Source organism: Rhinichthys klamathensis, unplaced genomic scaffold, assembly GCF_029890125.1.
Source record: "Rhinichthys klamathensis goyatoka isolate OS25496 unplaced genomic scaffold, OSU_Roscu_1.1 h1tg000206l_1, whole genome shotgun sequence".
Classification (NCBI taxonomy): Eukaryota; Metazoa; Chordata; class Actinopteri; order Cypriniformes; family Leuciscidae; genus Rhinichthys; species Rhinichthys klamathensis.
In genome coordinates this window covers 538,395-677,730 of record NW_026606731.1, presented here as the reverse complement: position 1 = coordinate 677,730, position 139,336 = coordinate 538,395, and the positions used below count along the sequence as shown (strand labels likewise).

The following is a 139,336-nucleotide window of genomic DNA, read 5'->3' as shown; positions in this document are numbered from 1 at the left end:
TTACGCCCACTTCAAGTTGCTCACGGTTTTTGTTTTTTTCGACTTAAAGCACCGCTACACAGACCCGTCGGTGTATGACATGATCAAAGTAGCCTACCGCCAGAGCGATGAGAGAACAGACAGTTCCGCATGCTTTTGAATCGCTCTCGCACGTGTTTAACATAAACTGAACATACTATAGAGTTGATTAAACTGACTCTTAGCTGTTCAAGAACCGAAATGCTTGTTTTGGTAAAGCAAGCTGCAATCTGCATAAGTGCCAGGGACAGGGTACTGATAATGCACTAGCGGAGCCAGGATTTTGATTGTGGGTGGGCCTCCAGAAAACTGGACGAGCCAGTTAAAATAAGCCAAAAAAACCTGGTTCCCCTTCAGCTCCGTTTCAGTGCTTTTCTGCGGCACTGAGGACAGCGACTCAGTAGCTACCTGTGTGGCTCTTGTGTCGCTGTCCTCAGCTCAGTGCTGAAGCGGACAAAGACATACACCTTGGCAGTAAGCCTAACTTCAATTATCTCTCGAGCTTGCTTGAAAAGCTTGCGCGCCAATGTCATTCATTTCATTGGATCATTTGCTGGTGACGATGCAGCCTGTGGGCAGGCTTAACAGTCCACACGTGGGGTAGAAGCTGCTGAAGCTTTCACTCAAAGCTTTCCTCGGGCTGCTTATTGGATGAACTGCTAGAATGAAAATCACTCACTACTCATTATAGGCCTGGGTCAAAATGGGCGGGCCCGAACCTAAAATAATGGTAGCGCCGTGGGTGTGATATTGCAAGAAACCATATTGCAATGTATTGTTTTATCAATTATTCGTCCCACCTCAACTACAGTGTGGAGCAAGCACTAATATATCCTTTTGGAATTGGGCTTTATTTCTACACTGAACAAAGTTATAAACACAACACTTTTGTTTTTGCCCCTATTTTTCATGAGCTGAACTCAAAGATCTAAGACTTTTTCTATGTACACAAAAGGCCTATTCCTCTCAAATATTGTTCACAAATCTGTCTAAATCTGAGCACTTCTCTTTTGCCAAGATAATCCATCCACCTCACAGGTGTGACATATCAAGAAGATGTGTTCGTTGTACATAACATACACCTCCCCATACCATAACCCCACCGCCACCATGGGCCACTCGATCCACAACGTTGACATCAGCAAACCGCTCACCCACACGACACCATACACACTGTCTGCCATCTGCCCTGTACAGTGAAAACCGGGATTCATCCGTGAAGAGAACAGCTCTCCAAAGTGCCAGACGCCATCGAATGTGAGCATTTGCCCACTCACGTCGATTACGACGACGAACTGCAGGCAGGTCGAGACCCCCTGACAGTTTGTGCAGAAAATCTCTGGTTATGCAAACCGATTGTTGAAGCAGCTGTCCGGGTGCCTGGTCTCAGACGATCTTGGAGGTGAAGATGCTGGATGTGGAGGTCCTGGGCTGGTGTGGTTACTCGTGGTCTGCGGTTGTGAGGCCGGTTGGATGTACTGCCAAATTCTCTGAAACGTCTTTGGAGACGACTTATGGTAGAGAAATGAACATTCAATTCATGGGCAACAGCTCTGATGGACATTCCTACTGTCAGCATGAATGCATGTGTTTGGGATGCTCTGGATCGGCGTATACAACAGCGTGTTCCAGGTCCTGCCCATATCTAGCAACTTCGCACAGCCATTGAAGAGGAGCTGCTTTGATACAATCTGAATTGTAAAAAGCGCTATATAAATAAAGGTGAATTGACTTGACTTGACTTGGATAGAAAAAAATGCTGGTTGGGTTCGACAAGCCGGATCCCTTGTCGAGAGACATGACCATTAACAATGTTCTGAGAAGTAGGCTAACCCCCGAGCTATGCCAACGCCAACTGTTTTATCCACAATACATATACTTATAATTTACTGCTTTAAAAATGTCATACATGTATAGTTTTATTATTTTACGTTAAATCTTACAATATGACAATCCGTAAAAATATTGATAAATAAATATTCCTAAAAATATGAATTATTACATGTTTAAAACTGATAAAATAAACAGAGTTACAATCAGCCGATTTCAGTATTTATTGTGTGGAACATATATTTAAACAAAATTATTTTCATTACAGCATACAATTCTGCCCCTAATAGAGTTAAATTTAAACGTTAGTGTAGCCTACTTGGTTGTCAAAGAGACAAACGTGTCAATGATTGATGTGAAACATGAAGAGAACAAAGACAAATCAAGGTAAATATCACTTGTGAGCAGAATTTTTTTTTTTATTGTGTGCCATTTTCATTCAAGCTGTAATGAATTTTTTTCCTTCTGCTGAACACAAAAGAAGATATTTTGACAATGACTTCAATAGTATGGGGGAAAATACTATGGAAGTCAATCAGGCCCCATTAAAGCTGCAGTCGGCAAGTCTGGCAGATTGAGTGGACTTAGGCAAAATTTTGAATGTTTACAACTCTCATGCCCCTCCCCCACTATCAACGGATACCCTCCCAGCGAGTTCATGCTCGTCAGTGCGTGTGCACTAGCCTGGTTAAAACCAGACCATTCTCAGTTGTAACTGAGTTATGGTCTGGCAAAGCGTCATAGACAAATCATTTCCAGAGGGGCGTCACCAACGGACGTCGCGGATAGACCTAAAACCAATCAGAGCGATAAGGGAGATGAAGAGCGGTGGAGAAACATCTCCGAGTGTTGTTCTTTGCTCAGTTTTTAACAAAAAGGAAACGTTCAAATCGCTTAAAACAGACGTGATAGCTGATTCGAACGAGTGATGTTCGACGCCGGCATCCATCTTTGTAATGTAGGCTACAAAATCTGCTTCAAAATCCCAGCGCTGTCGTCATCATGTAAAGCCCGCCCCAACGTTTCTGATTGGTGCCGCGATTTCGGCGATTGGAAATGGGCTTAAATGAGCTCTTTGCCAGACTAACTTTCAGAGCAAATCTAAATTTGCCGGAAGTTGTCTGGGTTTTCCCAGGCTACGTGTGCACCAGATTTTCAGTGAACGCACCCGTCTCATCAGCATCCATCAACACCATGGATTATTTGGAGGTATGATGTCCTGGCTAATCTACCGATAGATTGCAATTGCTAACGTAATTTATACTCTAAATGAGCATACTTGATTTGTTAGTGTTTTGAAAGCAAGATACATCCGCCATCACTCTTCGTTACTGCGCGAACTTCAGGCGTGTGCATGTGATTGTAACGTGCGCGAGGGGTGGCGTGTGCACGACCTGTGATTGACAGTCAGATCTCACACCCCCCTGCGCTGATTGGACCCGATGATCCGGGAGCTGTGGATTTTTGCAAAACAAATAACACGCTCCAGGTGGAGTAAGAAGCTCGGGTTTTTTTCTAAAACCACTTTATTTATGTTGTTCTGTCGGATTATAGTGTCGATTTCACTGAATATGATCAAAAAAATGTTGCCGACGGCAGCTTTAACTGTTTGTTTACCCATCAAAATATCTTATTTTGTGTTCAGCAGAAGAAAGAAATTCATACAGGTTTGGAACAACGTGAGGGTGAGTAAATGATGACAGAATTTTCATTTGTGTGGTTAAGCGTTTTCAACCCAAGCCGTCAAAAGGAAAAGGAACGCCATTCCAGACTGGAAGTAACTTTTCAAATTTTTATTAAATATTAACAAGACACAATTTTTTTTTCTGTGTATTAACTTGCAAGGATGAATTGGTTACCCTAAGACCAGTAATGTGTGCTAACAAAGTAAACAGGTCAATTTTGATTTCATGAGGACTTTAACAGAATAATGGGGAAAAGTCACGTGCGTCTTATTGGTAATTGATAATCCGAAAATAAGTTGACTATTAAAGAACATGTGACAATATTAAGTGTAGGTATAAAAGGTAAAACCTGTGAGGACTCGTTATTAAACAAAATAATACATAACTTGAGATGTGGTGACATTGTAATATAATGTTCACTGTGTTTAGAAAAAAAAACACACAAAATTGTTTCATGATGCATGCATACACTGTTGGGCATTGTTAAAATAGAAAAAATAAAAGTAGAAAGAGCATGAAAAGTGTGGTTTTAGACCCAGGGCCAAACACATAAAAACACGTAATTTGGACAATGCAGTAAGTATATTATAACTGAACAGATAAACCCCTTCAGTGGTTGCCTGTTCCTAATAAGCTTAAGTATAATCTCCTATTTAATGTTTTATTTTAGTTTGTCATTTATATTCCATTCCACAATGTTTCCTATGCACACTTCACTCTTAAGTATAGGTTTTGAGTGGGGAAAAACGTTTGATTTTAGAAGTATGTTTCTTGGAAGAAAATATATGCCATTGACCACATCTTGAGACATGTAGGAATGGTCCAGCTGAGGTACATACCTTGGGTCGCTCTGAAAGTAAAAAGAAGGCTTAATCTGTTAAAGGGTGGAGGATAATGCACTGATTAAAAGAACCAACAACTATAGCACATTTCATTACCTAAATTTGCATAAATCATCTTTATCGAGTGTTTTGAAGTGTTCAACCCTGCTTTTTAACTGTATTTTGGCAGGTTAACAATTTAGCAAGAATATAGCATTCTGTTTGTTCTGTTTGTTTTTCCTGTAACCTCATTCATTTTTAGTGAAATTAATGATAAGGTCATCTGTATCTTTCACATATTTACCATTATTTTCCTGTCAATTTCATTGTGATCAAATCCTTTACACTGATACTAACCTTTTGCTTTGTCATTGTATTGTATTGTTTCTTTTGTCACAGTCAGATTCTTCTCTTCTTTACTTGTTCTCCGTAACAGACTGCATGTGTAAATCTTGGTCTTGTTATGGTGAATGGTGGCATGCTCTTTGATAATGAGTCGACATGTTCCAGATGTAGCATTTAAGTATGAAACATTGCTGTTTACCATTGCCCAGTCTGAGCTGCCAATTAGCGTTCTTGTGTTTTCTTCAACATCATACAAGTCGCAGTTAAAGGGTGGGTTGTCCTTACAAGTTGGGTAACTACATTCAATCGTTAGGCTTTGGTTTTGGTTGACACATGCTGAGAGTGTTCCATAATCTGCTTTCTTTTCACAATAGACAGCTGAGAAAGAAAATACAGAAAACAACTTCTTATGTACGTATAATAAGGTATTACTGTTATGATGTGGTGAGGAACGAACCCAGGTGCAGACAGCGAGTAACTCAAACAAGGTTTAATGACGATAAAACAGAAAACAAAAACCCACGATGGGGCAAAAACAAGACAGGATAAACTGATACTACTACAAACACGACTTTCAACAGGAACTCACAACTCGAACGATAAACATGGAACTCGAGACAGGTATCACAAGGCTTTGACGAGGTTAGACAGTCAACATTGATTAAACAATGAACCGACAAAAGACAGCGAGAACACGGGGATTACATAGGGAACACTAATGACCAACACAGGTGATACTAATAATACAATGATGACAAGACAGGGATAACAAGGGGGGCAGAGACTGGAAACGAGACAACACAAGCACATGACCAAGACACAAGGCCATGTGCTTGCACATAGAACATGGGTCTGTCATGATCCTGCCGCTATACTAGAAAATGACGGACATGATGGCAGAATCATGACAGAACCCCCTCCTTAAGGAACGGCTACCAGACGCTCCCCAAGGAGACATCAAACACGGGACAAGACTGACTGAGACATAGACAAGACCCAACAAAACATGACAAATAACAGCAATGGCATGCTAGAATACACAATCATGGGGTCCGGGTGAAACATCAGAAACAATAAACTCGGAAGGGGAGGCGGAGGAAACACAAAGTCCTTAGGGGGTAGTCCAGGGGGAACATGTGCACGGGGGTTCTTAGGTCCGCGGGACGAGGACGGGGAACGAGGAATCCGAGCAGACTTGGAAGGGGGCGCACAAGGAGGTGACTTAGGGGATACAGTTCGTGGCTGAACAGGGACAGGAGGTACAGTGGGCGACGGAGCGAGGATAGTGACAGGGAAAACTGAGGGTGACGAAACAAGTCTCTTGATCGGGGAAACAGCAGGTAAGGGAACAGAACACATAACCGGGGGTGTAGCGGGTGACTGAGGAGTGGAAGCCAAACTCACTGAATCAGACTCGGTGATCAAGAAGTCAGACTCTGGATCTGCACTCTCCGAAGCGGACTCGGAAACCAAACTCCTTGAGTCAGACACGGAAACAAAGTTCTTTGCGGTAGCATGAAGCGCAGCGCTCACCGGGACAGGATCGGGTGCAGCGCTCACTGGGAAAGGATCGGGTGCAGCGCTCACCGGGAAAGGATCGGGTGCAGCGCTCACCGGGAAAGGATAGACAGGGGGTTCAAGGATCTTGAGAAGACGAGACAGGTATTCAGACAGGGTCTTGGCCGCAATGTTTATGGGCATCTCCTGATGCGCAGAAACTGCCTGCACAATCCTCTCTGCGGCAAGATCGGCCGCAACTCTCGGAGAAGAGGGCTCTGAGGCAGCGCTAGCTGAGGCGGGTTCTGGAACAGCGCTCTCAGTCACTGAATCGGACTTTGTGCATCCTGCAGCAGCTCCAGGAACAGCTCTCACAGAAGCCGTAACAGGTTGAGAACTCACTGCGGGCACATGGGAAGGTTGAGGCGGAGAGCGAGAAGATTCCCTCCTTCCTCCTGGGACGAGAAGCAGAGGCCATGAGTGAGTCAGTGCTCGGTTGAGGAACCATTGCCGGGTCCGTGACAGGCGGCAGAGGAACGGTCCTCTCAGGCTGGATTGACTCCGTAGCGGACGCCTCTGACGGGGATTCCCATGAGATCCACCTCCCTCGTTTTCCACGGAGATCAAAAGGGGCGGACAGAGCTTTAGGAGTCGTGGAAGAGTCAACCGGGCTTCCAAACATCGCGACCCCTATCCGGAGACCTTCAGGGATAACCGACAGTCGAGCAGAAGGTGAAGTTCCTGTAACACTCTGTAGCTCCCGCTGTGACAGAGCGTCCACCATGCTGTGGAACGGGCGGCTGACCAGTTTCTCTCGCTCAGCGAGAGGGGGAGGAGCGTTGAGACCCGCGATGAGGTAGCATTTCACCAGGCTGTCCGGCAGGAAGAACCCTCTTTCCTCCACAAGCCGGACATACTCTCTCAGGGTTAAGCTACCCTGAGGAGGGAAAGGAAGCTTGCCCTCCCGGCTGTCGGTGACGACCGACTGCCACCACCGCTCAGGGTCTGAAGACTGCGGGGTTGTGTAGATCGACGCGCTGTCCGCTGGGTTCCCTTCTGGTCGGTTCATTCTGTTATGATGTGGTGAGGAACGAACCCAGGTGCAGACAGCGAGTAACTCAAACAAGGTTTAATGACGATAAAACAGAAAGCAAAAACCCACGATGGGGCAAAAACAAGACAGGATAAACTGATACTACTACAAACACGACTTTCAACAGGAACTCACAACTCGAACGATAAACATGGAACTAGAGACAGGTATCACAAGGCTTTGACGAGGTTAGACAGTCAACATTGATTAGACAATGAACCGACAAAAGACAGCGAGAACACGGGGATTACATAGGGAACACTAATGACCAACACAGGTGATACTAATAATACAATGATGACAAGACAGGGATAACAAGGGGGGGGGAAAGACTGGAAACGAGACAACACAAGCACATGACCAAAACACAAGGCCATGTGCTTGCACACAGAACATGGGTCTGTCATGATCCTGTCGCTATACTAGAAAATGACGGACATGATGGCAGAATCATGACAATTACATAAGTAGATTTGAATGTGCAATGAAGTAAATTGTGATCTCTGGATAGCAAAATAATAGTGTTATAATTCCTTTAAAGAAAAATGATCCATAAATGGATAAAAAAAAGAAAGACAAACAATATGTAAGTGTATAGAGACAATGGGTGATTTAAAAAACTTTAATCTTGAAGACTTTTATCAAATCACATTAAAGGTGCCATATGTAAAAATTGAGGTAAAAATATCCAACAAATGAGCTACACGTATCAAAAGAATGAGAAGAAATAAATGCAATGATGTCATTAAAAAAATGACAAGTTATAGTGCTGCCGAGATATAAACCTGAATTAGCATGCTAAATTACTAGCCCCGGCCCGGCCGGTGTCATAATACCAGTTTCGGCCATGGGAGGCGGTATGCGGGCAACATACATAACCACCAGCCAAACTCCAATACACGAATAACTCGCACGGCTTGTGGGCGTACTTGAACCTGATGTCAATCGCGTCTATATGAGACCGGCCTTTATAATTTAGTGTTGAGATGTTGTTCATTGAGTCTCTAATCTCTAAAAATCTCCAAATGAACTGCGGTCTTACGATCGTGTCAATTGATTTGATTAATATGCGCGAGGGAGAGAGAGAGCAGGAGGACAGCGCTCGTGTTGTTTGAAGACGTGAGAGTGCGCGCGTGCGGCCGGGGCGCTCTTTCTCTCTCTGCTCGTTACGCGCCCTGTCAAGCGCAGCAGTCATTCTATTCTACATCACTCACCGATCAAAATAGGCTTTGGTGGGACAAAGCGGACGATTTGACGGTTTTAGCAGATTAACAACCCGAAACTAAAAAACAGACTAGAGTAGGCCAACTTTCTGGAGGTATACTGCCCCCATCTGGTATGGAATATGTGGATTTTGAATTGATTTTTTTACACAAGGCACCTTTAAGGACACAGTAACCTTTATGGCCATGCTACAAAAGGTTTACATTAAAATAATACAGATAATATGGATTTTACACAACTAATTAAAGGTCCTACTGGATTAACCGCATCCTCACAGACGCAAATTGATTTAATTTTCACTAACAGGCCAGAAAGAGTTGAGAAAACATATAACCTCATTACTGGATTAACTGACCATAACCTAATTTTATTCTCAAGTAAGCTTACAAATAATAGATTTAGGACAAATAAATATCATTCTCAACATTCTAGAATTCCTAAAAGTGAACTTGAGAATTCCCAAATGTATCACAACATGGCTTGACAGATCATAATGTTAAATGTTTGTAAAACGGTTAGCATGTTCTTTTCAAAGCGACCATGTAGCGTTCCAGACCCTGACATAATGATATCAGGTCAAAATTTGCAAGTTGTGACTGAATACATGTATCTGGTTGTTTGGACTGATTCAAATCTCTGTTTTAGAACTCATGTAAAATGTATGTGCAAACGAGTTCGATTTAATTTAAGTATTTAAATTTGTTAGGGAATCATTCAGCTTTGAAACTGCTATGATATAAATGAATGCCATGATTATCCCGCATTTTACATACTGTTTGACAAGCTGGGCACAAGCTAACGAGTCTAAAATGAAGTCACTTGAAAGTCTTTATAAACATACTCTTAAAGCTTTAGTTCAGAAACCTAATAGTTTTCACACCTGTCAAATCTTAAATACCCATAGACTTCTGAGTTGGGAAAACTTGATCACTTACAGTAACCTTTGTCTAGTTTATAAGATATTGCATAGCACGGCTCCACCTCCACTGAAGAGATTTGTTATGCAGAGAGCAGGCACTCATGTCACCAGAGGTATCACAAGAGGGGACTGTATCATTCCCACTCGAAAAAGTGCCTTTAGTCAGTCAGCGTTCTCTGTAACAGCAACTAAACAGTGGAATCTATTGCCAAGGCTGATAAGAGAAACAAACACTTATCGTTCTTTTACTGGTCAGCTTAAGAACTGGCTAATTAATTGATAATCAGATATGTGCACATTAGACTACTGACTGACTGAGAATTGTTGCTTGCTAGCAGAATGTCTTGTGTCAAACTTTGTTATCTCTCATCATTTAGCCTATGTTGTGTGCTGATGTTGCTTGTTACTTATGGTTGTGTGTTGTATCTGTCTTATCACTACTTTTCTATGTTGTTATTATTTGTGGACTGTAAAAAGTCATTTTATGTTTTTTTATATCTTGATTTTAGGTTGCCTTCATAATAACTGGCCAGGGACAACAGATGAAAATTAGCCTGTTGAGCTAACTCTGGCTCATTTACAGTTACTTTATACTGTTAATTAATGAGCACTGTACCTGTAAAATAAACGAATAAATGAAAAATGAAATGAAAAAACTATTTCAAGCAAGCACATCACATATAACTTTAGAGAATATTTCTGAAAAACTTTTTGATTTGTTACGAAACTTCACCCTTGATTTTTTGAAACTGGTATAGTTGAGCTATTTGTTGTATTAAGGAGACCATAGGTTGTTAGAAATGCATGTTGGTCAAGCGTGCAGCACTTTTTGTCAATTAACTGCAAGCAGACAATGTACTGGCAAACCACAAAATATGTCAACCCTATGTCCATCAATTTTTAGTATTGATGTGAACATTTTTTAAATGTATCTGATACATTTGCACTATTTAAAGAGTGAGATGTGGTTCTTACCCGGGAAAAGGAGGACAGCGATAATCATTTCAATATGCAAATGGTTCTCTGTGCAAGACAATAAAAACAAACTTTTGTAATATTTATTATTTTGTCATCAAAATCATAAATGCCACAACAATAATTAAAGAAGACAACATCAAAGTCATCTGTTGACATACACAGAAAATCTAGTTCAGCTGTTTTCATAGACTGTTTCTGTTCAAAATTTTCACAGGTTGAAGACTAAAAGTTACACAACAGAACATAATTCTAAAGCTCTTACCTTTGAACATTGTTACTTGAATATATTTGCGTTTTGGATGAATAATCCTTGAATATCAGTTATTTGAGATTGAGAGAAACATCTAACATTGTGGGCAGGGTTCAAATGAGCGAAATCGATAGTAGTGTGATTTCATAGGGCTTTATAGTGTGTGTGTGTGTGTGTGTGTGTGTGTGTGTGTGTTGGGGCGTGGAATGCATTTCCGGATGCAGTCAATTGCATTACATATTACTATTACTCAGAAATGGTAGGAGAAGAAAAAAAGAATAAACAGTCAGTAACCATTATGAATACACCCCAATCTTTCTGATTGTTTTTACTATTAGTAGAAGTAGCATCCCTTTACTTTTTAACCACATCCAATCTTCTTAAAATAACCTCAGCTATCACAGTCCATCAGCCTTTTACATGTGTTCCAACATCATGCATTATAAATGTAATGCAACATTAGATGACTCAATATCACCAGAGTGCCTTTTGAGACTTTCACAATTTCCAGAATAAAAATCTTAGATTTTCCATTTAACTTCATATTTGTTGTATTAAGGAGACCATAGGTTGTTAGAAATGCATGTCGGTCAAGCGTGCAGCACTTTTTGTCAATTAACTGCAAGCAGACAATGTACTGGCAAACCACAAAATATGTCCAGCCTGTCATGGACAAAATCCAAGTAAATACATTTTCATTGCATAGTGATTATAAAATTAAGAAAACGTTTTTATTTTCAGAAAGATATTTAGTCTCTTTCTCAACCATGCATTTTAGTTAATGGGATTATTATGTTTTGAAATTACCGCAAAATATTTGTTTCCCTATAAAATATGTGATATTGCACGTTCTTTTTTAAATAACATCTTACAACAAATATATCTGGTCAAACGTTCAAACAATACTAACTGTACTCATTTCTTTATAAAGAAATTACAAAAAAAGGTTTTGCTAATTTGTTAAAATAATTTGCTTATTTTCATAAAAGATGAAGATGACAGGGTGGACAACAACATGACAGGGTGGACAACAATATAACAGGGTGGAAACGGCTTTAATGGGCTGAAGAGATCAGGAACATCAGAGTCAACAAGAACAACAAGAAATCCTAAAGATATATATAATACTCTAAATATTGTAATGATTACAACCTGACAGAAACTAAAACCACTCACTTGATTGATTCATTAAAAACCGAACGAATGAACGAATTCATTCAGTATATCGCTGTGTGTTGCTCAGAGATGCACAACAGTTCCTCTGTGGCTTTGTTTGGTATTTTTCATAAATATACTTATTTTAATATAAGTATTTTCTTGGCGAAATAGAGCAAAAACAGACAATATTGACACTATCGTGTTTAAAATGTATCACAATATTAACTTGTTTAACTTTAAATTTATATAATATTTGCAATCAAGATATTCAGTAAACTGCATTTTTTGCGCGTGTGATTTCTTAACTATATCATATGATATAAATACAAGACAAAAACCCATACAGGGGCTTTTTTTTTTTTTGCCCCCAAATCTTGAATTTTAGGCGTATTCTATAAGTCTCGTACCAGTCATGGAAGGCTTGGTGACAGGACAATGACAGGGTGGACATTTTTGACTTGCATTTAATGAACACATGTTGTACCTTCAGTTAGCAAGGTGATTCATTGTTGAAGCTGACTGTGTACTGTTTAAAATATATATATTTAGAATTTGAGTTTTTATATTAACCCTCATATTACCTTTGGGGTCTATTTGACCCCATTCAGTGTTTAACGTCTCTAAATATATGATTAACAAAAAAATGTTGCTTCGTATTTAATGAGTCGTCTGGTATCGGCCAGACGAGACCATCCAAATCCGATATTGTGCGTGTGTTATTGTTATACACACAAAAGGCACAAAAACATTATAAAGCACCAAGTTTTCTGAAACCATTCCATGTAGTTTAATGTGAGGTACAGATTTAAGTTGTTCAATTCAAGTTCATAGATGTGCTTCCCTTTGCTGCAGGTCTCCATTCAGCACTCAAACAGCGCGTAGCGCTTGGTTACGACAGTCAACACGATGAAACTCTCTCCAAGATGATTCAATGTTCCTATTATTATACTGTAGATCTGTAGATGAAAGTTGGTGGTTTTGCATAAAAGGACTTTATCTTGGTGGAGTTTGACATGTTACTTTCTCCCATGTGTCTGTTAGATCACAACACTGTGTAGAGTAGAGTGTGATATAATTGCGTACAGTAACTAAAATTTAAAACTGTTAAAAGGCTCAAACTATTGAATAAATAAATAAATATACACTGAACAAAATTATAAACTCAACACTTGTTTTTGCCCCCATTTTTCATGACCTGAACTCAAAGATCAAAGATTTTTTCTTTGTACACAAAAGGCCTATTTCTCTCAAATATTGTTCACAAATCTATCTAAATCTGATAGTGAGCTTTTCTCCTTTACCAAGATAATCCATCCACCTCACAGGTGTGACATATCAAGATGCTGATTAGACAGCATGATTATTGCACAGGTGTGCTTTAGGCTGGCCACAATAAAAGGCCACTAAGGGGCTGTTTAGACCTGGCCACTTAATGCGTTTTCTGTGATCGAATCGTGAAAAGACCAGGTGTAAATGCCCCCCGAAACGCATTCGAGACGGATTTGAATCCGATCGCTCAAACCATATCAGGAGGTGGTCTGGGCCGCATTCCAGACGAAACTGGACAAGTGTAAATGCATCTGGTTGTTGAAACCACATATGTAAATTTTACTCCTCCCAAAAATGCTAAAAAATAAACGTGTGAGAGCGTGTTATATAGGCTATATGTCATGTTATAGTCAGATATGACGACGCTACTGCAACACGCATTACCGCAGATGAGCATCTATTCATCAAGCCAACGTGCAAACTATCGCAAATCAAAGTGAAAGTTCAAAGTAGGCTAAGTCGCAGATGCTTAACACACAATCATTTTCATTAAAAGTAAAGAAACGAAATGATCTTACCAGGGCTGTTGCCGCTCTCTCTTATTGCTCTCTTTGATTTTGAAATTAGCTGATGATCAATAAAATGCAGCTCATCTGTTGCTTTCGGTGATGTGCACTCCATTAAATCTGCATATATAACGCGAGAATTGAAGATCGGATTTATATCCGTTTTGCAAAAACACATTTATGTGACCAGGTGTAAATGGAATCGTTTTGATAAATCTGATAGCTATCCGATCTGAGAAAACGCATGAAGTGGCCAGGTGTAAACTACGGAAGCGTATTGCATTCACTTGAAGAAGAAAAAATCTACTCTGTTTTTCTGAATTAACGAGTTAATTATCTCAGAATTATGAGATACATTTTTCTTAAAAAAAATTTTTTTAATCTGTTTTTATGAATTAATGAGTTACTCATAATTTTGAGATAATTAAGTCATTAATTAGTTCCCGTCTAATCGGTAAAAACGAATCGGTTACCTAACGTAACCTCGGTTCTCTCTAGAAGAGGGAACGAGTATTGCGTAAGCTAGCTTACGCTGCGGGAAAGATTCATCTTTGCTGAGATATTGAAGCCAAAAATTATTTCATAATTTGTATCCATACAGGACGCAGTTCCTCTGCGGCAGACCTAGAGCAGGCTAGCTAGCAGCTCATTGGTTCGCTCAGAGAGAACTGCTTAAGCCTATGGGAGAGCGGGGCTGAACCCGCTTCCAATGAGAGGCGCCCGCGCGCTCATTGCGTCATGGCCCGCCAGAATGGGCGTGGCTATGGTGTATATAACAGTCTCTCCCAGGCTTATATGTTGATTTATTTCAGCGTGAAGCGAAACGCTAGTAGCGCGAGCACGGCCGGGAACGCAATACTCGTTCCCTCTTCTAGAGAGAACCGAGGTTACGTTAGGTAACCGATTCGTTCTCTTACGAGAGGTTCTCTCGTATTGCGTAAGCTAGCTTACGCTGCGGGAACACCTGGTCAACGCCGTGCGCGCTATGAATCCACTCATGAATCCCAGGGTGATACCGGGGGATTTTAAACGTGGAGTGAATGTATTATGAGGGAACTTCCAAGTTGTAAAACCTGACAAAAGTGGACGGGGAGGCCCATCCCGCGGCCACACAGATGTCATGAATGGAAATTCCACAGGACCATGCCCACGATGAGGCCATGCCTCTAGTGGAGTGCGCCCTGATGCCCAGAGGGCAGGGCAGGCATTTAGATGCGTAAGCAGAGGCGATAGCGTCTACTATCCATCTAGACAGTGTCTGTTTAGAGGCGGCCAGACCTTTGGTGCGCCCCCCAAACGACACGAAAAGCTGCTCAGCGCGTCTGAACGCGGCAGCGCGCGTAGTGTACAATCTCAGAGCCCGCACCGGGCAGAGGAGATTGGCGTCTCGCTCACTATCGGATGAAGGCAGAGCCGATAGGGAAATAATCTGAGCCCTGAACGGGGTACCAATCGCCTTCGGGACATAGCCATGTCTAGGTTTGAGAATGACAACAGAATCATTCGGACCAAACTCGAGACACGCGGCGCTGGATGAGAGCGCGTGAAGATCCCCCACGCGTTTTACTGAGGACAGAGCCGTCAGAAAAACGGTTTTGAGCGAGAGGTATTTTAGGTCCACAGACTCGAGCGGTTCGAACGGGGGTGCTTTCATAGCTTCGAGAACTATAGAAAGATCCCAGATAGGAACCGAAGGGGGGCGCGGAGGGTTCATCCTCTTAGCTCCCCTGAGGAAGCGGATGACTAACTCGTCTTTGCCCAGGGACTGAGCGCGTCGGGGTTCAGAGAACGCCGCGACGGCTGCCACGTAAACCTTGAGAGTGGAGGGGGACCTGCCCTTGTCCAGCATCTCTTGAAGGAAAACAAGCAAAGACGGCACCTCGCATGACCGTGGGTCCAGATGTTTGTCGGTGCACCATTTTGAGAACACAGACCATTTAGACGCATAGAGCCTTCTCGTGGAAGGTGCTCTACCCTGTATGATAGTGTTTCTTACTCCTTCTGGCAAATCGACGAATAGTCGTTGATCACCCATGCATGTAGCGCCCAGCGCCGTGGATGGGGGTGCCAGATCGTGCCGCGAGCCTGAGAGAGGAGATCTGCTCTGACTGGGATGGGCCACGGGGCTGTCTGCGACAGCTGAGTGAGCTCCGGAACCCAATTCTGACTCTCCCAACGCGGGGCTATGAGGAGCACCGAGTGGCGTGTGTCCCTGATCCTCTGAATTACCTGTGGTAGCAGAACGATCGGAGGGAATACATAGAGCGGGCGGCGAGGCCATTCCTGGGCTAGCGCGTCCTCGCTCCTTGAGAAAAATATTGGGCAGTGAGCGTTCTCTTCTGACGCGAAGAGGTCCACTTCTGCTCTGCCGAATAGCCGCCACAGTATTTGGACCGTTTGTGTGTTCAGGGACCATTCTCCTGAGGAGATGAGGTTCCTGGACAGTATGTCTGGGCTGTGTTCAGATGGCCCGGCACATGCGTCGCTCTGAGCGAGAGCAGGCGGCTCTGAGACCAAACTAAAATGCGGTGTGTCAGTAGGAAGAGATTCCTGGACCTGACACCGCCCTGACGGTTGAGATAGGAGACCACAGCCATGTTGTCCGAACGGATCAGGACGTGGTGTCCCCGAATGAGCGGGAGGAAGCGCGAAAGCGCGTTCTCGACCGCAAGCATTTCCAGACAGTTTATGTGTAAGGGGCTTTCCTGTGTCGACCAATGGCCCAAGGCCGGTGAGCCCTCGCAGACTGCACCCCAACCCGTGTTGGATGCATCTGTCGAGATGACTTTTCGGCGAGAAAAGGTCCCCATCGTGACGCCTTGTCGAAACCATTCTGCTACTGTCCATGGCTGCAGCGCCGTGAGACATGTCTGCGTAACTCTGATCAGCTGGCGGCCCGTGTTCCACGCGCGGTGGGGTACACGGCTGTTTAACCAAAGCTGAAGCGGACGCATGTGCAGAAGGCCCAGCTGAAGCACAGCGGAGGCTGAGGCCATGTAACCCAGCATCCTCTGAAACGTTTTCAGAGGTGAGCGGGTGCCCATCTGAAACGAGGCGGCCAGTCGCTGTACACTGCGCGCGCGCTGTGTAGACAGGCGAGCCGTCATCGTGACCGAGTTCAAATCTATTCCTAGAAAGGAAATCGATTGACTGGGTTGAAGGGAGCTCTTTGTCCAGTTGACAGAGAGGCCCAGCGTTTTCAGATGGTCGAGGAGAACTGCGCGGTGCGACACAAGCTCCGTTTGTGATTGGGCCAAAATCAGCCAGTCGTCCAGATAATTCAATATGCGCAGCCCCTGGCTCCGCCGGGGGGCGAGCGCCGTATCTATGCACTTCGTAAATGTGCGGGGCGCCAGAGATAAGCCGAACGGGAGAACGGCGTATTGATAAACATGACCCTCGAAGGCCCGCGCACCTGCGCGAGGAGTTTCCTGGTAGTGAGCATCTTGAACGGTCTCTTCATGAGCACTTTGTTCAAAGACCTGAGATCTAAAATCGGTCTGAGGCCGCCGTCTTTCTTGGGAACCAGAAAATAACGGCCGTAAAACCCCGACTCGGTCATAGATGGTGGGACTCTCTCTATGGCGCCCTTTTGCAATAGCGTCGCAATTTCTGAGCGGAGCGTGCCGGCGGCCAGCGGGCTGACAGTAGATTCGAGCCGCGCGCGCACGAGGCGGGCGGTGGCGAAACTGTAGCAGATAGCCGTTCTTTATAATGCTTAGCACCCACGGGGAAATGCCTGGAATGGCTTCCCACGCTTTGGAGCATGCGGCTAGTGGCCGAATGGCTATATCGCCCTGATTGCTGCACATAGCGGGCTGGACACAGTGTGTGGGCGCGCTTTGAATTTGTGTGGCAACGGGATTTGCACTCAGAGAGGAGTCTATGGGCCGTGAAACAGAGCGAGCAGAGAGGGGACACGAGCTCGTGGGCGTGTTTATGTTCTCTGATATTAGAGCGGGCTGTGCCCGTTTCATGTGATGGGGCTCTGATAGAGACACGGGGTATGTTATGCTTGTGTGTATGGGTGAGCACATGATTGTGGGCACGTTTTCTACACAACTGGCAAATTTTCTCTTTTTGAGATTTCTCTGGGTAGCCGTAAAAACGGCTTTTTGTCGCTCGCAAGCGGGCTGGGACACCGGCTTGTTTGTGGCGGTCAACACTACAGCAGTCGGCGAAATAACGGGGACTGGCAGAGGGCGAAGCTTTGACGGCGGTCCGGCCGCAGCGGGAGAGCACCGTCGTTTTCTTGACTTTGCTAGGCAGACTTCTGATGATCAGGCTTCAGCGTGATCTTAGGTCGCGGGCCTCGTGGGGGCGGCGGTCTGCGGCGGCTGTCAGAGCGAGAGCGAGGGCGGCCGCCCTGTCTGCGCTGGGCTGATTGAGTCTGCGGAGGGGGGCGCTGTGGTGGAGCTCTGGCAGGAGGCTCGCGAGAGCGGCCCGCGGAAGAGCTAGCGCGGCGGGGCAGAAACAAATTCATCGCCTGAGTAGCTTTCTGGACCTCAGAAAAGCGATCGATGATTCCCGTGACAGCAGATCCAAAAAGGCCCGTCGGGGAGAGGGGCGCGTTAAGAAACGCGGCGCGCTCAGAATCTCCCATGTCGGCGAGCGTGAGCCATAAGTGTCTCTCGGCAACACAAAGGCTGGCCATGCATCTCCCCAGAGCTTGTGCGGCGGCTTTAGTGGCGCGAAGGGCGAGGTCCGTAGCACTTCTCAGATCCGTGACAGCGGGGGAGGGGTTTCTACCGCCTTCGGCCCACTCACGGAGAATATCGCTCTGTAAAACTTGGAGGACAGACATTGAATGTAGCGCTGCGGCGGCCTGACCGGCGGCGGCGTAGGCGCGAGCATGAAAGCTCGAGGTCGCTCTGCAAGCTTTCGAAGGAAGCGTGGGGGAAGAGCGCCATCTAGCAGAGGGCGGGCAGAGGTGTGCGGCGACCAAGTCCTCGACGGGCGGCATGGCTGAGTAGCCTTTCTCGGCGGCTCCGTCCACCGAGCGCAGCGAGGCAGATATATCAGAGCGGTTTCTAGCCGAGAGCGGGGCATTCCAGGACTTCGTCAGCTCTGCGTGAAGTTCAGGCAGGAATGGAGCGGCCCGGTTGCACGCGCGGGTCGAGCGCCGATGAAAGAAGCTGCCGTCCATCCGGTTCGGGGCCTGCTCGGGTGGAGGAGACCACTCGAGACTGAGGCGTTCGACGGCCTGTGCGAGGAGGCGCATTAGTTCCTCCTCTATTCCGGCGCGGATCCCCGCCGATTCTCTCGTGGATCCGAGAGATGACCATTCTTCACTGTCAGAAGCGAGCAGTGAACAGGAGTCCTTCTCCTCCGCGGCGTCATCGGAAGCGACAGAGCGGCCACTCGGCGGCAACTGTATGTCCGGCAGGGGCGGGGAGGGAGAGCGGGAAGCGGGAGGCGGCGGCGGCGGCGGCGGCCCGCATTGTTCCGCTGGGGGCTCCGGCGGCCTCTGGGAGCGGCGTTTTTTCTTACGCGGCGAAGAGGAAGGCGGCGCGGGAGCGGATTTTGCTGCCAGAAGTCGTGCCCGCAGGGACGACAACGGCAGGCTCTCACAGAAGTCGCATCCTCCATCCGCGAGGGCGAGTTCTGCGTGCTCGAGTCCCAGGCAGAGAGCGCAGATGACATGGCGGTCTCCGTCCTCGAGACGAGCGCGGCAAGAACCGCAGGAAAAACGAGACATCTTTAAAAAGACGCTCGGCTCTTTTAGATATAATAGAGAAGGATACAGTCGTCGGATGGCGCTAGCTTGCAGGGCGGCTGAAGGTGGCGAAGACGGCCGGCTTCTTCAGGGTCCGGGAGCTCGCTAGAGTGATGCCTTTTCGACGGCGGCGGCTTTTCTCAGGACAGCAGAAGCGTGCAGCTTGCTGAAGATGAAATGAATCAACATATAAGCCTGGGAGAGACTGTTATATACACCATAGCCACGCCCATTCTGGCGGGCCATGACGCAATGAGCGCGCGGGCGCCTCTCATTGGAAGCGGGTTCAGCCCCGTTCTCCCATAGGCTTAAGCAGTTCTCTCTGAGCGAACCAATGAGCTGCTAGCTAGCCTGCTCTAGGTCTGCCGCAGAGGAACTGCGTCGTGTATGGATACAAATTATGAAATAATTTTTGGCTTCAATATCTCAGCAAAGATGAATCTTTCCCGCAGCGTAAGCTAGCTTACGCAATACGAGAGAACCTCTCGTAAGAGAACGCAAATCTGCTCACGGTGGCTCTCATCGCGTACGCGTTTACGTCACATGCATGCGCCAGTACAGGAAAATAACAACCAACATGTCAGATTATTTCCATACGTCAAACCTTCAAGTTGCCCTAGCAGCTCTGAAGAACATACAAGAGTCTTTTCAGCAGTTGTACAAAATATTCTAAGATATTGGTGTTGTTGTGTGGCAGTGCTTCACATTGCCACTTGGAGTGCATACTACATCGAATTTCACACACTTTTGCGTCACCATATGCACGCGGATTTCCCAACCATAACGCTCGTCTAAACGCAGAATAAAAAGTGATAACGCAACGCCACTTTTGCGTTTTCTCTTCAGAACGTTTCCGTGTAAACATAGCCTCAAATAGACAGCAAACAGAGGACCTAATGAGGCTAATTAACACCTGAACTAACAGTTCACACCTGAACTGAAAATCAAATCAGTAACCACGGATACAAACAGGCAGGGAATGGAGAAAGACTGAACTAAACACACTGACAGCAAAAGACTACAGAAATCCTAACATGAATCAAAACACACAACACGTGAAAACTATCCCTTTAAGGTGTAAAATTGAAAATTGCTTAAAATACAAATTAAGGACTATATATGACCAAACTTTTCATGACATTTTCAGCACAATTTGTAAACAAACGGTTAAGAAACACTGTTCCAATTGATTTATAATACAGAATGACCGGTAGCCCCTCTCACACATAAAAATGGGTGTAAGTTAATACTGTGTAAACAGGGCCAACAGGTCAGTGACCATGGTTTTTCACTGATTACACAACCACAATGATGAAACAATATCATTAAATACGGATACATTCTAATCTTTATATGTTTATAGGCTATAAATTGTATATTGTTTATATTTCACAGTATAAACAAACATGTAGGTATCAGCTTTGCATCTGAATCAATAAAAAGTCATTGAGGATGACAACTGATATACTGCTTATTTTTTATCTAACAGAATTAAAGCAATACTGTGAATAATATCAGGAGGAGTTAAGCAATGTCTTAGGACCTTTGCACAATGTCTCGAAGCATAAACCATTGTAACTAATGTGTATCAAAATCTCAAGAAATTAATCATTAATTTTAATACAAATAATTTCTCAATAGCTGGTTTGGGGCGAGTGCCCTTTAAAATAAAGACACAGTCAAAGTTGTGTTCATAGTGTGTTCTGCATCAGCCTTCATCATGGCTTTCAATGAGTATTGTGATTGGAAATGGCTTCTTTTAGTTTCTTTCCTCTTCCTCTCTGTTCATGGACAAACCTCAGGGCCGTAAGTAACTTTGAATGGTAACTGTTTATCGATCATTGTGAATACAGTGAATGGATTGAGCCACAAATTTACTGTTTGTTGTTCTTGAATAAGACACAGTATTGTGCACTGAAATACAAAAGTTGCAGAGCTTTGATATTTCTCGACAGATCTTTCATGGTGATGTTTCCTGCAGAGATTGGGTCTGGATCTGAGGCCAAACTGTGTGCAAGTCTTCTCAAGCCCAATGAAAGCCTTGTCATGAACATACATCTGGTTCATGGTAACCAGAGCACTTTACTGCTGCAGGAGAAAGCTGAGGAAGAGTTTCACCGCTGCTTTAACTTTCAGGTTTGTCATCAAGAAATGTGTATTCACACATAATTGAACATTCATGGTTATGGTTTGATATAACTTGTCTCCCAACAGACACCTCAGGTAAAAGCAGAATCAGTGCAGACAATGAAGGTAGAACTTCAGGGGAAGAACTTCAAAATGACAGAAGAGAGAAAAGTCTTGTTCAAACGTTACTACCCTTTGACTTTTATCCAGACTGATAAACCTATCTATCTTCCAGGACAAACAGGTGAGTTGTGTATGTTTGAGATTTAAAGGTTTGTGAATAAATACTAAGGTTTTATTTGTTTCACATTGTTAGTGACAGTGGTTTTATGGGATGTCATTAATGAAAGAACATTAATGTCCAGGACACAACAGACAGACAGTTTGGTATTTCTCAGAGCCTCTAATGTTGCTCTGTAGCGCAAAAAATGACAAGTGAAAAGTTTGTAATCTCATGTTTTCACATATTTCCCATTTCACAGTGAATTTCAGAGTTGTCACCCTGGATAAAACTTTTGTACCCTTTGATCAGAAGGTTTGTATCCTTTAAGCAAAAGCAACAGTCTTTTGTGTGTGTGTGTGTGTGTGTGTGTGTGTGTGTGTGTGTGTAATTCTCTTATGTTTAGCTCCAAGCCCAATTAAACACACCTGAAACAGGTAATCAAGGTCTTACTAGGACTACTAGAAACTTCCAGGCAGGTGTGTTGAGGCAAGTTGGAGCTAAACTCTGCCGGACACTGTTTGGACACCCCGGCTTTAATAATAAATATATGATTTGCACAATAGATTGTTTAAAAAATTGTATTGCATTTTGTTACATTATTAATATTTATTCTCTCGTTTTTAGTACAGTGAAGTCGTGCTGGAGGTAAGCACAACCCATCTTTTGCACAGCCATATACATATAACATTTGCATTTCAAAGTACTGTTGTATTTGCAGTTATTTATTATTCATGTGATTACTGATTGCTTAAAGTCGGCTTGAAATGGAAGTTGCGATAGTTTTTTCTTTCTACCAAAAAAAAGTGTAGGGCGGGACTTGATTTTGTTCATGGGGAATTGATTGGATAGTTGTGGTTTGCTGTGATCTCATGTGAGTGACAGGTTGTCCTGCCCTCACTCCAGTAAATGCGTCATCAGAGAAGAGATGTTTTGGGCTTCTCTGGAAGGAGGAGCCCAAAAGCAGACAGATGCTCAATCAAATATTATTTAAACTCAAAGACCAAAACTTGGTCGAGCCACCTGGCTCCAGGCCAACTTGAAGATGGGCAGATTCGAAGAATGGTCAGACTGGCGTATGTCGAGAAAATCAGTCCATACAGCAACCACATCCAGACAGCAAGGGAGAGAAGAGAGTCAGACAAGCATGATGGTCATAACAGGGACAGACAGAATTAACCTTAGAGGTTAACAGCACAGATCTCGGTTACTAACGTAACCTCGGTTCTCTCTAAAAGAGGGAACGAGTGTTGAGTAAGCTAGCTTACGCTACGGGAAAAACCTCTTTTCTCAAGAATACCGAAGCCCAAAATTATCCTTATAATTTGTATTAATTTAAAACGCATTTGCTGCAGCGAGCAGACCTAGGCGAGGCACCTCGTGCGCCTATTGGCTGCTCTGCGGCAACTGCTGCAAACTATCGAGGGACTGCTCGTGACGTAAGCACCAATGAGGGTGCTGGCGCCCTCAGTCGTCACGTCCCACGTGAATGGGCGTGGCTTATGCCTATATAAGCCAGAGCTCGATAGGATGCGCCTTGCTTTTCATCAACTGAAGCGAAACCAGATGGTTGCACAAGCAAGGCAGGGTTACGCAACACTCGTTCCCTCTTCTAGAGAGAACCGAGGTTATGTTAGTAACCGAGACGTTCTCTTACGAGAGTACTCTCGTTTTGCGTAAGCTAGCTTACGCTACGGGAACCAAATTTAAAACGCCGTGCGTGCTAAATCTACCACAACACTGACCCAAGGGCGAGTGCCCTGAGCTCATATGATATGGGGATATAAAAAGCCGACAGGGAATGGGCTTAATAAGAACGATATAAGGCAAACGTGGTTACCTTAAGTGAACAAGGGTGCTTAACTCTGTATAACAGTCAGGAGAGGCATTAGCCTGCCTGAACTGAAAACTTTGCAGTCCACGGAAGCGAGCCCGGCAGAACTGAGCGGATTAACTAGACTGATAACAGTTTAGCTTGGAGAGCGGGAACTTACAGGTTATAGAACCTTATAAATGTAGACGGAGAGGCCCAGCCTGCCGCCATACAGATCCCACTGGACCAGGCCCACGAAGAGGCAACGCCTCTAGTGGAATGAGCTCTGATACCCAGAGGGCAACGAAGGCACTTAGATGTATAAGCCAGTGAGATAGCGTCCACTATCCACCTGGAAAGGCTATGTTTCGAGGCAGCTAAACCTTTTTAGATCGGCCACCAAAAGAAACAAAGAGCTGTTCTGACTGTCTGAAAGCAGCCGAACGTTCCACGTAAATTCTCAGGGCCCTAACCGGGCAAAGGAGATTCACGTCAGACTCGCTGTCAGATCCGGAGAGGGCTGACAGGGAAATGACTTGCGCTCTGAAAGGAGTGGCAAGTACTTTGGGGACATAACCATGTCTTGGTTTGAGGATGACCTTGTAGTCATTAGGCCCAAACTCAAGGCACGATGCGCTAACAGAAAGTGCGTGTAAGTCACCCATCCGCTTGACTGAGGCGATAGCCACCAGAAAGGCGGTTTTCAACAAGAGATACTTAAGGTCCACAGACTGTAGAGGTTCAAAAGGGGCACCCTTCATGGCCTCCAGGACCAAGGAAAGGTCCCATACGGGAACCAAGGGGGGTCGAGGAGGGTTCATCCTTCTAGCTCCCCGAAGGAAGCGGACTACAAGGTCGTTCCTACCCAGTGACTGGCCGTGCGAATGTTTGACAAACGCAGCAATAGCCGCCACATACACCTTGAGCGTGGATGGGGATCTACCCTTATCCAAGAGCTCCTGTAGGAAGGAGAGAACCTCTGATACCCCACAATCTTGTGGATCCAGGTTGCGAGCTGAGCACCAACCTGAGAACACTGACCACTTGGAAGCATAAAGCCGTCTAGTAGAGGGCGCTCTAGCTTGCGTAATCGTGTTTAAAGGTATCAACTCATTTTTTAATTACATAACTCCTGACACAAATTAAGACATAACTGTCACTATAAGTTTCTCAGAATACAATAGTGGTCAAATACTGAAATTTGAGTCTTATATCTTTTTAATGATGTATAGTTTGTCAAGGTTACATTAAATCTGATAGTAACTTTGAACTATTTAAACAAAAAAAAAAAACGGTTCAGTGCGTCCGCGCACTGGTGAAGCTTAACAGGTTAACACCCCGTCCGGGAGATTGACGGATAGCCGTTGATGGCCCACACATGCAAAGCCCAAAGCTCGGGGTGTGGGTGCCAAATCGTACCCCCGGCCTGTGAGAGGAGATCTCTCCTCAACGGGACAGGCCATGGAGCCAGGCTCTGAAGCTGCATCAGCTCCGGAAACCAAACTTGGTTCGGCCAGAACGGAGCTACTAGAAGCCCAGAGGAACCATTCTCCCTGATACGCTTGATTACCTGTGGTAACAGCGTGATTGGCGGGAAAGCATAGAGAGGGCGGCTGGGCCAGTGATGGGCCAGCGCGTCTTTGTTCTTCGTGAAGCATATTGGACACTGAGCGTTGTCTTGAGACGCAATGAGGTCGACCTCCGCTGTGCCAAAGGTGTCCCACAACAGCTGAACTGTCTGAGGGTGGAGAGACCATTCCCCTGGGGGAACGTTGTCCCTGGACAACCTGTCTGGACCCACGTTCAGATGGCCTGGCACATGCGCCGCTCTCAGCGATAGCAGGTTGCGCTGAACCCATACAAGGATGGGTTCTGCCAGTGCATGAAGGTTCCGTGATCTCAGACCGCCCTGGCGACTTATGTAGGAAACTACCGACATGTTGTCCGTGCGGACAAGGACATAGTGGCCCTTTAGAAGAGGAAGGAAGTCAAAAGTCGGTCTGCCCTCGTAGAGGGTGCCCCAGCCCGAATTGGAGGCGTCTGTCGAAACCACTTTCAGTTTCGAGATTAGCCCCAGGTTTACACCTGTCTGATACCAGCCGACCGCCTTCCAGGGCTCCAGAGCTGTGACACAGTTCTGAGTTACCTTGAGACGAAAACGACCGGATGCCCATGCTCGACGCGGGACCCGCGTCTTTAGCCAGTGCTGTAAAGGGCTCATGCGAAGCAGACCTAAACGAAGCACCGCTGAGGCTGAAGCCATGAGGCCTAGAATCCTCTGAAATCTTTTGAGAGGAGAGACATCGCCTACTTTGAATGACATTGCATCATTGCATGGGGACATTGATTCAGACCGCATCATAGCACAGAAACTGCGCTAGTTAAAATTACAAATGATTTACTTTTAGCTTCTGACCAAGGCTGTATCTCAATATTAGTTCTACTCGATCTTAGCGCTGCGTTCGACACTATAGATCACAAAATACTCTTGGATCGACTACAAAACTACACTGGTGTTCAGGGACAGGCATTAAGCTGGTTCAGATCGTACTTATCGGACCGTTACCATTTTGTTTGTTTAAATGGGGAAAAATCGAAGATAACGTCAGTAGACTATGGAGTGCCGCAAGGATCGGTGTTAGGCCCTCTGCTATTCTCAATATATATGCTGCCACTTGGTAATATTATAAGAAAACATGGAATTAATTTCCACTGCTATGCTGATGACACTCAATTATATATTTCATCACGACCAGATGAAAACACTAACTCATCAAAATTGACAGAATGTCTTAAAGATATAAAATGCTGGATGACGTGTAATTTCCTGCTATTAAATCCAGATAAAACGGAGGTATTACTTATTGGTCCAAAAAACTACCCACAAAATCTCGTACAATACAACTTTAATTTAGAAGGATGTCCTGTTACCTTATCGACTACAGTAAAAGACCTGGGTGTTATACTAGACCGCAACTTGTCTTTCGAAAATCATATTTCATATGTTACAAGAACTGCCTTTTTCCACCTTAGAAACATTGCTAAATTACGTAACATGCTATCTGTTTCCGATGCAGAAAAGTTAGTTTATGCATTCATGACCTCGAGACTAGATTACTGTAATGCCTTATTAGCTGGTTGTCCTGCATCCTCAATAAACAAGCTACAGTTAGTGCAAAATGCAGCCGCTAGAGTTCTTACTAGGTCAAGAAAATATGATCATATAACACCGATTTTATCATCTCTGCACTGGTTACCTATTAAGTTCCGTATCAATTACAAAGTACTACTACTGACCTATAAAGCCCTAAATGGTTTAGCTCCTGTGTATTTAATGGACCTTCTATCGCCCTACAATCCATCGCGTTCGTTAAGATCACTAAATTCGAGGCTTCTGGTCATTCCTAGGATATCTAAGTCCACTAAAGGAGGGAGGGCGTTCTCACATTTAGCTCCTAAACTCTGGAATAGCCTTCCTGATACTGTTCGTGGCTCAGACTCGCTCTCCCAGTTCAAAACTAGATTAAAGACGCATCTCTTTAGCCAAGCATTCACATAATGCTTACCTTCTATTGTTGAATCAGATCGAATGCATTAATATTATGAACAGCAGCTACGCTAATTATTTTCCATCTGCTTTTCTGCTGTTATCTCGGGACGCTAGTCCCGAGGTAAATAGCGTTCGTCAGCTCCAGTTTGTATCCAGACTCTCACGGAGACTTCAGATGCCCCAACACCTGCGATGAGACGACTCGACGCCTGTGAAGAGACGACTCAACGCCGGCGATATGTTATGCCCTAAATTAATACATGATGATTAACTAACTATATTCTTCTATGTACATTTCTGAAATGCACTTTCTGTAAAGCTGCTTTGAAACAATATGTATTGTGAAAAGCGCTATACAAATAAATTTGAATTGAATTGAATTGAATTGCCAAGCGCTGAATACACAGAGTACGCTCTGACGTCAGCCGCGCTGTCATTGACACAGAGTCCAGATCCATTCCCCGAAAAGAAGCTTTCTGACTGGGAGATAGCGAACCCTTGGTCCAATTGACTTTGAGGCCCAGAGCCTCTAAATGGCTTAGTAATGAAGCCCTGTGTGTCATAAGTTCCACCTCCGACTGGGCCATAATTAGCCAGTCGTCCAAATAGTTCAGTATTCGCATACCCTGTTGTTTCAGGGGGCGAGCGCTGCGTCCATGCACCTCGTAAATGTACGAGGTGCTAAGGACAGGCCGAACGGAAGGACGGTGTACTGGTAAGCCTGACCCTCGAAGGCGAATCTTAAGAAAGGCCTGTGACGGGGGGCTATTTGTATCTGAAAATAAGCGTCTTATAGATCCACTGATATAAACCAGTCCCTCGGGCGAATTTGCACGAGAACATGCCTGGTTGTAATCATTTTGAACGATCGCTTCATGAGAGCTCTGTTCAAAAGCCTGAGATCTAGAATGGGTCTGAGACCGCCATCCTTTTTGGGTACCAGGAAGTAACGGCTGTAGAATCCCGACTCGCTCTGGTCTAGAGGGACGGTTTCTATGGCGCCCTTCAAGTACAGTTTCATTATCTTGGCTTGAAGCAGATGAGCTACTTTCTGATCTACTGTAGTTTCGACCCGGGCTCAAAAGCGGAGGGGGTCGGCGAGCGAACTGCAGTGAATAGCCTCGTTTTATAATGTTCAGCACCCAATCTGAGACGCCCGTGATAGCTTCCCATGCTTTTGCACGTATAGCTAGGGGTAGAATGGTATCTGGGCTCTGGTCGCTGTAAGCTAGGGACCCGGAGACCTGATAGGGCTGATAAATTGACACTGTGCTTGCAGTGTTTATCTGAGGCAGCGTGCTGAGACCAGCAGCGGGTTGATTTACACACAACATTCTGGTCACGTGGGCCGGGGAATGATTTATGTGTGTGCGTGGCACAGAGGGTGCAGTGTTTAACAGTAAGCGTGCGTGCTGAGAAGCGGGCACCTTCTTTACACTTAAAACACAATCGGCATGAACCGCCTTTATTGAAACAGGCGCTGAATGAGTGTGTGTCACTGAGTGGGCTGTGCTTATGTGTAGGGGTGAACACTGGGACATGGGCACATTTCCAACATTTAAAACACCTTCAGCGAGAGCCGGATAAACAGACATAATGCTCTTTTTGAAATTTATCTGGGTCGCCGTGAAAACGGCGTTTGGGTACAGGCGAGCGGGTTGTGCAACTGGCTCGTTGGCTGTAGAATACACATCTCCAGTCACCGCAGCCGCAGGAACTCCCGCAGCGGGACTCAACCTTCGCCGTCTTCATAGAGTCAGGAAGGTTTTGGTGGCACAGGATCCAGCGTGATCTTGGGCCTGGGTCCCTGAGGAGGGGGCGGCCTGTGGCGGCCAGCTGAGCTCAAGCGTTGGCGTTCTCTTGGTCGCTGACGCTGAGAATCTGGCGGTGGAGGCGGCAGGGAGGCTGTTTTCCGGGCAGACAGCTGTTTCCTAGAGCGTCCTGACACGGAACTCGAGCGTCGAGGGATGAAGTGCTGCATAGCCTGCGACGTCTTCTGGACCTCTGAAAAACGCTCCACAAAGCCATCAACACTTTGTCCGAAAGTGGACACAGGAGGGAGACACAGGCGCGTCAAGGAAGGAGGCTCTGTCAGCGTCCTTCATATCTGACAGCGTCAGCCACAAATGTCTCTCGACAACGGTGAGGGACGCCATGTTCCTCCCGATGGCCTGGGCGGTGGACTTGGTGGCTCGCAGAGCTAGGTCTGTGGCGCTCCTCAAGTCCGTAAAGCTGTCAGGGTCCGTGCCCGCCTCGTCCAAGGAACGGAGAAGGTTGGCTTGGTAGATCTGCAGCACTGCCATAGTGTGGAGTGCTGAGGCGGCCTGGCCAGTGGCGGTGTAAGCGCGACTGACGAAGGCGGAAGTAGTTTGGCAGGCTTAAGAAGGCAAGGCGGGCGGGCAAAGGTGCGTTGCGATCGTTTCCTCGACCGGAGGAATGGAAACATAACCTTTGTCCTTCGCGGCATCCACAACGGAGAGGGTCGAATAGACAGATGATCGCAGCCTGGCCGAAAAAAGGAGCCGTCCAGGATTTAGACAGCTCCTCGTGTAGCTCGGGGAGAAATGGGGCGGGCCACGTGGGAGGCGCTGCGCGGCGACCAGGGAGAAAGCAGCCGTCGAGTCTGTTGGGCGCGGGCTCATCGGGCAGTGACCAATCCAGGCAGAGGTCCTCCACGGCCTTCGTGAGGAGGCGGAGAAGTTCGGCGTCGACGCTGGCTCTAATCCCACTGGACTCCTGAAGAGAAGGGGTGGGGACCGGAATGGAACCCGACCACTCTTCACTCGCCGAGGCAAGAAGAGAACAGCCGTCGTCTTCGTCATCCCCTTCCAACTCGTCACGAGAGATGGTAGCGGCCGGAGCGGGCTGAAACGGGGGATAGGGAGGCACGAGGGGATCCCGTCAGCGTGCACTCATCCACCGGAACCTCCTCAGGCGGCCTCTGAGAGCGGCGCTTACGACGCGGCACAGAAGAGGGAGGCAGAGGCACGGAATCCACGTTGAAGATGGCCAGTCGAGCCCGCAGGGTCGACAAGGCCATGGTGTCGCACTCGGGACATCCGCCCTAGGACAGCGCGTGGTCTTGGCCCAAGCAGGAAGCGCACAGGATATGGCGGTCCCCGTTGGCGAGAGGGGCTCTGCACGAGCCACAGGAAATACGAGGCATTTGTAGCAACGCCACGGCTCTTTTAGATAGAGAAAACGTGAGTGTCGCAGCGGCAAACACACGGACCGAGAAAGGATATAGGCGCCGGATAGCGCAGCAGGAACGGCAACTGAAGACGACCGGCTTCCTCAGAAAACTCGTCCCGCTGAAAAGATTGTTCGACGGCGCAGGCTTCTTCTCTAGAGATAAAAATCAAGGCTATCCTATCGAGCTCTGGCTTATATAGGGATAAGCCACGCCCATTCACGCGGGACGTGACGACTGAGGGCGCCAGCACCCTCATTGGTGCTTGCGTCACAAGCAGTCCCTCAATAGGTTGCAGTAGTTGCCGCAGAGCAGCCAATAGGCGCGCAAGCTGCCTCGTCTAGGTCTGCTCGCTGCAGCAAATGTGTTTTAAATTTATACAAATTATAAGGATAATTTTTGGCTTCAGAATTCTCGAGAAAAGAGGTTTTTCCCGTAGCGTAAGCTAGCTTACGCAACACGAGAGTACTCTCGTAAGAGAACCACTGTAACACGCGTGTGATACAGTTTTGTAAACTCCGTTACTTGTTTGTTTTCAGACATGATAACAGTTGTTTTATAGACTTGTGCTTATGCGATATCACGATTTTTGGATGATTTAATGTCTCCACGTTCTGCTTTTGAAGAAATATGGTAGTATCGTGCTACAGCGCACATTCTATCAGCTGCAGTTCTGGCGCCTCAAGCTTGGTTTATACTCGCTGCGTCCGCACGAGCGCGAAAATTTTATAACTGCACGCGCGGCCCGCTTTCGAAGATGCACGACTTCGAGCCGAATCTGGCCGAGCCTATATGTCTCATCACACAGGCACCCAGTTTGTGCGTCTAGTAGCTAGTTGCTTAAATTTACAAAATGAGCCTACAATAGCAGACATAAGCCCTTTTAATTATTGTCCATGTTTTATAAAAAAAAATTCTCAAAACTAAATGAAAATGTTTAGTGAAATTAGAAAATATGTAAGTTATCGTTAATTTAGTTGTACAGGCTATGTTCTCAAATTCATTTATTTTGTTCTAATGTAACAAGTAATAATCTCAAGGTTTACTGCTTTACACGATTCTTTTGTAGTGTGGTTTTGGTGTACTAAAATACACATTCACCTCTGTACCTTCTTCTCACCGCTGATTCCTGGTGGTTTGAGGGCAATTACTTGGAGTCGCCTCCTGTCTTTCACAGAATGTTACAACGGCGAGCGCGTCAAATATAAACGCCTGGTCCGTTTGGGGAGGTGCGCGCACAGGCCGCGGAGGCTCGCGCTGCGGAGCCAGGCGAAAGTATAAACAAGGCAGTTCCAATACTGTACAACTCGACGTACATTCACATCACATGTTAATGCAGGGGTAGAGTTACACTCACAGGACACTGCGCCTATTCGCAATCACAAAAGTATTTACTCGTACTTTAAAGCTTTGCCGGGTAAACATTTAATTGTCGTTCTGTTCTGACACAATGCACTTTTTCTGAGGGTGTACGCCCGAAGCACCAAACTGGACTTTATCTTAAGCCTGGTTCACACGGCAGGATAATTAGGCCGATTTTAGCCCCGATTTACCCCTTCCGACAATCTTAAAGCTGCCGTCGGCAACATTTTTTTTATCATATTCAGTGAAATCGACACTGTAATCTGACAGAACAACATAAATAAAGTGGTTTTAGAAAAAAACCTGAGCTTCTAACTCCACCTGGAGCGTGTTATTTGTTTTGCAAAAATCCACAGCTCCCGGTTCATCCTGTCCAATCAGCGCAGGGGGGTGTGAGATCTGACTTGTCAATCACAGATCGGGTACACGCCACCCTCGCGCACGTTACAATCACACATGCACACGCCTGAAGTTCGCGGAAGTTCGCGCAGTAACGAAGAGTGATGGCGGAAAATCAAGTAAGCTCATTTAGAGTATAAATGACGTTAGCAATTGCAATCTATTGGTAGATTAGCCAGGACAGCATACCTCCAAATACTCCATGGTGTTGATGGATGCTGATGAGACGGGCGCATTCACTGAAAAACTGGTGCACACGCACTGACAAGCATGAACTCGGTGGGAGGGTATCCGTTGATAGTGGGGGAGGGGCATGAGAGTTGTAAACATTCAAAATTTTCCTAAATCCACTCAATCTGCCAGACTTGCCGACTGCAGCTTTAAGGATGCTCCGATTATCGTAAAATAATCTGATCAGATATTCCTGCCATGTGTGGTGTGTTAAGACTGCTCTCGTCTGCTCGGAAGAACGTCGGGACCGCTCCGATCTCAAATCGGGGATATCCAACATGTTGGATTTTTTGGGCCCGATTTCTCCTCGTGTGTGGCGTCCCCCGGGGACACACGCAGCTTGTGGACTGTGGCGTGTAGCCAATCAGAAAGCGAGGTGACGAGGCACAGAGGAAGCACCGGGAAACAAAATCAAATCTTTTTTTTCCGGTTAAAAACAAACTACAAACTATCGCCACTGCATCCTCTTCGTCCACCATGATTGTTTACTCTGAAGTCACGTTTGATCTCGAGGGATTTTGCGAGATTTTCCGTCTGACCTGGGAAGGCTCGGGAGTCAAATCGGTTCGTGTGTGATGTGTTGATTTTGCCATGTGGCTGCGCACCACACACTGTATGACCAAAACTGTTAGACCCGTGATTTTTTTATCGCCGTGTGTGGGGTCTCTCAGGTTTGGAAAATCGGCCAACAATGTTAAAATCGTCCCGTGTGAACCAGGCATTACGCGTCTAATTTTTGTTGGGTCAGACCAATCTGCTAGCGATGGGGGGCCGATACTGTGAGAGCTACATGGAAAAATATGTAGCCAAACAAGCCAATTTGAAATGTTGCTGTTTTCATGAATACAAAAGTTGGGTGACCCTCCCCCTAGACTAAAAAAAGTTGGATGACCCTCCCCTCAACAACGAATAAAAAGACATGACCCTCCCCTATTTTCCTCCGGTGGTCCATTCCATAAATACCGAACGGTCCCTAACTGGGCAGAGGAGAGAAATATGAGCAAAACAAAAAACTAGACTAACGAACTAGACCGACAGACTTGATAGGACTGAGAAATGGGCACATGTGAAACATGGAAAGCAAAAAACACAGTGGCAAAACGCAATCAGCTGTAAGTCTGTAACTGTCACCAGAAATGTCAATTTCTATTTCATGGTGACTTTAAATAATGATCAGGAACTCGATATGTATGTAGATGACTAACTAAACTATCTGCACTGTGTGTTCTTTGTGATCAAACAGGACAGTCAATATAACAGGATTGGTCAGTGGACAAATATTTCCTCAACAAGGTGGATATTGCAGCTCTCACATGAGTTGAACCCAGAGGCTCGTGAAGGCATGTACAAACTGAAGGCTTATATTGGTAAACGGGTGATCACACATGATTTTGAGGTGAAGAAGTATGGTAAGTTACAATATCACAGAACGTTTTTGAGAGCGATTACAGCATTAATCCTCATTTGAAATCTTTTTGAATTGATTCCCTGTACTTGATTTCCAGTTTTACCTAAGTTTGAAGTTACCATGAAAGCTCCAAAAGAAATAAGTTTTGGTGATAGCGACATGAATCTAGTGCTTTGCGGGAAGTAAGTGAAGGTTTATCTTATTTTATTGTATATTATTGTTTTATTATAATATCCTATAATATAGCACTATTTCAAAAGTATAACCCAAAGCATGTACTTTATAGATACACATTTGGGCAAACAGTGGCTGGTAAAGCATGGGTGGAAGTATGCCGGGAACATTTGAAGTATATTTCTCGACCCAACTTGATTTCCCCATGTTTGGTTGAAACCACTGAGGTACGAGACTATGTTACAGCATGTTTATAAACACATTTTCATCAGATACTGTTTTTAATGGTTGTGTTTGTGTTTCTTCCAGCTGATAAATGAGATGGGCTGTGCCTCCTTTACCTTGAATACATCAGTCTTTTTTAGCTCTACAAATGAGAGATTTCTGAAAGAATATCTTACTGTAAAAGGGAAAGTAACAGAAGAAGGAACAGGTGACAGATCTAAGCAGAACATGGACACTTGGATCGAACAACCACTTGTTAATCCTTTGAAATATTAGTAACACTTCACAAAATATGAATTGCTATGAATTAAATGCCTCCTCCTGGATTAATTCCCTATCAACATCTAATATTAGACTCTTTATTAGTTGTTGATTCAGCAATCATTAATGAATGGCTTAGTTCTTCATGAGTCACACTTTAAATCAGGATTATCTATGTATTAGTTAAGCATGGATAAATGCATATTAGTGCACTCGTATTGTAAAGTGTTACCATATTATTAATTTGTTTGTTTTCCCAGAAAACACAATGGAGGGGTCTGAAACGATATCTTTGACATATGAAAGTGGTAAAGCTACGTTTACTGAGCTGCCCGAAATTTATAAACATGGGTCAATTATTGAAGGAAAGGTATGTCTAAATTCTGGTTGTTAATTGTTATTAAATTTTAAATTTTAGTCTGATTTTTCTTTTCTTTCTTCCTTGAACAGATCAAACTTGCACAATTAAAAGGAGCACCTCTTCAAAACAAACAAGTTTATCTTTTGGAGGGTAAAAGGTGGACTTCAAAACTGCTCCTAAATCTCACTACAGACAGTGATGGAGTAGCCAGTTTCTCTCTTAATACATCTAGTCTTTCTAAAAGTAAAATTAACTTGATGGTATGATAATCAGTGCTCATCCATTCAGTGTTTGGTCATTTAATGTCTTTGTTACATGAAAAATAACTGCACATTCTTTTTTAAACAGGCTAGTGCATATCCAGAGTTTCAGATCCAACACTTTAAAATGCCTTACTTCTCTACTGAAGAAAAAACAGTCCAGCTCTTCCAGCCTGCCACTCCATACACCCCAACACTAAGTGAATTGATTATAGAGAATTCTGAGCAACCTTTAAAGTGTGACTCTGAGTTTACAGCCACCATCAAGTATTATTTTATTGGAGAGACTGTTGAAGACTTCAAAACAGACATTGTCTATATGGTGAGAACGTGCAGTATTTATATTATTACAGAGATGTTTTTGTTTAACAGTATTATTTGGCTGCACTAGTCAGTTTGTTATTAGAGTGTCATCTGTCTGTTTCAGGTCTTGTCCAGAGGAGTGATCGTTCATCATGGATATGAGAAGGTTGAAGTGAAGTCTTCTAATGGAGCAAGAGGCACAATGTCGTTCAAATTGTCTGTTGGTTCAGATCTGGCTCCTGTACTGCAGATTCTGGCATACTGTGTTCTGCCCAGTGAAAATGTTGTTGCTAGAAGCAAAAATGTCGACATTGAAAAGTGTTTCAAAAACAAGGTATGTATAAAAACGTCTCCGGTTACTAAACATAACTTTGGTTCCCTGAGATGAGGGAAAGATATATTGTGTCAGAAGCTGACATAGAAATACTAAAGCCTGATTGAATAACCAATGGCGTTCACGCACGCAAAATAGGGTTAGGTTTTTTTTTCTGAATCCTACACCGGTTCTAGCCTCCTTGCACTGGCTTCCTGTCCAGTCTAGGATACAATTTAAAATGCTGTTGATGGTTTTTAAAGCTCTTCACGCCTTGGCCCCCAGCCAAGGTCTCCTCCATGTCCCGCGGTCCCGGCTCAAACAAAAAGGTGATAGAGCCTTTTCTATTGCTGGCCCTCAGCTGTGGAACCAACTGTCACCTGACATCAGAAATGCTTCGTCTATCACAATTTTCAAAACCAGACTCAAAACTCACTTATTTACATTGGCCTTCCCTGCGTTTTAATTGTCTTACTGTGCTATGTCTGTAATTATAATTGTATTTATTTTATTTTTATTATTTTCTGGCTATTGCGCTATGTACAGCACTTTGGTCAGTGCAAGCTGTGTTTAAATGTGCTATAAAAATAAATTTTACTTACTTACTTACTAGAGATCTGTGAGGGTCAGCCGCAACTACCTGTCCAACACGACCAGGCATCTCATCGCACTTCAGAGTTCTCTAAAGATCTCAGGGTCAGGGTCTCAGCCATAGAAGTCTTCTCATACAAGGCTGAGAAGCTGCTGCCGCAGTTTAGGCTTTGCCAGTGATTTTGTCAGTTGTGCAGAAGGGCTTGTTGAGCAACAACTTATCCAGCCGGCTTCATTCTGGCTCAGCAGGGTCAGAACTCAGCTCCTCCAATGCCCAAGTCATAATCCGGAGAAGCTCTTCATCGATAGCGCCAGGAAAATCCAACATTTAGGGCTATGAGACCAGTCCTCTGTGTCTGACGCCACCATTGACATAGTATCATCGTGCTCCTTGCTCGGCTCCTTAAAGAGCGGCTTCTGAGGAAGAAGATGCAACTGTCATGGCTGTCCAGGAGCATAAATGATCCTGAACAGGCGGCACAGGGCTTGGTAGCTTTTTCCATCGAAGATATCCTCGCTGGAATGCTAAGGGGATCAGTGTAGAATTGTCGTCCACTGCAGGTGATAAATTATGGTGAGAGGCTTCTTGTAGATGTTCTTGTGAAGGAGAAAGATTCTGAGGCAATTTTGCTCAGTGCCGCTTTATGAAGAACAATGTGTTATTTAATCAGGCTTCAGCAGTTCTCTCTGAAAGGTGTTTCCCTCAATAGTGTCAGCTTCTGATGCAATGTGGAGTGAACCGAAATCGAAATGGAACACACATGCCCATTTACATGACCACAGTCCATTCTGGTTCAGTACTAAAATGACACATCCCTCTGTTGTTGTCACAGGTGTCTCTACAGTTTTCTCCTGCTAAAGCGGTTCCTGGTGAGAAAAACACTCTCCAGCTCTCAGCTCAGCCTGGTTCACTGTGTGGCCTCAGTGCTGTAGATCAGAGCGTCCTGATCCTGAAGTCAGGAAAACGTCTGGATGCTGGCAAGGTGTAGATGTATAGAACAATTTTTGTCTAGAGAAAACCATAAAATGTTAACAATAAGTCTGTAGATTGTTTTTAATCTGAATATAAATGTTACCTTCATAGGTCTTTAACCTGCTGCCTGTACAGTCAGTATCAGGTTATCCTTATAATGCTGTGGATACACCACAGTGCCTAGAAGTTAGACCTCGCCGAGCTGTGTTACTAGACCATGTTTATGACAGCTTGAAGGTAACAAACTGCTTATAAAATGGTTAGTAAAGTTAGGCTATTTATAAAGAGGATGAAGTAGTACACAATGAAAATAATTGAAACAAAGATCCAGATTCTTGTAGTATATACTATATACCCAAGAAATATGGATTTAAATGTTTTATTTGAAACATTCAAGCCTCATATTACATTTCATGTAGTTTATAATTGCTGTCTGACAGAATGTGGGATTGAAGATGGCAACGAATTTGCTTGTGAGACAACCCCTTTGTCTGAAATACCGTGGAATTTCTTATCACAAAGACTATCCATTCCGTATGTTCTTTTAAAATTTCTAATGTGATGCTTTTTTTTGTTTCATACAATTACAGAAAGTGTTTAAAGGCTGGAATACACTACACAACTTTTCAATTCTGAACAGATTTTCAAACACTAAGCATCATGCACTTAGCATGCACTTGCCGACTATCTAAATGGTTACAGAGAAATACTGGGAATCATACACTAAGAGACTCACTGAGTCACTAAAAACGGATCACACAAAACCAGACTTTCACGTTGTTCCAAACACAACAAACTCATACAAACATGCATCTCGTTTCTAGGAGACGCATGATAATTGACAGTGTGTTTTAAAATCAGCTCAAAATATCAAAATGTTTGATATCCTACAACTGGATGGACTTATAGTCTGAAGCTATTATTATATACTCCCCGATTTTATGTGAAATCTGTCAACTCTAATCTGCAGACTGCCACTGCCAAATTTTGGCAACCTGTGTAGTGTATTCCAGCCTTAAAAGGAACATAAAATCATGTGACTAGAAATCTACCTGTTGTTGTTAAATAGCTGTGTTTGAGTGTTAACAGTTAGCATCTAAAATTGATTCAGATGCATAAACAAACAAAAGCGTTTTGGACAAGTAATGCATAAATATACTAATGGGTGAATTCACTTAAAATCATAACACCTGCTGAAAGCACTGTTTATTTAAACAGATTCAGATACACGGGATTACATTACGCATTCAAGAAGAAAGCTTTCATCTCCTGTAGAAACAGTTCGTACCTTTTTCCCAGAAACATGGATCTGGCAACTCAGTGAAGTTGGGTGCGTAAATGGATACCCAGCAAAGAGTTTGTAAGATGGAACTGAACATTACTAAAACACTTTCCACCACATTTTACTGTATTGCGTTGCACGACAGGGACTCCGGATCAGCTCAGGTTCCTGTCACGGTTCCTGACACCATCACCTCTTGGGAGACGGAGGTCTTCTGTCTGTCCTCTGAAGGTCTGGGTCTCGCTCCTCCTGCTCAGCTGACAGTTTTCCAGCCCTTCTTCCTGGAGCTCTCTCTGCCTTACTCCATCATCCGTGGGGAGATCTTTGAGCTGAAGGCCACTGTCTTCAACTATCTGTCCAAGTGCATCATGGTGAGATTTCAGACTCAGTCTAATCAAATCATATCAAATATGCCACTAATCATGTGTGGTTGATTGACAGGTTAAAGTGACTCCAGCTCCGTCCTCAGACTACACTCTCAAAGCCTCCTCTGATGATCAGTATTCATCCTGTCTATGTGCTAATGGGAGAAAAACCTTTAAATGGACCCTCACTCCTTCTGTTCTTGGTGAGTTTTCCAGTCTGAATCATTGTTTCTCAGTGTTTGTGTCTGTTGTATCTTCACGTACATGTCTTGTGTTGTAGGAGTCTTGAATATTACTGTCAGTGCAGAGGCAGAGGCGTCCCAGACTGTGTGTGACAATGAGATTGTGAGCGTCCCAGAGAGAGGACGCATTGACACGGTCACACGAAGTCTGCTTGTACAGGTCAGCGCACGTCAAATGTCTCTTAGATATCATTTACCCTTTATCATAATGCTTATGTCAGTATGATGTGTTGATGTGATTGTTTTATGCTGCAGGCGGAAGGAACTGAAAAGACAGAGACTCAAAGCTGGTTATTGTGTCCAAAGGGTTTGTCCACAGATTTTTTTTTGATATAGATTTAAAATGTATATTTTATTTGTTATGTTATTTAATATTAAACCATAGTGTTACTCTGCTGATCACTGATATGTGTTTCTGTCTGTCTGGTTTGTAGGTGACAGTCTCTCAGAGGAAGTGGCTCTGACTCTCCCTAAAGATGTGATAGAGGGATCAGCCAGATCCTCTGTTTCAGTCATTGGTAAAATTTACAAATACAAGCAGAAATGAGGAGTTTGTGTTTGGATTTATAAAATGTACAAAAACTTGTGTATGGTTTATAGGAGATATATTGGGTCGTGCACTGAGGAATCTTCACGGATTATTACGGATGCCGTACGCAGTGTTGGGGTAGTTACTCAAAAAAGGTAATTAGTTACTAGTTACTTCTGTAAATTGTAATGAGATTACTTTACTAGTTACTGCGTTTGAAAAGTAACTTCACTACTTATTACTTTACTTTCCTGTTTCTTAATTTATGGACAAATATCATAGCCCTATCATCACTTAGCCTGTCTACATAGTGTTTATTGTATAAATATATACAAAATGGCATGTAAAACCATATGAAAGAACAATATCCCTGTCTGCACAAGGAAATATATCTCACTGTAAAATCCACAAACAACAGGATAAAGGAGGCTATGGTGCGGTCATTTTAAAATGGGGTCAACACACAAGTTTTAAAACACAGGCTTTGGGAAAAATGAGAATAAACTCTTCTCCTGAGAACAAAACAAGCTTTTTATTCGACTCATGGCAATAAAAATAAAAAATGAAGTGGTCAATGAAAAATAATAAAATAAAGGTCACTTTTACATTTTTAATCTTAATTTAAAATGCATTTTTCTTGGCGATTCAATAGTCGGCAGGGGAAGCATTCCTCTACAATGAACCCTGCAACAAGCCTGTTCATTTTATTTTGTTTTGTGTTACCTGCTGTGCTCCAAGACTTGAGAAGAGTTTTTGTAACAGCGCGCGCGGCGCCGAATCCGAGGATGAACGACTTCAAGAAGCCGAATCTGCCCGAGCATGTAGCCTACGTCTCACTGTGACCGCACCGGCACACAGTTTGCGTGTCTAAATCAGTTGCTTATGTTTACAAAATGAGCCTACAATAGCATAATAAGCATTTTTAATAGAAAGATCCATGTTTTATAAAATGTCCACGAAACTTAATGAAATGTTTAGTGAAATTAGAAACTATTTAAGAGATCGTTGATTTAGTTCTATAGTCTACATACATGTTTTTATATCCACATTTTGTTCTAATGTCACAAGTAATAATCTCAGGGTTTACTGGATTTTACGTACACGATTCTTTTTGTAGTGTTATTGGTGGTGATGTAGCCTACTAAAATAAACATCGTCACGTGTGGACCTTTCTTCTTCTCACCGTTGATTCCTGATGGTTAAGAGGACAATTACTCGAGTCGCCCCGTCGTTTCACAGAATAGTACAATGGCGAGCGCGTCGAGTATAAACGCCTCGTCCGTTTGGGGAGGTGCGCGTGCAGTCAGCGGAGACTCGCGCTGCAGAGACCCCCTGTCTCCGTCTCCGTCTCCATTTCCCTCTCTCCTTCGCACCGGCAGCTATGTCACTCAAATCGATCTCTATGGCAACGGTGCGCACGCACCACTAGACAGAACTTTACACACAAGCAAACACGGCTTGGGTAACGCAGGAAAGCGCGTTCCTATAGTATAGTAAAGTAGTGTAGTTACCGATATTTTTAGTGTAATGCGTTACTTTACTTCGTTACCCAAAAAAGTAATATCGTTACTGTAATCCGTTACTTTGTAACTCGTTACCCCCAACACTGGCCGTACGGCTGTGGAGAGCAAAACATGGCTGTTCTTTCTCCCAATATTTACATTCTGCAGTATCTGGAGAACACAGAGCAGCTCACCTCAGCCATCCGAGAGAGAGCCACAGGCTTCCTGAAGAGCGGTGAGAGACATAAATCATGTCAAGGAAATACTGAGGCTGTTTGGTTGTTAGAATTCAGACACATTTGATCAACCCAAATTAACTGTTTAACCATTGTCAAACTCAACAGGATACCAGAGACAACTGAACTACAGACATGACAATGGAGCATACAGCACATTTGGTCATGGAAAAGGGAATACTTGGTAAAACCTTTTTTATCAAAGAAAATATTAAAAGTTACCAATAAACTCCCAGACTGTAGGCTACAAAATATTAGATCTTATATCTATAAGATAATATTTGGTTAGTACGAAAGCCCTGAACCGCAACGTTAAAAAAAAAAAATCTGTAAAAAAACAAACAAACAAAAAAACTAGCATTTCGAGATTAAAGTCGAAACCACAATGTAAAAAAAAAAAAAATCTGTAAAAAAAAAAGCAACAACAACTAGCATTTCGAGATTAAAGTCGAAGCATTTCGAGATTAAAGTCGAAACATTTCAAGAGTACTAGAAAACAGTCTTCCGTAGAAGTTGCGCGTGTGTGCTTGCCATTGTTTCACATTGCTGTACACACAGGCATTCATAATGGTGCATAGCAAGTGTTTCACACTGTGTGTGTGTGTTTTTTTGTTTCAACAAAAGGAAATTCAACAGGTGCCAATCTACCAGCATTAGGCTACCATTATAGGACGTTATAAAATATACTGCGCCGGTGTTGTGCCGAATTTCGACCCCCGCCAAATTATTACCCCCCTAGCATTGGTAGGTTTAGGATTAGTTGTGGGGGAGGGGTTAGGATTAGGGGCGGGGTTGGGATTAGGCAATCAGGTACTGACTTCAACGAGGGGGGTAATAATTTGGCAGGGGGTTGAAATTCGGCACAACACCGGAATAGACTTTAGCCTATAGGAAAACCAACCCGGAAAACACTTTTCAGACTGGATGGAGATATCCAGCTTTATGAATGAATGAATGAATGAATGAATGAGGCATTTATATAGCGCTTTCATATGTCTACTAGGTTTACACTCAAAGCGCTTTACAATCATATCAGAGAATCTCTCCTCAACCACCATTAGTGGTTATTAAATCTGAGGAAATCACGGGATCCGGCCAAATGATTGGATACAGAATGATGCACTTAAAATGTATCCAGAACGTATTTACGGTGAAGAGGGGGACAGAATGGTTACTGTTGTGTTCTCGACCCAGATAGTGTTGCCTAGACGAGCACGAAAACACTTGAAGTCAAGTCAAGTCTGTGCGCTCGTCTATAGGCAACGCCATGGTAATTCTTGTTGGTAGATTAGCACCTGTGTAGAATTTTGTTAAAAGCCCAGATAACACACACACGCGCTCTGAGCCAGTGGACGCGCACTGTTATGAATGCACACACTTCTATGGAAGACTGTATTATCGTAATGTTTCGACTTTATTCTCGAAATGTTTCGATTTTAATCTCGAAATGCTTCTTTTTTTTTCTTTTTTTTTACAGATTATTATTTTATTTTTTTACGTTGCGGTTTCGACTTTGATCTCGAAATGTTTCGACTTTAATCTCGAAATGTTTCGACTTTAATCTCGAAATGCTAGGTTTTTTTTGTTGTTTTTTACAGATTTTTTTTTTATTTTTACGTTGCGGTTCAGGGCTTCCATAGGTTAGTCTGTCTTCTGCATTCTTTTATTTTTTTAATTTAGTCAATTTTGGTTAACACTGGAGTTAAATTACTGCTACAACCAATGACATTGTGTAAATTACCACACCATCAGGTTGACGGCCTTTGTCCTGAGGTCTTTTGGCAAAGCACAAAAATACATATATATTGAACCTCAAAATATTCAGCGTGCAAAGAATTGGTCAATAAGCAGACGGAGGTCAGATGGCTGTTTTATCCAACAGGGAAGATTGTTCAACAACAGAATAAAGGTATTTTGTTTGTTTCTTAACATTTGCTGTGACAAGTAGACACCAGGTCTGACCAAAATCAAATTTTTGTCTTTATTTTTTTCTCTCTCATATATTCCAGGGTGGAGTGAATGATAATGTGACCATGACTGCCTACATTACTGCATTATTGCTTGAACTGGAAACTCCAGTCACAGTAAGTTCATCTTCAGGAAACACAGTATAAACTCATAGAAAAATGACACCCACAGTGTCTGTTTCTCTGTTTTTGTCACAGGATCCTGTCGTCAGTAAAGGTTTGTCATGCTTGAGGTCCGTCATTGAGGATGTCAAAAACATTTACACCACTGCTCTGCTCGCCTACACTTTCAGTCTGGCTAAAGACACGGACACTCGACAGCAGCTTTTCAAGAAACTGGAGGACGTTGCTATTTCAGACGGTAAGAGGTTTGTTTCTGATGACTTTCTGTTGTCTATTATGGCTGTCCTATTTTTGTTTTTTATCATGCTCATTGAGTTAGGCGTGTGTCTTTTGTCCTCAAGGGTCTCATCTCCACTGGTCTCAGTCTGCATCTGCTGATGACTCTGATTCTCTGGCAGTGGAGATCAGCTCATATGTGCTGCTAGCTGTTCTCTCTGCAGATTCAGTCACTACAGCTGATCTGGGCTATGCTAACAGGATTGTCAGTTGGCTTGTGAAGCAGCAGAATGCCTATGGAGGATTCTCCTCCACACAGGTTACTCAAACTACTCCAATCAAACACATTATTACCGGTGTGAATGAGTAAAAGTGACATTACTGAACACATTTATTTCCCAGGACACAGTGGTGGCTCTTCAGGCTCTGTCTTTGTACGCCACCAAAGTGTTCAGCTCTGCCGGCTCCAGCACAGTGACTGTACAGTCAGCAGGAGACACTCACCACTTTGATGTCAATCAGGACAACAAGTTACTGTACCAGGAGAAGCAGCTGCAGACCGTTCCAGCCAAATACAGCATTGAAGTGAAGGGCTCAACCTGTGTGTCTGTGCAGGTCTGTAGTGCGTTCAGCTTCATTTACTCACACTCCCTTTCTCTCTTGGCATTGTGGTTATTCTGCTGTGAGATGAATTATGAATATGTTTGTGGTGACTCTCTCAGATGGCTCAGTTCTACAACATTCCCACTCCTACTGAAGCTAAAACATTGAGCATTGACGCTAAGATTGAGGGAGATTGCAAGAAAACCTTTGGACAGTCCCTATTGTTAAATTTCACAGTGAAGTGAGAACTATAACTTTATACTATAAGACATGATTTTGGTTATGGCTTTAGTTGGATGGTCCAACTCTGATGGTTCGTATTTATTTTTTCAGATATGATGGTCCACAGGCAAGGACTAACATGGTCATTGTCGATATTAAACTCCTATCTGGATTCACAGCTGATACATCAATGGTACGTTTGACTATGTGAAGCGATTCATTATAGAGGGTATGCATTGACGTCACTTTCCCGCGGGAACACGACCCCTCAGCCGGACTGAGTGGCAGAAGAGCTGCATGCTGCGTGACTGGATTTAATAGGGGAAACTGCGGAAACGAGAGTAAAACAAACAATAGTTGGACTCGATATAAGTGTTCCTTTTTAACTTACCAAAGATCCAGTGATCCATGGATATTGACATGCAGTTTTGCCTCTTACTCCGATTTCGCGTGGTATGTAAACGCATTAACCTGCTTTCTGTCGGCTTATTGAAGTGCGCATGTGTGAAATGTGACAGGAACGCATCCTTAGTGCAGATTTAAACACATCCAGACAGAGCAAGGGTTTTGCAGGAAAGGAAGAATGAAATACATCACAAACGCAGACTCTTTCATGACCCAGAAAATTATAAAAATGTCCTGTCATCTCGTGCAGCAGAAGTAGAAGTGGTTCAGTCAAAACGCTGCATCTGTAACTGCATGAGATGATAATATATGAGCTGTAAGTTTCCTGCTGACATCTTGCAAGCTTTATTTAACATCACAACCAACATAACAAATGAAATACTCAAGATACGCAAATAATTGTTTTGTCATCACACCGGGTCATGGCCTGATTTATTAATAAAGTCATGTAAACACGGTTTACTTGCGTTGTCGGTTACTGGTTTAAATGTAAACGGGGGAAACTGGTTATTTCAATAAGCTAATATTTGTGAGTTATCAGCTTATAGGTGGGCATGTAAACGTGCTCAAGGACAACTGCAAATCCATCTTTCGCTGCCTGGAGTCAAGTTGTTTCTATGAATTGCAGCGATCCATTTGCTTCTTTGTTCTGTAGCTTTTGGCCGTCTGTAAAAATATACCTCAGATTTTTGTCAAATATAGTTGTACAGTCAATCGCAAAGCTCTTTCCCGTTTTAGATGTGTTTTACGGAGCATTCACGCTGAAAACCATTGCTGCCGCTCAGTCTTTTTGCCACTCATTGAGAACCGTCCGCAATCACTCCAGCTGACGGTGACGTCACGCGCATACCCTCTATTAGATTTACTGTAGCCTACGGTCTCTGTGAATCTACTGTACTGTCTCTAGGAATCTACTGTACGGTCTCTGTGAATCTACTGTAAGATGGTGCAGCTATGGCCAATATTGTCCTCCTCACTTCTTGTTGAACAGCATGATAGCTTACAGAAAATAGCTCTCCAATTCGCCTTTGGCTAAGCCCCGCCCCCCTTAGTTACTGTTGCTACGTCCGACAAACAAACTTCATCTGGGCTCTGGTATCAACATGGCTTATGCTGTGACAGCTCTTCCTGATGAAATTTTATCCAACTTTTATAAAGCAGCAAATAAAGTGTCCGATAGAAGTAGGCAAAAGGGGCTGCAATATGCGTTCGAAGGCTATATCCATGACATACAGGTGAAACGCAAGGAACAACAAGGCATCCAAATAGAGGCAAAAGCATACCGGTCACAGTCAAAAAATGAACCACCGCATATCCTACTAATCGAGACGGAGGCTGGGACTAACAATATCAAAGAGCAACACTGTTCATGCAAAGCTGGGTAGGTTTTTATTCACTTCTTTAATCGTTATTACAAAGCAAACGGACTAACGTTACGCGAGTATAACGTTGTATTTATTAGCAGCGTGTGCTAGCGTATCAACAATCGGTTATCAACAATAACAAAGTTAGCTAACATCCAGCTAAGCTTGCTAGCACCTTGATTCTTCTTCAGGGTAGAGAACCGAAATCATAACCTAAAACAGCATAAAACTGTCTAACTAGTATAACTTCACAGTAAGGTTAAAAGCAAAATTTACCTTAGAGCACACAAAAGTGTGCTTGTCGATCCTTGAGGGGTTTAGCTGACTGTGAGGACGTCCACACAGTTTGATCCAAAGACGACACTTGTCAGGATTTGACTTCGGTTTTGGGAAGGGAAAAAAACGGACACCCCCCTCCAACCTCTCTGGGAAACTCGTATCGGTGTTACAAATGCCCCAGGCACAACGTTTAACCATGTTTTTGATAAACCTACGACGATAATGACCTGCCGAGACCAAAAATATGAGACGCCTGCGTTAAAGTCAATGGAGCGCTGTGAAGAAGTGTCGGACCACTGTCGGAGCTCGTTCTTGGCTGCGCTGTGATTGGTCAATCTACATTCTAGGGCGTGGCTTAGCCAAAGGCGAATTGGGCATTGTAACAAATCATACCTTTTTTTTTTTTTTTTTTTTTTCACAGCTTAAAACTCAAAGCACTTCAAGCGCATCACTTGTGGAACGGGTCGATTCTAAAGATGATCATGTCATCGTGTATTTGAAAGAGGTGGGAGAACAGCAACATTCATATGATAAGTTACAGTGATTCCTTTTCATTTTATCTAAAATCTTCAATAATTTCCATGATTTATGTTTTTCCTCCTGCAGGTTCCAAAAAATATTCCTGTCAATCACCAGTTACAATTAAAACAGATTGTTCCAGTGAAGAATCTCAAGCCAGCTGTGATTAAAGTCTATGATTATTACCAAACAAGTAAGACTTTATGTGCCTTTTAAAAAATAAAAAATAAATAATATGTGATTCAAAAGTATCAGTTGGCATTAAGCTAATTTCTCATTATCAACATTTCCCTCAGGTGATCTGTCAGAGACTGAGTATTCATCCCACTGTGAGTGAAGTGTCATGCCTCAGTTCTGCAGCTCGGATAAATATATTTGAATGCTGACTAAATGTTTTTATTCAGTGTTTATTCCTTTTTCTGGGCAAATTAGTTTCCTGATTAGCCTTTGTTTTATTAAACCCAAACAACCTGAAAACACTTTGGTGAGATTATTGAATTTTTGTTATTGAGTTGCTACATACTATGGAAATATTTCAGTGTCAGATAAGATATTTTTCCTTGAGACAGTCTGTGCATCCCAATTCACATAATTATGCACTATTCTAAGCCATTTTATAGTTTAAATAGAATGAGTAGTTTGTTCACACTGAAAATTTCAACAAGAAATAGTGCACTTTAAATGGATGATGCACTTTAATAACCAAAAAATAAAAATGATTGAGTACATACAGTATTGTATAAGTGCATAGTACCGGTACTGTACGTCATTTGGGACACAGCTACTGGCACAAGAATACATTTTCAATACATTCTAATGCTAAAGAGATTATGCAATTACAGGAATGGGGTTAAGATCCATGACAGCGGAGACCTCTGGGAGTCAGTGAATGTACTGCAGAAATCTGTTTAAAGGGATATATAAAACAGAAATGTTCTTTTAAATGTTGTTGTTGTTGACATTTCTGATTACTTGAAAGAACATAAATGATGTGTTAAGCATTAGATAATTGGGTAATGTTAGTTCATTCTCATTTATGCTCCATTTATGAATTTGCACTCATGAAAATATTCCTAATTGTATTAGGTGTCATGAAATATAACGCTTGCATCTGTGACAGCACTAGGCTGTATAAACTGCAAGAAAAACTGCAATCAGATATTACCAAGTTAATTAGAAAATCAAGTTCTCTTACGAGAGGTTCTCTCGTATTGCGTAAGCTAGCTTACGCTACGGGAAAGATTAATCTTTTCTGAAATATTGAAGCCAAATAATTATCCTTAATTTTTTATCCATTGTCAACGCAGTTTAGCAGCTGCAGACCTTGAGCGGGCTAGCTAGCGAGCTCATTGGTTGCTCTGCGGCAACTGCTGCAGCCTATAGACGAACTGAATGAACTCACGTCCAATGAGAGGCGCTCGCGCCTTCATCGCGTCACAGCCCGCCAAACTGGGCGTGGCTAGAGTGAATATAAGCGAGGTTCGTAGGCTGCTTCCCTGATTTTCATCTCTTCAGCGAAGCTCTTCACATCTGATCCAGAGTGGCCCCGTCGCCGTCTGAGGGGCATTTTAGCGAGCTTGGACAGCGCTTGAAGAAGCCGGCCGTCTTCGCCACCTTCAGCCATCCGGAAAGCTACGCCATCCGGTTCTGCCATCTCGGATGACGAGGCGGAGGCAGGGCCGGAGTGGGGCCACTTTTCAGCCCGGGAGTTTCAGGCCCAAGACCGGCCCACTTTTTCCATGGTGGTGGAAATTAGATAAATGAAGCAACAGTTCAGCTCTTACTATTGTGTATTTTTTATTAATACCATGGTTCAACAATAATGTACATTAAATAATAATTCACTTAAGCTGAGAAGTTAACAAAAAATATCATGGTCATTATCATTTTTCTGCATGGGTATCAAATTGTGGTAATTTACTCCTTTACTACATCCACTTCTGAACAAAAAATACATTTTGGTTTATCCTGTACCGTCATATAGCCTACTGCTCTTTCTTAAAATTACAGAGGGATTTATGGATATCTACTTTTGCTATCCTGTAAATCAGAATATACTGGCAATAAAAAATGCCTTAAAAAATGATTTTCGCCATGTTTTTTTTGAATAAAATGTTATATAAATCAGGCTAGGAATAATATATTTACAAATACCCCTTAATAAATGTCTTCATAATATAACTAGGTACAAGACTGCAAAGTTTGGTGTATATAGGTGCTACTGAAGTGGAGATTTCAGACTTGGAGTATGAGAGAAAGGTCATTTTGAGAAGATTTAGCATCAGCCAATGAGATTGCGCGTTCAGAGTTAAATCCCCCCTTTTACTTTCACAATTGGTTGCTGATAAAAAGGAAATGACCACATTTGGATCCGACAGCATTATACAGGAGAGAGAGAGCTTTCTAACGGTGTGTGTGATGACAGGGTGCAGACAGCGATCGCGGAGCAGCGGATGATTTAGAACAACAACTTTTGATGAATTTATGAGAAATCTACACACGCAAACAGACAAAGTATAGTAAGATAAAGACCTAAATGTGTATTTCAGACTTTTTTTCACCACAAGTCTGTCTGAAAGAAGACAAATACCCCAAAATCTCAAAATTGACCAGTAAAAAAACGAATGTTTTGCCTGCCGTGTCTCGCCTTAAACATTTAATATTTTGCTTGTGAATAGGTTGACAACGCTACAATGGTATTTGTCGAATAATTACGTTGCAGCGTTGCTAATGCTAATCATTAGTCATTACTAGGCCTATCTCTCTTTACCTGTTGTCACTTGTGTTTGTCCTCTTGAAAATAAATCTGTAAGCTTGGCACATTTGGCTGCATCTTCCTCCAATGCCTTTCTTTTTTTCAACCTGGCTTTTTCAGCCCCTCCTAGCCTATTCCCCCGTCCAGGGCCGGAGTGGGACTCATTTTCAGCCCTGGAGTTTCATGCCTTAGACCGGCCCACTTTAGTTCCCGTCTGACGATATTAAAATAATGTAATTGAAACCTCAGTATATCTATAAGTCTGCAATAGTGCAGTGTTCTGTACAGCCTTGTTATTCATTGTATTTAAAAAAAATATATAAGTTTCTATTCAGTGCAATAGCCGTATGGGTTTTATAAATACAGAGGTCCAAAAAGTGATCTTGCTGGGGGTTCGGGGGCATATGCCCACCCAGACAAGTGAAGTAATACAAACAGTGAAAAGTCCCAGTGCTGATATGGGGAAATATAAACACATTCGAGGTATACAAATATCTAACAATGGCAATATATTAGCCTATATATAGGTAATTGTGTTGTTAAATTGAGCTTATTTTTACACTGATGATCATCATTGGCAAAGAACATGTCTGTGTTAAACAGGAATCTATTCTCATTCTGGGCACAGTAGCCTATGCAATAGGCTATTCCTCTGTCTACCTGCTCTCATTTCTCATCTCCATCTTCTCTCATTCTTCTTCTCTCAGTCTCTTTATCTTAGGTTACCTGTAAATCTCCCCTTCCCGAAGCTGAGTTTTTATTGATACAGTCTTCACAAACTGATTATTTCTTTCGGTCGTTTAAAACTTCTTTCGTAATTAAAACAGCTGTTTAGTTTAGCCACTTGCATCTTATCTCGTGAAGCGTCGCGTTGGGATTCGCGCGCGGCCGCGGCTCGCGCTTCTGTGAACATAAATCCCGCTTGCTTTGATCGGTCATCTCAAACATTTTGCCATTGCCGACGAGCGGTGTTTGAATACTGAAGCAGCTCAGATTATGAGGTCGGTTATCGTCGCGATATGCAAATCATTGCAGCACCAAATTAGAGTTAATATTAGGCAATTTTTTCACAACGTTCATTATACACTCAGAAAGCTGTGACTGGAGCCTATATAAAGCATTCAACCCAGTGCCATGACAACACCGGCCCTCCTGGCCAATAAAACAGACCGGCCCACCGGGAATTCTCCCGGTGCTCCCGATTAGCCAATCCGGGCCTGCCTCCGTCCTCCCTGACGCGTACAGTAACGGTAGAGCCGGCCCAGCTATCGCTAGCCTACTACATAGGGCCTACTACCTGAGAAAACGTTTTGAAAAAGACGGCTATGGACCCAACCAACTCTATTTGGAAGATGAGGGGAGAACTCCCTTACATGGTACAACCCATGCAGAGGCTGCGCGCTTCGGTGTTAGAATGCGTTCGTGTAGCCTTTAAGAGAAGATAGACAACGACTCACTAAGTCGTGGAGCGCGCCTCTCTCGGCCAGGATCCGCTCCCATGCCTCCACCTCTCTCTCTTCGGTGGATGGCGCCGCCGAGAAGGGCTATTCTTCCATCCCCCCGGTCGAGGATTCGGTTGCAGCGCACCTTTGCCCGCCCTCCGCGAGATGGCGGTCTAAGCCCGCGCTCCCGTCTAAGGCCTGCAGAACTACTTCCGCTTGTGTTGGCCGCGCCTATGCCGTGAGAGGATCCCTATGGGATGAGAAAAACAGGTACCCAGAGGCTGTGTCAGACCTAAGGAGCGCGACGGATCTCTCCCTTCGCGCCACAAAAGCTGCAGCTCAAGCCCTGGGAAAGTGCATGGCCTCGCTGACTGTGACCGAGAGACATCTGTGGCTAACGCTTGCTGACATGGGAGACACTGAACGCGCCACGTTCCTCAACGTGCCGCTCTCTCCTTCCGGTCTCTTCGGTTCCGCGGTGAGTAGCATTATTGATCGCTTCTCGGAAGTCCAGAAAGCCACCCAAGCCATGAACCTTTTCCTGTCTCGTCGCGCTAGCTTCTCTGCAGGCCGCCCACGTGACCAGCCTCCTGCACGAGCCCCTTCACAGTGCCCAGCTCAGCACAGCCAGACTTCTCAGCGCTCAGACAGCCGCCGCCCCCCCGCGGGCCTCGGCCTCGGATCGCGCTGAAACCTGAGAAACCGAAGTCCTCCTAGCTATGTTGAGAAAACGACGGCTCAGTCCCGCCGCGGCCGGACCACCGTCGAAGCTTCGCCCCCTGTCAGTCCCCTTCTCTCAGGCTACTGCAGTGGTGTATACAGCAGCCAACAAGCCGGTGATACTACCCGCTTGCCTGCACCCAAACGCCGTTTTTACGGTTTTTAAAATGGTGCACCGACAGAGATCTGGACCCACGGACATGTGGGGTTTCGTCGCTGCTCGTGATTTTACAAGAGCTGTTGGATAAGGGTAGGTCCCCATCCATGCTCAAAGTATACGTGGCGGCCGTCGCAGCGTTCTCTGAACCCCTGCACGGCAAGTCACTGGGAAAAAACGAGCTGGTCATCCGCTTCCTCAGGGGAGCTAGAAGGATGAACCCCCCCGCGCCCCCCATCGGTTCCTATCTGGGATCTTTCTATAGTTCTCGAAGCTATGAAAGCCCCTCCTTTCGAACCGCTTTAATCCGTGGATGTGAAATACCTTTCACTCAAAACCGTTTTTCTGACTGCCCTGTCATCAGTTAAAGGTGTGGGAGACCTTCATGAGCTGTCTGTCAGCGCCGCGTGTCTTGAGTTTGGACCAAATGACTCCAAGGTCATTTTAAAGCCTAGACACGGCTATGTCCCCAAGGTGATCGGTACTCCGTTCAGAGCACAGATCATTTCCCTATCGGCTCTGCCAACATCCGATAGCGAATGTGACGCCGATCTCCTCTGCCCTGTGAGAGGACTGAGATTGTATACTGCCCGCTCTGCCTCTTTCAGACGCTCTGAGCAGCTTTTCGTTTCGTTCGGAGGGCGCACCAAGGGTCTCGCCGCCTCGAAACGGACACTGTCTAGATGGATACTGGACGCTATTGCTGCTGCGTACGCGTCAAAAGACCTGCCATGCCCGTTAGGCATTAGGGCTCAATCCACTAGAGGCATGGCCTCCTCGTGGGCGTGGTCCAGCGGGATTTCCATTCACGACATATGTGTGGCAGTGGGCTGGGCTTCCCCCTCCACCTTTGTCAAATTTTACAATCTGGAAGTGCCCAGGGCAGGCAAAATTACTAGCGGTCTAATACGCTACAGCTCTCCTGGTGAGCTGCACTGATGGGAAACTTTCCACAGACCGGCACCGCCGCTCTGTCTCCCTTCCCACTACGTGCTTATGTATTACATACATACTGGCCCGCACTCTTGCTTGCCAAAATGCTTTTCCCCACTCATAGGGCTCCCCGGGGTTCTCCCCCTGGGCTCATGCTGTGGATGCTTGGCGCGCACGGCGTTGACAATGGGTTCCCGTAGCGTAAGCTAGCTTACGCAATACGAGAGAACCTCTCGTAAGAGAACGAATCGGTTACCTAACGTAACCTCGGTTCTCTCTAGATGAGGGAACGAGTATTGCGTAGCCGGCCGTGCTCGCGCCACGAGCGTTTTTCGCTTCATTCTATGAAAACCAGGGAAGCAGCCTACGAACCTCGCTTATATACACTCTAGCCACGCCCAGTTTGGCGGGCTGTGACGCGATGAAGGCGCGAGCGCCTCTCATTCGACGCGAGTTCATTCAGTTCGTCTATAGGCTGCAGCAGTTGCCGCAGAGCAACCAATGAGCTCGCTAGCTAGCCCGCTCAAGGTCTGCAGCGGCTGCACTGCGTTGACAATGGATACAAAATTAAGGATAATTTTTGGCTTCAATATTTCAGAAAAGATTAATCTTTCCCGTAGCATAAGCTAGCTTACGCAATACTTGTTCCCTCATCTAGAGAGAACCGAGGTTACGTTAGGTAACCGATTAGTTTTTTGATTTATATATTAGGGGTCCCAGGGTTGCTTGAGAGTGTGGTGAGGTCCATGTGTCTGAAAAGACTGAAAATCCCTGATGTACAGTATTCTTTAATGCCAAAATACATCCAAAACAGGTTAAAAACCAGAAGATAGATCCAAAATACTAATCTAGGATTCACAGTGGAGATAAACAGAACAAGGTTCAAAATAATCACTAAACCAATACAAGAACGATTGCTCAGAATTGCAGGGACACTGCTAGACCTCGCAAAGATGAGAGCAATGAGTATGGAAGCCAGACTATTTTTCCAGAGATAAAGTTAATTTTCAGGAGAATAAAGGTAATGACATGACAAAAAAACAGTGCTATAATAATTAAAATGTACTTTAGCAATATTTACATTTAATCATTTAGCAGACTATTTTATAAATAGCAACTGAGTAGAACAATAGAAGCAATCAGACCAACAATAGGGCAACAATATTCAAGTGTTAGTCCCAATTAGTCAGGCACACGTAGCATACAAATGAAACCTATGACACTGAACATCTTTTAAGAACATGAAATAATTATAGCAAATAATCTCAGGTAGCAGGAAGTGGCTTGCATATTTTATATTACACAACAGATTTTAGGTGACTTTCAGTAGCCATGTTTAGTCGTATTGTGAAGGCAGAGAATTTACAAAAGCAAACACCAGCTTACAGTATCTCTCCCTCTCAGTTTGAGTGGGTGGGTGCATGTATGTGCACTGGATGTTAATTATCAGTTGTCTTGGCCCACTGTTTGTCTACGTGGAGTTAAAGGTCAGTAGCTCTACATTTCTCTGTAGATGAGGAAAAGAGTAGGAATTTGTTTTCAGATCACATGTACACTTATATACTTTAAAGATCTGGAAAGTTGATTTCTTGCATGTTATTGACTACTAAGACCTGAACTTCCCAACTTCCCTTTTGACTGCAGATAAAATGACTATTTAGATTTACATGCTTGGGTATTCCAACATGCAACCTTAAAGTTGTTCAACCCTGAATTATGCAGTCAGGGACATTCATAATGAATTTAATGTGTATTTTAATCTGTGAAGGAGTAAAGCAAAAGCATGTCTTGAACTGCTTGTATTTATCATTTATCAAACTCATCACAAATTAATTTTTGGGCAAAACAACAAATTGCATTTTAGCACAGGTTTTTGAACTGCATTGCCTACATGGTTGAATCATTAATCAGATGATCAATAGGCCTACAGATGTTTTGAAGGACCTCCTTTAGCTAGAGTCCCTTTAAAAGAGACGGTCCAGTTCATCTCATGACCTGCTGATCGCTCGTCATCATGACTCTGAATATCAGCTGCTGTTGGAAAGGGCTCCTTCTGCTCTCTTTCCTCCTGAACTGTGTCAATGGACAAACATCCGGGCCGTAAGTTTTTAACAATTTCTGCTGAGGAAGACTGTGTTTTGCTTTCTAAGTGGGATCAATTATAATACCATTAGTTAATGTGTAAGATAAGTCTTGATGATTTCTCCTTAATGGATCTGTGTTGCTCACTAGAAGTTTGCTGTTTAAAAGACAACTTAAGGCATGTATAACATTACATAATTACAATGTATTTTTAAGAGCAACAGTGTTCTTTCGTTAATTAAAGTCATTAGACTTCATTACACAGTTTGCCCTTGTATTCTCACTTCTCATATAATTGATCAATAGCAAATTAACTTTATTGATTTTCACTCCCAGTTTGATTTGTTATGGTTCTTATTGTATCTAACCACTCAGGCAATATTCTATGATCATTATCTCTTGACAGGTCTTTCATGGTGACGTTTCCTGCAGTGATCGCTTCTGGATCTGAGGCCAAACTCTGTGCAAGTCTTCTCAAGCCCAATGAAAGCCTTGTCATGAACATTCATCTGGTTCATGGTAACCAGAGCACTTTACTGCTGCAGGAGAAAGCTGAGGAAGAGTTTCACCGCTGCTTTAACTTCAAGGTCTGCCATCAAAACTTACACATGATGATTATTATCAAATTTATTTCACCATAACGCATCTAGTTTTTGTGATGGCAGGTTGTAAATACAGTATATTATTTCTCATCAGGCTCCTCTGGTCGAAGCAGAATCAGTGCAGAAAATGAAGGTCGAACTACTGGGAAAAACTTTCAAGATGACTGAAGAGAGAAAAGTCATGTTCAAGCCTTACTATCCTCTGACCTTTATCCAGACTGATAAACCTATCTATATTCCAGGACAGACAGGTGAGCTTTGAATGTCTCAAAGGCTCAGTAAATAATGCTGGTGTCACTGATATCTAAACCCTGATCCCAGCTGATGTAACACATACATTAAGTAACGCACGTTATAATCATGCAATGAGCTGATGATCAAAAATTACAAATGTTGTACAAACCGACAGATGGTAAAAGAGCATTAAGTAAACAGTTCAATGGATTTACAAACCAGTAAACAGAAAAGATGAGCAGAAGAAAAGTTAAGGAAAGAAGATAAGGATCAGTAGCTTTGAAATCTAACAGCTTTGGAAACACAAGAATGGTCATCTAGTGTGTTGGAACAATCCCCTCAGAATCAAACATATATTCAGCCTAAATACTGTAATTACAGTATCTATATGATTTTATTTTATATGAAATCTAGAGATACTGTAGATCAGGGGTGTTCTTGGAGAGCCACTGCAGAGTTTAGCGTTAACCTTAATTAAATGTCAGTATCAGGTATCCAGCTAATAAAGTCCTTCAGGTTTATCTGAAATCTACAGGTCTGTGTGTTGAAGCAGGGTTGGGACTAACTCTGTGGCCCTCCAGGAGTTTGACACTCCTGCTATAGATCTTTACATGTGATAATAGCTGTCTGGTATAAGCCTACTTGATTCTAACTGGTCAGCTGCTGCAAACTGGTCAGACATTCTTGTAAAATTATGGCTAAAACAGGCTACTGTTACAGTTGAATTCGGCTCAAAAGACATGTTCACACATCAGCAGAATACAGTTGTCAGCCCTGCATTTGATCCCTAACATGGTTATGTACACAGCTCTGTCATTTACAGGAGTGAAATACTGACTGTAAGCGTTGTCCCTTACATAAGAGCTGAAGAAGCCAAAAGTGGAGTTTTTTTAATTCACATTTCTATTTTACAGTGAACTTCAGAGTTGTTACCATGGATACAAACTTTGCACCCCTTGATCAGCAGGTCTGATGTGTTTATCTTGCATCTTTATCGCCCTCGTTTTCTCTTGCATTTTTTTAATACATGTTTAATAAATAAACACATTTTTGGCTTTTAATCTTTAACTACTATTTGCTCTTTTACAGTATAGTACAGTGGTTATTGAGGTAAGAACACAAAACCTTCTGTGCAGTCAATCTTAACTGTAGAAATTTTGTTATATTTGAAATTATTGTACTTTCAGTAGACTAATTATACATTTCTTCATTGATAGTCAGGAAATGTGTAGCTGACTGTAACTAAATATCTGCACTGTCTCTGGTATTAAACAGGACAGTCAACGTAACCGTATTGGTCAATGGACAAATGTTTCTTCTACAAGGTGGATTTTGCAGCTCTCTTATGAATTAAACCCAGAAGCCCGTCAAGGCATGTACAAACTGAAGGCTTTTATTGGTGACAGGATGATCTCTCATGATTTTGAGGTGAAAAAATATGGTAAGTCATAAAAAGAAATGATTTGCAATGTTGCATGGGAAGAATTTCCATAACATGTAGTAGCTTTTAAAAGGGAACGTCTCGGGTTACTTGACTGTAACCCTGTTCCCTGAAAAAACGGTAATGAGATTCTGCGCTGAGCGCTATGGGAAAACATCTTTGTTTTGACCGGTTGTGAACACAGGGGGCAAACACGCCAAACACTTGGCTTAAATAACCTCTGCTGATGACGTCATTGGAATGCACAAATCAGAGGCTATAAATAGACGTGTGACAGGTGCGCTTTCAGGTCACTGTCTAAAGAATGTTCTGAACACGCCCCCCAGTACAGCAATGCAGCGCAGCATCTCGTTACTGCTTTTTCAGGGAACAGGGATACAGTCAAGTAACCCGAGACATTCCCTTTTAAAAGCTACTCTCAATGCTGCGCTGAATGCTATGGGAACGAGAACTGGAAGTGTCTGGAGGGGCAAGGTTGTTTAGTGTGTGCGCACAAACACGATAATGGCCTCAGACATGATTTTGGGATGTCGACTCAAGGACGTGTGAGCCTGGAGTAACATGAACATCCAAACTATAGAATATAATAAATGTGGTGTGCGGAGAGGACCAGCCTGCCATATCACATACTTGCTGCAACAGGGCACCTCTTGCTTAAGCCCTGGAGGATACATTACATTACATTGGAAAAATAACATTACGATGTCTATCAAAATCATTTTCAATACTAACGTTACATTGGGTTTAATTTGTCTTTTAATGAGATCTACTAATACATATTGTTACTGCCAAGAATTTTCAGAGGTATAAATCCATAGATCCGCATGTTTTGCTTGTGCACCATAATGGTGTGGTGGTAGAACTTTTGCCAAGCGTGTCAGAAGTTACGGGTTCTAATCCACACTCGTATACCGGTAGTTTTTTTTTTTTTTTATCAAAACCGAATATGTTCATCGTTTGGACACGTTTGTATGCATTTTGTTTTGTGATTTCACTGGAATGAATAGAGAGTCTCCGCAACGGCATAAAGCGATAGATTGAAGCGCGCATCCGAGTGAAGACTGTGCGCGAGCCTCAAGTGAATACTGTATCCGCGCCACTGATAGCAGCAGCAATGAGCACTCTGCTTGATTTTAAAACAACACATTTTAGCTCTAAATCGTCTCTTATTTTATAACGAACTAAATTAATGCTCTGCTAGTTAAATGGAGATTTTTTATTTAGTTGTGTTAGGTACATCCGTGCCTCAAAATGTTTCAAGTGGTGGGGACAATATCGACCCTGATAAAAAGTGGTGGGGACATGTCCCACACGTCCCACCCGCAAATTACGCCTATGCCCATACGGCCAGAGAGAGAATGCTTTTCTTGGCATTGAGTATGAAGAGTATGAAGATGAGCTAGGACGATATCTCGATGTCTTAGCACAAGCTCTTAAGACTGGGCTAGTATCAGCCAGTTGTCTATGTAATTTAAAATGTGGATGCCCTGTAGTCGCAAAGGAGCCAGTGCTGCATCCATGCATTTGGTGTATGCGCGGGTTGACAAGGCTAGGCCGAATGGAGGAATCCGAAATTGGTAAGCTTCGCCCCCGAAAGCGAAACTCAGGAACTCCCTGTGTTGTGGCAGAATTTTTTAATATGAAAATAATAGATGTTGGTCTAAAAAAACCAAAGTCGCAGGCACAAAGACACAGTAAGAATATATTTTTTTATTCCGTGACCTTGATAGTTTATCATGGAGACCTTGAAAGAAGGGGAAGGACTGTCTCTTTGATACCTCCCCCTGGCCACCCGACAGAAATCTGTCGTCTAACTTTGATCGTCTGGGTGTCTCTTGTTTCTGTGGCCAGTCTATCTGAAGACTGTCCACAGCATGATTAACTACCTCGAGTAGCTCAATATATGATCTGTCATCAGTAGAGGAACGTTCAGAGGCAGTGCACTCGATATACATTTCCCCAAGAGAACTAACGTCTTCAGCCTGGTCTGAAGAAGCGCTGGAGCGTGCTCCAAAAACAGGCTTAAGGACCTCACGATCTGGTGAAGAACAAGAGAAAGGGAAGGATGGAACCTGAAAGCTCACCTGTCTCAAGTCTATTTATAGCCTCTGACGTGCGCATTCCGATGACGTCATCATCACAGGTTATTTAAGCCAAATTCTTGGCGTGTTTGCCACACGTGTTTACAACCGGTCAAACATAGATATTTTCCCATAGCGCTCAGCGCAGGATTGAGAGCATCTTTTGAAAGGAAACTCTAATTTCTACCTTCTGACTTCTAGTTTTGCCTAAGTTTGAAGTCACTGTAAAAAGCCCAAAGGAAGTGAGTGTTGAAGAAGAGGAACTGATAATTGAGGTTTGCGGAAAGTGAGTGGTTTATTTAATTTCCTGCATTAAGAGAGCATTGTGTTCTTCCAATCTTGTAAAGTTCTTCCACAATTAAGTTACTTTGATTTAATTGTTAATTGTATTCTTTTTTTTCTTTTTAACTGTGGTCATTTATTTACTGTAACCCCATCCTTATGTATTAGTTGTTTAACTCAAACCTGGATTATAGATCAGTTGCTTGTACCTTTTTCACAGATACACTTATGGACAGCCTGTACCTGGTAAATCATGGGTGAAAGTCTGCCGTAATAATTTGTCCTACCAGACCCATCACACCAATCCAGTGTGTTTAGAGGAAACTATTGAGGTGAGTTGAAACGCAGTACAAGTAATTGCATCTTTACTTTCCTCCATTTATCCAATTAAACCACTCTACAGTCAACATGCTATCTTTGTGTTCATTCCTTATAATTAGATAAAAAAGACAGGCTGTGCCATCCATACCTTAGATACATCGGTTTTTCTGAACGCCACACTAAAGGATAGGCTGGAGAATTCTCTTCGTGTTGAGGCAATGGTTACAGAAGAAGGAACAGGTGAGCTGCTGGATTTGGTCAGATCCCATTACCTACATTTCTTGAATTTCTCACTTTTTATGTTTTACTTTAATTTTATTTTAAAGAATATTTATTTTTGGTGTTTTTACTGTTTACAGAGATCACCATGACAAAATCTGAATCTGTAACTCTCACTTATGAAATTGGTAAAGCCACATTTACTGAGCTGCCCAAAACATATGAACATGGATCAGTTATAGAAGGAAAAGTAAGTCTAAAATCAGTTTGTCTCAGTTTAACACCATTGATATGTACAGAATTATTCATTTATTTATTCCTTCAAAATCTTATTTTCAACAGATTAAACTCTCAAATTTCAAAGGTGAACCAATTCAAAACAAAGAGGTTTATCTTATGAAGGGTAACATCTGGCCCCCAAAACTGCTCCTAAATCTCACTACAGACAGCGATGGACTGGCCAGCTTCTCTTTTAATACGTCCAGTCATTTTGAAAGTGATATTAATCTGATTGTAAGGGTGTTTGTGTTCACTTAGTTTTGTGTTCCCTGAAGAGTTCAATTGCATGAGTTATTTCTGATTCTTTGTTATCCAGGCAAGTGTCTCTCAAGAGGGCCGTTATTATGGCCACAACAAGCCTTACTTCTCTACTGAAGAAAAAACAGTCCAGCTCTTCCAGCCTGCCACTCCATACACCCCAACACTAAGTGAATTGATTATAGAGAATTCTGAGCAACCATTAAAGTGTGACTCTGAGTTTACAGCCACCATCAAGTATTATTTTATTGGAGAGACTGCTGAAGACTTCAAAACAGACATTGTCTATATGGTGAGAACATGTGCAGTATTTATATTCAAATCAAAACAAATTACACTTTATTTATAAAGCACTTTAAAACGACCGAAGTAGACCAAAGTGCTGTACAGAAGAATATACAAAAACAGAACACACAATACATAACTCATACAAAACATAAAATACAATATAAAACAAATTAAGAAACAACACAAATAAAAAAAAAAATGAAAAAAAGCCCAGCCTTAAAAACAATAAAATAAACAAAATATCAACTTCTGGTGTTAAAGGCCAAAGAAAAAAGATGGGTTTTTAGAAGAGATATAAAACAAGACATTGAAGAGGCCTGTCTAATAGGCTGAGGCAGATCATTCCATAATTTAGGAGCTGCCACAGCAAAGGCACGGTCCCCTCTGAGCTTACGACTTGTTTTGGGCACATGCAGGAGCAGTTGATTAGCTGACCTAAGAGAACAAGTGGGTGTATAGAGATGTAGTAGCTCAGAAATGTAGGGTGGGACAAGACCATTTAGCGATTTAAAAACAAATAAAATAATTTTGAAGTTAATCCTGAACTACAGGCAGCCAGTAATGCAAGGCTAAAACGGGGGAAATGTGCTCATGTTTACGCGTTCCTGTTAAAAGATGCGCTGCCCCGTTTTGTACCATTTGGAGACGGGCTAAAGAAGACCCACTAACCCCCACATACAGTGCATTACAGTAATCCAGCCGGGTAGGCCTATATATTATTGCAACACATTCTCATCCTTTGGCGTCATATAGGTGATGCCATATGACATTCCGTCGAAATCTTACGCACATGGCATCCTTTAGCGTCAATATAACACGCACTGTTATGGGTAGGTTCAGGTCTGGGGTAGGGTTACGGTTATGACGCCTTGGGATCTGCTTCTCATATTGACGCTAAAGGATGCCATGTGCGTCGGATTTAGACGAAATGTCAAAAGCGTCACCTATGTGACGCCTTGGGTTCTGCGTCTCATATTGACACTAAAGGATGCCATGTGCGTAAGATTTCGACGAAATGTCATATGGCATCACATGTATGACGCCTTGGGATGAGAATGGGCTGATTATTATTTAGATGTTTTTGTTTAACAGTATTATTTGGCTGCACTAGTCAGTTTGTTATTAGAGTGTCATCTGTCTGTTTCAGGTCTTGTCGAGAGGAGTGATCGTTCATCATGGATATGAGAAGGTTGAAGTGAAGTCTTCTAATGGAGCAAGAGGCACAATGTCGTTCAAATTTTCTGTTGGTTCAGATCTGGCTCGTGTACTGCAAATTCTGGCATACTGTGTTCTGCCCAGTGAAAATGTTGTTGCTAGTAGCAAAAATGTCGACATTGAAAAGTGTTTCAAAAACAAGGTATGTATTGTAGCTTTAGAAATGATTCTCTCTTTACTTTACTTTACTGTATTATAAAATACATTTATTGTATATACAGGTGAAACTCGAAAAATTAGAATATCGTGCAAAAGTTCATTTATTTCAGTAATTCAAAACTTAAAAGGTGAAACTAATATATCATATAGACTCATTACATGCAAAGTGAGATATTTCAAGCCTTTATTTGTTATAATTTTGATGATTATGGCTTACAGCTTATGAAATCCCCAAATTCAAAATCTCAGAAAATTTGAGTATTGTGAAAAGGTTCAGTATTGTAGGCTCAAAGTGTCACACTCTAATCAGCTAATTAAACCAAAACGCCTGCAAAGGGTTCCTGAGCCATGGTCTCTCAGTCTGGTTCAGTTGAATTCACAATCATGGGGAAGACTGCTGACCTGACAGTTGTACAGAAAACCATCATTGACACCCTCCACAAGGAGGGAAAGCCTCAAAAGGTAATTGCAAAAGAAGTTGGATGTTCTCAAAGTGCTGTATCAAAGCACATTAATAGAAAATTAAGTGGAAGGGAAAAGTGTGGAAGAAAAAGGTGCACAAGTAACAGGGATGACCGCAGCCTGGAGAGGATTGTCAGGAGAAGACTAATGTGAGGGGGAGCTTCACAAGGAGTGGACTGAGGCTGGAGTTACTGTATCAAGAGCCACCACACACCGACGGATCCTGGACATGGTCTTCAAATGCCGTATTCCTCTTGTCAAGCCGCTTCTGAACAACAAACGTCAAAAGCATCTTACCTAGGCTAAAGAAAAAAAATAACTGCTCTGTTGCTCAGTGGTCCAAAGTCCTCTTTTCTGATGAGAGCAAATTTTGCATCTCAATTTGGAAACCAAGCTCCCAGAGTCTGGAGGAAGAATAGAGAGGCACACAATCCAAGATGCTTGAAGTCCAGTGCAAAGTTTCCACAATCTGTGTTGGTTTGGGGAGCCATGTCATCGGCTGGTGTTGGTCCACTGTCCTTTTTTAAGTCCAGAGTCGCCGTAGCCGTCCACCAGGACATTTTAGAGCACTTTTCACGCTTCCTTCAGTAGACAAGCTTTGTGGAGATGCTGACTTCATTTTCCAGCAGGACTTGGCACCTGCCCACACTGCCAAAAGTACCAAAACCTGGTTCAATGACCATGGGATTACTGTGCTTGATTGGCCAGCAAACTCAACTGACCTGAACCCCATAGAGAATCTATGGGGCATTGCCAAGAGAGAGATGAGAGACATGAGACCGAACAATGCAGAAGAGCTAAAGGCCACTGTTGAAGCATCCAGATCTTCCATAACACCTCAGCAGTGCCACAGGCCGATCACATTCATGCCACGCCGCATTGAGGCAGCAATTTATGCAAAAGGGGCCCAAACCAAGTACTGAGTACATATGCATGATTATACTTTTCAAAGGGGCTGACATTTCTGTATTTAAAATCCTTTCTATTTTTTTTTTGATTTCATGTAATATTCTAATTTTCTTAGATTTTGAATTTGGGGATTTCATAAGCTTTAAGCCATAATCATCAAAATTATAACAAATAAAGGCTTGAAATATCTCACTTTGCATGTAATGAGTCTATATAATATATTAGTTTCACCTTTTAAGTTGAATTACTGAAACAAATGAACTTTTGCACGATATTCTAATTTTTCAAGTTTCACCTGTACTTTACTGTATTACTGACTGTATTACTCTATTACTAAAAGAAATCCTATTCACTGTATGTCACAGGTGTCTCTGCAGTTTTCTCCTGCTAAAGCGGTTCCTGGTGAGAAAAACACTCTCCAGCTCTCAGCTCAGCCTGGTTCACTGTGTGGCCTCAGTGCTGTAGATCAGAGCGTCCTGATCCTGAAGTCAGGAAAACGTCTGGATGCTGACAAGGTGTAGATGCTTTAAGATTAAGTATTGATTCAATGTGTCTTCATAATGGGAATCTACAGTTGGAATTTAGTGATAACAGACTTTAGTTATTACTGCTATGATCTGTCGAGGAAAAATTACTTGGGTGAGGTCAAAATTAAATTCAGACCAGGAATTTGTCTTTTAAAACTTTATTCTTGCAGCAAGAAGGTTGTCTGACATACAGAACAATGCTCTGTCCTCAGTGAGAAGACACAATCTCTCACTTCCCCATCATATATATACTCCCCATCTAATGACCTTGGAGGCCAGGGTGTAATCTCTTAGAACACAAGATATTTTGTACACTCTCACAAAAGACAATTTTCAACAAGTTTCAACACAGCATAGAACATATAGAAAACAACCGAATATGTTATTTAAAACACTCATGTGATATACATACTCATGTATGACACACATATGACACACTACTCGTAATGGCACATGTAACACATATTTGTAACTTTACTTTAATTTGGAATTAAAGTTTTGTTGAAAATACATAAATTATTTAGAAATCATACTGATAGTGTGTGAACGTGGTCCTGTCACAGGTCTTCAACTTGCTGCCAGTGCAGTCGGGGTCAGATTATCCTTATTCTGTTGAAGATGAGCGGGGGTGTCTGCATGTGAGACCCCGTCGAGCTGTGCCGACAGACAACGCCTATGAATCCTTAAAGGTAACAGGTGGATTATATGTGTGGCAGTGCTCTAGATAATGATTAGGAGAGTATTTACTGCATAAGTAAATCCATAAAAAGCCCTCTTACTGACAATAAAAAGTTATTTGTATTTTCATGACTTTTATTGTGGTTCATCGTTATCATTTGACAGAGAGTGGGATTAAAGATGGCAACAAATTTGGTTGTGCAAGTTCCTCAGTGTCTGTCATACAGAGGCTTAATGTATCACCGATACCAAGGTAGGCCTACTTATAAATATAGGTACTGTTATTACAATCCAAGCTGTAATGTTTTAATATGTAGGTGCTTGTTATGAAATATATATAAAAAAAAATATGTTAAATTTGTGAAATTGTGAAACTCACAATTCATACAATTCCACAATTATAGTGATGTAGTAGAAGACAGTTTTCCTGGGGTCATAAGTTAACTTTGAGTCAGTGTTATTATTGGTACAAAAAAAATCAACTATAAAACATACTCGGTTACCTAACGTAACCTCGGTTCTCTCTAGAGAGGGAACGAGTATTGCGTAAGTTTAGCTTACGCTACGGGTAAAGTTCATCTTTTCTCTAGATACTGAAGCCAAAATTATCCTTAATTTTGTAAACTTTGTCAACGCAGTGCAGCAGCTGCAGACCTAGAGCAGGCTGTCTAGCGTGCTCATTGGCTGCCCTGCGGCAACTGCAGCAGCCTACCAGTGAGCCTGGCGTGACGTCACGCCCAATGGTGACGCTTCGCGCCCACTACGCGTCACAGCCCACTCAAGTGGGTGTGGCTTAGTGTATAAAAGCAGGGGTCGTAGGCTGCTTCCCTGGTTTTCATCATCTGAAGCGAAAATCGCTCGTGGCGCAGGCACGACCGGTTACGCAATACTCGTTCCCTCTCTAGAGAGAACCGAGGTTACATTAGGTAACTGAGTACGTTCTCTTACGAGAGGTTCTCTCGTATTGCGTAAGTTTAGCTAGCCTGCAAGGCGGGAACTTCCATGTTATAGAATCTCACAAATGTAGACGGGGAGGCCCAGCCCGCCGCCATACAGATGTCTTGAATGGAAATTCCACTGGACCATGCCCACGACGAGGCCATGCCTCTTGTGGGATGAGCCCTGATGCCCAAAGGGCATTGCAGACCTTTTGACGCATAAGCATCAGCAATTGCATCCACTATCCATCTGGAAAGGGACTGTTTCGAGCCGGCGAGACCTTTGGCGCGCCCACCAAACGAAACAAAAAGCTGTTCAGAACATCTGAAAGGGGCGTAGCGCGTAACGTAAGCTCTTAGTGCCCTAACGGGGCAGAGGAGGCTGTCGCTGCTCTTGCTGTCGGATGCTGGCAAAGCCGACAGAGAAATGTCCTGTGCTCTGAAGGGAGTGACAATCACCTTCGGGACATAGCCATGTCTTGGTTTGAGGATGACCTTAGAGTCATTTGGACCAAACTCAAGGCACGCTGCGCTAACAGATAGTGCGTAAGTCCCCCACATGTTTAACTGATGACAGAGCCAAAAGAAAAACGGTTTTGAGCGAGAGGTATTTTAGATTCACTGAATCTAATGGTTCGAAGGGATGCATCTTTAGGGCCTCTAGGACCACGGAGAGATCCCAAATAGGAACCGAAGGTGGGCGCGGTGGGTTCATCCTTCCGGCTCCTCTCAGGAAGCGGATGACCAACTCGTTCCTTCTTAGCGACCGGCCTTGCTTCGACTCAGCGAAAGCTGCAACGGCCGCCACGTAAACTTTGAGCGTGGATGGGGACCTGCCCTTATCCAACAGCTCTTGAAGGAAACCGAGCACCTGCGAGACCTCACCCATACATGGGTCCAGATTTTTGTCGGTGCACCATTTGGAGAACACAGACCATTTAGACGCATAGAGCCGTCTCGTAGAGGGAGCTCTAGACTGTGTGATCGTGTTTATAACTCCTTCTGGCAGGACAACGGGTATCCGTTGATCAACCATACGTGCAGAGACCAGCGCTCTGGATGGGGATGCCAGATTGAGCCACGGGCTTGAGAGAGGAGGTCCCTCCTCACCGGAATCGGCCACGGGGCTTTGTGTGACAGCCGTGTTAGTTCCGGGAACCATGTTTTGTTCTCCCATCGCGGGGCTATAAGGAGCACCGGGCTGCGCGATTCCCTGATTCTCTTGATTACTTGTGGTAACATAGAGATCGGAGGGAAGGCGTACAGTGGGCGGCTGGGCCAGCATTGGGCCAGCGCATCCTCGTTCTTTGAAAAGAACACTGGGCAATGAGCGTTGTCATTTGACGCGAATAGGTCGACTTCCGCTCTGCCAAAGAGGCGCCATAATAACTGGACTGTTTGGGGGTGTAGAGACCACTCCCCGGGGGGGATATTGTCCCTGGACAGTCTGTCCGGGCCATCGTTCAGGATCCCTGGCACATGCGTCGCTCTCAGCGAACGCAGGAAGCACTGGGCCCAAACGAGGAGGCGTTCCGTCCGATCCCAGAGGCTCCTGGATCTGATACCGCCCTGACGGTTCATGTAGGACACAACGGACGTGTTGTCCGAACGGAATAGAACGTGTTGGTCCTGTATGAACGGGAGGAAGCGCTTCAGCGCCAGCTCACCAGCATCTCCAGACAGTTTATGTGAAGGCGTTTATCCCGGTCTGACCAAAGGCCAAAGACCGGCCTGCCCTCGAAAAGGCCTCCCCAACCTGAGTTGGAGGCGTCTGTCGAGATGACCTTTCGGTGCGAAAGCTGAAATGCAGCTCTGAGACACTCTGATTCGCCTGTAGCCGCCCGTCCATCCTTGGCGAGGTACGCGGGCGTTCAACCAGCGTTGTAGCGGGCGTATGCGCAGTATGCCCAGCTGAAGCACTGCTGCAGCTGAGGCCATACAGCCCAGCATCCTCTGAAACATTTTCAGGGAGGCGGTTTTGCCCTTCTGGAAAGATGCGGCTAGGTGTCGAACACGGCGCGCATGCTCTGTCGACAGTCGAGCCTTCATAGCCAGAGTCCAGTTCCATTCCTAGAAAGGAGATTGACTGGCTGGGCAGTAATGAGCTCTTGGTCCAGTTGACCGTGAGACCCAATCTTTCCAAATGACTGAATAGCATAGTTCTGTGAGATACGAGTTCCATCTCCGACTGTGCTAAAATCAGCCAATCGTCCAAATAGTTCAGAATTCGCACACCCTGACTTCTCAGGGGGGGCGAGCGCCGCGTCTATGCACTTCGTAAATGTACGGGGTGCCAGGGACAGGCCGAACGGGAGGACGGTGTACTGATATACCTGGCCGTCGAAGGCGAATCTCAAGAATGGCCTGTGACGGGGTATAATCTGTATCTGAAAATAAGCGTCTTTCAGATCGAGAGATATAAACCAGTCCTTCGGGCGAATTTGCGCGAGAATCTGTCTGGTTGTAATCATTTTGAACGGTCTTCTCATGAGAGCTTTGTTCAAAAATCTCAGATCCAAGATAGGTCTCAGACCTCCGTCCTTCTTCGGTACGAGAAAATAACGGCTGTAAAAGCCTGACTCGCTCAGAGAAGGCGGTACCGGTTCTATAGCCCCTTTGCACAGCAGTTTGGCTATTTCTGCGCGGAGTAGATGTGCTACTTTCGCATTCACTGTCGACTCGGTCCGTGCGTGGAAACGCGTGGGACGGCGAGCGAACTGTAGTGCATAGCCCTGTCTTATTGTGCTCAGCACCCACTCTGAAACCCCTGGAATCGCTTCCCATGCTTTTGCATGTGTGGCCAGGGGGAGAATGGCCTCCGGGTCCCGATCGCCGCACACTGTGGGCTTTGGAAACTGGACCGGAGATCGCGGCGCGGCGCGCGTGCCCTCAGTGCTTGAACAAAGCGGCTCGCTGACAGCCGCTTTCGGCTGATTCGTCTGTAACGACCCGATTACACTGAATGGGGAGCGTTCTACGATGGCTTTTTGAAGCGCGAGCGGCGCTTGAGGCGGAGCGATTGACAGTAAGCGCGAGTGCTCGTGAGCGAGCTCGCGACATACATTCGCAGTTTGACCGGTATGAGTGCTTAAATACGGCGGCTCGCTGACAGCGATGGCACGCCAACATGACATCATGACTTTGCGTAAACATACACGCCACTTTCAAGTCAAATGGCGTGTTATCTATACGCATTTTGAGCTATCCGCGTGTATGTCCACGCCGAAATCTTTTGCGTGTATGTCTACGCCATTAAATGTCCGAGTGATTCCGCGTGTATGTGTACGCCGTTAAATGTCCGAGCGAAACGAAGCAAAATCTATATCTACATCTGTGGAGCGATATTTCTTTTCCTAGGATGGTAGGGGAAGACTCATAAATGGTATTAACCCCAGTGACGGGTAGGTTTAGGGACGGGGTTGGGGTAGGTCATATATTTATATATATATAATACAGTAATATAACGTTAAGTCAAGGGCGTTGATAAACACGCTGAAAAGCGATTATGCGTGTTGATAGCACGCCAAAAACGGAAATACGAATTGGCGTGTCATACAAACGCCATTTCATGAGATCAGTCTGGGCACGCTGTTTCATATATGGCGCCCCGGTTACCTTGAACGGGGAACGTTTTCTGAGAGCTTTGTTGCGAGTGAGCGGCGCCGGAGGCGAGGCGTTTATTATTAGTAAGCGTGAGCGCGCTGGGGCGGGCATGTAACTTACATTCGCAGCCTGACTCATATGGGTGTTCATGTGCGGCGGCTCGCTGAAAGCAACAGCTGGCTGTTTTAAATGAGACGACCCGGTTACTGTGAACGGGGAGCGTTTTATGAACATTCTGTGACATGCGAGCAGCGCCGGGGACAGTGTGTCTGTTAGTAAGAGTGACCGCTCGTGAGCGGGCACATGACTTACACTCACAACCTGATTTACACGAGGTTGAACTGGCCGTGTGACAGAGCGGGCATGAGATGGACGCGAGCGCGAGTTCACATCTAACACTCGAGCGGCATTTGCCAGCTTTATGAGAGTGAGCTCGTTGGGCATGAGGGACACATGAGTTATAGTGCTTGTGTGTAGGGGTGAACACTGGAGTGTGGGCACATTCTCTACACTTAAAACACCAGCGGCGTGAGCCGGATAAACAGAAAATACACTCTTTATGAGATTACTGTGGGTCGCTGTAAAAACGGCGGTTGTGTGTAGGCGAGAAGGTGATATAACTGGCTCGTTGGCTGCTAAATACTCTCTTGCAGTAGCCTTCTGTGAGGGGACTGACAAGGCGTGGTGTTTTGACGGTGGTCCGGCCGCAGCGGGACTTCACCGTATTTTCTCCCTTGATGTAAGGAGGGCTTCGCTTGCTCGGGCTTCAACACAATCCTAGGCCGAGGTCCCCGCGGGGGAGCCGGCCTGTGGCGGCTATCCGAGCGCGACCTAGGGCGGCCGCCCTGTCGTCGCTGTGAAGCGGCAGGCTTGGCTGGACTTCGAGTCGAACTTCGAGCAGGCGGCTTGTCACGTGAACGGCCAGTAGCTGAGCTCAAGCGTCGTGGCAGAAACAAATTCATGGCCTGCGAGGTCTTCTGCACTTCGGAGAAGCGATCCACGATGCCGTTGACCGCTGGGCTGAAGAGACCGGTAGGGGAGAGCGGCGCGTTGAGAAACGTGGCGCGCTCAGATTCCCTCATGTCTGCGAGCGTCAACCAGAGGTGCCTCTCTGTGACGGTGAGCTCAGCCATGCATCTGCCGATGGCCTGTGCTGCAGTCTTAGTGGCGCGAAGGGAAAGGTCTGTCGCGCTCCTCAGGTCAACGACCGCAGCTGGATCCGAGCCCTTCTCGTCCCATTCGCGGAGGAGGTCGGCTTGTAGGATCTGGAGAATGGCCATTGAATGCAGGGCGGAAGCAGCTTGTCCGGCGGAGAAGGCGCTTTCGACGGGAGGGCAGACTTTGAGCGCCATCCGCTTATGGCTGGTATGAGAGGAGCAAGAAAGTGAAACTTTGCACATGCGAAAGAGAACGTCTGCGCACATCCAAATACTTATTTTAAATGCAAAATTGATTTTCGTTCGCTCGAAATATTTTCTTATCTGCGAGACGAACGTTTCTCCGCAAAACTCAGTTCACACGCGTGCGAAATGACATTTTGCGCGCTCAAAATGTGATCTTGCGCGCGCAGAATTGTGACCGAATTCTAACGGTACTGATCCACTTGTCCGTGCGACACTTCAGTCGCGTCGCACTCCACTTTATTCCTATGGGTGACGTCACGCGACTTTAACGCACCCGCAAAGCATCCCGGTAAGGCGGCGCTTCATTTGGAAAAATGCCCAGCTTTATGCAAATGAATCCGTCAAACGCGACGTGTCTATCCAATAGAAGTAGTCTCTCGAGGGGCCTTTGTTCTAGACTGGCCGCTGGGTCAAAACCACGCCCATAGCGGTAAACTTGAGGAACGCGCATCAACTTACAAATGTGGAGAGGGTGCGACACCACGCTTCAGTCGTGTCGCAAAAGTGGATCAGTACCGTAACGGTGCGGATCCACTTGTCCGTGCGACACTTCAGTCGCACCGCACTCCACTTTATTCCTATGGGTGACGTCACGCGACTTTAACGCGCCCGCAAAGCATCCCGGGAAGGCGGCGCTTCATTTGGAAAAATGCTGCGCGTCAAAAAGCTGGCCGATGCTCATCTTTATGCAAATGAATCCGTCAAACGCGACGCGTCTATCCAATAGAAGTAGTCTCTCGAGGGGCCTTTGTTCTAGACTGGCTGCTGGGTCAAAACCACGCCCATAGCGGTAAACTTGAGGAACGCCCATCAACTTACAAATGTGGAGAGGCGTGCGACACCACGCTTCAGTCGTGTCGCAAAAGTGGATCAGTACCGTTACCCCATACATAGGTAGCTCTTGCGACCCGCAGCCTGCATACCATGCCGGAGGGAAAACGGAAGTGAAAGGACATCTCCGCGGTTTTAAAGGGGCCGTGAGCTTAACTCCCACCCAGCTCCATCCACACACACAGAATGCCCCCCCCCCCCCCCCAAAAGGGTCACCCCATTACAAACACATTAACTTTGGGAGCCATAACATACTAAAACTAAAATAAAAACTAAATAAACTGAAACTAAGAAAACTCTGACAGCCTCAGGACTAAAATATATCTGTATATGAAAATAAAAGAATGTGTATTAAAATGATGATCTGCCATCCATTTTCTGTTCACTTAGTGTTGTTCACATACTGTACATATCACTTAAAACAACAAAATATAACTTTTTTACAGTGATGTATCGTTATCATCATGTTCCAGCGGGACTGATGCCTGCACGACTGGAGGCTGATTATGATTCTGACAGTAGTTCTCCAGCAGTGACGATTCGGACCGTCTTTCCAGAAACGTGGATCTGGGAACTTGCTGAAGTGGGGTATGTGAAGCATTAAGCATAATCAGTGCATCTTATTACTCCTCTTTAAAACATCATCTCCCCTCACACCCACTGGACACAAAATACCTTGCTTGCTTTGCAGATTCTGAATCCAGTTATTTTATCATCTGTGTGCTGAATGTTGTTATTTAATACAGGAAAAATGGCAGAGTCAGAATCAAATATGCCTATTGTTGTAATTCCTCCGCAGGGACTCTGGATCAGCTCAGGTTCCTGTCACGGTTCCTGACACCATCACCTCTTGGGAGACGGAGGTCTTCTGTCTGTCCTCTGAAGGTCTGGGTCTCGCTCCTCCTGCTCAGCTGACAGTTTTCCAGCCCTTCTTCCTGGAGCTCTCTCTGCCTTACTCCATCATCCGTGGGGAGATCTTTGAGCTGAAGGCCACTGTCTTTAACTATCTGTCCAAGTGCATCATGGTGAGATTTCAGACTCAGTCTAATCAAATCATATCAAATATGCCACTAATCATGTGTGGTTGATTGACAGGTTAAAGTGACTCCAGCTCCGTCCTCAGACTACACTCTCAAAGCCTCCTCTGATGATCAGTATTCATCCTGTCTATGTGCTAATGGGAGAAAAACCTTTAAATGGACCCTCACTCCTTCGGTTCTTGGTGAGTTTTCCAGTCTGAATCATTGTTTCTCAGTGTTTGTGTCTGTTGTATCTTCACGTACATGTCTTGTGTTGTAGGAGTCTTGAATATTACTGTCAGTGCAGAGGCAGAGGCGTCCCAGACTGTGTGTGACAATGAGATTGTGAGCGTCCCAGAGAGAGGACGCATTGACACGGTCACACGAAGTCTGCTTGTACAGGTCAGCGCACGTCAAATGTCTCTTAGATATCATTTACCCTTTATCATAATGCTTATGTCAGTATGATGTGTTGATGTGATTGTTTTATGCTGCAGGCGGAAGGAACTGAAAAGACAGAGACTCAAAGCTGGTTATTGTGTCCAAAGGGTTTGTCCACAGATTTTTTTATATATAGATTTAAAATGTATATTTAATTTTTATGTTATTTAATATTAAACCATAGTGTTACTCTGCTGATCACTGATATGTGTTTCTGTCTGTCTGGTTTGTAGGTGACAGTCTCTCAGAGGAAGTGGCTCTGACTCTCCCTAAAGATGTGATAGAGGGATCAGCCAGATCCTCTGTTTCAGTCATTGGTAAAATTTACAAATACAAGCAGAAATGAGGAGATTGGGTTTGGATTTATAAAATGTAGTTTCATTTGTGTATGGTTTATAGGAGATATATTGGGTCGTGCACTGAGGAATCTTCACGGATTATTACGGATGCCGTACGGCTGTGGAGAGCAAAACATGGCTGTTCTTTCTCCCAATATTTACATTCTGCAGTATCTGGAGAACACAGAGCAGCTCACCTCAGCCATCCGAGAGAGAGCCACAGGCTTCCTGAAGAGCGGTGAGAGACATAAATCATGTCAAGGAAATACTGAGATTGTTTGATAGCAAATTATACATTTTTCAACACAACTGAATTTCATTCAGTAAAGTTGAATAATCAGACACATTGAGTCAACCCAAACAAACTGTTGAAGTGTTAACCATTATTACACCAAACAGGATACCAGAGACAAATGAACTACAAGCATTTGGATGGATCTTACAGCACATTTGGTTATGGTGAAGGAAATACATGGTAAATATATTTTCACTATTACTTTTGTTAAACAAAAATAATATCAAGGTAATCTACAATAATAAACCCAAGAGAATAGTACAAAAAACACATTTAAAAATGTGTCTCAGTTCAAATTATTTGTTTTGAGATTTATGATGGTGAATCATTAAAACACCTTATGACATTTCTTCCACACCACCAGGTTGACTGCCTTTGTCTTGAGGTCTTTTGGCAGAGCACAGAAATACATATTTATTGATCCAGAAATTATCCAGGGTGCAAAGAATTGGTTAATAAGTAGACGGGATTCAGACGGCTGTTTTATCCAACAGGGAAGCTTGTTCAACAACAGAATGAAGGTCTGTCAACTTCAATCCATATCTCTCTATCTCTCTATCCAGAACACCATAGCAAAAATGGTCTAGTAACTATCTAAAAAGCCTGGAATCTAAGACCTGTAAAAGTTTGAGCTTTTTTAAAACATTAAGACGTTCTCAAGCCAACATCAAAGTTTGTCTAGATAAACTTTCCTTTAATAGTTTGTGGTCGATTGTTTCTTCTTTCACACCTGACTTAAGTCTACAGTACCTGGGTCTACAGTCAGTCGACGTCGACGTTAGTTTCGCTGTATCTGGGTCTTGTCTACAATCGTCATCCCCGTTCAGTAATATTTATACTCTAGCGCGTCTCCTCATCGACACTGGCCGAGTCCCCTAACCCTAACGTGCTGCGCAGCAATAACTAAACAGACAGACTTCAGACAATGCCTTTGACCATTCTTTAATCACGGCTGGAGGATCTCAGACAAATATCAGAGAGAATCCCACCCACAAAAGGAATACAACAGTTTTTATAGAAATAGGAGCTTGGCCAAAATGACATGATACATTACATAACTCCCCTACAATTTGATTAGATCTCAAATCATTAGAAAAATAGAAAAGGGTTAGAAGTTCATTTGATTATTCAATATGTCATTAAACTAAGACAGTATATTTTTTATATTGTCTAGCCAGCATCTCAGAAGTTTCCACTGGTTTCAAGACAAACTTCCGAGTACAATTTGTTCAAGTGGTAGAATGTTAGGCCTAAAGGAGAAATAAGTTTAGATAATAGAGTTATGATTAGCTTGATAAACAGTTTACTATTTTATTCATTAAAAAATCACAAGTTTGAGTGTGTTGCTTTATTTATCCTTCATTTCTCATATATTCCAGGGTGGAGTGAATGATAATGTGACCATGACTGCCTACATTACTGCATCATTGCTTGAACTGGAAACTCCAGTCACAGTAAGTTCATCTTCAGGAAACACAGTATAAACTCATAGAAAAATGACACTCACAGTGTCTGTTTCTCTGTTTTTGTCACAGGATCCTGTCGTCAGTAAAGGTTTGTCATGCTTGAGGTCCGTCATTGAGGATGTCAAAAACATTTACACCACTGCTCTGCTCGCCTACACTTTCAGTCTGGCTAAAGACACGGACACTCGACAGCAGCTTTTCAAGAAACTGGAGGATGTTGCTATTTCAGACGGTAAGAGGTTTGTTTCTGATGACTTTCTGTTGTCTATTATGGCTGTCCTATTTTTGTTTTTTATCATGCTCATTGAGTTAGGCGTGTGTCTTTTGTCCTCAAGGGTCTCTTCTCCACTGGTCTCAGTCTGCATCTGCTGATGACTCTGATTCTCTGGCAGTGGAGATCAGCTCATATGTGCTGCTAGCTGTTCTCTCTGCAGATTCAGTCACTACAGCTGATCTGGGCTATGCTAACAGGATTGTCAGTTGGCTTGTGAAGCAGCAGAATGCCTATGGAGGATTCTCCTCCACACAGGTTACTCAAACTACTCCAATCAAACACATTATTACCGGTGTGAATGAGTAAAAGTGACATTACTGAACACAATTATTTCCCAGGACACAGTGGTGGCTCTTCAGGCTCTGTCTTTGTACGCCACCAAAGTGTTCAGCTCTGCCGGCTCCAGCACAGTGACTGTACAGTCAGCAGGAGACACTCACCACTTTGATGTCAATCAGGACAACAAGTTACTGTACCAGGAGAAGCAGCTGCAGACCGTTCCAGCCAAATACAGCATTGAAGTGAAGGGCTCAACCTGTGTGTCTGTGCAGGTCTGTAGTGCGTTCAGCTTCATTTACTCACACTCCCTTTCTCTCTTGGCATTGTGGTTACTCTGCTGTGAGATGAATTATGAATATGTTTGTGTTGACTATCTCAGATGGCTCAGTTCTACAACATTCCCACTCCTACTGAAGCTAAAACATTGAGCATTGACGCTAAGATTGAGGGAGATTGCAAGAAAACCTTTGGACAGTCTCTATTGTTAAATTTCACTGTGAAGTAAGAACAATAACTTTATGCTATAAGACATGATTTTGTTTGTGGCTTTAGTTCAGTCAACATGAGCTCTGATAGTTCATATTTATTTTTTCCAGATATGATGGTCCACAGGAAAGGACTAACATGGTCATTGTGGATATTAAACTCCTATCTGGATTCACAGCTGATACATCAATGGTACGTTTGACTATGTGAAGCGATTCATTATTAGATTTACTGTACTATCTCTGTGAATCTACTGTATGGTCTCTGTGAATCTACTGTACTGTCTCTGTGAATCTACTGTACGGTCTCTGTGAATCTACTGTACGGTCTCTGTGAATCTACTGTACTATCTCTGTGAATCTACTGTATGGTCTCTGTGAATCTATACTGTACTGTCTCTGTGAATCTACTGTGTCTCTGTGAATCTACTGTAAGATGGTGCAGCTATGGCCAATATTGTCCTCCTCACTTCTTGTTGAACAGCATGATAGCTTACAGAAAATAGCTCTCCAGTTGTGCATTGTAACAAATCATACCTTTTTTTTTAAATCACTTTTTCCACAGCTTAAAACTCAAAGCACTTCAAGCGCATCACTTGTGGAACGGGTCGATTCTAAAGATGATCATGTCATCGTGTATTTGAAAGAGGTGGGAGAACAGCAACATTCATATGATAAGTTACAGTGATTCCTTCACATTTTATCTAAAATTTTCAATCATTTCCATGATTTATGTTTATCCTCCTGCAGGTTCCAAAAAATATTCCTGTCAGTCACCAGTTACAATTAAAACAGATTGTTCCAGTGAAGAATCTCAAGCCAGCTGTGATTAAAGTGTATGATTATTACCAAACAAGTAAGATTTTATGTGCCTTTTAAAAAATAAAAAATAAATAATATGTGATTCAAAAGTATCAGTTGGCATTAAGCTAATTTCTCATTATCAACATTTCCCTCAGGTGATCTGTCAGAGACTGAGTATTCATCCCACTGTGAGTGAAGTGTCATGCCTCAGTTCTGCAGCTCGGATAAATATATTTGAATGCTAAATGTTTTTATTCAGTGTTTATTCCTTTTTCTAGGCAAATTAGTTTCCTGATTAGCCTTTGTTTTATTAAACCCAAACAACCTGAAAACACTTTGGTGAGATTATTGTATTTTTGTTATTGAGTTGCTTACATACTATGGAAATATTTCAGTGTCAGATTAGATATTTTTCCTTGAGACAGTCTAGGTGCATCCCAATTCACATAATTATGCACTATTCTAAGCCATTTTATAGTTTAAATAGAATGAGTAGTTTGTTCACACTGAAAATTTCAACAAGAAATAGTGCACTTTAAATGGATGATGCACTTTAATAACCAAAAAAAAAAAAAAAATGATTGAGTACATACAGTATTGTATAAGTGCATAGTATATAGTACTGTACGTAATTTGGGACACAGCTACTGGCACAAGAATACATTTTCAATACATTCTAACAGGGCCGTCGCTAGTGGGGTGAAAGGTGGTGACAATTATAGGGGCCCCCGCTGCCCAGGGGGCCCCACAAAATCCAGCAGTTATACTATTTAGGCCCCTGTTGTATGAATAATTCTAATATTTATATTAGTTGTATGCCTGAGATTTAAATGAAAACCACAAAAACGTGCAATTTGGGTAAATATTTTTCCAAATATCTGCTTCTCTTACCTCCATAAAAATGGTTTAGTCCGACCTAAAGTATTTATTAATTATTCAGTCAGAGTCAGTGACAAACATCAGATGGACCCAATAATATTGTAAGTCCCACCCCAGGTCATGAACAGAACCAATCAGAGTTGAGGCGGCAGCCTGAAGTTAACGATGAACTTGGTGGAAGAGCAGGAGACTGACTGACTGAAAAATGTCGGGGAAAAGAAAACATAAATCAGGGAACCAGAAATGCCAGGAAAAGACGGAGAGGGAGGCAAGGAGAGTGGTTGTATCCCAGTCGATCAACACGTTCTTAAAGACCGGTAATATATTGTTATTTCGCTGGGAATTAGAAAACTTGCGTCTACAGTCTGCCGTGTACAGTCATTTTTTATTATCGGTGCGCACCGCAATCGACCGAATGATTACGTGGTCTAATTCCTGTCTTTTTACACTGGGAGGGGGAATATTACTTTTTAAAAATTGGTTTTATTATTATTTAACAATTTCTTGCTTTTTGTTAGTTTTTATTAGTTGTAATTTTTATATAAACATTTAACTTTTAAAATAAAGGTTTTACAACAACATCACCATCTTCTGTTATATGTGGGCCTCTATGTTCATCTATTGTACAGTATATGATATTGGTGGAGGGTGGTGGGGGCCCACATCAATATTTTTTCAGGGGGCCCCGAATCCTCTAGCTACGGCCCTGCATTCTAATGCTAAAGAGATTATGCAATTACAGGAATGGGGTTAAGATCCATGACAGCGGAGACCTCTGGGAGTCAGTGAATGTACTGCAGAAATCTGTTTAAAGGGATATATAAAACAGAAATGTTCTTTTAAATTTTTTTGTTGTTGACATTTCTGATTACTTGAAAGAACATGAATGATGTGTTAAGCATTAGATAATTGGGTAATGTTAGATAATTCTCATTTATGCTCCATTTATGAATTTGCACTCATGAAAATATTCCTATTATTGAATTAGGTGTCATGAAATATAACGCTATCATCTGTGACAGCACTAGGCTGTATAAAAAAAACAGCCTAGTTTTGGATGTATTTTGGCATTAAAGAGTACTGTACATCAGGGATTTTCAGTCTTTTCAGACACATGGACCTCACCACACTCTCAAGCAACCCTGGGACCCCTAATATATATATATATATATATATATATATATATATATATATAAACTTGATTTTCTAATTAACTTGGTAATATCTGATTGCTGTTTGCAAGAAAAACTGCAATCAGATATTACCAAGTTAATTAGAAAATCAAGTTTTTTATATATATATACTGTATATATATTAGGGGTCCCAGGGTTGCTTGAGAGTGTGGTGAGGTCCATGTGTCTGAAAAGACTGAAAATCCCTGATGTACAGTATTCTTTAATGCCAAAATACATCCAAAACAGGTTAAAAACCAGAAGATAGATCCAAAATACTAATCTAGGATTCACAGTGGAGATAAACAGAACAAGGTTCAAAATAACCACTAAACCAATACAAGAACGATTGCTCAGAATTGCAGGGACACTGCTAGACCTCGCAAAGATGAGAGCAATGAGTATGGAAGCCAGACTATTTTTCCAGAGATAAAGTACATTTTCAGGAGAATAAAGGTAATGACATGACAAAAAAACAGTGCTATAATAATTAAAATGTACTGTAGCAATATTTACATTTACATTTAATAATTTAGCAGACTATTTTATCAATAGCAACTTGCAACTGAGTAGAACAATAGAAGCAATCAGACCAACAATAGGGCAACAATATTCAAGTGTTAGTCCATGAAATATTATAGCAAATAATCTCAGGTAGCAGGAAGTGTCTTGCATATTACACAACAGATTTTAGGTGACTTTCAGTAGCCATGTTTAGTCGTATTGTGAAGGCAGAGAATTTACAAAAGCAAACACCAGCTTACAGTATCTCTCCCTCTCAGTTTGAGTGGGTGGGTGCATGTATGTGCACTGGATGTTAATTATCAGTTGTCTTGCCCCACTGTTTGTCTACGAGTTAAAGGTCAGTAGCTCTACATTTCTCTGTAGATGAGGAAAAGAGTAGGAGTTTGTTTTCAGATCACATGTACACTTATATACTTTAAAGATCTGAGTTGATTTCTTGCATGTTATTGACTACTAAGAACTGAACTTCCCAACTTCCCTTTTGACTGCAGATATTACGATTTTGACTATTTAGATTTACAAGCTTGGATATTCCAACACGCAACCTTAAAGTTGTTCAACCCTGAATTATGCAGTCAGGGACATTCATAATGAATTTAATGTGTATTTTAATCTGTGAAGGAGTAAAGCAAAAGCATGTCTTGAACTGCTTGTATTTATCATTTATCAAACTCATCACAAATTAATTTTTGGGCAAAACAACAAATTGCATTTTAGCACAGGTTTTTGAACTGCATTGCCTACATGGTTGAATCATTAATCAGATGATCAATACAGATGTTTTGAAGGACCTCCTTTAGCTAGAGTCCCTTTAAAAGAGACGGTCCAGTTCATCTCATGACCTGCTGATCGCTCGTCATCATGACTCTGAATATCAGCTGCTGTTGGAAAGGGCTCCTTCTGCTCTCTTTCCTCCTGAACTGTGTCAATGGACAAACATCCGGGCCGTAAGTTTTTAAATAATTTCTGCTAAGGAAAGAGCTCGGAGATATGACCAAATATATGGGAGATATTGTAACATTTAAATATTCTAACTGAGTTGTATTAAAATTAACCATTGGTCTTCCACAATAGTATAGCCTACATTTAGATCATGATAACCACAGTTAACACCACAGATATAGCACCCCAATACCATGGTAAAATGCATAACTATGGTTTCTATGGTATTTGTATTTGTCTTTAGCCTAAATACACTAAGCATAAAAGCACAAGCTATAGCTTATTACAAAAAAATACTGTAGCGATCCGAGAAAATGATAGACTCAATTAATAGTTTTAAATTCTCTTTTATTAACGTGAGCACCTGCATGTACTAAAGTATCTAGCGAAGAGACTATCACTGTGCTGAGGAGTGCACAGCCATTATACTTTCAAAATATAATAATTATAGTCTTAATGGTATTTGGCCAATCGTCAACCTTATTCATTCACATTTAAATGGGAACATGTATGTGCAATATATGTACACAATAAAGGATACAATTTTGTGAATATTTTTTTTGTCATCATTTATGAACATTTTATATGCATTAATATATAGCCATGGTCAATGCATATATTGCAGTATATTGGAAAATATAAGCACTAGTTTCCCATATATGGTCCAGGAAATGTATTATGTAATACATTCATCACATTATATTTTGCAGGATATTCCCATGTATTTTTGGAGACCCTAAACAGCCCCAGTGTACACCCGCCTAAATGAACAGCACACAAGGGTTCGGCCTAAATAAAGATGTGAAATATATGAAAGTCTTTCTATCACGTTCTTTAGATCACACTTGAAACGAACAATCCACCTCAAATGGCAACTTATACATGTTCTTGTGCTGCTGGAAGAAGTCCTGGTTGTATTACTTTACAGCCCCTTTCACACAGCGCTTTGAACCCGGCAAATTGCCAGAGTGCCTTCTGTGTGAACGCAAACACGACCCGGGATTGATGCCGGGATCGATGCCGGGTTGGGGACCTAGTAACATTACCGTGTTCAGACCCGGAACGAGCGCTGTGTGAACCATAGACAGTAAAAGAAATGGACAGAGCGACCCCACTGATTTCAACGGAGAAGACTTGAAGCCCGATTATTGCACTTCCTGTCTGATGTCTGAGCGACTGCACAGGCTCAAACTGAGCGTGACGACAGTCTGGCAGTTGAAAATCTTCTAGTAGCTGTGCCAAGACAAATCTGAATCACCTAATTCCTCAAAAACGTTGTTGAAATATTTTGTCCCATTGCTTTTATAGACTCTCTATGTATGGGCTTCTACCTTGACTTTGTGCCGCCATGTCCTCCTGATTGCCTCATAGACAGTTAAAGATTGCCTGCGAGCTTCTCCTCCTGTCTATACGGTAATGTCTCTATTGTGCGACAGAAAGTCCCGTGGTTATGACGCAATCTTTAGCCTATTTTTAAAAAAACGGCTTCTACGGGGCCTTAACGTAAGATACAAAGTAATGGAACATTTTATACATTGTCTTTTTATACATTAGTTTCTTTAGAAATTAATAATGGACAAATGAAGTCTTTGGACGCCTCAGATGTAAAGTTATTCGCTGTCAAAGTGACGCCAAAATGAATGGGAGTCAATTGGATGCTAACAGCAGGTGATGGTCTGCTACAATGGCGGCTCCCGCGAGGCTTCAACTTCCGGCTGATGGATTACCCCCTTGGTGTGAACAAAAGCCAGAAGAACCAATGCCGTATAAGGGGTGTGTCGTAGTCATGATTCACGAGCCTTTGCAATGACGTAGTTATCGTGCGGCTCAGTTACTCTAGTCTAGAAGAATGATACAAGGCCCCGTTCACACGATGGAAAAACGCAGATATTTCTCTGCGTTTTGCCCTCTCATTTAAACGAAAACGCCGTTTTTATCACAGAAAACGATTATTTCTAAAAACTCCGGGCAAAGTGGAGATTTCTGAAAACGCCGGTTATGTGTTGCTTGCCGTGTAAACTGGGAGAAACGGGGTGCTTCTCATTTCTTATTTGTGCATCCTCGTTTCCTTTCCTCGCTTCCTTTCCTCGCGCCTCAGCTCCACCCCCTGTAGGACGCGAGGGAAGGCTGCAAGGAAAAAAAATGAGGACGTAGGAATTGAATGAAAGCTTTTTTATACATTGGAATACTTGATCACTCGTGCGTCACTTCACTGCGTCATCAGCAGCGCTCAACGGATCTGCCCTTATGTTGTTAAAGTTTGTTTATTTAAGAAATTAATAATAAATAATAATAAAGCAAGATACCTTGTTGAAATATGTGAGTTGTGTGCTTTATGTAAACTACAAAAGTAAAGTATAAATTCAAATGATTGTGACAGATGTGAAGGGGGAGGAGAATTGATACGTGCGTCATGTTTAGTCGATAAAACTCTTCCGCAAAGGGTACACCTGTGTATCCTCGCTCATAGCTCCTCTGGAAGCCTCCTCACTCCTCTATCCTCGCCTCCTCGCGGTGCAATTAGAGAATTGAGATGTCCTTCAAGATGGCTGAGCTCGATCGGTTTCCGGGTCATAGGATGGAGGACGGAGGAGCAAGGAGACGAGGAGGGATATTGAGAAGCACCCACGGAGTTTTAGGTTCTCTCTTGTCGATTCTGAGGATTTTGATTGGCTTGCATGGCTTTATCCTTCTCCCTACACTGCCGCCCATAGGTTTGGCATAGTTATGATGGCGCTCGACGGCGTATTTATGCGGGTGTGTGCACGATGTTATTTTTGAAAACGGAGAGGGGGAAAATATTCATTTCTCTAAATACCCGGCTATGTGTAAACGTAGCCCAAGAAAGAACGAAAAAATGTCTGCAAACTGGACTGAAGTAGAGACCCGTCACATCCAACGTCACGCGTCTTTCTGGAACATACACGGGTTGTGTGTGAACGGGGGGGGGCGTGCCAAGATGGCCGAGTGAGTAGACCGAGCTTTCTACCGAGCTCTGCAAACTAAAGTTTTGGAAACGGTAAAACTCAATTTATTATCTCGCCAAGCACAAAATTTTGTTTTCATAAATACTACAGCACTCGTAAGACGAACGATTGAGCAATGTCAAACCAACGAGAAAGGAAAAGAGGCCAAGAGAGCGCCGGACGGAAACCAAAGCCAGATGCTAGTAATATTACTCTTAAGGCTGGCAATGCTCGAGTTGACAGTTGTCACGATTATACCTCCACTTCTCTGCCTCTCTCCACTACGGAAGACTTCATGGATGATTTTCCACTACTACCTGTCACTCCCAGTAAGTCGCCAGCACCGAAGAAAATGATGCACGCAATCGTGTCAGAGCAAGCCAACACCATAGCCAAGGTGTATCATAGCTAGCCTCTCAGCTCTGATAAACACGCGGTCAGACAACATTGAAAGCATGGTCAGTGCCAATGCACTTAAAATTGAAGGTCTTAAAAAGACAATTGACTTTGTGTGTGCAGAGATTAAGGAGGTAAAGAGCAAAGTGCGTACACTCGAGGTGAAAATGGCAAAAGAAGAAAAACGAGTAGACACGTGTCAGCAAAGGGTCTCGGAGTTAGAAAGATACTCCAGGAGATGGAACATTCGACTTTATGGAGTTGAAGAATCGGAAAAGGAAAACGTACGAAAGAAGGCCATCGAGGTCTGTCAGGCTGTTCTGCCGGAGGAGAAGAACAGGCTGGCTAACACTATCGACACCGTACATCGCCTCGGTACCAGGCGACAGGATGACTGCAGACCCAGATGCATCATCATCCAGTTCATCGCACGTGTCTGCAGAGACGCCGTATGGAAAGCTGCCAAAACGTCACCGCACCTGCGCGACAACGGTTTAAGATTTGCGGAGGATCTCTCTAAGGAAGACAGAGAACGACGAAGCAAATTATGGCCAGTGATAAAAAAAGCTTGGGAGGAGGGCAAACCTGCATTCTTCATTGGTGGTCGCGGTTTTATCAACGGATCAGAAGTCTCACTGCCCACCTAAGCAACAGACTCGCCTGCTGCATGTTAATACAAGAACACTTACTGGTTTGATTTGCACTACATTCAGAGTTATTGTAAGGTTATAGTTTTTTGTTGTACTGCACTTTGAAAAGGTACTTTATTTTACAAATTCGCTGCCTTTTCTACTATATGTTCTGTTTTTAAGGCCATTTAATAACCGAGGCAGCTGAACGCTGTGTTTTTTTGTTGTTTTTTTAAGCTGGCCGGAACTATTTACTTTATTCTTTACCGTTATATTTCTAATATAAAGCAGCGCTCGGTCCCCTTATTCGGTAATACACCTCTAACTATTTGGTTATTGTTTACTTTCTAGTTTATTCCTCGTTCACGTACTTTAATAACTTTGTCTTTATCTATTTTTTCTTTAAATGCCAGGGGACTAAGACAGATCTGTAAAAGGAAAGCTTTATTTCTATTTGCAAAACAACTTCGTACGGGTTTTTGTCTTTTTCAAGAAAGTCATTCCACATCTGCTGATGTCAATTTTTGGAAATCTCAATGGGGTAATGATACTTGGTTCTCTCATGGCTCAGAGAGATCTGCTGGAGTAACCACGCTTAAAAATGCTTTTACTGGTGATGTCCTACACTCAGACTGTGACTCCCTAGGACACTATGTATGTCTGATAATTACAGTTGACAACATTTCTATCATAGTTATTAATCTTTACGGTTATAATAACAAACTTGAGAATGATAAATTACTTGATTCATTAGAGGAAAGAATTACATGTTGGCTCACAAGATATCCAAATTCTCATCTTTTAGTTGGTGGAGACTTTAATATTGCTCTAGATAATGCTATTGACAGGTGGCCCCCTGGGTGGCCCTCTTTCCTCAGTACAAACCTTAAAAGACTCATGGGTAGATTTAACATTGTGGATGTATGGAGAGAATAATTTCCTGATGAAAGATCTTTCACTTGGAGCAACAGGTCAGGCTCCAGCCAGTCTCGCATTGATTTTTGGCTATTGTCCAATAGCATTGATAAAGAGAAAATAACAGTAAATATCCATGCCACACCACTCACTGACCATAGAGCAATTCATATAAGCATTCAATTTAGTGCATCTAATACTTTCCATAGATCTTGCTACTGGAAATTAAACAATTCGGTTTTAAGGCATGAAAAGGTGAAGAAGGAAATTATTAAGTTAATTAATCTTTTTTACAACAAGGCTATAAAGGAAAAATCCTACAACACTAACTGGGAACTATTTAAGTTTGAGTCAGGGAAATTATTCAGACAGTATGGAACCTCTATTGCCAAAGCTAAAAGAGCAGAAGAAGATGAAGTCATTACTAAAATTTCCTCATTCTATCAGAGACCCCCAGAGGAAGTTTCAGAGGAGGATAAACTACTTCTTTTACAACTCCAAAACAAATTAGACGAGTTATATCGACAAAAAGCAGAGGGAGCCTTTGTAAGGTCTAGAAAGAGATGGCTGGAGGAGGGGGAGCAAAATTCTGCTTACTTTTTTCATCTTGAAAGATACCGATCTAAAATCAATACCATTTATAATTTAAATGTTAATGGGGTCGTTACTGATGACGCTAGATTAATTTCAAATTTTTGTTCAGAATTTTATAGCAATTTATACAGCTCAAATTATAATAAAGAAGTTACTTCTCATTTTCTTAACTCCGTAAATAACGTCAGAAAGATTGATTCGGCAGACAAAGATTATTGTGACTCCCCTCTTACATTGGCTCTGATTCGATTGCTCTACTCAAAAACAATAAATCCCCCGGCACTGACGGTTTAACCGCTGAATTTTACAAAGCGTTCTCAGATCTCTTAGCCCCATTTTTACTACAGGTTTTTATGGAAAGTATAGAGAATGATACCCTTCCTCCTAGCCTCACTCAAGGGCTGGTTACATTGATTCCCAAGCCTAGAAAAGATGTGCTTTTTATCGACAGCTGGAGACCCATTTGTCTGCTAAACAATGATTACAAAATTATGGCGTCGTTGTTTGCGAGGAGAATTAAAGAAACTCTTGACACAATTATAGTGTTACGGTGTGTGTAGGCAGGAAGCACGAGGAGATCAGGATTTCCAAAAACAATATACTTTACTAATAAATCAAACGGGTACAGGCAGGAAAACAGACAGAGGATACACACATCTTACATAAACGAGAACCGACAAGGAGTGAGGGAGAACACAGGGTTTACATACACAGAGAACGGATCATGGGAACAAGACACAGCTGGGGCAAATTAACTAGAAACAGGTGAAGGAACTGAACACAAACGAGGAGCGGGAAAACTGAGATACAGGACTGAACCAAAACACAATGCAGGGGGAAACACAGGACACACATGTAACATAACGCCCCCTCCAAAAAGGCGCGTCCTCGCGCCGTATAACTTCAATAGGGGTGGGGGGGGGGGCGGGCGCCCTGGAGGCTGACGAGGGCGTGGCCTACCCTGAGCAGGAAGCCTCCAGGGCGGAGCAGGCTGGTCAGGGGGCCATGGCGGAGTAGGTGACCACCCCTCGGGCGGTCCTGGCGGAGAATCCCCTTCGGGCGGCCATGGCGGAGAATCCCCTTCGGGCGGCCATGGCGGAGACGCACCTTCGGGCGGCCATGGCGGAGACGCACCTTCGGGCGGCCATGGCGGAGACGCACCTTCGGGCGGCCATGGCGGAGACGCACCTTCGGGTGGCCCATATCCCCCCCCCCCCAAAACTTTCTTGGGGGGAATCACAGGCTCTGGGACGTGGACAGTCTCTGGGTGGGCAGACGGGACGTGGAAAGTCTCTGGCTGGGCTAGCAGTGAAGGCCCGGCTATGCTGGATGGAACCAGCGGTGAAGGCTCAGAAGGGCTGGACGGGACCAGCGGAGAAGGCTCTGAAGGGCTGGACGGGACCAGCGGAGAAGGCTCTGAAGGGCTGGACGGGACCAGCGGAGAAGGCTCTGGCTCGGCCGGCGTGACGCGAAGCTCCAGCCCGGCAGGCGTGACGTGAAACTCTGGCTTGGCAGGCGAGCAGGTAAGCCCAGGCTCGGCAGGCGTACAGGTAAGCCCAGGCTCGGCAGGCGTGCAGGTAAGCCCAGGCTCGGCAGGCGTGCAGGGAAGCTCAGGCTCGGCAGGCGTGCAGGGAAGCTCAGGCTCGGCAGGCGTGCAGGGAAGCTCAGGCTCGGCAGGCGTGCAGGGAAGCTCAGGCTCGGCAGGCGTGCAGGGAAGCTCAGGCTCGGCAGGCGTGCAGGGAAGCTCAGGTTCGGCAGGCGTGCAGGGAAGCTCAGGCTCGGCAGGCGTGCAGGGAAGCTCAGGCTCGGCAGGGCTGCAGGGAAGCTCAGGATCGGCAGGGCTGCAGGGAAGCTCAGGATTGGCAGTGCTGGACGGGACCAGCAGTGAGGGCTTGGCTGGGCTGGACGGAACCAGTGGTTTGGGAAACTCGGGGCTGAGTTCATGGGCTGTAGCTGATGTTCGTGTAGCCCACACATACAGGATCGCCGCAGACATTACAATCAGCGCAGTGTCCTCTTGGATGTACTCATGTACGGTGTGCTCAGTCTCTAACGGGCAGGCGACGGGCTCGGGCTCTGGCGGGCAGGCGACGGGCTCAGGCTCTGGCGGGCAGGCGACGGGCTCAGGCTCTGGCGGGCAGGCGACGTGAAGCTGCGGTGCAGGCTCTGAGCTGGACAGGACCAGCAGCGAAGAGGACTTTGAGCTGGTCGGAAGTGAATTTTTATCAAAATATAACATCCCAGTTACGCCAAGAGAATTTGCAATTGTATTTGACGCCATTCCATCAGGCGTAATCATGCTTTTTAGGTGTACTAGCAGACTTCCGTTTACTTCTGTCTCCCTCCCTGATGTGGCTGAATCACCAGTTGGAAAATTCTGTTTTTCCCAAATACCTCAAAATAATAATAATGTTCGAGCACTATTTCAGAAAGAAATTGTATCTTTTCCAAATGTTACATTTTATTGGAACCGATTTGTAAATGGCATTGACTGGAAAAAGGTTTGGATGATTCCTCACAGATACTTGATAGTAAATAAGGTGAAAGAAGTGTCTTTCAGAATAATTCACAAATATTACCCTGCTAATCATTACATGGTTAAATTTAAAAGAAACATCAATACAAAATGTTCTTTTTGTGAAGATCACCCAGAAACTGTTTTGCATCTCTTTTGGTATTGCTCACACACCAGGACATTTTGGCAAAATTTCAGCAGATTCATAATTGACCATATTTATAAAGACTTTGCCTTACTATGGAAGAATGTTGTGTTTTGCTTTTATGAAAGTCAAACTAAAGATAAGAGGTACTTCATTATAAATTTATTAATTCTTTTGGCAAAATTTCACATTCATAAGTCCAAATTTAGCGCTAAAACCCCTAATTTTGTGCTGTTTCTCCACGAAGTTGCACATTATATTAATCTGATTTCTGGTTCCAACAACAAAAAGGCAATTAAAACTGTCAACATATGGTCTTCTTTCTCTTTGTAATGGTCCGTAAGCTTCCCCTGGCAAAATTGTATTGTATTCTTTTTATGTGTTGTATTTTTGTATATTGTTATGTATATGTTGATTACTTATTTGTGATTTGTACCCTTTTCTGAAATTGAATTTAATAATAAAAAAAAAATTTTTTAAAAAGGGTTGTGTGTGAACGCGCTTTCTGATTCCGGCAAATCACTGGCAGTGTGAATGAAGCAAAATCAAACGAACTCGGGTCAAATCCCGGGTCACTTTATCCGTGTATTTTCCGGAATCTCTGTGTGAAAGGGGCTTGTCAGACAGCACATTTTAGTACATTAGGAACCAAAAATGTTCAGCTGCCCTTCCTTGCACAAGCAAACAGGTAAAAATAAAAAAAGGGAAAGAAAGTTACAGAAACTCTTTTCACCGGAAAAGAGTTTACCCTAGCCATTTTTGTGAAATAGGCCTATCGATTAAGGTGTTTACCTTTTACTGTCTATGGTGTTTACATGAAGGCTTTTTTCTGACTCTAACTCCTCCTATACCCCTTTTCCACCAAGGCAGAGCTGGTGCTGGTTCGGAGCCAGAGCCTAGTTTCAATTCGGTTCTTTGTTTTTCCACACGCAAAGCACCAGCTCCGAACCAGGAAAAGTGGTTCTTAAAGGAGAACTCCGGCGCAAAATGAACCTTTGGTTACACATTGTTACCTAGTCAACCGTTATCTGAGATTTGTTTTCATGATTATCGAATGTAAATAGTTTTATCTCTACAAACAGTTTAGCCTATAAAGCTAGTATAACGCTAGTATATTGGGCATAGTGTAATGACAAATAAAAATCGCTTGTTAATACCACTAACAAGCCTGAAAATAGCCCCACACTAGCACGGTAGCATAATGAGGGTCCCCACCTTCAAACCGAAGCATTGAGAACTTTGTCAGTGTCCAGACAGTTTAATAAGAAGATATTTTAAACATACAGTCAACTTCGCGTATACAGGCAGGAGCCATCTTTGAAATACAGTCTTTACCAGTCGATCTACGAACGCCGATCCAAGTCTGCTGTTCGCGCTCACCTTATCACAACTTATAGCTCGTTCACATCTCACCAGCGCACTTGGATCGGCGTTCGTAGATCGACTGGTAAAGACTGTATTTCAAAGATGGCTCCTGCCTGTATACGTGAAGTTGACTGTATGTTTAAAATATCTTCTTATTAAACTGTCTGGACACTGACAAAGTTCTCAATGCTTCGGTTTGAAGGTAGGGACCCTCATTATGCTACTGTGTTAGTGTGGGGCTATTTTGAGCCTTGTTAGTGGTATTAACAAGCGTTTTTTATTTGTCATTACACTATGCCCAATATACTAGCGTTATACTAGTTTTATAGGCTAAACTGTTTTTAGAGATAAAATTATTTACATTCGATAATCATGAAAACAAATCTCAGATAACGGTTGACTAGGTAACAATGTGTAATTGACCGTTCGCAAAAGCCACGCCCCCTAGTTATTGTTGCTACGCCCGTCAAACAAATGGTCAAACACGACCAGCGCCACACATAAAGAGGTATAACCGTGCGTGTCAGTGACCTTTTTTGGAGCAATACCTCAGCGATATCCTCCAGATCGAGGCAAAAGGCGTTACAGTATGCAGTGGAGGGACATATTCAAAATATAAAAATACGCAATGAAGGAGACACGACTACTATCGAGGCTAATAATGCTCTCAAGCTCTCAAACCGGTCTCAAGCGAAATCTGAGAAACCCCATGACCTGTAACGTTACCTCAAATGCAACCAGCACAGCCTTGAAGAAGATTCTATAAGCTGTTTCAGTGGCTAATTGTTTGGAGTTAGAAATATATAACTCGCGCTGCATATTTAGTAATTTTGCCTCAGATACAGGATTATTCATTCGCTTTAACAAGCAGGTTGTTCATTACCACGGCAACCGCTTGCGTGTCATGCTGAATGCGATTTTCGTGTTTAAAAAGTAACTATACATGATATACGGAAAGATGCAGATAACCATACATTATTTCTATTCGTTACGATATTGATATGAACTGATGTTGTCAAGTAAGCTTCATGCGTTCCGCGTTGCGAGCGTGCACTCCTCTAACGTTAGTCTAAACGTCTCAGGTTAAGACTGTAACCGTAGTTCCCTGAGAAAGGGAACGAGACGATGCGTCACTTGACGCTTTGGGAACGCCCCCAGCGTGCATGCGTCTGAGCATCAATGTCAACTAGTCCAATGGAAAGAATGAGCGTGACGGGCGGGTGACGTCATGACCAGGAAGGGATAAAGGCTCACCCGGTGAAACGCGGCATTAGCTTCAAAAAGTCGAAGCAAGCCGATCACAGGGAAGCAGGAAGTATGGCAGGGTGACGCATCGTCTCATTCCCTTTCTCAGGGAACTACGGTTACAGTCGTAACCTGAGACGTTCCCTTTCGAGGGAACTCTCGATGCGTCACTTGACGCTTTGGGAACGAGAATACCCAAAACGCCAGAATTCCAAGTACCTGAGTGTCAGTCTGTTAAAACTAAGCACTAAGCACCTGAGAACCTGGGGCAGCATCCAGGTCTAAGCTGTAAAACCTAACGAATGTGAGCGGTGAGGACCAGCCTGCCGCATCACAAACGTCTTGAAGAGAAACTTCAAATAGTAAGGCTTTAGAGGCCGCCATACCCCTCGTAGAATGAGCTCTGACCGCCAAAGGACACGGCAGGTCAGAGTACTCGTATGCAAGTGAAATAGCCTCAACTATCCACTTACTAACCGTCTGTTTAGAAGCAGGAAGACCCTTCTTAGGTGATCCAAAGCAAATAAATAACTGGTCGGACTTCCTCATTGACGATGTCCGATGAACATAAGTATCCAGTGCTCGCACTGGACACAAGAGGTTCAGCCTTTCCTGGTCCGCAGATGTAAAAGGAGGAGGACAGAAAGCCTGCAGCACAATAGGCCTCGGAGTCAAGGTCGGCACCTTAGGGACGTATCCCTGTTTTGGATATAAGAATGCCTTGACCATCCCCGGTGCAAACTCAAGGCAAGTGGGGGAAACCGAAAGGGCCTGAAGGTCTCCAACTCTCTTAAGGGACGAAATAGCTAGCAGAAAGATAGTCTTAAAGGTAAGAAACTTCTCTGAAACCGAATCTAAGGGCTCGAATGGAGCCCTAGACAGGCCTTCTAGTACTAAAGCAAGATCCCAAGCTGGCACCCTAGTGCGAGTTGCAGGCCTTAGCCTCAAAGTGCCACGAAGGAAACGTGTAATCAGGGGGTCTCGACCCAACGATGTACCCCCCACCAGGGCGTGGTAAGCCGCAATGGCCGCCACGTAGACCTTGAGCGTGGAAGGACATAGACCTGACGTAAAGCGCTCCTGCAGGAACTCGAGTACTGTGTTCACAGAACAGTTAACTGGATCCCACTGATGTCGGTGACACCATACAGAAAAAACTCTCCATTTAAGCGCATATAGTTTCCTAGTAGCTGGAGCTCTGGAGCTTAGAATGGTCTCAGCAGCCTCAGCTGAGAGACCACTCTCTATGAGTTGGGCCCCCTCAGAGGCCAAACCCACAGGTTCCAAATTTCTGGTCGAGGGTGAAATATTGTGCCCCCGGCCTGAGACAGAAGGTCTCTCCTGATCGGGATCTCCAAGGGAGGACCGTCTAAGAGATGGATCAGGTCCGCAAACCAGATCCGACTCGGCCAGCGTGGTGCTACTAGCAGTAGGCTTATTCCGTACTGGCGGACTCGTTCCAGAACTCCTGGGAGCAGAGCAACAGGGGGAAATGCGTACAGACGTAGCCGCGGCCACGTCTGCACCATAGCATCCAGCCCCAGGGGGGCTGGGTGAGTAAGGGAGAACCAAAGTGGACAGTGCGTCGTATGCTGAGACGCAAACAGATCCACCTCTGCTTGGCCGTAAAACTCCCAAATTTTCTCCACCGCCTCGGGGTGGAGTCTCCAGTCCCCTGGCCTCAGCTCCTGCCTCGACAGGATGTCTGCCCCAATATTCTGGTCCCCAGGAATATACACTGCCCTCAGGGAGACCTTCCCCAGAGACCACAGGAGGATCTGGTGCGCCAGCTTGCAAAGCGGACGCGACCGCAGACCCCCCTGACGGTTCAGATAAGAGACCACCGATGTGTTGTCTGTACGGACGAGCACATGATGGCCCCTCAGGTCTGGGAGGAATTGCTTCAACGCATTGAAGACGGCCATCATCTCCAGGCAATTTATGTGCCAAGAAAGATGATGACTCCTCCACCGACCCTGAACCGAGCGGCCTTCCATTACCGCTCCCCAGCCGGTGAGGGAAGCATCTGTCGAGATCGTAACTCGATGGCAGAGTTTTCCCAACACCGGACCCTGGGTTAAGAACCAGTGTTTTCTCCATATAACCAAGGCACGAAGGCATCGCCGCGTGATCTTGATCATACGAAGTGGGTTTCCCCTCGGGGAGAACCCTCTGGTCCTGAGCCACCACTGCAAAGGTCTCATGTACAGCAGGCCAAAAGGAATCACGTTGGACGCTGCCGCCAAAAGACCCAACAGTCTCTCGAACTGTTTTACAGTGCGTGACTGGCCTAGCTTTAGCTCTTTGGTGGCTGTCAGGATAGCAGCTACACGAACGGGCGATAGAGTGGCCCGCATCGTCACTGAATCCCATACCACACCAAGGAAAGTGGTTCTCTGTACTGGAGAAAGCACACTTTTCTTGGCATTGAGCCTCAACCCCAACATCTGCATATGAGCGAGAACGACACCTCGGTGCCGAACCGCCAACTGCTCTGATTCCGCTAGAATCAGCCAGTCGTCGATGTAGTTCAGAATACGTATGCCCTGAAGCCTGAGAGGGGCTAGAGCTGCATCCACGCATTTCGTGAACGTGCGGGGTGATAAAGCTAGACCGAAAGGAAGAACCCGATATTGGTATTCTTTGCCCCCGAAAGAAAACCTTAGGAACTTCCTGTGCTGAGGGAGGATGGAGACATGGAAGTAAGCGTCCTTCAGATCTATCGTGACAAACCAGTCCTCGGATCTGATTTGAGTCACGATCTGCTTGAGTGTCAGCATCTTGAACTTGAGTTTCTGTACTGAACGATTTAACAGACGAAGATCTAAAATGGGACGCAACCCTCCATCCTTTTTTGGAACAATGAAATAACGGCTGTAAAAACCCGACTCTCTGTCGGGTGAGTACACCTGTTCTATAGCTTCCTTTGCTAACAGGGCCTTTACCTCTTGCTCCATTACCAGAGCCTGCTCGGGATGCACCACTGTGGGCAGCACCCTGTGTAACGAGGAGGACGAGAACCAAACTGGATTCTGTATCCTTTCTCTAAAATCTGCAGGACCCAACGAGAAATATTCGGCAGAAGCTTCCACGCTGCCAGAAAATTTACTAAGGGAACCAGCCTCTCGAGGCTGGTCTCTGGTGTTATCGAGACGGCTAATTCCGGAGCCTGAAACATAATGGCAGGAACTACCTGAACTGGCCGCTCTAAGGCCCCCCTCAGAGGGCACGAAACCGATGCTGTGCCGCAGCATAGCATCAGCGACTCGCTGGAGACCGCTGCGCCCTGAAGCACCGAGGGTGGCAGGGTTGGCAGAACGGTCTCGTGAGGACCCCGAAATGGAACGGGCACCGTATAATGAGGTGTACACCGCTCCACTTCGGTCGGGGCTGTCCTCACAGGCCTGATGCATGAACATCAGGACCTTTTTTTTTTTGAACCGAAGTCTTCTTCGCCTGAAGAACGGTCCTCAGATCCGGCTTCGACTTAGAAGACTTCGGTTGAGAGGGTTGCGTCCGTCTCCAGTCTCTACGTGGAGGTGCACGAGACGCAACACTCTCTTTCTGATGCACACGATATGATGAGCTCGACGGCTGGGGCTGCTCACGCCCAGCAGCCCCAGGGGGCTGGACCCGGCGAGGGATAAACTTTTTAAAAACGTCAGCTTGTTTCTTTGACTCCTGAAATCTCTCGACGACCGCGTGGACTGCGTCGCCGAAGAGACCAGAAGGTTCAAGCGGAGCATCTAATAAAAAAGCTCGATCTTTTTCTTTAATTTCAGACAGATTTAACCATAAATGTCTCTCAGTAGCTACCAAAGCTGCCATAGACCGCCCAATTGCTCTGGCGGTCTCCTTAGTAGCCCTAAAAGAAAGATCGGTAGCCCGACGAAGTTCACGAATATCGTCATGACTGACTCCCTCACTACTATCCAGATCCCCCAGCAGGTCAGCTTGATAAGCCTGGAGCACTGCCATAGTGTGATGGATTTTCTTTTCTAATGCTAACCTATAATCTGACTATCCGCTTTTCCTAAAATGCTCACTCTGTAATACTCCAGCTCCCTTTGTCTACAATCGACAACCGCTGAGTTTTTCTTCTAATCCTACCCTACTCAAGCTCTCTACGTCCACAGTCGACGTCTTAGCTTCGAGTTTTCTAAACTACCCTACTCAAGCTCTCTACGTCCACAGTCGACGTCTTAGCTTCGAGTTTTTCCTTTCCCTAACAACTCCTTTGCTGCGCAGCTTAAATGACAGACAGACTTCAGTAGATGTCCCTTGAATGCTCTTCATTACGGCCAGGAGTTCTCGAGCATTTCTCAGAGAATCTCCCAAGAATAAATAAGGCCGGAGGATCTCAGACAATTTCCATTGAGAATCCCACCGAAAACACGGAAACAACAGTTTTTATACAAACGGGAGGTATGGCATAATGACATTAATTTGATTGGTTATTCATTTACAGTCTCTTCTGTTACTTTGTAGAGAAGAATATGTTTTGACGATTACTTCATTGATCACAAGTTCTAACTTAGTCATCTGTCTAGTTTCATTTCCCATATTTGTTATTTATACACACAGTCAGGGGTTCGACACACACACATTCATGTAAAATACAGAAAGTCTTAGAACATGGTTTTTAGAGATTTAGCAGGTTAAACAAGGTCAAATATTAAAACATGGTTTTCTTAATATTCAGTTTAAATTTTCCACCACATTCCCCTCTCTGGCCATATTAAATGTATGGCCAATGGCCAATATAAAATTTAATTCTTCTAATCAATTGTCCATACCTGCATTATTTACCTGCTCCACCGAATCATCACATTATAAGTCAGTGACTTTAACACCACCCGTTATCTCTAATCATTTTCATCAACATCTTTTACTACATTTCGAATCACATTGATCTATTAGGCCTTAACAGGCCGATACTGTTGTTAACTATTTTCCTTAATCATATTTTGTTAGCTTTTAATTCAAGCAGGCGATTGTTTTACTTAGTCAGATCTATTTAAGGATCTGTGTAATAAAATCTAGCCAAAAAGGTTCTATAATCTTTCATTTTTATCCTTAACACAAATTTCCATAATTGTATTATTTCGTTTCAAATATTTCTCTTTCTCTAGGTTTCAACTGTGTCCCCTACATAATTTGTTTTAACACATTGAAGACCTTTCTCAACAAAACAATAACAACACAATATTTAATTTCTGGAAGCCGAGCTAAATAAGCAAGCACTGTTGCTGTATTCCTAGCCTAGACTAGACCCGCAGTCACCTCTCAGATATCAACTACAGACATTAGACAATACATTAAAGGAACATTTCAGTAATCACACTGGTAACTTCTTCAACTAATAATTAATCCATAAATTAAATATGTTTCCCAAAATCAATCCCCTTTTGAAGGTTTTTCTCTATTTTAGCAATTGGAAACATCTAAAATATATATAATGTAGTCATTAGTTCATCACTATAGAAGTTTACCTAATTATCTATTCAGACCTAATCCGGCAAAGTAACTTATCACCTATTCTCTCTTACTAGAGAACAACTATTGCTATTAATATTTTTTAGCATCCATGATTGTAATGTCTTCATTATAATTGTAAAACCCTCAAGTTTCTTCAAAAGTAATCCCTAGATTATTTATTATTTTTTCAGTAATGTACCTAGTTAGAGTCCCTATAATCTACAAAATTAAAAGATTTTCTTCTTCTTAATTTATATGTACCTAAAATATTTTCAAATTAATCAGTAATTGTTCAAATCTCAGCCCTATATCAATTCTCGGTCCTACAGTTTGATTGAACCAAATTAAACATCAATAAACATCACATTATTGCTTCTGGAAGAACATCACATTATTGCTTCTGGAAGAACATCACATTTTTGCTTCTGGAAGAACATCACATTATTGCTTCTGGAAGAACATCACATTATTGCTTCCTAAGCAAAAGCATTGCGGAAGGCATCAGTGATCCAATCTAACCCCCCATCCTGTTGGTTTGTTCTTTGCCTGTTCATCCTGCCACAGATCATCCCGCACCTCTGTCATATCGTCCAGTATTTTGAGATGGAACTCCCATCCTCATCATAAGCTGGAATGAAAGTACAACATTCTTTTCCAAGTTTAACACAAACTCCCCTTCCTCCGCAAGAGTTCTAAAACCAATTGGGTGTCGTTTGCAAATTGGAATAATTCATAATGGATTCTATTAATCCAGTTCATTTAGTCAGTTACAGCATTATGGATAAGGAAAACCTTCCAAAACTGAGATGTTTTGGCAATTACACGGCTTTCCTCATAACAAATTTAACCCATAGTGATTTCTTTCAGTGTCAGATGAGTAGTCACGATGAACAGGCAAACTTCCCTTCTCTTTCTACCCTGGTCACATCCTGGAGGAAATTCAAACAGAAACAGCAATATGATCAAAAACATCACTTATGAATATAAAAACACACATGCTGCACTTGAACACTCAGTTAGACCACATTTGCTCCCAGGTGTGCTGGTCGTCGCGTTGTTGTTGGCGTTTGGGGTTGCTTAGGGCTGGTTCCTGGTTGGTGTAGTTTAAAGGTGAGATGCTTGCACAGAGGTGTCACCGCACCCCAGATAGGACCTTGTTTGTGGAGTGAGCCATTTCCTGGCTGCTTTGACCTGTTAAGGGAGACCTTAACTATTTTTGTTAGTGACAACATGTATTAACATAATCTGCTTGTCTGGCCGGTCGTCCTTTTTTGATGAGACCTGTGAAGTTTAATGTTAAACAGTAACAAGACAATATTTAATACATTTGGAACAGAATAAGTTCTGTTCGACAGGATCCATCATGACATCCTGTAAAAGGAAGAAGGTTAAATGTGGGGTGGACAGGGCAAGCTTTCTTGCTCTCTGCCTTCCCAAAGTTATACGCTGCGCAGGTGTGACACTGTTTCTTTCTGCCACAACAATAACCCATCTCAGGATAGTTAGCCAAAATCATCAATGGCCATTATTTTATTGGGCATAATTTACTCTGTGGTCATCAGCAAAAAATATCCTGTATCTTCAAAAAAAACATTGTAAGGGGTTAATATTTCAGTCAATCATTTCTCAATACAGTCACAGGACGTTTGGTCCATTTTCAAAGTTCCATTGACCAAGGTTACATCGAGTCATAAGTTTCTTAGATGGTTAGATCATATCGAAAGTTCGTCTGAAGGCTACATCCTAAATAAAAGGAAGTAAGATTTACTTTGTTCTATTGTTGGATCTAGAATGGAAAGTTAGTCACCATCAGACATGAAAATGGGAAGTAAAGTCTACCATAAGATAGAAATATAAAATCAGAGTTTTATGGTTAGCACCATAATTAATCTTATCTATTAAAATTTCCATTTATTCACATTCACACACTTTCTCACACACACACCTCTCTGGCCAGAGAATCATACCTTTTTGTCTGCCATAGCAGTTTATGAACTGAATGAGGAACATATATTTTATTAGGAGTGGAATACCACCAAATCCGAACGGTAACAACTTTTACGACAGAAGCTACTGAACGTAGAAACACTGTGGCATTCCCCTTGCGACAGTGTCTAAACGTTAGGATATTAATTCTCAATTGTCCGATTCAGTCACAATGTGTTTCAGTTTAACACAGTGAACGTAAACCTAACTTTTCAAAATCAAATAGATTAAACACTTCAAAATAATTGTATAGACCTACGGTTGCAGTTGAGAGATTCAGCTTCAATCCCTCAAATGCAATTTGTCATTAATTACACAATTTCAATTTTTCAAACCTTTTTGTTGTTGCTCCTAAGCTATTTAAAAGAAGATTTGGAAATCTTCACACAATTTTCAATCTTTGGACAAAAATAAAACATTTCCATCTCGTACCCCTGGTGATGACAGCATGTGATTTCAAAAGTTTAAAATTTTAGATTCATTATTCTTATTGAATCCAGAGAATTACCTTTAAATGAAATGGAGTGACCAATATTGTTGCTTTTCTAGCCATGTCTTTTTAGACACCTTATGCCCTATATTTCCCTTTCCAGATAATTCTGCATAGTCAATAACCTATTCATACTTTTACCACTAGTTGGTTAGTGTAATAACCCTCACTATGCCAAATCCAGCCCCAGTGTTTTAACTGATTGGTGAGTCAATCTCCCACTTCTGCTATTGCTATTGAACTTACTGTAGTAGGGCAGCTGGACTGGTCCTATTGGAAGCAGATTCAAAGTGTTAGTTTAAGAAATATGAAGAATTGCTGAAACCAGTGGATAATCAAAAACAATAATCAAGTTAATATGATAATTAACTAAATTTGAAACGTTCTCTGTAGTGATCATTGAAAATTCAGCAACTGGCCCACAAGTGAGGGGATGGAGGTCTTTCTTTTCTGTGTGGATTGTCGTTCAGTTGACTTGTTGGGCTGATACGTTTGATCATCAGGCTGCGATGGCACTCTCGGTCTGGCTTTTGATTCACCCTGGCACAAAATTCCATAATGTATGGCAAAATTGTCTTTAGGAAAAGTCTCAAATGAATTGTCACCTCAAGTGAACTGTCTTGAGTTGACCCCTCAGAAGGGTCCACTTCCTCTTTCAGGAGCTGGGGAGCTGAGGGCACCACTTCCTCTTTCTCTCTCCACAGTCATCCAACTGTTCAAGGCTGGTGTCTGAAATTCTTGAACACTCAGAGAACCGCAAAACTCAAATTAAACTTATAGTTTAATAACTAAAAATCTCATCTGGTTATCAAGACAGCAGTTCCTCATTTTATCAAAAAGCGTACTTCATTGCGGGAAAAAGCAAGCGTTTCTTCGTTGCAAAGACGCAGGAAAAAAGCAAGAAAACTACTCTTCAGAATACAGTGTATATTGTAAAGAGAATTTCTTTTGTCTTTTCTTCTTTCTTTTTCTTCAAGAAACCAAAATAAAATGACTATATGATGCCTGTTATGTGCTTGTTCAAATCACAATTTATATTTAAATTGGTCACCCAAGCTCATTCTCATATAATGCTCAATGCACAAAAATTCTCTTAGTTAAACATAAACCATTTGCTCTTAGAATCTCTGCAATGGATCAATTTTTTTCAAGTTCTTTCACACTGTCTCCCAGGGATAACGGGATACAAATTCTAAACACCTTCAGATAGAAAGTATAATATTTAAACACGTGTTCTTAATATCTTATTATTTATTTATTACTTTAAGAGCACCTAATTGCTCAGTATACTTTATCTCATCCACATAAATAAATCAAAGTTTAACTCACAAAAGTTTCTTTATGATTCAAAATTTCCTAATTATCTCAGAATGTTTCACGGGTGCATATTCCTATTATTATGATTTATAACTTTAACAATTTCTGTAATTTTTTCAAAATGTAAAAATTCATAAATGTTAACAATATTGATCCATGTATCTTGTCTCAACTCTTTCAACTGTATCTTTATATTCTCTCAGAATTAAACCTTTATTCAAACAAAACTTCAAACAAAAAGCAAATTGCAGCTCTACAGCATCTCGGGGCATTTTTCCCTCCCGGATCTGATTTCCAGCATGACAAAGTTGCTCTCTTTGGAAGTTTTATTGACACAACAAATACAATACTCAACAAATACCAATTTGGTTGAATTTAACCATAATCATTGCTCATTGCCCTTAATAGACAAGGTAAAAACTTTTTTTTTTTAAATGTGATCACCAATTTCCTTCAAATATTTTTTCTATCTGACCACTTAATCTCAATTCTATATGTCGTCGTACATATGTAGCCTATATATTGTTAAATAGGTAAATTTAGTTGACTTTCGTCTTCTCCATAGGATAATGGGATACACCGTTTAAACCTGGGCTCAGCCAGTTTTTTCTCTTCTCTTCTCTTTTTTTTTTTCAACAGATCTGGAACATTTTAATTTCAAAACACGTTCCAAAATCTTATCTTAAAAAAAAATAAAAAAAAATTAATACGCACAAAAAATGTTTTACTTTACACATCAAAAGGAAAACAAAAACTGAAGTCTGTATATCCTACCTTCCTAAGTTCTTTTTTCTCTGCCCGTCCAGGATGGTCCCTCCGTCGGTGTAGGATCTGCTGCAAATTTGGCAGAAATTAAATCAAAATAATGAGAGATACAAGTTCCTTTTTTCAGAACCTATATCTTGTCCGCTCTTCCGGAACGTCCTTCTCGCCGATGGAGGGACCAGTCCTTGGGCTCCTGTGGCTCGCCAAATTGTGATGGATTTTCTTTTCTAATGCTAACCTATAATCTGACTATCCGCTTTTCCTAAAATGCTCACTCTGTAAAACTCCAGCTCCCTTTGTCTACAATCGACAACCGCTGAGTTTTTCTTCTAATCCTACCCTACTCAAGCTCTCTACGTCCACAGTCGACGTCTTAGCTTCGAGTTTTCTAAACTACCCTACTCAAGCTCTCTACGTCCACAGTCGACGTCTTAGCTTCGAGTTTTCTAAACTACCCTACTCAAGCTCTCTACGTCCACAGTCGACGTCTTAGCTTCGAGTTTTTCCTTTCCCTAACAACTCCTTTGCTGCGCAGCTTAAATGACAGACAGACTTCAGTAGATGTCCCTTGAATGCTCTTTATTACGGCCAGGAGTTCTCGAGCATTTCTCAGAGAATCTCCCAAGAATAAATAAGGCCGGAGGATCTCAGACAATTTCCATTGAGAATCCCACCGAAAACACGGAAACAACAGTTTTTATACAAACGGGAGGTATGGCATAATGACATTAATTTGATTGGTTATTCATTTACAGTCTCTTCTGTTACTGGGTAGAGAAGAATATGTTTTGACGATTACTTCATTGATCACAAGTTCTAACTTAGTCATCTGTCTAGTTTCATTTCCCATATTTGTTATTTATACACACAGTCAGGGGTTCGACACACACACATTCATGTAAAATACAGAAAGTCTTAGAACATGGTTTTTAGAGATTTAGCAGGTTAAACAAGGTCAAATATTAAAACATGGTTTTCTTAATATTCAGTTCAAATTTTCCACCACAATAGTATGCAGACATGCTCCAGCTTGACCTGCTGCCGTATAAGCTTTGCCCACTAACACCGAAGTGGCTTTGAGCGGTCTAGTGGGCAAAGCCGAGGCTTTCAGAGACGATGCGGGACCAGGGGAAAGATAACTGGCTAAATTCTCTTCCGCCTGGGGCATCGCCTCATAACCATACTCTTTCAGCCCTCTTATTCTCGAATAAGTGTTAACTTGAGGGCTGAAAAGACGTGATGAGTAAGGTTTATTCCACGATTTAGATATTTCATTGTGCAAATCAGGAAAAAATGGAAGCCCTCGTGGTGGAGATAATGTGGTGGAAGATAAAAAGCGCTCATCTAATTTGCTTTTAGGACGAGCGCCCTTCTTCTCAGATGGCCATTCAATATTTAATTTCTCTACAGCCCGCGACATAACATCCACCAGCTCATCATATGCTGGGGAAATAAATAGTGAATCTCTTTCCCCCATGTGTGTGCTTTCACTCTCCAAACTCATCGCATCAACCTCCTCGGAGGAAGAGCAATAAAGTAATGGAGGGCTCTCTCCCCGGGCGGAAGAAACCGCAGAGCGTGCTTCCGACACCGGGGGGAGAGCATTGGATCTCTCGGGTAAGGAAGGAGAAAGAGCCCTCGGACCCGTCTCCAACCCCTCCGAAAGTTCCTTTTGCGATCCCCAGGAATGCAATCTCCGCGCTGCCTCAGCAGACGCGGGTCCTGATCCCTGCGGATCGCGAGCCTGCCCACTCTCTTTATCAAAGAGTGACAGGCGAGAGCGGAGCATGCGAAGCGGTAACATCTCACAATGCTGGCACTCAGCCCCCTCGAAGGCTGAGACCGCATGCTCCACTCCCAAACAAACGACACAAAGCTCGTGTGTGTCCCCACCCGTTAAATAACGCGGGCAGGGAGAAGCACACTGTTTGTACACTTGTTTAGTTTCCATCCTTTTCCGCAACAGACAACAGTAAATAGACAGAGACAAAATGACACAGATCGCTTGCTGAGACACAGAAGCAAATGCCGCGTTTCACCGGGAGAGCCTTTATCCCTTCCTGGTCATGACGTCACCCGCCTGTGACGCTCATTCTTTCCATTGGACTAGTTGACATTGATGCTCAGACGCATGCACGCTGGGGGCGTTCCCAAAGCGTCAAGTGACGCATCGAGAGTTCCCTCGAAAGGGAACTGTAGTCTACAGGTGCTGCTGCTCATTTCCCCCTGAACATATCATGTTAACAACAACAACACTTTAGAAAACGTACTTCCTTTGTGGATCCTCTTGATCTGCTTTCTCCATGTGTCTTTGACTAATCTCATTGTCTCAGTCTCACGCACGCTGCACGCGAGTTAACCATGTTCGACACATTTAACTGGTAGGGGTGTAACGGTACACAAAAATCACGGTTCGGTACGTACCTCGGTTTTAAAGTCACGGTTCGGTTATTTTTCGGTACAGTAAGGGAAAGAAATGCAAACATTAAACTGCTGGTTGTTTAGTTAACTATAAACTTTATTTTAACAATTTGTTTACACTTTTTTAACAATTTGTTTAAACTTTTTTAAACACACTTTTTATTAAATATAATAAATAAAATATATATAAAACAAAAAAAGAATAAGAAATAAAATATTGCTGCAAAATTCTCCACTAAATAAAATCCTCTCAAACTAATATCACATAATAAAATAAAAATAAATAAAAAAAAATAACTATGGATAACAGTGGAGCATTACCAATCCCAGCTTTTAGGCCTGCTCATATGAAAAAAAATATATATATATAAATTTTACAAAGTGTAAAGTGCAGCATCAACAGTTTCAGTTTTTAGACCTGCTCAGATTCATTCAACTTTCATGTTTTTTGTCAAAAAAATTAACTTGTCCACATTGTCTGCAGAAAGGGAAGATCTACTGGCAGTTACAATGTCTCCAGCTGTAGAAAATACCCTCTCGCTAGGGACTGAGGTAGCAGGTACAGCAAGGTAGTGCTTTGCTAACTTGGCAATATGAGGATATGTGGGCTCATTGGTCCTCCACCATTCAAGTGGGTTGGAATCCAGTGAAATGCAGTCCACAGACTTGTATAAGGTAACCTCTTCCTTCACTAGCTGCAAAGTAGGCTTGTTTCCCACCTGAGTCTTGAAGAGTTCACCAAACAGTTCAGCCATGGCTGACTTCTTGACAGGAGGAGATGATGCCTCTGAGTGTCCTGTCACTGGAGATGAACTAACTGCTGTGGCCTCCTCACTCTGCAAAATAAAATGACAAAACTAACTTTAATAAATTACTACTATTGGCACTGTAGCAGCAAAGTATTTCAAATTATACAATGTCAATGAAGATATTTTACACACAAGCAAATTAACACAATACCTGTTCTTCCATGGTTACAATTTCTGTGATGAGGTTGTTGTAGATTCTGTCACGACAGGCATCATCCACATGAGGAAGGGCCTTGAACCTCGGATCAAGAGCTGTGCATTTGTGGAGGAAGTCATGACAAGCAGAGTATCTGTTCTTCAGGTTTTCTGTGATGGCAGCCTTGATTTCTCTCACAGTTGGACTGTCTTCCTCATTGGGTGCCATAGAGTTGAGGACTGTGGTTTTTAGGGGGAGGATCATTGATACTGAAGGTGTGGATTCAGTGCTCATCAGTGTTGTGATGGTTTTTAGTGGTTTAAGAACCTCAAGTACCTCCTCTGCCATTTTCACATCCTGGTCAGACAACGTGCTTATTTCTTTATTCTTCTTGAGGGCCTTTTCTGTCAGTGCAGAGTACACAGCTGCTTGCTGTTCAAGGTACCTCTCAAGCATATCATAACTGGAGTTCCAGCGGGTGGTGACATCATGAATAAGGGTGTGTTTTGGAATATTAAGCATTTCCTGTTTGCTCTCCAATATATGTGCTGCTGTTGGGCTACGGTGAAAAAAAGACACAACCCTTCTGACTCTACCTAGCACTCTGGACACCTGGTTGAGACCTGTTGCTTTCTGTGATGCTAAATTAATTGTGTGTGCAAAACATCCAATTTGAGGGCCCAGTCCAGCTTCACTGACTGCATTGACAATATTCCTTGCATTGTCTGTTGTGACAGGAATTGTAGTTCCTGGCCTCTCCAACTTCCACTCAAACACTGTCTCCTTAAGTCCCTCTGCCAGATTTGTGCTTGTGTGTTGTTCATAAATGGGGTTGGTTTGCAGAACATGGCTTACCATGTTCCACTCTGGAGTAATGTGATGGGCAGTCACTGTTAAGTAGCTCTCAGTAGCTCTAGATGTCCATCCATCAGTTGTGAGTGCTACAGCAGATGCCTTGGACAGCTCGTGGACAACAGTAGTTTTAACCTGTTCATAAAGGGCGGGTATAACTTTTTGGCTGAAATGTGGACGAGATGGAATTTCATACCTGGGCTCAGTCACCTTCATCATGTGCTTAAAACCAGTGTTCTCCACAACCGAGTATGGGCGTAGATCAGCTGCTATGAAAACACCAATTGCATTTGTTATTGCTTTAGCCCGATCGGAATTACCAGCAAAGGTCTGTTTAAATGCCAACGGGAGCTGCGTTTGAACTATGCTCGTTTTTTTCCTCGTAGTAGTGATGTTCACATTCGCGTGATGCCTTTTCAAGTGCGTTAACAAGTTTGATGTGTTTCCAGCTACATACCCGATCGTTACTGAGCAATGTCGGCACACTGCTTTCGTCTTATCGACTAGTCTTTGTCCGTCTACGTATTTCACTGGGAAACCGAAGTGTTCCCAGACAGGAGACTTTAATGATATGGGTGGTTCTTCAAGCTCTGGCTTGTCTGCATTGGCCATGACGCTAGCGAGAGGCTGGGCTAAAGCGTGCCGTGTATGATCCGCAAGTGCAGCGCGGAGACATCCGACACTTAATATGTCCGTGTGGAAACTCAGATTTGACGGAAGTTCAAAATTGCATGCGCACCGAACCGAAAGTCCTGTACCGAAACGGTCCGGTACGAATACACGTACCGTTATACCCCTATTAACTGGGAGTGGGGCCGTCCACACTGTTTTATCCATTGTATGGACCGCACACGTTGTGTTTTCGGCTTTTGAAACGGAAAGAACAGAACTCCTTCAGACAATCTCTCGGGGTATCTAGTGTCCGATTTACAAACGCCGTGGGCGCACCGCTTCACCATCTTGCTTGGAGTCAATGTTTGACGGACATGCTCACATAGTAACGGTTGCTATGATGTGTGATTGGACAATAGCCGTTTTGGGGGAGGGGCCTGCGAACGGTCAATTAGACCAAAGGTTCATTTTGCGCCGGAGTTCTCCTTTAAGTAGCACCAAATCATTGCTGGTCTAGAACAGAGCCAAGTAAGAACCGCTTGCGTCAGGGGCTGGGGGCGGGGTTACCGTGACCAACAAGACGAATATAAACTTGTGACCGCCATTTTTAAATAGCAGCTAGTCGAGCTAATAGCAGCTTGATTATAATATCCGTCTATGTAAGTTACGGCGAGCTGCACAAACGCGTTGGATTCCGATGTATTTTTGCAAAACCATGAGCATCCATAGTAACGCAACGTCCGTTATTGTTTATGGCTTGTTCGAGATGCATCGGAGCGGCACGGACCGATCGGAGCTGCGGGAGTGTTTGGAGATCATACGACTCCTTGTGCTTTTGGATCGCTTTCGCAGTGCTTTGATGTCATGCGGCGATCGATCTGCGAGAAGCCGATACACCTCGAACAAGCCTGGCGTATTTGTGTTTGGCGCTACCGCACTAGCGTTGCTGGGCAACATGAGACGTATGCAGTGACGTAAGATCTGGCTCTGTTGTGGCTCTCTAGCCGGTGGAAAGGCAAACCGGTTCTTAGTAAGCTTGTCAGTAGAACCAACTCCGAACCAGCTCTGGCTCTGGCTCCGAACCAGCACCCGGTTCTTGTTGGTGGAAAAGGGGTAGCCTACTAGAGCTTTAACTCCATACTCCAAACTCGGCTCGGACACTCAACTGTTCTGACTCGAGGTGCTATATCTTTTCTATTCTAACTGATCGGACTTACGGTTTTCCTAAAAATGACGATCAAAACTCGGAGAAAAACATTTGAAAATCCCATTGACTTAACATAGACCAACGCTACTTTTGCGTCATCGAAGGGTAACGCCCCCTTTTGGGGGAAAACAAACGGATTCCCCTGAGAACAGAACTCGCTCTAGAGCTGCTAAGTTTCTTGATAGCAAAAATGGCACAAACTTAAAGAAGCTACTGGATACGGGGTTACAGAGGTGTCCCTTTGAAATGGTCGAAAACTGGACTAATGACCCCACGCAGTGGCCAATATATGGACTATTCAGACATCTAACGTTACCACCATCTCGTGGAATCACCAAGTAAGTAACGTTAGCCTATTTTTTTTGTCATTAACACACTCACAGTATGACAAACTAGACGATGAGGCCATGTCACTTGTATCATATTTAACTTGATTTAAGCTATTGACATAGTTTTGTTGTCGACTAGCTATACTAACGTTAGTTAGAAAGACAGAGCTGCTAGCAGCTAACGTTATGTGATTAACGTTAGCTCTCACTAGGCACGCTACCTTGGCTGTGTGGCAGGCTAGGACTAAAGTGGACTTGGCTGGTTTCTGCTTGTGTCTAGAAAGTGCTTTAGGCCTATATGACTTTTCGACGAGCACTGCTCTGGGCTACATGAAACAACACGAACGGCAGTGGATCAAGCCTTCTAGGCTATATAGGATAGCGTAATGTCACAACATCCAATTTGATAGCCCCGTACATACATACATTGGTCCTATACATATTTTGCCGTACACTGTAAACCTTTTTACAACTTTCAAAGTCCTAGCACTTTCTAGACACAAAGTAGAAACCAGCCAAGTCCACTTTAGTCCTAGCCTACCACTATTTCAACAGTATAGTATAGCTAGTCGACAACAAAACTATGTCAATAGTTTAAATCAAGTTAAATATGATCCAAGTGACATGGCCTCATCGTCTAGTTTGTCATACTGTGAGTGTGTTAATGACAAAAAAAAATAGTCTAACGTTACTTACTTGGTGATTCCACGAGATAGTGGTAACGTTAGATGTCTGAATTGTCCATTTTTGGCCACTGCGTGGGGTCATTAATCCAGTTTTCGACTATTTCAAAGGGACACCTCTGTAACCCCGTATCCAGTAGCTTATTTAAATACCGCTCACGGTCCTCGGCCGGCAAAGAGAGTGTGTATGTTTGTGCCATTTAAGAAACTTAGCAGCTCTAGAGCGAGTTCTGTTCTCAGGGGAATCCGTTTGTTTTCCCCCAAAAAGGGGCGTTACCCTTCGATGACGCAAAAGTAGCGTTGGTCTATTGCGGAATGTTCAGATTTTCAAACTCCCCAACTGCCAAAAATTCAAATCTAAACACCTATCTCTTTCTAACTCTCTCTTTCTATCTATCTTTTTCTATCTATCTATCTATCTATCTATCTATCTATCTATCTATCTATCTATCTATCTATCTATCTATCTATCTATCTATCTCTTTCTAATTATCTATCTATCTATCTCTTTCTAACTATCTATCTATCTCTTTCTAACTATCTATCTATCTCTTTCTAACTATCTATCTATCTCTTTCTAACTATCTATCTATCTCTTTTTAACTATCTATCTATCTCTTTCTAACTAATCTTTTTATTCTTTCTAACTAATCTTTTTATTCTTTCTAACTAATCTTTTTATTCTTTCTAACTAATCTTTTTATTCTTTCTAACTAATCTTTCTTTCTAACTAATCTATCTTTCTTTCTAACTAATCTATCTTTCTTTCTAACTAATCTATCTTTCCTTCTAACGAATCTATCTTTCTTTCTAACTAATCTATCTTTCTTTCTAACTAATCTTTCTTTCTAACTAATCTTTCTTTCTTTCTAACTAATCTATCTTTCTTTCTTTCTAACTAATCTATCTTTCTTTCTTTCTAACTAATCTTTCTTTCTATATTTCTTTCTTTCTTTTCTACTTTTAAACTTCTTCAATCTTTTGGGCCAAATTTTCACAAGCCAACTTAAAGTTTGTCTCGACAAACTTTTTCTCGTTGTTGTTAATGTCGTTGTGTAAGATAAGTCTTGATGATTGAATTTTTTATTGATTGAACTGATCTGTGTTGCACAGTTAGGTAGAGGTTTGCTGTTTGAAAGACAACTTACGGCATGTTTATAACATTATTCATAATTAATGACAGTGTATTTTCAAGAGCAATATAGTTCTGAATAAACATAGAATTAATTCACCATTCACTTCATTACACAGTTTGCTCTTGTATTCTCCACTTCTCAAATAGGACTAATTGATCGATAGCAAATTTACTTGATTTATTTTAACCCCCAGTTTAATTTTTTTGTGTTTCTTATTGTATCTAACCACTCATGCAATATTCTATGATCATTATATTTCAACAGATCTTTCATGGTGACGTTTCCTGCAGTGATCGCTTCTGGATCTGAGGCCAAACTCTGTGCAAGTCTTCTCAAGCCCAATGAAAGCCTTGTCATGAATATTCATCTGGTTCATGGTAACCAGAGCACTTTACTGCTGCAGGAGAAAGCTGAGGAAGAGTTTCACCGCTGCTTTAACTTCAAGGTGTGCCATCAAAACATACACATGATTATTATCAAATTTATTTCACCATATCGCATCTAGTTTTTGTGATGGCAGGTTGTAAATACAGTATATTATTTCTCATCAGGCTCCTCTGGTCGAAGCAGAATCAGTGCAGAAAATGAAGGTCGAACTACTGGGAAAAACTTTCAAGATGACTGAAGAGAGAAAAGTCATGTTCAAGCCTTACTATCCTCTGACCTTTATCCAGACTGATAAACCTATCTATATTCCAGGACAGACAGGTGAGCTTTGAATGTCTCAAAGGCTCAGTAAATAATGCTGGTGTCACTGATATCTAAACCCTGATCCCAGCTGATGTAACACATACATTAAGTAACGCACGTTATAATCATGCAATGAGCTGATGATCAAAAATTACAAATGTTGTACAAACCGACAGATGGTAAAAGAGCATTAAGTAAACAGTTCAATGGATTTACAAACCTGTAAACAGAAAAGATGAGCAGAAGAAAAGTTAAGGAAAGAAGATAAGGATCAGTAGCTTTGAAATCTAACAGCTTTGGAAACACAAGAATAATAGTCATCTATTGTGTGTTCAAACAATCCCCTCAGATTCAAGCATGTATTTTGTAATGTAACATGTAATTACAAACATGTAATTACAGTATCTATATGACTTTATATGAAATCTAGAGATACTGTAGATCAGGGGTGTTCTTGGAGAGCCACTGCAGAGTTTAGCGTTAACCTTAATTAAATGTCAGTATCAGGTATCCAGCTAATAAAGTCCTTCAGGTTTATCTGAAATCTACAGGTCTGTGTGTTGAAGCAGGGTTGGGACTAACTCTGTGGCCCTCCAGGAGTTTGACACTCCTGCTATAGATCTTTACATGTGATAATAGCTGTTTTTAGAGATAATCATGGCTAAAACAGGCTACTGTGACCGTAGAATTTGGTTTAAAAGACACGTTCACACAGCAGCAGCAGTTCTCAGCCCTGTATTTTATCCTTAATATGGTTACGTTCACACACAGTTTGGTCTTTTACAGGAGTGAAATACTGACTGTAAGCGTTGTCCCTTACACAAGAGCTGAAGACGTCAAAAGTGGAGTTTTTTTTAATTCACATTTCTATTTTACAGTGAACTTCAGAGTTGTTACCATGGATACAAACTTTGCACCCCTTGATCAGCAGGTCTGATGTGTTTATCTTGCATCTTTATTGCACTTGTTTTCTCTTGCATTGCTGAATACACGTTTAATAAATAAACAATTTGGCTTTTAATCTTTAACTACTATTTGCTCTTTTACAGTATAGTACAGTGGTTCTTGAGGTAAGAACACATAACCTTCTGTGCAGTCATAACTAACACAACTTTTAAATCTTATTAACACTGTAGAAATTCTGTTATATTAGCAATTATAGTATTTTCAGTAGACTAATTATACATTTCTTCATTGACAGTCAGGATATGTGTAGCTGACTGTAACTAAATATCTGCACTGTCTCTGGTATTAAACAGGACAGTCAAGGTAACCGTATTGGTCAATGGACAAATGTTTCTTCTACAAGGTGGATTTTGCAGCGCTCTTATGAATTAAACCCAGAGGCCCGTCAAGGCATGTACGAACTGAAGGCTTTTATTGGTGACAGGATGATCTCTCATGATTTTGAGGTGAAAAAATATGGTAAGTCATAAAAACAAATGATTTGCAGTGTTGGATGGGAAGAGTTTCAATAATATGTTGTATAATAATATCTAATTTGACTACTAATTACTCTAATTTCTGACTTCTAGTTTTGCCTAAGTTTGAAGTTACTGTAAAAAAAACCAAGGAAGTGAGTGTTGAAGAAGAGGAACTGATAATTGAGGTTTGCGGAAAGTGAGTGGTTTATTTTATTTCCTGCTTGAGAGAGCAGTATAGCATGTGATATGTTCTTCGGATGTAATATGGAAGTTACCCACATGCTATTTGTTGGAAATAAAGCATTTATATATATATATATATATATATATATATATATATATATATATATATATAATAAGAGAGCATTCTTCCATTCTTGTCACAATGAAGCTACTTTGATTTAATTGTTAATTGTATTCTTTCTTTTTTTTTTTTTTTTTTTACTTTGGGGTCAGTTATTTACTGTAATCCCCATTGTAATATATTAGTTGTTTAACTCAACCTGGATTATAGATCAGTTGCTTGTACCTTTTTCACAGATACACTTATGGACAGCCTGTACCTGGTAAATCATGGGTGAAAGTCTGCCGTAATAATTTGTCCTACCAGACCCATCACACCAATCCAGTGTGTTTAGAGGAAACTATTGAGGTATGTGAGCTGAAACGCAGTACAAGTAATTGCATCTTTACTTTCCTCCATTTATCCAATTAAACCACTCTACAGTCAACATGCTATCTTTGTGTTCATTCCTTATAATTAGATAAAAAAGACAGGCTGTGCCATCCATACCTTAGATACATCGGTTTTTCTGAACGCCACACTAAAGGATAGGCTGGAGAATTCTCTTCGTGTTGAGGCAATGGTTACAGAAGAAGGAACAGGTGAGCTGCTGGATTTGGTCAGATCCCGTTACCTACATCTCTTGAATTTCTCATTTTTTTGTTTTACATTAATTTTATTTTAAAGAATATTTATTTTTGGTGTTTTTACTGTTTACAGAGATCACCATGACAAAATCTGAATCTGTAATTCTCACTTATGAAATTGGTAAAGCCACATTTACTGAGCTGCCCAAAACATATGAACATGGATCAGTTATAGAAGGAAAAGTAAGTCTAAAATCAGTTTGTCTCAGTTTAACACCATTGATATGTACAGAATTATTCATTTATTTATTCCTTCAAAATCTTATTTTCAACAGATCAAACTCTCACATTTGAAAGGTGAACCAATTCAAAACAAAGAGGTTTATCTTATGGAGGGTAACATCTGGTCCCCACAACTGCTCCTAAATCTCACTACAGACAGCGATGGACTGGCCAGCTTCTCTTTTAATACGTCCAGTCATTCTAAAAGTGATATTAATCTGATTGTAAGGGTGTTTGTGTTCACTTAGTTTTGTGTTCCCTGAAGAGTTCATTTGCATGAGTTATTTCTGATTCTTTGTTATCCAGGCAAGTGTCTCTCAAGAGGGCCATTATTATAGCCACAACAAGCCTTACTTCTATACTGACAGAAAAACAGTCCAGCTCTTCCAGCCTGCCACTCCATACACCCCAACACTAAGTGAATTGATTATAGAGAATTCTGAGCAACCATTAAAGTGTGACTCTGAGTTTACAGCCACCATCAAGTATTATTTTATTGGAGAGACTGCTGAAGACTTCAAAACAGACATTGTCTATATGGTGAGAACATGTGCAGTATTTATATTATTACAGATATGTTTTTATTTAACAGTATTATTTGGCTGCACTAGTCAGTTTGTTATTAGAGTGTCATCTGTCTGTTTCAGGTCTTGTCCAGAGGAGTGATCGTTCATCATGGATATGAGAAGGTTGAAGTGAAGCCTTCTAATGGAGCAAGAGGCACAATGTCGTTCAAATTGTCTGTTGGTTCAGATCTGGCTCCTGTACTGCAGATTCTGGCATACTGTGTTCTGCCCAGTGAAAATGTTGTTGCTAGAAGCAAAGATTTCAACATTGAAAAGTGTTTCAAAAACAAGGTATGTATTGTAGCTTTAGAAATGACCCTCTTTAAACTCTATTTCTGACTAAATTATAAAACAAATCCTATTTACTGTATGTCAGGTGTCTCTGCAGTTTTCTCCTGCTAAAGCGGTTCCTGGTGAGAAAAACACTCTCCAGCTCTCAGCTCAGCCTGGTTCACTGTGTGGCCTCAGTGCTGTAGATCAGAGCGTCCTGATCCTGAAGTCAGGAAAACGTCTGGATGCTGACAAGGTGTAGATGCTTTAAGATTCAGTATTGATTAACTGCGTCTTCATAGTGGGGAATCTGCAGTGTGAATCTAGTGATAACATACATTAGATATAACTGCTATGATCCATCAGTGTTTAAGATGACATCCCAATCTCAGGAGATTTAACATTAATCTTTATTCTTTTCTCACCTAAATGGAATTAAAGTTTTGTTGTATGAACGTGGTCCTGTCACAGGTCTTCAACTTGCTGCCAGTGCAGTCGGGGTCAGATTATCCTTATTCTGTTGAAGATGAGCGGGGGTGTCTGCATGTGAGACCCCGTCGAGCTGTGGCGACAGACAACGCCTATAAATCCTTAAAGGTAACAGGTGGATTATATGTGTGGCAGTGCTCTAGATAATGATTAGGAGAGTATTTTCTGCACATGCATAAGTAAATCCATAAAAAGCCCTCTTGATTACACTGACAATAAAAAGTCATTTGTATTTTCATGACTTTTATTGTGGTTCATCATTATCATTTGACAGAGAGTGGGATTGAAAATGGCAACAAATTTGGTAGTGCGAGTTCCTCAGTGTCTGTCATACAGAGGCTTGATCTATCACCGACACTATTATACAGGTACATGTACTGTTATTACAATCAAAGCTGTTATGTAGGTGCTTGTTATGAAATATATTTGTGAAATTGTGGAAATCTTACAATACGTACAATTCCACAATTATAGTGATATTGTAGGAAAATACTTTTTTCTTCTGGGGTCATTAGTTAACTTTGACTCAGTGTTATTATTGATACAAAAACTTAAAGGAGCTGTATGTAAGATTGTGGCCAAAACTAGTACTGCAATCACTGTCAAATTACTGTAGAGTGGTGTATCCCCTCCCCCTCCTCCCTGACTCGAGGTTGCCAGATCGGCTGCAGGATCCAGCAGGAACGTGACGAGCTGCAGCAGTGGTAACTAGAGCAGAGCTGGCAACCCGGATGCCGCAACACTACTGACTTCGTGATTGGTAGATAGGTGGAGGGTGGAGCATCAGACCAAAACACAACATGACAACATCAACATCAGTTGAGGGCTGCAACTGCACTTTTTAAATGACAATATCCTGGCCAGACTACTGTTGTCAGTGATATAAGTATTTGAAATGTACATGATTTCTTAATGTCTAGTGACATTTCAGGGCCATTTTATGATTAATTGAAATAAATTTCTTACATACAGCTCCTTTAAAGGTGCTCTATGCAACTTTTCTACTAAAATGAATCCTTTTTTTATTGCCTGTGTGTGAAGGGGTTGTAATCACACATTAAAATGATCCACTTGTCGAGTTTTGCCATTACCTCTGAAGGCCAGTATTCCTATTTCTATGTGAAGTCTCCGGGTCGGATTTACCGCGAAATCCAACGGATGTGACGTGCATGCGCGCTCCCGAGCCTCTCTCCTTATATACAGTTTATTGTAGACGGTCAGGGAGCTACGTCCGGTTAAAGGCGCACGTTTTTCGGCTTATATCTCAGTCAATCTTTGATCAATATTCCCAAGACGTTCGTAGTGCTGGACGGGGCCTTTCGAACGAGCCCACCCACGAGGTCCAACTCACCCGGCTCCCCGAGTTATAGCCGTTCGAAAACGGGGGTCCCAGCGAACGGCGATCCGGTAGGGGGCATCCCCGAGGCCCGCCACTCTAGCGTTCGGGCAAGGGTTCCCCTGGGACCTCCTCCCCCGAATTTGGGCTCTCTGGGTCTTTGCGTTCCAGAGATACGAGCGATTTTCTTCTGAGATCGTGATGTCACCGGCGTCCGCAATTTTGCAGCGCGCCCGATGGTTTTCTGCTAATATCTCCGCGAAAACACCACCAAAAACTATGGAACTTATATGGTTCTTTTCAGCTCGACTAGATGGTCCCAACGAGCTCGGTGCTCGCCGAATCCGTCAAGTATTCCCCGAGATATTTGCGTAATAGACGGTATTGTCTATGAGTTCGAGCAGAGCGCTCTTGTAAAATTTGGTTGCAATCTGAAACATCACCACTAGAGGCCGCTAAAAGTTACGTAGAGCACCTTTAACTATATACATTTTGTAAAATTAAATTCAACACATTATCTTTGGCAGCCCTAAAATATTAAAAATAAAATAAAAACTAAATAAACTGAATCTAGAAAACGCCTCAGGTTACACATGTAACCATGGTTCCCTGAGAATAGGGAATGAGACGCTGTGTCCTCTATGGGTCGCTATAGGGATAGCCTCCGGCCATGACAGTTGTCTGAAGCAGTGTTTCAAACCACTGTGCCACTAGTGTCAGGTGTGCCGTAGAAAATGATCCAATTACAAAAAACAATTACAAATAAATGCTACAAATAAGAATATATCATTCGGCTGTTGGGCAGAGCGTTGAATCTCTTTATATTTTGTCATTGTCTTATAAAATTAATTCTATTGGTCATCCTGTACGTCTGTATGTGGGGTTTACAAATATTTAACCAATAGAAAGCATTTAAAAGAGGTTGTGACGAAACTATTGGCTCCTCAAACTGTCAGTCAAAACTCATAACTCCACCCCGCCTCCAATTAGAATGTACCTTGGACAGATCTCTGCTTGTTTGCAATGCAAGGGAAAATAAAGAACTGATGTTTGCGTAAGCACAGCGTTTTATTTACTCAAGAAACACTGTCCATAAAGACAAAAAAAAGTGTATTTGAAGAACGGAGAATAGTAGTCTTTGCCATCTAGTCTAGAAGCAAATATAGTGTTTTAAATATATTGTGCATAGCGCTACATCTTTTGTATCGTGAGATTTTGATCGTGAGATTTCAACAAGAAAACTGAGCACCCATATTAAACTTTATAACCTGTACGTTGATGAAAACGTAATGCGATGCACGTACTGCCTCAGATGCGGCTTTTCCAGTGACAGACAAACTATATCTTTCATTTGCTCGTCAAAAACCTTGTAACTCAACCTTGTAACTTGTAACTGAGCTTGATTTTCATAAAATGTTAATATTATAATGACACGTACCTGACCATAGCTATGTAAAGCCAGACTACCAATTTCGACAACAGTGTTTAATTAATATATGTAAATTTGTTGTTTTATCATCACCAACAATTTCATACTTATTGTGTTCCTACCGGACAAGCTTTCGCAATAAAAGTGAGTACTACTTTTAATAAAGCCTAATATATAGATTTATATGCACGTTTGCATGTTTGTGCAAATTTGTTATATTTTTGTATAGTGTGTCGTGGGATTTTTTTACTTCTCAATTATGCCATGCCATGGCAATAAAAATTTGGAAAACACTGGTCTGAATTATTAGTCTAAACACGACAATGAACATTGGCAGGCGACCACCTATGACGTCACCACTGTTGCAACTGTGAGTATAAAAGGTCACCTGTGAAATACGTCATCCACTTCTTGTCGGAAGGAGATGTGCAGAAATACTGGAAGCATGGTAAGGGGACACAGCATATCGTTCACTATTTTCAGGGAATCATGGTCACATGCGTAACCTGAGACGTTGCCTTTCGAAAGGGAACTCGCGCAGGGTCGCTATGGGGAACGGTATACCCACACTGCCATGCTGAAGAGATGAGTGCCCTATTGGCTGAGCTGTCAAAGGACTCAAAGAAGTCCTCATCCCTATGGTGCACACCAGCAACGTGATCATTGATCGGAGCTTCTCTAGAACGGAGATGACGTGAGGGATAACACATCATCATCCAGCAGCGAGCTGGATATTCATACCTTCCTCAAACTCGTCAGCAACTCACAAATTACTCATCCATCTGTGAGCCCCACAATCTCAGTCTCCTACTCTCCTCAGCTGCAGCGGGCCCTGTCCCGATTCCCTCAAGAAAAGGGACAAACGAGAGCGAAGCTTCCTCATGGGAAAGTATTGGCAATGCACGCAAACAGCCACCTCAAGGACTGAGCTTGCATGCTCCTCGCCCATGCACACAACACGTATAGTAACACGTGGTGTGTCATCAGGTGTCAGGAAACGCTGATATGGAGGAACACACTTCTTGAAACTCATGGTGCTAGTGCAAACCATAGTTTTGGCTTTCTATTTAGACACAGACTCAAACAGACGGTCTCCTGAAGACAAGAAAGAGGATGACGTATTTCAGAGGTGCCCCTTTATACTCACGGTCTCATCTTTGGTGTCGTCATAGGCGGCCACCTGCAAATGTCAAGTTCATTGTCGTGTTTAGACTCATGCTTCAGACACCTGTCATGCCGGAGGCATTCCCCATAGCGACCCCTAGGGGATGCAGCACAAGTTCCCTTTCGAAAGGGAACTGACAACACTAAAATAAGTCTGTATATGAAAATAAAATAATGTGAATGAAAATGATGATCTGCTTTCCATTTGCTGTTCACTTATGACTCTATATAGACTTGGTTATTTTGCTTTTCACATATTACTTAAAACTATAAAATATACACAATTTTCCAGTAAATGTATCAAGGTGTTCTAAAGATAATGATGTCTTTAGGAGAGCATGGTTTTCCTGGAAATAACAGACATTCTCCAGCAGTGACGATTCGGACCTTCTTTCCAGAAACGTGGATCTGGGAACTTGCTGAAGTGGGGTATGTAAAGTGTAAACAGTATTTGACGTGTCACATTTAACATCATATTTATCAAAATCTTATTACTCCTATTTAAAACATCATCTCCCCTCACACCCATCATCACACACAGGACACAAAATACCTTGCTTGCTTTGCAGATTCTGAATCCAGTTATTTTATCATCTGTGTGCTGAATGTTGTTATTTAATACAGGAAAAATGGCAGTCAGAATCAAATATGCCTATTGTTGTAATTCCTCCGCAGGGACTCTGGATCAGCTCAGGTTCCTGTCACGGTTCCTGACACCATCACCTCTTGGGAGACGGAGGTCTTCTGTCTGTCCTCTGAAGGTCTGGGTCTCGCTCCTCCTGCTCAGCTGACAGTTTTCCAGCCCTTCTTCCTGGAGATCTCTCTGCCTTACTCCATCATCCGTGGGGAGATCTTTGAGCTGAAGGCCACTGTCTTCAACTATCTGTCCAAGTGCATCATGGTGAGATTTTCGACTTGGTCTAATCAAATCATATCAAATATGCCACTAATCATGTGTGGTTGATTGACAGGTTAAAGTGACTCCAGCTCCGTCCTCAGACTACACTCTCAAAGCCTCCTCTGATGATCAGTATTCATCCTGTCTATGTGCTAATGGAAGAAAAACCTTTAAATGGATCCTCACTCCTTCTGTTCTTGGTGAGTTTTCCAGTCTGAATCATTGTTTCTCAGGGCCAGATGTACTAACGCTTTTGCGCCCACTTCAGGCGTATTTGTTTTGCAAAGTGCGCATAAAACCATGCCGAGGTACGAATGGGACGCACCGAGATGAAAGCGCGGACTGCCTGTCGTGGGAACTGAAAATGGCAAAATGCGCTTTTCGTGTCATGTCCCATATGCATTCATGGGATGGTCAAGGGGAAAGTGGGAGTGTCACATAAAGAGATGGGAGGGGAGGCGTAAACTGCGCCTAATTATGTATTCCGCGTTATGTACAGAAAAAGCCGGTGAAAGCGCGCCTCTATTTTGCGCTTGAAAATTCTCCGCCTCTTAAAAGCAGGTGTAACGTAGGAAGCGGGTTTCCTGGCATATGCCTCTTGGTGAAATGGCAGCAGTAATCCGAGCGCCGGCCCCCAATCGTGTTTAAAAAAAAAAAAAAAAATTTTTAGATGACTTAAACAAGTGACATAAATGAATGAATGAATATGACTGAATGAATAATTCAAGACAAGAAATTCTGATTTCATGATCAATATACCTGCCTACAACTGCTGCTGTGTCTGCCAGCGTTTAAGTCATGCGCATAATCTGGACACCTCGCACGTGCATAGACAATTCGTGCGCAACTTTGCGCATAGTCACGGTATCGGTTTAAGTTGGAGAAAATAGCTGCAGGGGAACTTAACCTTCTAGGTGTAAGGGTAGCAGTTTGAATAAATAATAAACATAGCAGTTTGAACTCTTCTCCGCTTTATTATACCACATATCAGATCACCAACTCCAAAAACCCGCGACACTCCAGTACCAAGTGCGCACGACCCATTCCTATCTACGGCAAGCCCCGAGGGGAAAAATACATTCACATACAAAGAGCGCCAGTAAATCATTACCGGTATTATAGTAACAGACTTTGTTGGATTCTGTACAATCCAACAAAGTCTGTAATAATAATAAAAAAGATTTTGAGGACAGTTACACTGTATTGAGACAGTTGAGAAATAATAATATTTTTACAGTTTTCAACAATAATTGTCATTGTTAAAGGAACACTCCGACTTTTTGGGACTTTAGCCTATTCACCTTATCCCCCAGAGTTAGATAAGTCCATACATACCTTTTTCATCTCCGTGCGTGCTATAAGTCTGTTTGACGCACCCACCGCTAGCCTAGCTTAGCACAAAGACTGGATGTAAACACTGCTACTTGGGCGGAGTGATAACTGCAGCACCTGAGACCCGCCGTGGTGAGGAGCAGAGAGCGCGTCTCAGGTGCTGCGGTTCTCACTCCGCCCAAGTAGCAGTGCTTCGCCTTCAGAGAATATAGTTCCCAGGATTTATACGGTTAAAATATGTCTGTGTCTCATGTGACTTTGTTTTTTGTACACTCTGTGACTATACAAATTACAACATGTAAATAGGAAAATGTTTGTGTTATTTTGTCACTTATTTGGATTAGTATGCTAGCTGCAACCATTTACATCCAGTCTTTGTGCTAAGCTAGGCTAGCGGTGGGTGCGTCAAACAGACTTATACGCACAGAGATGAAAAAGGTATGGACTTATCTAACTCTGGGGGATAAGGTGAATAGGCTAAAGTCCCAAAAAGTCGGAGTGTTCCTTTAAACCCTTGCTCTTATTATGTTTCTGATTTCTCAGTTATGTACGGAGGCCCCTAGTCCCACTTTGTCAAAAAAATGTATTATAAGTATCTCGTGGCCTCAAGATAGTATCTCGTGGCCTCAAGATAGTATCTCTATCTCGTGGCCTCAAGATAGTATCTCTATCTTGAGGCCACGAGATAGTATCTTGAGGCCACGAGATACTTATCTTGAGGCCACGAGATAGTTATAATACATTTTTTATAGTATTATAAAAAACGATCTTGAGGCCACGAGATAACTATCTCGTGGCCTCAAGATCGTTTTTTATAATACTATAAAAAATGTATTATAACTATCTCGTGGCCTCAAGATACTATAATACATTTTTTTGACAAAGTGGGACTAGGCGGGCTGCGTAGTTATGTCATTATTTTAGCGAATAATTTATTTTATATGTTTTGAGACCGTTTGTTTTAAGAAGTTTCAAAGAGTTAGTAAAAGAGTAAAGTAAAAGTTAAAACTTTTTTATTTAAGTAGGCATCTATTTTTTATTAAGTATTTATTTTGTATTAATACATAACCTCACTGTATTAATTTATAATGTATCATTATTGCGTGACATTTGTGTCAATCGTCAAGCACAGGTGACTTCGCGTAGTGGGAGGGGGCCCCCAAATCAAATTCTGCTTAGGGCCCCCAAAAGGCTCGGACCGGCTCTGAAGACGAAGAAATGATAGCATAGACATAGGAGACGAGCTGAAAAGATTTTTGCCACCAGAATCACACTTTTTCAGTTGAGTGAAAACGAAATCATTAAGCGTTACAGATTAAGCAGCTACGCAATATTACAGTTACTGGAAGAAATTAAAGATGACATCGAATCTCCGACTCAGCGTTCACATTCCCTTCCAGCAGTTGTTAAACTCCTCGCTACATTACAATTATTGGCATTAGGATCATTTCAAACAGTCATAGCATCAGCAGTGAGAGGAGGAGGCCCATTCAATTGCGCGTTTAAACCACGCAATTTACAGTATAGTGGGTGGGGACAGGCGCTGATTACCTGATGAACTGCAGGTTTGGTACATAACACGCACACTGCAGTTTCACATCAAGCGCTTTCTGCGTCTTGGCCATGGCGCTATTAACACTGCGTTCGCAAAAGTACTTACATCTGGCCCTCAGTGTTTGTGTCTGTTGTATCTTCACGTACATGTCTTGTGTTGTAGGAGTCTTGAATATTACTGTCAGTGCAGAGGCAGAGGCGTCCCAGACTGTGTGTGACAATGAGATTGTGAGCGTCCCAGAGAGAGGACGCATTGACACGGTCACACGAAGTCTGCTTGTACAGGTCAGCGCACGTCAAATGTCTCTTAGATATCATTTACCCTTTATCATAATGCTTATGCCAGTATGATGTGTTGATGTGATTGTTTTATGCTGCAGGCGGAAGGAACTGAAAAGACAGAGACTCAAAGCTGGTTATTGTGTCCAAAGGGTTTGTCCACAGAATTGTTTTATATATAGATTTAAAATGTATATTTAATTTTTTTGTTATTTAATATTAAACCATAGTGTTACTCTGCTGATCACTGATATGTGTTTCTGTCTGTCTGGTTTGTAGGTGACAGTCTCTCAGAGGAAGTGGCTCTGACTCTCCCTAAAGATGTGATAGAGGGATCAGCCAGATCCTCTGTTTCAGTCATTGGTAAAATTTACAAATACAAGCAGAAATGAGGAGATTGGGTTTGGATTTATAAAATGTAGTTTCATTTGTGTATGGTTTATAGGAGATATATTGGGTCGTGCACTGAGGAATCTTCACGGATTATTACGGATGCCGTACGGCTGTGGAGAGCAAAACATGGCTGTTCTTTCTCCCAATATTTACATTCTGCAGTATCTGGAGAACACAGAGCAGCTCACCTCAGCCATCCGAGAGAGAGCCACAGGCTTCCTGAAGAGCGGTGAGAGACATAAATCATGTCAAGGAAATACTGAGATTGTTTGATAGCAAATTATACATTTTTCAACACAACTGAATGTCATTCAGTAAAGTTGAATAATCAGACACATTGAGTCAACCCAAACAAACTGTTGAAGTGTTAACCATTATTACACCAAACAGGATACCAGAGACAAATGAACTACAAGCATTTGGATGGATCTTACAGCACATTTGGTTATGGTGATGGGAATACATGGTAAATATATTTTCACTATTACTTTTGTTAAACAGAAATAATATCAAGATAATCTACAATAATAAACCCAAGAGAATAGTACAAAAAACAAATTTAAGAATGTGTCTCAGTTCAAATTATTTGTTTTGAGATTTATGATGGTGAATTCATTAAAACACCTTATGACATTTTTTTTTTATTATCTTCCACACCACCAGGTTGACTGCCTTTGTCTTGAGGTCTTTTGGCAGAGCACAGAAATACATATTTATTGATCCAGAAATTATTCAGGGTGCAAAGAATTGGTTAATAAGTAGACGGGATTCAGACGGCTGTTTTATCCAACAGGGAAGCTTGTTCAACAACAGAATGAAGGTCTGTCAACTTCTGTCTATCTATATCTCTCTATCTCTCTTCCTATCTAGAACACCCTAGCAGCCACCTAGAAATGGTCTAGTAACTATCTAGAAAACCTGGAATCTTAGACCTGTAAATGTTTAAGCTTTAAAAACAAAACAAAAAAACATTTAGGCCTGGTTTCACAGACACGGTTTATGCCAGGATTCGGCCTTAGGCCTAATTAGGATATTTAAGTACCTAAAAGCGTCTGCCAAATGGATATATAAAGCAAGTTTTTCTAGATGAACTTTCCTTTAGTAGTGTGTTGCTTTATTTTTCTTTCATTTCTCATATATTCCAGGGTGGAGTGAATGATAATGTGACCATGACTGCCTACATTACTGCATCATTGCTTGAACTGGAAACTCCAGTCACAGTAAGTTCATCTTCAGGAAACACAGTATGAATGAATGAATGAATGAGGCATTTATATAGCGCTTTCATATGTACTACTGTACACCCAAAGCGCTTTACAATCATATCAGGGCGTCTCTCCTTAACCAGCACCAGTGTGCAGCATCCACTTGGATGATGCGACGGCAGCCACAGTACAACGGCGCCAGTGCGCTCACCACACACCAGCTATAGTTGGAGAGGAGAGAGAGTGATAGAGCCAATTCAGTGGATGGGGATTATTAGGAGGCCATGATTGGCAGGGGCCAATGGGTGGAATGTGGCCAGGACACCGGGGTTACACCCCTACTCTTTACGAGAAGTGCCATGGGATTTTTAATGACCACAGAGAGTCAGGGCCTCGGTTTAACGTCTCATCCGAAGGACGGTGCTCTTTGACAGTATAGTGTCCCCGTCCCTATACTGGGGCGTTAGGACCCACACAGACCACAGGGTGAGCGCCCCCTGCTGGCCTCACTAACACCTCTTCCAGCAGCAACCTGGTTTTTCTCAAGTCTCCCATCCAGGTACTAACCAGGCTCAACCCTGCTTAGCTTCAGTGGGCAACCAGTCTTGGGCTACAGGGTGATATGGCTGCTGGCTCTATAAACTCATAGAAAAATGACACTCACAATGTCGGTTTCTCTGTTTTTGTCACAGGATCCTGTCGTCAGTAAAGGTTTGTCATGCTTGAGGTCCGTCATTGAGGATGTCAAAAACATTTACACCACTGCTCTGCTCGCCTACACTTTCAGTCTGGCTAAAGACACGGACACTCGACAGCAGCTTTTCAAGAAACTGGAGGATGTTGCTATTTCAGACGGTAAGAGGTTTGTTTCTGATGACTTTCTGTTGTCTATTATGGCTGTCCTATTTTTTATTTTTTATCATGCTCATTGAGTTAGGCGTGTGTCTTTTGTCCTCAAGGGTCTCTTCTCCACTGGTCTCAGTCTGCATCTGCTGATGACTCTGATTCTCTGGCAGTGGAGATCAGCTCATATGTGCTGCTAGCTGTTCTCTCTGCAGATTCAGTCACTACAGCTGATCTGGGCTATGCTAACAGGATTGTCAGTTGGCTTGTGAAGCAGCAGAATGCCTATGGAGGATTCTCCTCCACACAGGTTACTCAAACTACTCCAATCAAACACATTTTTACCGGTGTGAATGAGTAAAAGTGACATTACTGAACACATTTATTTCCCAGGACACAGTGGTGGCTCTTCAGGCTCTGTCTTTGTACGCTACCAAAGTGTTCAGCTCTGCCGGCTCCAGCACAGTGACTGTACAGTCAGCAGGAGACACTCACCACTTTGATGTCAATCAGGACAACAAGTTACTGTACCAGGAGAAGCAGCTGCAGACCGTTCCAGCCAAATACAGCATTGAAGTGAAGGGCTCAACCTGTGTGTCTGTGCAGGTCTGTAGTGCGTTCAGCTTCATTTACTCACACTCCCTTTCTCTCTTGGCATTGTGGTTACTCTGCTGTGAGATGAATTATGAATATGTTTGTGGTGACTCTCTCAGATGGCTCAGTTCTACAACATTCCCACTCCTACTGAAGCTAAAACATTGAGCATTGACGCTAAGATTGAGGGAGATTGCAAGAAAACCTTTGGACAGTCCCTATTGTTAAATTTCACTGTGAAGTAAGAACAATAACTTTATGCTATAAGACATGATTTTGTTTGTGGCTTTAGTTCAGTCAACATGAGCTCTGATAGTTCATATTTATTTTTTCCAGATATGATGGTACACAGGCAAGGACTAACATGGTCATTGTGGATATTAAACTCCTATCTGGATTCACAGCTGATACATCAATGGTACGTTTGACTATGTGAAGCGATTCATTATTAGATTTACTGTACGGTCTCTGTGAATCTACTGTAAGATGGTGCAGCTATGGCCAATATTGTCCTCCTCACTTCTTGTTGAACAGCATGATAGCTTACAGAAAATAGCTCTCCAGTTGGGCATTGTAACAAATCATACTTTTTTTTTTTAAATCACTTTTTCCACAGCTTAAAACTCAAAGCACTTCAAGCGCATCACTTGTGGAACGGGTCGATTCTAAAGATGATCATGTCATTGTGTATTTGAAAGAGGTGGGAGAACAGCAACATTCATATAAGTTACAGTGATTCCTTCACATTTTACCTAAAATCTTCAATAATTTCCATGATTTGTTTATCCTCCTGCAGGTTCCAAAAAATATTCCTGTCAGTCACCAGTTACAATTAAAACAGATTGTTCCAGTGAAGAATCTCAAGCCAGCTGTGATTAAAGTGTATGATTATTACCAAACAAGTAAGATTTTATGTGCCTTTTAAAAAATAAAAAATAAATAATATGTGATTCAAAAGTATCAGTTGGCATTAAGCTAATTTCTCATTATCAACATTTCCCTCAGGTGATCTGTCAGAGACTGAGTATTCATCCCACTGTGAGTGAAGTGTCATGCCTCAGTTCTGCAGCTCGGATAAATAGATTTGAATGCTGACTAAATGTTTTTATTCAGTGTTTATTCCTTTTTCTGGGCAAATTAGTTTCCTGATTAGCCTTTGTTTTATTAAACCCAAACAACCTGAAAACACTTTGGTGAGATTATTGAATTTTTATTCTTGATTTGTAGTTGCTTACATACTATGGAAATATTTTAGTGTCAGATAAGATATTTTTCTTTGAGACACTGGTATAGATGCATTCCAGTTCCAAAGTGGAGAGGCTATTATACTCAAACACTGGATGACAAAATAGCTTTTTAAAACTCAAACACTAGATGGTTGAGTAGATATTGCATAGAATAAGTGCATAGTGTATAGTTTGTCATTTGGGACACAGCTACTGGCACAATAATGGATATTCAATACATTCTAATGCTAAAGAGATTATGCAATTACAAGAATGGGGTTAAGATCCGTGTCAGCCAGGGGTTTCAACTAGAGACCTCTGGAAGTCAGTGAAGGTACTGCAGAAATCAGTTTAAAAGGATATATAAAACAGAAAAGTTCTAAAAACAAACAAACATTTGTCTATACTTGAAAGAACATGAATGTTCTGTAAAGCATTATATAATTCAGTAATGTTAGTTAATGCTCTTAACGATCCATTTATGGATTTGCACTATTCCTATTATCTGACACACATACAGATGCCATTGAATTAGGTGTCCTGAAATATAATGCTCGTCTCTGTGACAGCAGGCTGTATAAACTGCAAGAAAAACTGCAGGTGTAGCAGACTTCAGATGGTCACTTCCCGGACATCGCGGACACACCTGACCACCACACAACGAATGGGATGATGAATGCAATGGAATTTATTTATTCAGAATAGTGAGGCAAAATTAGTTAACTGACATCAGGGGCCTACTCTCTCACACTCCTCTGCTTCTCTGTTCGCATATGCGTCTGCGCGCAATCACTTAAAGGAGAAGCGATGTACTTCCCTTAACATCCAACATGTAAATGTCAATGATTAATTACCCCACATAACAGAATATCACACATAGAAAACAAAGTACTGTAAACTCGTAATCTGACTGTTACTGTGTGTATAGACTAATAAATCTTTTTCTACAACCAGCCTCATTGTATGAATGTAACGTAGACTCACTGTATTCCGGAAATCACGGTATTCCAGACACTTGGTATGGTATGAAAATAACAAACACACAACCATCGCATTAAATCCACAGATTATATAACAAACAGTCACATTACTAAATCACAAATTGAAACAACATACCTTTAACAGAATAGTGAGGCAAAAGTTAAAGGAGCTGTATGTAAGAAATGTTTTTCAATTAATCATAAAATGGCCCTGGTGTGTCTCTAGACATTAAGAAATCATGTACATTTCAAATACTTATATCACTGACAACAGTAGTACGGCCATGATATTGTCATTTAAAAAGTGAAGTTGCAGCCCTCAACTGATGTTGATGTTGTCATCTTGTGTTTTGGCCTGAAGCCCCACCCTCCACCTATCTACCAATCACGAAGTCAGTAGTGTTTCGGCATCCGGGTTGCCAGCTCTGCTCTAGTTGAAAGCTCCTTGTAGCAGCCTACGTTCCTGCTGGATCCTGCAGCCTATCTGGCAACCTCGAGTCAGGGGGGAGGGGGAGGGGATGCACCGCTCTACAGTAATTTGAAAGTGATTGCAGTACCAGTTTTGGCCACAATCTTGCATACAGCTCCTTTAACTGACATCAGGGGCCTACTCTCTCACTCCTGCATTAAGAGACACACGTGAAAATGAAGCGCCTCCTTCGACACGGTTAAAAAAGCACTTTCAAAGAAAATAACCCAACCACATTGATACACTATATGAAGTAACCTCTTAACAAAGTTTTGACATCATTAATATAGTAATCACATTACAAGAAAACAGTAAATACAAGACAAATTCAAGAGAGAAAAACTACCTCTGCTTTTCCGTTCGTATACACTATGCGAATGCGTCTGCGCGCGAACGCTTAAAGGAGAAGCAATATAATTTCCTTCGGCGTCCCACTAATTAAGGCCCCGCCCCACATACAACAATTGATAGGATCTCCCGATCGGAACTATTGAAAATAGTACATTGAACACAAGTTTTGCTGAAGTTAACAGTTTAAACAACATTTGTCTTTGCACATAAAAAAATATATCAAATTAAACTCAAGTATCTAAATCGACCGGCTACACAGGGCAATCAGATATTACCAAGTTAATTAGAAAATCTACCTTTTTATATTAGGGGTCCCAGGGTTGCTTGAGAGTGTGGTGAGGTCCATGTGTCTTAAAAGATTGAAATTGCCCTGATGTACAGTATTCTTTAATGCCAAAATACATTTAAAAAAAACCATGTTCAAAACCAGAAGAGAGAATCAAAATACTAATTCACAGTGGAGATTAACAGAACAAGGTTCAAAATAATCACTAAACCAATACAGAAACGATTGCACAGAATTGCAGGGACACTGCTAGACCTCGCAAATATGAGAGCAATGAGTATGGAAGCCAAACTGTTTGTAAGAGCCTGGTATGGTTCTATTATTTTAAACACATTTTTTCGGTCACTTACGGTAATTAAGGCACCTGGTGGTGGTGGAGGAAGTAAGAGCATATCATCTTCTCACATGTGGGGTTTGTCAGAGGGAGCGAGGGGGTGACGGGGGAAGTCTTTTTTTGTTGACCGCTGTTAAACGCATTTCTAACGCAAATAAATCTACAAACGCAGTCTTTGGATTCCTGGTCATTGAGCAAACGCGTCTGGCAAATTCCCCTACTCAGCTTCTCGGCCGACAAACTAATATGAATTTTGAGATTGTCGCCCACATTTGTCAACAAAATCACGATAAACTTGGAAAAGAAGCACGCTCATGAAAGGCGTAATCACTCACGGAGATACGGGATCATCGGCCATTGAGACCACACACGTGTAGCAGGCTACACACCAGAGCATGTGAGCCTTAAATATACGTTTCATATTTATGTCTAAATAATATAATGTTATTTTCTTTATTTCATCTATGTTGATTATATGAAAAGGGAACCGCATGAGATGAGTAAGATAGGATCATAAGATGACCAATATATCGGAAAACATTTGGGTCAGATTTTGACCACTTATTAAGTTTTGTTTTGTAGAAAGCCTTTCTTTAAAGTTTATTTCGTTTTGTATAAATTGTATCTTCATTTTAATCAATGTTTCATCAACAAATTTCCTGGATTAATAAATAAGAAGCAAATATAGTGGACAATATAATCAAGACACGGAGGCGCCGGCGCGTGTGCATTTCTCTCTATAGGCGCGTTCACTACTGCGAAGATGGCGAGTCTGCATCGTCAACTTTATCAATTTATCAACAATTCAAATATTTCATGCATAATCATTACTTTCGCCGGTTCTTTGTGGCAAGCTTTATTTCAGGTGTTGCATGATATCTCTGCGCCTAACTAGCAGTGCTTCGCCTGTGCTTCCCCCCAATATGGTCCCAAATAAATCTCTGCCTAGGAAATCACCTAGTCTTAATCTGCATTGCTATTTGTACTCGTTGTGAATAAGCAGGCCACAAGAAGTAATTCTTTTTTTTTTTATCACTTTTACTCACGACATGCTACCTGGCAACATAGGATTTCATTCATTATGTTAGGCTAAGCTAGCGGCGGCGCTGCCAGACTAAGACAATGCATGCACTGAGACGTTGACGGTTCCTTTAAAAAGTCTACAAATGTATAAAACTGATTAGAGATCAGGTAAAACCCACAGACACTTATTTAATGGTTCTCAGTGAATCCTCATGATCATGGGTTGACAGAGATCATCGCCCCCAGTGGTGAACCATTGAAATTCCGAAGTGTTCGGAAACGTTTCGGAACGAGTAGGAGGTCTCTGCAGAACAAAAGTGGGTGTTTCTAAATTTGTGGGTGTTTTCACACTGGTGGGTGTTTATAAATCATGCAATGAAAATGATGCCCTTCTCCCGACCCCACCCCTAAGACCCAGAGCCGTTAAATATGAGAGTTGCGACACACTTTGATCTCGCCGCCACGCGGTCACGTGGTTTGTGTAGCTCTCAATAGTTCCAAACAGAGCCGCGCTGTCATCCAGTTTGAATGATTTTAAGCGGGACAGACAGCAGCAGCTATATTTGCAGCAATTATAGGTAAATATTGACGCATAATGTACATTGATTATTATGTTGACGCTTACTTTAAATACATATAATAGAATTTTTTTCTGGGGAGTGACAGAAACACAGCATTAATAAGTTTTTGGGTTTAATTTTGGAGGGAAACGGAGTGCTCCCATGACGGAGAATGCATTAACACCAACGACTATATTTGCAGCAATTATCGGTATATATTGATGCATAATGTACATTGATTATTATGTTGACGCTTATATTTGCAGCAATGTTCGGTAAAATTTTAACTTCATAAAATGAAACTGGAGAGATAGTTAATGAGTGAATTAACTAACTTAGGTTCCTAAATAGGCTACGATCCATAACATGTAACGTTATGTTTTTAACATACGATCCATAACTGTTAACGGGATTCATTTCAGTATGGCTAATGTACCCCTTTATCCATCCCTAATCATAGACTAAACCATTCATCAGAAAACACCCACAAACACATGTATACGATGTACTGTGTACAGTACACATGTATATATATTTATATCACACATAACTAACCCTAACCCATGATACACATAATATATTGTCTTATTGTGTATGTATACACTATATATGTGTGTGTGTGTGCATGTATATATATATATATATATATATATATATATATATATATATATATATATATACATGCACACACACATATATATATATATATATATATATTTATATATATATATATATGTGTGTGTGCATGTATATACATACGTATGAATGCATGTGTATTTATGTTGTTGTGGCAAAAATTCATCTCAAACAAACATCACTGCGTAAGAGACACTCAGAGTCAAATTATTAAAATAGAAGTATTTATTCTTGCAAGAATAGGAGCAGTCTAATACACAGTTGTTACCCTGTGCAGAAGAGTGACACACCCCCAGACAGACTGAACTAGCTTTTATCTTAGTTTCAAGGCCTTCTTTCCCCCAGAGCCTTCCTCCCAGTAGTTTTCCATAGACGTCACTAGTTGGCCCACTAAGCTCCCCTGCACTAAGTGGCCTTCTGACATCTAGGTCAGAGGTCCTTGTTCGTCTGTTCTCTGGAGTGTCTCCCTCTTCTGCCTCCCCAGGTACATAAACAGAATCCTCTCTCACTACAAGTGAGAGACACACATGTGACATTCTTTGAATCATCTATATTTAACTAAAGATCAATGAATATCATTAAAATTGCCACCACAACTCCTCACTTTTTATCATTCTGATTACCCATAATCACAATAATAAACAATAAGACAAATTTTAAGTCATATCATCACACTTATACTTTTCATCTCTGATTTTTCCATAAATGATCACTCTCCTTGAACCTGTGAAGAAAAGTTTAGAATGAAGAAGCATAAGGCTGTTTTTGTGGGGGGAAAGCCCCGTAATATTTTAGCAAGCAAGTAAACATTTTTACGGTGCCGGGCTAAGCGAGAAATCACTGTTCCTGCGCTCCTGTAAACAGACCCTCAGTCACACCAGTAAGGAAAAAGGTAGTTATAACATAGTAAGGAAACAAACAGATAAAAGTATAATAAAAAATCCCTCAGTTTCAACCCCTGTCCTTGTACGCCATCTCGTAACACGGATGACTGCTGCTTTTAACCCTCTTTAAATCTTTTGCCCTTAATCTTTCTCAGAAAATAAACAAATAGAAGAAAAACAAACAGAATATACATTTAACACATATCTCACTGTAGCTCCCGCTACCTGTATCGTCACATAATTTTGTTCATCCTTGGGATAGACTGTCATTTTCACCAATTGAACAGACAGCATGTTTCACCTGTCACTGTGATCATATTCCCCCATGAATAACAAAATTATTAGAATAACAATCCTAACTCCTATCATTAAGCCTTTTCCATTAATCTACGCCCATCTCCATATTTCACCTCGGTTTTCCTAACCATATTTTGTTCACTTCTAATTCAATTTAGTAAGCTCTATTTAATGCCATATTTAACAAAATCTAACCAGAGAAGTCTTATAATTTTATCCATTCTTCTAACCAATGCAGTTGTTCAATATTAACTCTAATATTTCCATTACAGACACAATCAATATATTTTCTACATTTACAATCAAATCAATACCTAGTTTGATTCAATCAAACAAAATCATCACAAAAACAGATTCTTCTGTTAAACTTAAACCATCAGTTGTGTTGATCATCTCGTTCGCCCCACGGACGTTCCGTGTTCTTTTACCTTTAACTTTTAATCCAAAACATGCTGTGGTTCTACTTAATAAGCTTCAACAATTATCCCTACAATTTACATTAATTAATAGATCTTCTCTTCCCAAAAACATTTTCCTTAAATATTTCCTAATGAATAAGTAACCAATCAAATCTTTTGATCTACTGTATATCAATACTAAGCCCTATTTTGATTTAATCAAATCAAATCCTCAAAATAATCATAAAACCACATTCTTAAACCATTAGTTGGTTCACATCCTCCTCCAGGCGTGTTGATCATCTCGTTCGCCCCATGGACTATGGGATGGTTGTGGCCTGTTGGTGTAGGTGAGAGGCTTGGACCCAGGTGTCACACTCTCCAACCATTTTCTGATCCTTATAAGGTTTTCCCTTATATCACGACCGCACCCCCACTGGAGTGAACTGTCACCTGTGAATGGAGACCTTAAGTATTTTGTTAGTGACCGCTTGTCTAGCAGCTCGTCCCCTTTGGTGTGACCTGTGGAATCAACAACCTGAAACATATTATCACCGGATAATTTCTTGCTCACTTAATAGCACTCGGGGTCCTTTTACCCTGAAAAACACTCAACCCACTTTGCTCATGTCCACACAATATTTATACATTTGGAACAGAATTAGTTCTGTTTGATCCAATCCATCCTGACATTCTGTAAAAGGAAAATTTTAAGTTATGCGCTGCGCAGGTGTAGCACCTTTCTGCCACAATAATAACCCAGGCCAGGATAGTTAGCCAAATTCATCCATAACCATTATTTTATTGGCACATTTTGCCCTGTCTCCCAATCCTGCATGCTCTCTGTAAAGAGAAACAAATTTCGAGGTTATTGTCAGATAGTAAATGTAGAGACTTTAAGGATGAACCAAACACGAATTAATCTTTCTAATCTCTCATGGGATTCATTCAAATGTGATTCAGCATTTCGGATCTGAATACCACATTCCAAAGTCACAAGACTGGCTCCAAATTGTCTAGAAAACCCCCCAGAGAAGTCTTTTATGGCCCCGCAGGCATCAGAGATAAGCCTAAACAGGAAGAACGTTGTCACTGTTTCATCCTTAAGCAAGACAAAGCTGCTCAGAAATGGTGAGACGAGGCCTGACCACCAAGGGGCCTGACCACCTTTGACCTCCCTCAGCATCACCACTGCTGAGCAGGACAGCGATGTAAGACAGACCACGCTTCCATGGAACGTGAGAGACTTACACAGACTTTACATATCAAACCCATTAAAACTCACGCAGAACAATGCTCCGTGGACTTAATCAAACATCATAATTCTTGTTGTTCCTACAATTCATGTTTGTATTATGCGTAGATCACATATAAATCATGTAATTGTGATATAACTGTGTGTATGGATGAAAGGGTATCGTGCTTCCAATCAAAAGAATCGTATGCCCTTAATTCAAAAGGTGGCTTGTTTGAAATCTGTGTAAAATGTTTTGTATGATTATAATAATCTATAATGTTTAAACTGGGGTCTCTTGTTCTCTGCTAAGTGCTGGAACCCAAGCAGATCCCAGATAACGATAAGTAGGAACGATCCACCTCCTAAAATGATGCCATTGTCTCATTGGTCAGAATTCTCTAAAAGAGGTTGGACTAACGTTTAAGTTAAAGACCCGAACAAAGGAGTTAGAGTATGGAGAAAAAAAGAAATTCGGTTCAGAGAGCAGTTCGGGGTTGCCGTTCGGTTTTGAGTTCGGTTCGGTGTTGAATTAAGTTTTGCGCCTCTCTCTAGCAACAGAAAGAGAGTGTTCCTGTTCGTGCTTCTCTCTGAAAACACCAAAGAGCGTGTTCGCACGCTTCTACATCGACCAGACCAAATTAGACCAGCAGACAAATAACCCATCAAGATCGGGGTTGAAACAGCTCATTCAAGCCATCTAACTCGTCTTACTTTCATTTCTTCCTTTATTTTCTTTTTTCATAAAAGTCTCGGTTCAACGTTAAGTTGCTGCGAAGTTCGTTTAAACGTCTCTCCTGCAACGCGCTTCGAACTGTAAAGACTCTTATTCGCCTGCCAATCACACGTGACCGGCTGTTCAGAAACTTCCATCCAGGCACTTCAAAGACAACCAGCCACACGGACCCGGTCGGGAAACCCCTTTGACGAAGCACCGCAAAAAGGGAACTCCCTAAGCAACGCAAAGACAAGCAAGTAGCAGCTACTCCAGACTCTTAACTGAACTGGTGCAAATGTAAATTGAATAACCTGTCTAAGAAACGAAGGTTTAAATTAATGCCTGGTGGTTCGTTCAGGTCATGTCTTACAAAGTGCATCTCACTCTGAAAACTCACTCTCTCTCTCTCGCTCTCTCTCTTCCTCTGCGCCTTGTATGAATGTGTGTGTGTGATTGTGTTTAGACCTTAGTTTTATGTGTTTAGAATAGTTAATAAAGTCGTCAATATATTTGAAAAGATATTTGCCTTGTGTTGTGCTTGCACATTTAATGTCTTGTACTGTCGATCTAAAGTTACCTTGCTAATACATAGTGTTTCACTATAGATTGGATATTCATATCTGTTGCCAAGGTTATAATTACGGCCCGTTCAAATGAACTCTAAACGAGTCATTTGCTCGGTTCCATAGTGATTCGGTCAAGATTCATTGCAAATCGATGAATCATTCCTTTTGAGCTAAATTGGCCTTCCGGCCCCCCTTAAATACATTTTATGTATATTATTATTGTGTGATTCGTTACATAAAGTACGTAGTTTCTTTTGTCTACTGTTCTCCCGTGTCCTTCGATGCCCTGGCGTTTCCTGTTGAAACAATCTTTGTTATTGGTGTGTGAACACTCACAGACATCAATTTTGTTAGGCAGAAAAAATGGCTTCTTTCAGGGCTTTTATCAAATTACCCCTAGTGTTCTCCCAACATTTATTCAGCAACTGTGAACCCCTTAATAAACCATATTTGGCAATTGTTATACCATCTCCCTCTTGATGCACGACACAACTCGAGCATCAATTTAACATAACATTTAACATAGTGTTTTTTTATAAAGTTTGCCATCAACACTAACCCAAACGTTGTCCTTCAGACAAATTTCTCTGCCTCTGAAACCAAATATATTACATTCTTCACTTAAAGCCACAATCTCACCTTCTTCTCGAAGTATTTGAAAGGCAACGGCCCTCAGTCTCACAGCGAACCTTGCTTTTCAGGCCTGTTGTTTGGTCTCTCAAGTCAGTCATCTACAAACATTTCCAAAGTCATCAATTTTCCCTATCAGGTCAGGTCGTGCTGTGCAGACTTGGTCAATGTCAGTCAATCATTTCTCCCCCTTTGTTCACAATAATCATAAATGTGAGGGGCTTTCTTGATAATTTCATGTTGACTTAGCCAATATGTCACTTTGTTGTTTCCCTCAAATCTTCAACATTTTCATTTATCTCAGCCCATGCCAGATGGTGATCTACAACTACACAATTCCAATTTACTTAAACTGATCTTCAAATCTACATTATGTATGACAAAAGTATTACTACCAGACAGAGCTTGATGGCCAATCAACTTAAAGCTTGTCCCATGTTCTGTATTGTCTTTTCATCAGAATTATCAGCTTCTTTAAAATTTGTCATTTGCCTTAACCCATCTGTAATGATAAACTCATTCCAGAGGTTAATGACGCAATATACACACCATTCAGGCGGAATATTAGTGCCCCAAACTAATACATACAAGACATAAAGTGCTGTCACCATCACACACACTCGTACTAGACACACATATGTTAACTGCTCATTCTCAATGTTCACTTTTCTTTATATTATTGCTAAAAGATTTAAATTTTAAATAAGATTTTAACCTTTCCATTTTTCCTGTAGCTTCTACCTAATTTTACATGGTATCTTAACCACTTTCAAAGCACGTCTTGTTCATTATTCATTTGATTTTTAGACAAGTCAGCTGGGTTGTTTTGTTTCATTATCATTATTTTGCTTCAGCTTGCTCTAGCAGGCCGATAACAGAAAGACAGACACAGTTACCATCCCTTCCTCCAACTCAGGCAGTCTCTCTCACTATAAACAAATCATTTTTCCACCAGCCTCCTAAGGCTGTAACTTAGACAAAATTTTTATTCATTACAATAACCTTTGACCATTCACCTTTGTTATCCAGGCTTTTCTTAAATCAAAAGCTGTCTTCATCTTTAGCCACCACCATGTCTAACGACCTTCAAGAGTTAAAACTATGTCATAGACCTATTAGTTCAAAATCAACACTATGATTTTCCTTGCCCATAAGGCAACCAGTACATAAAAAGTTTTGCTACTGTCTCCACAACAACTAATGGGAATCACTTCATGGCCTCAGCTGGCTCTTGAAAGCCCACTCCTGTTAGCCCTTTATCTATAATCTCCATCAGGGTGTTTTCCCCTGGCATATTTGCAGACGCTTGTCACAATAAAAACAAGCCATACAACTAATGCGCTTTCTTCTGGCGAGTGGTATATAGAGGAGCTTTGCTTTATGGGGCAGACATGCCGTGACTCGTCACAGCTTCATCTCCCTGTAACGGCATAAGGACGCTGCTGGCCTCACAGCTCCTGCTCAACCCTCATACCTGTCTCACATAACACACCTCCATTCAGGAGATGCCGAATGACTTTACGTGACCCCTCTGCCTTAGGTTGCCCCCTGTCTGTCCAAAGAAGGTCTTACCCGTCATAGAGATGGTCACTCGTGCCCACTGGTGACCGCTCTTTCCCATCACACAATCAGTTCTCTTCAACAGAACTCAGCTGTTTTCTGGAGCTTAGGAAAGGCACGTTCAAGAGTCACCAGAGCCATTCCGATTGCATAATAGTGTTCACACAGGGAGACAGGTTAATAACAGCAGTATTTAATCACTTAAATCCATTAACCATCTTAAAAGCAGAAACCTAGCTGCTTAGATTATACTCAGTGAATTTAGATCACAACCCTACATTCAGTGTACTTCATCTGTAGCCGGAGCCATCGGTCCTGAATGGTGGAGACTAAATGAGACAAAGAAGTTACTGGTCCTAAAATAAAATAAAATGTCTTCTATCGTTTAAGATCTGCATTATTATTTTAAAGACTTCTTTAAAGTCATTCAGTTTTACTTTTAAAGCAAATTGCTCTCTAAATGGTTTCTTTTAACATCTCTCTGTCTATGATTCTTCAACTGAAACACTGTGCTTTACTTATTATCACAGATAACAGCTTTTAGCTGACTCATTGAATGAGAGAGACTCTGAGACTCTATTGGATGGTACACTGCTCTCTCATATACTTCTAACATCAAACTTTTATCTATCATCTTTTAACTCTATCCCAGCTTAAGGCATCTTTGCCAGAAATTACATACGGTTTCAAATAAACATATTATTTATATTTGTCTTTTGCCCACCTCAGGGAATTTAGACATTACAAATTTCCACTCAGATTGAGTCTCTGTCGCTCTGGCAGTTTCAGCCACAGCACACATCAGATTTAGATAAGCAGACGCTTGTCACAATAAAAAAAACAAGCCATACAACTAATGCGGTTTCTTGTGATTGGTATAGAGGAACACTCACGTTTCTGGGTCAGACTGCCTGTAACTCCTCACAGCTCATCCGCCCTAACGATAAAGGATGCTGCTGGCCTCACAGTCATCCGCTCCACTCTCATACCTTTCTCACATAAACACCTCCATCTTGAGATGCCCAATGACTTTACGTGATCCACTCTGGCTTGGGTTGCCCCCTGTCTGGCCAAAGAAGGTCTTACCCGTCATCGAGATGATCACTCGTGCCCACTGGTGACCGCTCTTTCCAATCACACAATCAGTTCTCTTCAACAGAACTCAGCTGTTTTCTGGAGCTTAGGAAAGGCACGTTCAAGAGTCACCAGGGCCATTCGGATTGCCTAATAGTGTTCACACAGGGAGACAGGTCAATAACAACAGTATTTAATCACTTAAATCCATTAACTATCTTAAAAGCAGCAACCTAGCTACTTGGATTATACTCAGTGAATTTAGATCACAACCGTACATTCAGTGTACTTCATCTGTAGCCGGAGCCATCGGTCCTGAATGGTGGAGACTAAATGAGACAAAGAAGTTACTGGTCCTAAAATAAGCTGATCAAAATGTCATCTCTATCTGTATTATTGTTTTAAATACTTCTTTAAAGTCATTCAGTTTTATTTTTAAAACATCTCTGTGTCTATGATCTTCAACTGAAACACTGTGCTTTACATATTATCACAGATACCAGCTTTTAGCTGACTCATTGAATGAGAGAGACTCTGAGACTCTATTGGATGGTACACTGCTCTCTCATATACTTCTAACATCAAACATTTATCTATCATCTTTTAACTCTATCCCAGCTTAAGGCATCTTTGCCAGAAATTACATAAAGTTTCAAATAAACATATTATTTATATTTGTCTTTTGCCCACCTCAGGGAATTTAGACATTACAAATTTCCACTCAGATTGAGTCTCTGTCGCACTGGCAGTTTCAGGCACAGCACACATCAGATTTTAGA

At 42.4% G+C, this 139,336-nt stretch overlaps 6 protein-coding genes and 1 long non-coding RNA gene across 8 annotated transcripts; 6 read left to right on the top strand and 1 right to left on the bottom strand.

Moving 5' to 3' along the window:
• The first annotated feature begins 21,084 nt into the window (after nt 1-21,084).
• Nucleotides 21,085-22,070, top strand: LOC130096699 (alpha-2-macroglobulin). Its single transcript, XM_056263322.1, has 4 exons — nt 21,085-21,175; nt 21,325-21,505; nt 21,584-21,740; nt 21,979-22,070. Exons 1-4 carry the CDS (start codon nt 21,090-21,092, stop codon nt 22,044-22,046), a joined length of 492 nt encoding a protein of 163 aa, XP_056119297.1. The 5' UTR covers nt 21,085-21,089; the 3' UTR covers nt 22,047-22,070.
• Nucleotides 22,071-33,588: 11,518 nt separating this feature from the next.
• Nucleotides 33,589-47,463, top strand: LOC130096706 (alpha-2-macroglobulin-like). The gene is made up of 30 exons (XM_056263329.1): nt 33,589-33,670; nt 33,767-33,851; nt 33,956-34,070; nt 34,153-34,276; nt 34,590-34,699; nt 34,780-34,950; nt 35,039-35,272; nt 35,378-35,587; nt 36,991-37,140; nt 37,242-37,367; nt 37,571-37,664; nt 38,349-38,460; nt 38,558-38,783; nt 38,854-38,980; nt 39,058-39,179; nt 39,275-39,326; nt 39,454-39,537; nt 39,620-39,666; nt 41,156-41,285; nt 41,395-41,470; nt 43,039-43,195; nt 43,296-43,370; nt 43,452-43,614; nt 43,718-43,911; nt 43,995-44,207; nt 44,315-44,436; nt 44,529-44,610; nt 46,887-46,970; nt 47,072-47,177; nt 47,281-47,463. The coding sequence occupies exons 1-30, from the start codon at nt 33,604-33,606 to the stop codon at nt 47,319-47,321; spliced, it is 3,699 nt and encodes a 1,232-aa protein (XP_056119304.1). The 5' UTR covers nt 33,589-33,603; the 3' UTR covers nt 47,322-47,463.
• Nucleotides 47,464-54,997: 7,534 nt separating this feature from the next.
• LOC130096809 (alpha-2-macroglobulin-P-like) lies at nt 54,998-76,420 on the top strand. The gene is made up of 30 exons (XM_056263495.1): nt 54,998-55,091; nt 55,480-55,660; nt 55,770-55,926; nt 56,824-56,876; nt 56,999-57,019; nt 57,185-57,350; nt 59,633-59,717; nt 59,934-60,045; nt 60,154-60,274; nt 60,394-60,503; nt 60,596-60,766; nt 60,849-61,082; nt 62,226-62,435; nt 64,189-64,338; nt 64,914-65,039; nt 65,194-65,281; nt 72,250-72,391; nt 72,603-72,828; nt 72,899-73,025; nt 73,103-73,224; nt 73,320-73,371; nt 73,497-73,580; nt 73,663-73,839; nt 74,001-74,076; nt 74,261-74,417; nt 75,276-75,350; nt 75,432-75,594; nt 75,698-75,891; nt 75,975-76,187; nt 76,295-76,420. The coding sequence occupies exons 1-30, from the start codon at nt 55,006-55,008 to the stop codon at nt 76,418-76,420; spliced, it is 4,005 nt and encodes a 1,334-aa protein (XP_056119470.1). The 5' UTR covers nt 54,998-55,005.
• A 71-nt stretch (nt 76,421-76,491) lies between these two features.
• On the top strand, nt 76,492-77,536 carry LOC130096702 (murinoglobulin-2-like). Its single transcript, XM_056263324.1, has 4 exons — nt 76,492-76,593; nt 76,966-77,049; nt 77,151-77,256; nt 77,360-77,536. The coding sequence occupies exons 1-4, from the start codon at nt 76,540-76,542 to the stop codon at nt 77,398-77,400; spliced, it is 285 nt and encodes a 94-aa protein (XP_056119299.1). The 5' UTR covers nt 76,492-76,539; the 3' UTR covers nt 77,401-77,536.
• Nucleotides 77,537-80,570: 3,034 nt separating this feature from the next.
• LOC130096808 (alpha-2-macroglobulin-like) lies at nt 80,571-125,576 on the top strand. The gene is made up of 31 exons (XM_056263493.1): nt 80,571-80,727; nt 109,978-110,158; nt 110,265-110,421; nt 111,282-111,334; nt 111,453-111,473; nt 111,663-111,828; nt 111,939-112,023; nt 112,368-112,479; nt 112,592-112,712; nt 112,831-112,940; nt 113,033-113,203; nt 113,286-113,519; nt 113,627-113,836; nt 113,922-114,071; nt 114,287-114,412; nt 114,579-114,672; nt 117,494-117,517; nt 118,539-118,662; nt 118,909-119,134; nt 119,205-119,331; nt 122,181-122,302; nt 122,398-122,449; nt 122,576-122,659; nt 122,742-122,918; nt 123,080-123,155; nt 123,353-123,509; nt 123,835-123,909; nt 124,587-124,749; nt 124,854-125,047; nt 125,131-125,343; nt 125,451-125,576. The coding sequence occupies exons 1-31, from the start codon at nt 80,642-80,644 to the stop codon at nt 125,574-125,576; spliced, it is 4,017 nt and encodes a 1,338-aa protein (XP_056119468.1). The 5' UTR covers nt 80,571-80,641.
• Nucleotides 104,267-105,717, bottom strand: LOC130096694 (zinc finger BED domain-containing protein 4-like). Of its 2 annotated transcripts, none has more exons than XM_056263315.1 (2): nt 104,910-105,717; nt 104,267-104,785 (listed from the first exon to the last, which is right to left on the bottom strand). In XM_056263315.1, exons 1-2 carry the CDS (start codon nt 105,414-105,416, stop codon nt 104,378-104,380), a joined length of 915 nt encoding a protein of 304 aa, XP_056119290.1. In that variant the 5' UTR covers nt 105,417-105,717; the 3' UTR covers nt 104,267-104,377. The 2 variants fall into 2 exon arrangements, with proteins under 2 accessions (XP_056119290.1, XP_056119291.1); XM_056263316.1 differs by having other exon boundaries at nt 104,928-105,717.
• A 555-nt stretch (nt 125,577-126,131) lies between the features above and the next one.
• On the top strand, nt 126,132-126,517 carry LOC130096708 (uncharacterized). Its single transcript, XR_008808219.1, has 2 exons — nt 126,132-126,233; nt 126,337-126,517. It is a non-coding gene; the product is annotated as an uncharacterized LOC130096708 (long non-coding RNA).
• Nucleotides 126,518-139,336: the final 12,819 nt, after the last annotated feature.

What these genes read in the sequence shown, in the direction of transcription:
- LOC130096706 (XM_056263329.1), top strand. Translation starts at nt 33,604, where the DNA reads ATGTACAAACTGAAGGCTTATATTGGTAAACGGGTGATCACACATGAT. An exon ending in AGTAACAGAAGAAGGAACAG is followed by an intron (nt 34,277 to 34,589) that starts GTGACAGATCTA and finishes TTGTTTTCCCAG; the next exon opens with AAAACACAATGGAGGGGTCT. An exon ending in GGACGTTGCTATTTCAGACG is followed by an intron (nt 43,615 to 43,717) that starts GTAAGAGGTTTG and finishes TTTGTCCTCAAG; the next exon opens with GGTCTCATCTCCACTGGTCT.
- LOC130096808 (XM_056263493.1), top strand. Translation starts at nt 80,642, where the DNA reads ATGACTCTGAATATCAGCTGCTGTTGGAAAGGGCTCCTTCTGCTCTCT. An exon ending in CTATATTCCAGGACAGACAG is followed by an intron (nt 110,422 to 111,281) that starts GTGAGCTTTGAA and finishes TCTATTTTACAG; the next exon opens with TGAACTTCAGAGTTGTTACC. An exon ending in AACGTCTGGATGCTGACAAG is followed by an intron (nt 114,072 to 114,286) that starts GTGTAGATGCTT and finishes GTCCTGTCACAG; the next exon opens with GTCTTCAACTTGCTGCCAGT.
- LOC130096702 (XM_056263324.1), top strand. Translation starts at nt 76,540, where the DNA reads ATGGTCATTGTGGATATTAAACTCCTATCTGGATTCACAGCTGATACA. An exon ending in TCACAGCTGATACATCAATG is followed by an intron (nt 76,594 to 76,965) that starts GTACGTTTGACT and finishes CTTTTTCCACAG; the next exon opens with CTTAAAACTCAAAGCACTTC. An exon ending in TCATCGTGTATTTGAAAGAG is followed by an intron (nt 77,050 to 77,150) that starts GTGGGAGAACAG and finishes ATCCTCCTGCAG; the next exon opens with GTTCCAAAAAATATTCCTGT.
- LOC130096699 (XM_056263322.1), top strand. Translation starts at nt 21,090, where the DNA reads ATGGCTTTCAATGAGTATTGTGATTGGAAATGGCTTCTTTTAGTTTCT. An exon ending in ACCGCTGCTTTAACTTTCAG is followed by an intron (nt 21,506 to 21,583) that starts GTTTGTCATCAA and finishes GTCTCCCAACAG; the next exon opens with ACACCTCAGGTAAAAGCAGA. An exon ending in CTATCTTCCAGGACAAACAG is followed by an intron (nt 21,741 to 21,978) that starts GTGAGTTGTGTA and finishes CCCATTTCACAG; the next exon opens with TGAATTTCAGAGTTGTCACC.
- LOC130096809 (XM_056263495.1), top strand. Translation starts at nt 55,006, where the DNA reads ATGACTCTGAATATCAGCTGCTGTTGGAAAGGGCTCCTTCTGCTCTCT. An exon ending in AAACAGACATTGTCTATATG is followed by an intron (nt 61,083 to 62,225) that starts GTGAGAACATGT and finishes TGTCTGTTTCAG; the next exon opens with GTCTTGTCGAGAGGAGTGAT. An exon ending in GGATGTTGCTATTTCAGACG is followed by an intron (nt 75,595 to 75,697) that starts GTAAGAGGTTTG and finishes TTTGTCCTCAAG; the next exon opens with GGTCTCTTCTCCACTGGTCT.
- LOC130096694 (XM_056263315.1), bottom strand. Translation starts at nt 105,416, where the DNA reads ATGCTTAATATTCCAAAACACACCCTTATTCATGATGTCACCACCCGC. An exon ending in TTGTAACCATGGAAGAACAG is followed by an intron (nt 104,786 to 104,909) that starts GTATTGTGTTAA and finishes TTTATTTTGCAG; the next exon opens with AGTGAGGAGGCCACAGCAGT.